This window comes from Eublepharis macularius, chromosome 5, assembly GCF_028583425.1.
Source record: "Eublepharis macularius isolate TG4126 chromosome 5, MPM_Emac_v1.0, whole genome shotgun sequence".
NCBI classification, from domain to species: Eukaryota; Metazoa; Chordata; class Lepidosauria; order Squamata; family Eublepharidae; genus Eublepharis; species Eublepharis macularius.
Window position 1 is genome coordinate 168011943 of NC_072794.1, and position 133374 is coordinate 168145316.

Consider the following 133374-nt stretch of genomic DNA (forward strand, 5'->3'; position numbering starts at 1 on the left):
ATGTAGAGCGGTCCCTCAGTGGAACAGGCTTCCTCGGGAGGTGGTGGGCTCTCCTTCTTTGGAGGTTTTTAAGCAGAGGCTCGATGGCCATCTGACAGCAATGCTCATTTGGTAAATAATAATAATAATAATAATAATAACAACAACAACAACATTCGATTTATATACCGCCCTTCAGGACAACAATGCCCACTCAAAGCGGTTTACAAAGTGTTATTATTACCCCACAACAGTCACCCTGTGAGGTGGGTGGGGCTGAGAGAGCTCCAGAGAGCTGTGACTCACCCAAGGTCACCCAGCTGGCTTCGTGGAGGCATGGGGAATCAAACCCGGCTCTCCAGATTCGAGTCCTGCCACTCTTAAGTGACCGACCCAAGGCCACCCAGCTGGCTTCAAGTGGAGGAGTGGGGAATCAAACCTGGCTCTCCAGATTAGAGTCCCGTGCTCTTAACCACTACACCAAACCTGGACAGATCATGAGGGGGACGGCAGGAAGGGCTTAGTTTTCATGGCCCCTTCTTACATGCTCAGGGTAATGCTGATCGCCACTTGGGGGTCAGGAAGCAATTTTTCCCAGGCCAGTTTGGCCAGGGATCCTGGAGGTGTTTCGCCATTTACTGGGCATGGAGTAAGGGGTCACTGGAGGTGTGTGTGTGTGGGGGGGGGGGGGAATGTAGTTGTGAATTTCCTACGTGGTGCAGGGGGTGGGACTAGGTGACCCTAGAGGTCCCTTCCAGCCCTATGATTCTAGGAAAGCACTCAACGAGCCTAATAATGAGACTATTGTTATTCCCACTTTAAAGTCAGGAAACTGAGGCAGCTGTACAAGGGACCTTAACAAAACAGAAAGGTCTGAAGAGAGAGGGAGAGGAGAGAGTGGGAGTTGAATCAAGAGCCTAACTCTTTATCTCCAGGACCGCAGTACTGAATGAAGAGACTAAAGAGGCTGTGGCTCAGCAGTAGAGCATCTGCTTTGCATGCAGAAGGTCCCAGGTTCAATTCCTGGCCTCTCCAGTTAGGACTAGGCAGATGGTGATTTGAAAGACCTCAGTCTGAGACCCTGGAGAGCTGCTGCCGATGGGGTTACATAGTACTGACTGTGATGGACCAATGGTCTGATGCAGTGTAGTAACAACAGCAACGACAACATTTGATTTATATACCTCCCTTCAGGACAACTTAACGTCCACTCACAGCAACTTACAAAGTGTGTTATTATTATCCGCACAACAATCACCCTGTGAGGTGGGTGGGGCTGAGAGAGCCCTGAGAGAGCTGTGACTGACCCAAGGTCGCCCAGCTGGCTTCAAGCAGGGGAGTGGGGAATCCAACCTGGCTCTCCAGATTAGAGTCCTGCCGCTCTTAACCACTACACCAAACTGGCTCATAGGGGAGCTGTATGCGTTTACTGCCAGCCCAGGTATTAAATGTTGCCAGCACAACAGTGCAAGATCCGTGTATACACACGTGTGCGCACAGGCCCACACAAAGAAGCTGAGCTTCCTGCTTCCACAGGTGCCTGCGACACACAGAAGTTCCCCAAGATCGTTAGAAAGACAAAGAACAAAAACACAAAAGCCTGAGCTTTTAACTTAAAATAAGCTTAATTTCAGAGCTTGAAAGGAAACGAGCAGAGGAAGTTACACGGATGCCGATGCCTGCCTGAATCACAGAACGGGCCGCCCTTCTCCCCACAGCATCCTTCTGAGATAAAATGGTGCATCGTGTTCTCTGATCGCATCTCAGTCCAGGCTGCGGGCCCAAGCGAGAACGACAGCAACTTCTCTCCGCTCCGTCTTCGGTTTTGAGAGAAGCAGCAGGTTAAGGACGGAATCGAGTGACTGCTTGTTACGTGGCTGCCGCTTAAACTCACTGCGTGATGGCGCTCGCTCTATCCAGCGTCCATGCCGGCTGCCACCTCCCCTCCCTGCTTTCCAAGGTTTTTGGCAGTCTCGGGAACAACTCCTTCACTAGGAGGCATCATGTGACCAGATTTCCATGCCATTTCACAGGTGGAAAGAGATCACGTGATGCCGCCAGCAAACGTCATGCCAATTTGGGTGGCAGGGCTTCAGATCCAGGGACACAGGGAGCTGACAACAATCGAAGTACCAAACCATTGTAATGTGGCAAACGTATCTTGCAGGCACTTTTTCCATGGCTGGTGTAATTCCTCTCATCAGACCACAGCACTACAGAGGACAAAGAGGCTGGGGTTTCGCATGTGACACACGGCTCGGGGGCTGTGCGTAGGGATGCAGCCGCTCCTTCTGCCAGGCCAGGAGGCCCCAGGGTGGTAGACAGCCCCACCATCTCATCTTCCCTAATTCTTTCTACTTATAGTGCTTCCAAGTTATTTCTGCTGCAACCGAACAAGGAGAGAAAAATCTGCCACTGACGCCCCACAAAGGAATCCCGGAAGCAGAAAGAGCCAAGCAAACAGCCGCAACAGTGACTGATGCATGTTGATGGCTTCCTCCCTCCAACACAACCTCTTCCTGAAGCCCCACATGTGGCTGGCCACGGGGTCTTCCTGGAGGTTTCTTACAAAGGCGATAAACAAAAAGGAAAGGCAAAAGGGTAATCTGCTCTTACTCCTAGGGCGACTATTCCGTAACCAGTCAAGACAGCTAGGAGGGTGCAGATCCGGCCTGTGTCTTTTGGTCCAAGTTCTGGTGCTGGGATGAATGAGGTCCAGAAGAGAAGATGCAGCTCCAGCTCCCAGTTGGCTGCACGGCGCAGCAGGACAGCAGCCCAGCCAACAGACATGACTGAGGGCGAACGAGAGAGGCAGACTAGAACTCGGTCATTTTCTTGTGCGTGTCGGCTTTCTTTTGCTCTCGCTGAAGGCTGGACTCCTGAGACCGTAGCTCAGCCAGCTTTTTGCGGGCGCCGGCCAGCTTTTCTTCCAGCTGAGCTGTGGCGATGCTGTGCCTGAAAGCCAAATGCAGAAAATTAGGTCGTCTTGCAAGGAGCATTGATCGATTGGGGAGCGTTGTTTTCTGCCGCCATCGCCCCCCCAGCATCCAAAATTCATTATCAAGGAATGCTAGATTGGGTGTGCGTGGAAAAGTCAACAGAAAGCAAATCACCTGTGCAACTCAAATCTATGGTTTATAATCTTATTACATTTTGGGGGGATTTTTGACTATAAGGTGCAAAAAGTGCAAGCTTATTGATCAACTCTTATAATTATACAATAAATAACCCCAAGTTACACACTTTCATTTAACCGATGCTTCCGAATTCAAGTAAGTAATACAGTTCATATCCAAGAGAGTCCTTTTTTGTAATTCTTTGTCTTATTTTCCTATATAGGCAGACGGCCGTCAATGGAGAACAAAGGCTGCATCCGACGGGGAGCAAAGGTCCAGGAGAGTTGGCAACGGGTGCGCTAGCAACTAATACATCCCGTTTCTCAATGCTTCTTCATAAACCACATTAAAAAAAAGCATCTCCACACAAAATTATTTCATTCTTTGCATTGGTGATAATTCCAGTAGTCCACCAACAGCCGTCTGCCTACATAGGAAAATAAGACAACGAATTACAAAAAAGGACTCTCTTGGATATGAACTGTATTACTTACTTGAATTCGGAAGCATCGGTTAAATGGAAGTGTGTAACTCGGGGTTATTTATTGTATAATTATAAGAACTGATAGATAAGATTGCACTTTTTGCACCTTGCACTTTTGTAGTCAAAAATCCAAAAAAATATAATAAGATTATAAACCAAAAATTGTATTGGCATTAGTTTGATTCTGTAAGGTCTCCTAGGACTGTGGTCCCTGGTTTGTACTTTGATATTTGGAGACCTCCCCTCTATTTTGTTTGCAACTCAAATCTATGTCTGTTTTGCTTTTCCACATATGTGCACAACAGCTACATTTTATTCGGCATCCAAGAAACGTTTTTATAGAATTAGACACGGGTTTCTCCCTTGCCAAAGAACAAGGCAGTGAATCCGAACAAACAACGGCTCTCCCGATACAGAAAGTAACGTAGCAAAGGAGGAAAGTTCCCGCGGGAGAAACATACTCTACTGCGTGTATATTACAACATTTAATGCGCTCAAGTGCTAATTAATATGGTTTGGTCACAGTTCATATAAATTCAATATTCAAATATTACAGTACATAATAGTTATACATTATACATTATAAAGTAACAGGCATCGATCTTTTCCAGCATGCATCGAAGACACTCAACATGGAAAGGTGATAACTCCGGGGAAGGCAACTATGCAAACACGTGGAGCTTTTGGATTATCTTCTCTCCACCGGTCCGGATATAACAATAGCAAGAAGAAGAAGAAGGACAACAAAATTTGTGAATGAATATTTAAGACTTTTGGACAGTGTTTGCATACACCTCTGAAGATGCTACACCTCTGAAGATGCCAGTCACAGCTGCTGGCAAAACGTCAGGGACTAGAATGCCAAGACCACGGCGATACAGCCCGGAAAATCCACAACAACCATCCACAACAAGCCTTCGACAATATTTCATGTTTGCATAGTTGCCTTCCCCGGAGTTATCACTTTTGCGTGTTGAGTGTCTTCGATACATGCTGGAAAAGATCGATGCCTGTTACTTTATAACGTATAATGTATAACTATTATGTACTGTAATATTTGAATATTGAATGTATATGAACTGTGACCAAACCATTAATTAGCACTTGAGCACTTTAAATGTTGTAATATACACGCAGTAGAGTATTTTTCTCCCGCGGGAACTTTCCTCCTTTGCTGCGTTACTTTAAGGAACAAGGCAGTGGCAAGAGGAAGGGAATTTAGGACAAGGAGACGGGCTGCTGTGCCAGAAATACAGCAGCTCTGTCCCCAACACTTGCCAACACATTTCTGGCCTATCAGAAGGACTAGTTTTTGTAAGGAGGCTCAAAATAAACAGTTACCCAGGAAACGAGATCCCTTTGCACCAGGCCTCCGCAAACTACTCACGAGGTTGCCAGGAGTGAGCGCCCCAAGGTTTCAGCCGAAATCTTCCCCGGCAACAACACCCCATCCCAAGTCAGCCTCGTAACTTTCCAGGTCTGCAACTAAGAGCCAAACACCAAGTTGGAGGCAGAAGCAGCTGTGGGAAAGGTGTGTGAGCAGTCGGCCCGGCCTCCGCCATTTTAATAGCAGTTTTATGTATGGCTGCTTGTAATATTAAAGGTTTTCAGGCCTCTGGAGTTAAAATGGCTGCCGTATTGCCACTAGAGAGCCCCCAACAGTTGCTAAGTCCGGCCCAGGAGAACGTAGCATTCATGGAATGCTGCACAGGAATGCGGAGTGATTGAGAAGCGATTGGATTTAATATCCCTCCGGCCCCGAAGGGATCCAGCGCAACAAAGATCTCGCAGAGTCATCCCCACTTAGCACATTCCTTTTCCTCCTCCCGTGATGAGATCTCCTGTCCATGACTGAGGAGCTAATCAAACGACAGTCGTAAGTATACACAGTCGTTCCTGGAACAGTGCATTCCCCACCTAAAAACACTTAACCTAGCTCTGGTGTACTTCATCAGGAAAACTGTCCTTTTGTGCAGCTCTAAAACTAGTTGTACATTTGTATTCACACGCCCCAGCAGCTACCACTCAAGGCAATCATATCTTTTGTTAAACCCAGGAACTGACCGTTGTAGTTTTTGTTCTGACTGCTACGTGGGCTCTCCCACCTCAGGGCTCATTTTACCTACAAAGGTAGGGCTCTGGCCTCATTCAAATCGTGCAAGCTTCCAGGATGTTGCTCCTTTAGGGTCTCTTCCCTAAGCCTCTCTTCCTTCATACACGCTTACCGGATCCACAAGCGCTGTTCCGTTGAGGTTTGCTCTGAGCCTCTTGCTCTCTTGGCCAAGGATGCTGGACGTTTGAAGCTACTCTCTCTCTCTCTTCACCGCGGACTGGACTACCCTTCAGGATAAGTAGATATACTTACTCCCTCTCTCTATTCCCAATCTCTGGCTATGTTTCCTAGGACTCTGTGTGTGTGTATGTTACATTTTCAATTAACTCTGTGTGCGTATGTTAGTTTTTCCTCTTTAAATAAAATTATTCTTTGACCTTAAAAACACCAGCCTCGTCTGCTACCTTGCGGAGTGGGCCTGGTTGAAACTGGTGGAGATTTCCCGCTTGTTACCCTTCTCACATAGCCATTCTCCTTGCTTGCTAATTCCCCCACAAATCAGTTTATTGCAAGGAGGCCAGTTCCAGTAACAGGTGAACTAGTCAGCTCCTGGCTCCGGCTCACTCTTCCTCTCCAGAATAAAGCTGCCTCTTCTTATGCTCCAGGGGAGGCAAATACAGGCCCTGCCCGCTCCCAGCTGGAATCACTCTGTGCCCTACACCCTCTGCTGGTACAATAGGCATTACAGAGCATGGCTGTACCAGCCACTCACGGCAAGGTGTGGAGCGGACCATTCCTTACACTGGTCATCAGCGTGCCAAAGCTGGGCTTTGGAGCTGGTATGAAATGCACAAGGCTCTCCCACGCTGAATCTACCATCTCCAGAGCTCGGCGGAATAGGCAAGCCTACCTCCAATTCTTCTGTCTGTGCCACAGGACCCAGGGAATGAGAGGGGTCACTAGCAATCTCAAACGGCTTAATTACTGGTGGTGGTGGATAGTCACGTGGTAGATGATTTATGGCAACCCCTGAAGGTTTTCAAGGCAAGAGATGTTCAGAGTTGATTTGCCATTGCCTGCCTCTGCACTACATGGGACTTCTTGGTGGTCACTCATTCAAAGACTAACCTGGGCTGACCCTGCTTAGCTTCCCAGATCTGACAAGATCGGGCTGGCCTGGGCTGTCCAGGTCAGACTGTAACTACTGGGCCAAACTAAAACCTCTAGATCCCTCCTGAAGCTAGATCAGATATCAGAATTCTGGACATGCAGAACCAGGCTTTGTCCGGAATCAACTTGGTCCTCAAATGAGGTGCTCTCGTTACCGTCCAACGTTGCGTGCCAGGGCCTCCTGGATCCCGCGGATGTCCTTCTGCGTTTGCTCGATCTTCTCCACTGTCTGGAAGAGGCGCACGCTCAGCGCCCTCTTGGTGCTTCTGCTAGCGTGGTAGATCTCCTTGCTGTCCCTCTCGAGCGGCGCCAGCCCCCCTGGCTGCTCACCAGAGTCCCTGCCCTGAAGCTTTTCGTTCAGAAAGTCAAACACGTTTCTCTTGGGGGGCTTCGGGCGCCGTGCAGAGGACTGGGTGGCACCACTTCCTTTCGCCCGCCGTCGCTTGGGTTTGGCTGGATCGAGCTTCCCCTCCCTCTTCTTCTGAAGTATCTCGGCACACTGGTCCAAGGATTTGCCCTTTGGCAGCACAACAGCCAACACGGGCTCCACGCGGCCCTCTGCGTTCTTCCCCAAGCCTGTAATGGGAGGCAAACAGACACAGTTCGACCTGAACAACAGTGAAGGGGCTGCGACTCAGTGACAGGTCACCCGCTTTGCATGCAGCAAGGCACTGCTAGCAGAGCAGATCTGCCAGAATACAGCTGCTGGGCATGCAGGTCTCGGGCTCCATCCTTGGCAGGTCCTATTGAAAAGGCTCAGGTAAAACTACATCGTACAAATTCTGAACTATGTTCTAACTGCTGGAGACAGCATGGCCAAAGAGGTGCTTATATTAATTGCTGGTAGGAAGGCGTAGAAATTCAAAAATGTTCATCTAAAGTAACCAAAATAATAAAATCAATGACTAATTATCCTGCGCCTAGGAAGCCAGAGACTATACTTCTCAACTCCTGGCACGACAAAACAATTCCGTCCTCTCACATGAACTTGACAGCCATCTTACTATCTGCAGCCAAATCAACAACAGCCTTTTTCTGGTAAGAAAAACAACAACATCCCAAATCTCCAGTTGGCTCATTCGTATTTGGGACTGCTTCATTATGGAGAAACCTTCTGACCAGACTGCACAAACCGAATGACCTAGCTACAAATCCTACTTTATGGAACTTTGGCTCCCAGTGGTGGAATAGCTCATGGAAAGCGACTTGATGAATATTTTGAGGCACTGTTCAATTTGTAATGTCTCGAAAGCCATTACTGTTGCTATAATCAATAGTCAACAATTAGCTGTATAATAGGCATGTTTGTTTAACAGGTACCTGTTTATCATATTAAAGCACTTTCTAGATCATTTATTGAACAGTTCTATTACAATCACATTTAAATAAAATATTTTTTTTAAAGGCTCAGGTATCTGTGACGTGGAAGACCTCTACTCGGGACCCTGGAGAGCTACTGCCAACCAAAGGAGACGAAATTGAGGGAGTTAGTTAGCTATTTGTTTATTTTCTCACAAACAGTACAATCCTAAGCAGAGTTACACCAGTCTAAGCCCATTCATTTCAATGGGCTTAGAACAGTGTAACTCTGCTTAGGATTGCTCTGAAAATGTACCCTTTTCCCGGATATGTGGTAAATGTATTTTTTTAGAGCTAAACCCATAGGAGTCTGTCTTTTGATTCTACTGCACTAATATTAAACTGCAACTTTATCCACCAACAGAAAGGCGGGATAAAAACACGCTTAATAATAATAGTTTCTGCAGCAAACTATGTACAAATTCTGCAAAAAAGGGATAGAAAGCAGCAGGCATTTCCCAACACCTGCCACTGTAGAGAAGCCTGGTCAAACCACAAGGGGCACTCTGGGAACCGCAACCAAAAAGACCCCAGAGTCAAAAAATCACTACCAGTATGAATAAATTTAGCGTAAAGCGCAAATAGTGCTCAATTGTAAGGACGCTGCCTACGGGTTTTGTCGACATAAGTTCAATCCATCCCGTTTCATATATCACTTCTTCATAGGCTTCTCTATTTTATATAAACACCAAAAGATTCATTTAATGCAATGAGTTGCCACCATTTGACGCCAGAGAAAGAGTATTGGCGTCGCTCTCCAGTCACCTAATAAGAGAGAGAGAAAATACGTGTATAAGAATTAAATGGAGACGGATTAAAACGCCCCTGAGGAAGTTTGTGGGACGAAAATCAGCGTTTATAAATAACCAGCCCCGATTTGGGCGTCTGCGTGGGAATGCCAATTCCTCTGGCAATAACAACTGATAAGTACAAGCTGCAAAAGGAAAGAAGAGCACTACTATGAATGGACTTTAATTACTACAGTGCATAAAGAGTGATAAATTGTTGCTCTGAAAAAAGAATGGACTTTAATTACTTACCTTGCTTCAGTTATCTGGAGTCGTGTCTTTAAATTGTTATTTATGAAATACGTTGCATAAAGAGTGAGCATTTGTTGCTTTGAAAAAGAAAAAAAGCTTTTTGACCCAGTTGGGGTTGTCCCCTTTCTATTCTTACAGTTTAACCACTGGGTTTGCTTTATTTGTTATACCATGTTGGTCAAAGCAGACCAACATGGTAGGCGGCTGTAACATCTTCTACAATGACACAGCACCTTCTACAGGATTTTCCCATCTTTTTGAAAAATGAACATTTATTCATATTGAGATATTGTATTAAAACTTTTCTCTGGACTGATAAGCTTAGGAGTTTATACTTAAACTTGACCAGTTGGATGGTTTTGTGATATTTGTATTTATTGACTTTTCTCTCTTTATGCATATTTGTTGAATGATATTTATTGATATTTGTGGATTGATGAATATTGTTCATATTTACAACTGAGCACTATTTGCACTTTAACACTAAATTTAATCATTGTTATACTGGTAGTGATTTTTTAACTCTGGGCAGAGGTCTTTTCTGTTACTGTAGAGAAAGCCTGCCAGACAATCTCATTTATCTGTTGTCAAGGACTGAGCTCTCTGCCGTTTCTTCAACTGATCCGTTTTATTTAAGGCCAAAACACAAGACACCTCCATTCACACAAACTCCGGAAGTACCCTGCCGCATACGGTGGGGATGCCCACTTTTTTGAGCGTACACACATGCTTACCTTTCCCGAGCTCGTACCCCATCTGAGCAAGGAGTTTAGAGCCGATGCCTCGAGTATGCGCCTCCCAGCTGCCAAAGGAGGAACTGCAGGCAGAGGGCCCTTCCCCGTTCTCGGGGGCACCGGACTCGATGACTGTAACAAGGCAAGAGGAAGAGGCTTAGAATGCAGATCAAAGACGGTGGTCAAATCAAGCTCTGTATGAAGAGTGATGCAGACAAAATGAGAGAATGCCCTTGTCTTACTCACAGCCTTGGAAACCAAAGCCTTGTTGAAAACCCATTAGCTTTAAAATCAGGGTTCGGTTGGCAATAGGTAGCAAATGCTGACCCGCGGAAGACTGTTCCTCAGCTGAGCAGGCTACTGAGCTCAACCCCTTTCCTCAACTAGATACGTCAGGCACTTCCCTCCCCTTCTTCCAATTCCTTCCAGGGTACGGGCGCTGTCATGTCTGTACCCCTTACATCCATGCCATTGTTTTATTCTATCTGTGAACCAATGTTACTGGATGCTGTGCCTTGATGTCTTATTTACTTTCTCAGGCCTGCTGCATGCCGGTCTCTTATCTGGGAAGCTCCCAGTGCTTCGATCTTGTAACTGTTTCAGGCTGCAGTGTAATCTTGTGCCTTCCGTAATGTCTAGAATAATATGTAAACTATGTAAGAAGTTCCCAGATCTTTTTCGCGGTCACGTACACGTTTTCTGTTGGGAAGGGGAGAAAGGAGTTATTGTGCTTAAAAGGAGGGGATCCATCCCCGACTTTCGTTCCTGTCAAGTTATTGTCTACATGCTTGGTGGCTTACAATTGCTGCTGAGAACCCTATGGACCTTTTCTATGGAAATGATTTGATTCCTGAATAAAACCTTTTAACCAAGAACCTGGACTTCTTGCTGTATGGGTACAGGGGTCTGTCTGCCATAGCCTGTCGTCCATAGACTGACGGGCGCTTCACGAAGAAGGCAGGGAAGCCTTTTTGGCAGGGCAGGCAATGCCGATCTGTCATCTAGCACATTTTTATCCTGAAAGGAAGGTGTGGTTCTCACTTTTTATTCTCACAACAGTCCTACAAAGTAGGACAGGCTGAGAGAAAAGGATACGTGACCGACCTGAGGCCACTCAGTCACCTTCCTGGCAGAGTGGGGATTTAAATCCAAATCTCCCCAATCGGAGACCAATGTAACATGGCCTCTTTTACTCACGAGGTAGACCATAGCCCACTCACTAACACACCACTGCCTGTGCAATAAGGTTCTTTCCCCCACCCCACCTCATTGTGGAAAGAAACGGATCCCTTGTTTTAGGTTCTGTTTGCCTCCATGAGCTATTTTACAGGTGAAAATCACACCCAGTGTGCCAATATTTCCAAAAACAGAACCACCATAAATATGGAGATGGCCCCTTTCCTCAAAGCAAAGAGAATCCAGTTATGCTAAGGGAGAGCACCCCACGGAAAACAGTGATCGTTTATTTATTTATTTTATTACGCTTGTATTCCGCTGTCCCTGAAAAACAGGCTCAGAGCAGATCACATCAGAAATGTAAAACAGGCAGAATAATTAAAAACACTTTCAGTTTAAAAAGTGATTGCATTTCTACTGCACAATCCCTCAACATGCAAAAACCTGAGGGTCAGGTGGCAAGCTGTCTGATGTTCAGTAGCCTGGGGGTGGGCAGGTCCCCCTCCAGCGGCAGGCCAATGAGGGGAGGCTCACTTCAACCACCATATGCCTGGTGGAGCATCTCTGTCTTGCAGGCCTGGCGGAAAGATAGTAAATCCTGCCAGGCCTGAACTTCTACAGAGAGTTATTATTATTATTATTATTATTATTATTAATTTCGACTTTTATTCCACCCTCCCCGCACAGGCAGTTTCAGGGCAGATTACATTCAATAAAAACATTACAATACAACTTACACTTTAAAACAGCAGTAGCAACTAATACAATATAAATATTTTAAAGAGTACAAGGTAGCAGCAATCAGCCAGTCAGAGGCAGTCAGTCAACCACCTAAAACTACCACTTAAAAGCTGGATGGTGGATGCCTCTAGTAGGGAGGGATCCAATCTTCTCTATTTGGCCGGTGGAGGCCTAGCTCAGCCCCAGTTATACGCCTGGCAGAAAATCTCTGTCTTACAGGCCCGGCGGAAAGATAACAAGTCCTGCCGGGCCCTGGTCTCATTAGACAGAGAGTTCCACCAGGCTGGAGCCAGGACCAAGAAGGCTCTGGCTCTGGTTGAGGCTAGTTCCACCAGTTCAGTGCTAGGGCTGAAAAGGCCCTGGCCATGGTGAACCTCCCGGTGCCTTTTACCTTTAGCGTATCCCGCATCGTCCACGTCATCATCTTCTGAATCAGAAGAGGAAGATCCGTCCTCGCTGCGCAGTGGAGGTATGATACCATCCCCCTCCACGACGGCTTCTTTCAGCAGCAGGGAATCAAATTTCACGGTGTAGTACCCGCTATCAATGTCTGGGGAAGGGAAAAGCAGAAATAGGTCACTTACGATTTAAAGCACGTACCCCCGAATGCCTACCGTGTGATTATTTAAGCTTCTCCTTAAAGTTCCAACAATTTGGACTACGGTCCTGATAACATGGCCTTTGCCCACAAAAAGTTGGTTCAATAACTCTTTTGAGTTAAACACCTTAATCAAGAGGACTGCGTCACTCTGTAAACACACGTTATAAACGCGAATGGCCAGTTAGGACGAGTTCCCTATATTTTCATCGGTCAAAATCAACTCCAAAAACTATTCTCAATTCACCCTCTGGTAGGTTTTGTATTATTCAGGAAGATATAGGAAGTGAGTGATTACGACTGTAGCAAGATTCTGTGGCCAGGTCTACAAGCAACGTAAATCTCATAAGGCAGATTGAATGTATTTTAACCTTTTAAACAACTAATTTATGATGATCTTATTTTTTTTACTCTTATATTTATTCATTGTTCTTCCCCTGTATCCAGTCTCAACTGTTTTTAAACTGATTTGCAAATGGTTTTATATGTACTGGTCGCAGACTGTAATAATAAACTTGATTACGACTGTGTATTATCTAACAAGTGGATCCTGCCAGTGTCTGATTGTGGATTGTGTTTAAATGGGACTAATTTTGCTCACAATTAACATGGCACAATATGCGTGAAAACACACTATTGAAAAGTTCAGTGCTTTCTAGTGTTATGAAGTTCAACTCAGTTTTCAAAATACAGTTAGCAATATTACTCGATAACACTGTTTTTATCCAAACAAAAATCTGTGATTTTTATTTTTAACTTTTAATTTATCATACCTCTCAAATGGCAAAATCTAAGAATCTCTATACACAAGACACCTCAGCGCGTGTTCATCAAGTACGGGGAGATGTAATGTTAGCTGGGAAGCGTAGTTTAAAAAGACAGAGCTGGTAGAGATTGTGCCTCAGAGAGTTTGTTAATTTCAGCTTCACCTCCGAAGGCTCTGTCAATTTCACCTCTCCAGTCTAAAACTGTGTGGGATTGCAACAAGAGGGCAGTGAGGAATGGAAATGGACTGCAGCTGCCTTCCAGAGCTGATCTTGGACCCGGAGTGGTTATAATGGGCTGAAGTTTCCCTTCTGGCATTTCATAATCCCTTCAAACAGCTCCAGTGTATAGTAAAGCCCTTGCCCTGCTGTTGGCTGTCTTTTTAAACTACCCTTCCCGGCTAACATTGCATCTCCTGATGTGTTTTTCACGTGTCAAGACGTCTTGTGTAGACAGACTCTAAGATACCTTTGCTGAAGCAGCATAGGGTGCAGCAGTTTGCAGCTCTCTCTGTCTTTAATACTAGGTGTATTTACGCAGACAACGAAGCAAGCCTCACCGGTGATTCTGGCAGTGTACCAGATCCCATCCTGATGCCTGGCCAGGCAGGCTGAGCCGACAGCCAGGCAACTGAGATCAGGATCCTCAAACGGACGCAGCTCCTCCACAGAGACAACCTGCCCATGGGAAAATCTAAGGGGGACAAACACAGGGAGGGTCAGTCGGAAGTGCTTTGGCTGAGACAAGAAAAAAGGCTTTCCCCTTTTAAAGAAAGGAATATTCCTCTGTGGACAACTAAACAAGGCATTCCCTGCACACAGAAACCTAAACTTCAGGGTCTTCTCTGCCTTAGGAAAATAGTAAAGAGTCCAGTAGCACCTTAAAGACTAACCAACTTTATTGTAGCATAAGCTTTCGAGAACCACAGCTCTCTTCGTCAGCATCTGATGAAGAGAACTGTGGTTCTCGAAAGCTTATGCTACAATAAAGTTGGTTATTCTTTAAGGTGCTACTGGACTCTGTACTATTTTGCTACTACAGACTAACACGGCTAACTCCTCTGGATCTCTGCCTTAGGAAGGTTGTGGAAGACCTGAGTGTTCTTGGGAGACAGAGTGCTTCTTTTGAACTGATAGGAATTCCTCTTGCAGGTGTCTTACATACTGTGATTTATGAGAGTGTTTCTGTCCAAATAATATACTCTCTTTCATTTACTACATTATTTTTCTATCTTCAATTCTTTTTTTTTGCCTCCCCGATGGCAGAAATTAAGATCCACGTGCTACGGTAACATAGGGAGCAGCTGTTTGCCACCCTTTCTCATGTACAGGGTATACTTGCAATCTTTCTTACAGAAAACAAAGACATTTATATTTTTAAATGCCATGAACATGTCAAATACTACAATTTGTGTAAATGATGCATTTTATGTGAAATCAGTAAAAAATATTTAGGCTCAATAGGAAAGTAAGTATTGGATATATTTCAATTTCTCCCCCAATTTCCCTTTTCCCCCCGGGCAGAGGGACATAGAAACAAAATCTTTCCCCCCTGTAGCTTCAGAACTTCCAGTTATTTTACACCTCTATACCACAGAGCAGATACTATAGCTGAAAAGGACTGAACAAGAGCTGTGGTAGATCTAATGGACTAGGGGATGGGACAACCAAAAATCTTGGAGAGGACCTAGCACTTCATACAATGGGTTATTGGCTTGTGGAACTCAATGCCACAAGATGTGGCAGTAGCCACTGACTTAGATAGATTTAAAGATGGCTGGACAGATTTATGTAGGTCTCTCACTGATTATTATAGCTGATAGCCAAGGTACTAGCAGCAGTGACCAGGTGAAGGCTGTGATCCACGGACCATGCTTGGGTGCATCTGACTGGCCAGAATCATATTGGGAGACACAGATTCTGGGGTGGTGAATCACATGAGGAAGATCACAGCCTTCCTTACATTAACTTCTCTACCCCTCACGTTTAGAAAATCCCATCCAGACATGTTATCGATCAAGTAGCAAATCAAGCCTAATTCAAAGTGATTTTTTTAGTAATAATTTTATTTTATTAGTAAGTTTAAAAGCCCAATCAAGAGCAGAGAAAGGAAAGATTAAAGAAAAAGGAATAGAAAGAGAGAATAAAAGGGAGAGAGACACAAAAGCTAAAGAAAGGAAAAACAAAAAAAGATACATATTTCATTTTCCATTTTCCTCTACAACACCTATTATATCTCTACACACATCATGCTTGTGGTATTAATACCTCTAATATTTCCCTTTTCAATACTGCCCCCTTCTATTTATTTTTCCTAAGTTTAACTTCTCAGAAATCAAATCCACAAATCATCAATTCATTTTTTCTCGTCTCACGCAGAAAGTCAGTAAGTGATCGATTAAAATCATTTCTACTCTACACTTTAGAACAGCCCAAGGCAGTCTGCAATCAAAACGCAGAACACAAGCTAAAATCCGATAACGAAGCTTAGACATTACCGGCAATTCTCCTTGAATCGGCATTTCTCTTCCAGGAAAAAGGGGCACGGCTTCAGGGATTTGTGAGTGGGGTAGAGATAGAGAACTCGGACGCCCGCGCTTCCATCTTCCAAACTCTCGCTCCCCACGATCATGGCATTGTGGTATTCCAGGGTGCCCCAAGAGCTGTAGTAAGGGGCTTTCACTTTCATCCCACTGGCTGCCTCCTCTAGTTCCTCTTCTCCCCCCTCACTGTCAGCCTCACTGTCTGTTTTGGGGTAGGCCTCGTCCCGAATACCCGAGGGCTCGCCCCCTCCATCCACTTCAGCAATCGCTTCCTGAAAAGCTGCGTATTCTTCGTCGCCACTGGGTCTGCCAGACTTACTACTGTCCTGGTTTAGATGAGCGGATGGAGATGTGGAGATCGTCCCTGGGTCCAAAGTGGCAAAGAGTTTGCTCTTTTTCACAGACACCAGGCTGGATTCGGTAAGTTCGATCAGCTGCTTTAAATCTGACTGGAGTTGGATCAGATCCGACTCTTGTGACGGGTCCAGCCCAGCTCCCAAAGCCAGTTCCACTTGCTGAAGTTGGGCATTGTAAGTCTGAATTGCGGCTTCCAAACTCTCTTCATCCATTTCTAGAGGACAGACAGTCCTTGTTGGAATTCACTTCACCAAGCTGCGCTTATGTTCATCACAAACCATGTGCCTGTCTTCTCCTCGGCGATTTCTTCTTCTTTTTAACAACCAGTGCAAACGACTGTAGCAAAGAGGAGTTGAGATTATAAAGAAATATTAGCGAGGAAAAACAGGAATTCAACATCCAGAGGTCATCATAGGCAAGACTGGGCAAAAGGAATCAGCGTCCCTAGGCATCTCAGAAAGCTACACTATTTGCTAAGCAGGTGCACACAGAATTTAAAAATGCACACTCTTAGAAGTCTCCACCTGGGGAGAGTAAGAATTCACCAGAACTGGGTTATGGGTTAGGCAAGTCGATCATTTTTTTAAAAAAACACGAATCTGCAAAGACACACTGAGAATTGCCACTTTTAAAAAAAACTGGTGCTTCTCCCATGCCACTTGGAGCAGCCCAATATGCAGAAATTGAGCCATTTCAAGGGGGACTCTGAAGAAGTGGCATAGATATATTCTAAATATATGAATGAGAGAATGAAGCAACAGGAAAAGCTACACTTCCTTCATGTCTGCAGCACGGCGGCCCTTAACGGCCCGGGAACAAATATAGGTGGTAACCCTCGCTGCAAATAGGTTCATAGCACAGAACTGTGCGCGTGCTGGTTTTTCACCTGGCAGGGTCCCTGTGTCTTTAAATGCTGAAAAACTGGAAGAAAGTCAACAGAAAAGTTCCTTTTCTGTCTCCGTCAGAGGCGAACATTGACTTTCTGATAGTCACAGAAGTGCTAAGAGGTCAGCCTCCCTTCCATAAAGGCAAATCTATTCTAGTAAGAAAATAGGGAGGATTAGAGCATCTACCTAAACTTGCCCAATGGAAAATGCCCACTCATTCTATTTATATCACGGGATAATAAGAACACACTTTGTAAACCGCTCTGAGTGGGTGTTAAGTTGTCCTGAAGAGGGATATATAAATCAAGTGGTATTGTTATTTAGAATATGCAGCCAACATTTCAGAGACGCACACATCAGAGACTAATCACCCAATGTGGCGTCCTTTCATCTGACTGACAAATGTAAGAACAATTCTGAGAGGCAGCAGGGAACAGGGGCCACCAAGAGGCTGAGCTATGAGCCAAGACACCACCATCAACCCCCTGGTTCAAATACTGCATCAGCCACATGCGGAAGCTGCGAGTGAGCCACTGGACTCTTCCCCTCGCATGTCAAGCGTCAGTATATGACCCTTCCAGCCAAAAAACCCAAACCAAACAAGATGCCACTTGGGGTTGCCAAACTCCAGGTGAGGCCTGGAGATCTCAACTGATCTCCAGGAGGAAATGGCTTTGGGGAGTTTGGCATCACATCCCTGCTGAGGTCCCTTCCCAAGCCCCAAATGTCTTGGAATTCCCTCGACCCAGAGTTGGCAACTGTAATTGCCAGCAGGCCTCTGAACTCCTACCCCCCTCCCAGCCCTGGCTGTCCTGCCTCGCAGGGCTGTTGTAAGAAAGCTGAGATGATATCTGTGAAGAGGCCTGAACGGCTCTCCAGCGTCACAGAAACGCTAATAATAACAATAAATACATATTGGGTTATTTTAATAATAATAAAAAACACTTCCTTACTACCCAGGCTCCCTTTCAGCATCTCACAACCACCATGATTTCCCCCGACTCCGCCTCCACACCAACAAGAAACCTTCCTGCGTCCTAGACAAGGCTTCGGGAAGCCGGAAGTGCCATACAGAGAAAGGCTAGAGAGGACTGCTCCGCCTCCCAGCAACCAAGGGGGCTTCCTGCATCCTAGACACGGCACCAGGAAACCGGAAGAACCGTAGAGAGGAAGGCTAGAGCGGCCCTTCTCATTTCCCTCTGTCGGTGGGACCGTTCAGTTTGCTTTATTTTTATATCATATATAGTCCTCCTTTCTCACTTAGAGTTAAGATGGATTACGTTTAATTTAAATTTAATTAAAGTGGCCAAATTTTGAAGGCTCCATTTGACAGGCCTTTATCATGACCTGTGGCACGGATTTCTTTTTCGCGTAGGAAGTTTTCCTCTGAAAATCAAAAGCAGCCGAAGTTCGGCCTTCAGACCATGGAAACGGACTTTTTAAAAGTCGGAGGGGGGGAAGGGATTTTTCTCTCGCGATGTTTTTACCGGAAGTTCGGGCTAGCCTTCCTCGGTGTCTATGGTCACGCCAGCCGCGTAGCGCCTGTACCGGAAGCGAACGGACCCCTGCGTGGTGCATCTTGGGAATTGTAGTGCCGCTGCCGCTTGGAGCGGGCGGCGTTCCTTGAGAGTAACCGGCGGAAGAGAACTCCGTTTCCCAGGATGCCTCGCGCAGGTGCTGTTGGCTTCGAAAGGGGCTCATGAAGAGGGCGACCGGGAGCTGCTGAGCCCTGAGCGGCCTGGATCTGCGAAGGCAGGTGGGCGGCGTCAGGGCTCACCTGGGCAGGTAGCAGGAGGGCCTTGCCCCCCCCCAGTTTCCTTCCCTATAGGCAGGCACTGGCTCCCAGCTGCCCCGTTCTGGGTTGGGGGCAGCCAGTTGCCAGCTTCCGGTTGGGAAATTCCGGGAGATTTGGGGGTAGAGCCTGGGGCGGGGCTTGGGGAGGAGAGGGTCCTCAGAGGGGTCTAGTGCCATACGCTCCAGCGCGTCCATTTTATCCACAGGAGCTGAACTTTGTAGTCTGGAGATCAGCTGTCATTTTGGGAGAGGGGGGCTCCAGCCAGCACCTGGAGGTTGGCAACCTTAGTTCAGTGCATGAGGAGGGGGCTCTTGCCCCAGGGGGGGAATCCCAAGGGACGGGGCTGGGTGAGGCTCCTTAGATGCCAAGGAGGGAGGCGAGACATTCTATATATGTTTTCATGGAATGAAGTGAAGGGAGCACTCTGCACGTGCTCAGATGGTGGGATGGCATGTGTCTCCACCGGTTACCGGTCTAGTTAGTGGCTGGTTGAGAGATCTCCTGATGATTTTACGGTGGTAAAAACAGGGCTTAAATGCCTGTTGGCTAGGGCTACCAACTACAGGTTGGGAAATTCCTGGAGATTTGGGGGTGGAGCCTGGGGAGGGAGAGGTTTGTGTCTCATCTGGGTATAATATCATTGAGTCCACCCTCCAAAACAGCCATCTTCTCCAGGCTAGGGGAACTGTGTATTCTGGAGATCAGCTATAATTCTGGGAGGTCTCTAGCCACCACCTAGAGATTGGCAGCCGTAGTGCTGGCACTTATTGTTGGTTGGAAGGTGTGTGATGTGGCTTCCCTAAAGGAGCTGAGCAAGTCTAGGAAGGACCTGACAGTTTCATGGCGGAAGAAAGGGTGGGTTGTATGAATTTAGTTTTCAGACCCATAAAATTGGTAGAGAAGATGGATACTCTATATAGGGCTGAGTGGGGATTACTCAAGAACTGCATGGGGTATGGAAGAGGCCTCCTGCACATGTTCAGTTGTAATAATGTAAAGAGCAGAACTCTACACATGCACAGATGCAATTGAGTTGCAGAGGGAATGACGACCTTTCAATGGTCCAAGGTTATGGGTCTGATTAATGGGTGGAGACCTGACAGTTTCATAACGGACACGTGAAAGCAGTCTGTCTGCAGTTGAGGGGGTTACTCAGGAGCTAAAGATGAGGGACATTTATATATGTGCAGTGAAGAGAAGCACTCGGTGCATGCCCAGGTGCAGTCAAGTGAGGAAGGGGAGCACCCTGCTTATGTTCCAGGTTATGAAGGGCTGGAAGACTCCTTGCTCGAAGTCGCTCAGTTCTATTTCTAGTCAGTGACTGAGAGTTTGTGGTGGAAGAAAGGCAGGATATGAATGTCGTTAAAATACTGGTAGTTTCCGGCGGGTAGCCACGTCGGTCTGCAGTAGGAGAGCAAGATTTGGATCCAGTTGCACCTTAAAGACCAACAAGAATTTTAGGGTATACGCTTTTGAGCGTCAAAACTCCTTTTTTAAAAATGCTGATTTGCAGCCAAATATGAATGGAAGACATTCAGCCATGTAGTGGGAGGTGGTGCTCACTGGCCAAGGAGGAGAGGCATTCTAGATAGCTCAGCTTCAATCCAGGAAAGGGCTGGGAGAAGGAAAGTATCCATGCTCTGCTGTGATGAGAAGCACTCTTCCTGTGGTCTGCGGTTGTTTATGTATGGCTAGCAACAAAGTCTGTTGTGTTTAACAATACAGTGGGCTCTAGTGGGGCCCTGTGAGGGCATGTACCAATCCAGCAGCGTCCCTGCGCTCTGCTGTGGGTTGATTTCGGCCTCAAACAGGCAGAAATCGGGCCAGTGCAGAGCGCAGGAGCACTCCAGGACACGTCACGCTGCCCCAGCAGCGTTCCTGCGCCCCAGCCTGATTCAACCACAAACAGGTGGAAATTGGGCTGGTGCAGAGCTCAGAAGCAGTCCAGGGTCCCTCGCGCCACCCCAGCAGCATTCCTGCACCCCACACCGGCCCGGTTCAGCCTCAAATGGGTGGAAATTGGGCCGGTGCATTCAAGGCGGGGGGAGCACAGGCAAGCCAGGCATGGCTGCTGCCACCCCCTGCCCCCCGATTGAGGCTTTGGGATGGGCAGCACAGGTGATCCTGGCATGACCGCTTCACAGCCCGTGCCCCCCATCAAGGCTTTGGGGGGACACAGCAGGTGAGCCAGGCTTGCCTGCCACTGTGCACACCACTGCACTTGCCCCCCTCAATCGCAGCAACGGGCATGCCTGGTTCGCCTGTGCTGCCGGGCCTTCCAGGGGCCTCCAGAGAGCTGCACTGGGCCAGGGCTTTCTGGGCCTCCAGAAGCCCCAAGGCAGCAGGAAAGCAAACTGTGCCTGTGTGAGAATAAGAGGTGAGTTGTCAGCAACACAGTTTGCCTTTTATGTCTTAGTATGCCATTACCCTATTCATAGAGTTTAAACTCTCTTGTGGTGCTGGGAAATGGCGTATGGCGCTGAGCCCCCATTCAGCTCCTAGTCTAGAAACGACACAGTCCTCAAGTAGGGCTGGCCCAACAAATTTTGATGAAGAATCCAAATTACGCCCCCCTCACCTGGATAGCCCAGGTGAACCTGATCTCATCAGATCTCAGAAGCTAAGCAGGGTCAGCCTTGGTCCGTACTTGGATGGGAGGCCTCCAACAAAGACCAGGGTTGCAGAGGCAGGCAACGGCAAACCACCTCTGATAGTCTCTTGCCATGAAAACCCCACCAGGGATTGCCGTAAATCAGCTATGACTTGAGGGCACACTCCACAAAGTAAAAATATGGCAATCGATTTACATAATTTACGGCGGGTCACTGTTTGTGCTTAAAATTTGCTGCTTAAGAGATCCCACCTCCAAGGTAAAATGAACCTCTAACCCTTTCCCCCAAATATTTGTCCCAGCAAGGGATTTTTGCATAATTTCCCCTCGTCCAGTTCTTGGGATGTATGGAGCTGTGAAGTGCAGATACCTTTGGTGCTTCTCCTGTGTCAGGCGATGCTTCTCAGCTTCGTTGTACTGACGAAACATGGTTGGATTGGCCCCTGTGGCCCCCATGTTCCTGTTACTGATAAGTGGGAGGGTATGACCTCACAAACACTGTATCGGCTGCTCTGTGCAGGGAGGTGTAAGAAATAGATGCTGTTTCTTTAGCTCAACAGTCGACTGTTGGTGAAAGCCCTTTGCTCTGTGGTTTCTTGCCCATCAAGTACTGGATCGGTTGCCCTACTTCTTGTGGCGGAACTAGATCAAACATTAGGAAGAAAGTTGATTGTGTAAATGTTTCTTTATGGAGGAAGCTGCCAAGAAAAAGCTGGGAAGCCTTGCTGGGAAGTTTTCAGAAAAGGTTGCAGGAGAAACAAAGGATGCCGTAGGTCAGTGTTTTCAACCTGAGAGATGAGACCCAACAGTACATAACGAAACCTCAGAAACCGGGTCGCAGGGCAGCCCTCCCTGTCCTTCGCATTGCTGTCCTTCTCTCTCTTCCTGCGTGCTAGCTTTTCACATCCTTGCTTCCTCCAGCAACTAATAATTTTACAGTTATACACATTTTCCTATGTAGAATAATAATAATAACAACAACATTTGATTTATATACCACCCTTCAGGACAACTTAACGCCACACTCTGAGCGGTTTACAAAGTGTGTTGTTATTATCCCCACAACAATCACCCTGTGAGGTGGGTGGGGCTGAGAGAGCTCTGGAAGAGCTGTGACTGACCCAAGGTCACCCAGCTGGCTTCAAGCGGAGGAGTGGGGAATCAAACCTGGCTCTCCAGATTAGAGTCCTGCTGCTCTTAAACCTCTACACCAAGCTGTTCTTCTTTCTATTACTGTTCGTGCTACCCAGTGATTACAGACAGATGCTGAGAGTTTATGTTTACGCAATTAGGGAGAACTACCCACATAATGATAGAGTTTGTGAAGTTGCTTTAAAATATTTCCGTGTTTCTCTAATGGCAGCCAAAGATCTAGCGGCCCTATATGTAACCCATCCATCTTCCTGCCTCAGTAGCCTAGATCTCTCAGCAGCTGGAGAAACAGAATCCTTACCGGTTAGGGGGACAATCAATTCCTGCCTGAGTTTTAAAAAATCAGGGTAGTTTAGAAGTACGTATAACATTTCTGAAGGAAAATGATCGTGGGTGGCTTCTGTAAGAACCAACTTCGGTGCTTAATTTGTATTTTGGAAACTAAGGCCTGATCCTGGAAACTGTATCTTCCATGTCATACATTAGCTGGTACTTTCTTCACCGAATACGCATGTTTGTTTGTTTTTTGAAAAAAAATTTTATTGGGTTAGAATCCATTATTTTTACATTTACATTCAATTTTCCCCAATTTTTTCATCTCTAACCCCCTCCCTTTCCCCCCCTTTTTATTGACTTCCAACAGCTTTCCAACCCTTTGTCCCCTTTCCCTTACTTCTATTAGATTCCTCTATCTAAAACAAATATATATTCTCCATTATTCTAAGCAGTACATCCTTAACTATTTTTAACATTGTATGCCCAAACTGTAAGTCTTTGTTTCCATCTTAGATAAACAATTTATCCCATTTTTCAATTTCAAATATTTCTATATATCATAAACCATGTAAATCATACATTCATTTAGATCAAACAATTTGACTTATTCTCTATATATTCCTCATTCTATCTTTTTGTAATAATTCTATATATCTCTCATCACGTAGTCAATCAATTTGACTCATCTGTATCTTCAGACATTCAGTTTGGTACATTTTACAAAGCTTACCAAAAAAAGAAAATATTGTTAGTTAATCAATCCTTATATTTAATCCTTATAGTTAATTATTTTCTATCTATATTCTGTTTGTTAACCTATATATATCTATATATATGTCAATCTATTAATCTGACTGCTTCTTAACCGAATACGCATGTTGATTGTCAAAGAATCAAGTAAAATGTGACCTGATAGTTACTAGAGGGAGTTTGTTAGAATCTTGGAGGAGAGGGAGTCAAAAGCTGTGAACTTTGGATTGGTCTCATAGGAGGACGTGACGTTTGCTGGTTGCTTGAAAACACCTGGTCGGCCAGTGTAGAAAATGGAATGTTGGTCGAGGCCAGAAAACTTTGGGCCAAGCCTGGATGGGTCACTGTACCTAGTAAATTTGGACTTGTGGGTCACTATGCCCTAAAGGTTGGGAACCACTGCCAGTTTGGTGTAGTGGTTAAGAGCGACGGGAATCTAATCTGAAGAACCGAGTTTGATTCCCCACTCCTCCACTTGAAGCCAGCTGGGTGACCTTGGGTCAGTCACAGCTCTTCCAGAGCTCTCTCAGTCCCACCTACCGCACAGGGTGATTGTTGTGGGGATAATAATAACATACTTTGTAAACCACTCTGAGTGGGTGTTAAGATGTCCTGAAGGGCGGTAAATAAATCAAATGTTATTAAGTAAATTTGGACTTGTGAGTCACTATGTCCAAAAGGTTAGGAAACCACTTCATGAACTCCACCAATGTGCTGTAAATGTGTACAGTAAAAGTGCATTTGTAGGATCTCTTAATTTTAAAAAATGGCCTACGAAATTCCTGACGCTGCATTGACACTCTTAAGGAAGTGCATTTCAAGAACTGCTTAAGTTCCACCAAGTACAGGATATTTTTTGCAAGGATCTTTGCAGCCAATCGGTGCCAGACAGTGCCACCTGAAATGAAATCGTTGGGAAATAAGTTTAGGACAGACAAGAAGGAAATACGCCCGCTAAATGCCAAATATTTATATCTCGGGGTGGGTGGGGGGAGAAATCACAGGGCTGGCGTGCCTTCTTTCAAAAGTCTCACGCTATCTCTTGCACACAAGCTATATTTACTTTTAGGAAAACCACAGCAGCTGCGATAAGCTTATGCTTTTCTCATAGTTTCCATTGTTCTGCAGCTGACTGCGTAATCTACCAAAGAAACCCCAAAAGAGTATATTGGTAGTTGTTCAGTAACATAATGATTTGGTAGCAAACCTAACAGGAGGTAGAAAGCCGCAGGTGGTTGAGAATTCAGGGCCTGAAAGACACAGATGTGCCTTTCTTCGCACCTGTTGCTCCTTCTCTCTGTTGGCTTCCTTCCTTGTAGACTGGCAGGCGGCAGCTCCTTTGAAGCAAGGACCTGTTGCCTTTGGCCAGAATCCAAAAACTAGTCCCATGTGTCTAAAGAGGGTTTGGACTTGTGTATGTCAAATAGCAGCCCGCCCAGCCAAAAGTGTGATTGCGACAAATTGGAAATCGAAAAAATCAACAACAGACAGCTGGTTATTAAAAATCTGGAATTATTTTATTTTTTTAAAAAAATGACAAATTATACCATGCTGAACACTACCCAAACAATACAGACTTTCTGGGGAAATGATACCCTTTTTTTAGATACATAGAATGTAACAATCTCCAGCTTATTTCTACCTCGCTTCAATCTTTATTAAGTTTTTGAGACACAGTTTAAGATTTAAAATATATACAGTAATGTTCTATATATAATAATACAGTTGTTATGCAATGTTAAAATTTGTAAATATGTTTGGTTTGAAATAGTTTTGTAAATAGCATATTATGCCATATAATTGTTGTAGATTGCATATTACCAATAAAATATAATTTAAAAAATATAGCAACCCACCCACCTACTTTTGAAATAAGAGCAGAGTTTGTAATACAATGCGAAGGTCTTACGGGGCAACTCAAGGTACCTTACCCACCTCAAGCCAGTCCCTGTCATGTGCCACTTGTTGTGGATGCCAGCTGACCCCTGCAGTGTCAGGGCTGGTTCTCTGCCCGAGCGACACAAGTAGTTGCTAGGGGTTATAGAATCACAGGGTTGGAAAGGTCCCTACAGACCATCTAGTCCAACCCCCTGCTCAGTGCAGGATCAGCCTAAAGCATCTCTGACAAGTATTCATCCTGCCTCTTCTTAAAAACTGTCAGTGAAGGGAAGCTCACCACCTCCCTAGGCAGCTGATTCCACTTTTGAACCGTGAAAAAGTTCTTCCTAATATCCAGCCGGTACCTTTGTGCATGTAATTTAAGCCTGTTGCTTCGGGTCCTACCCTCTGCTGCCAACTGGAACAGCTCCCTGCCCTCCTCCAAATGACAGCCTTTCAAATACTTAAAGAGAGCAATCATGTCCCCCCTCAACCTCCTCTTCTCCAAACTGAACATTCCCAAGGCCCTCAGCCTTTCCTCGTAGGGCTCAGTCTCCAGACCCCTGATCATCCTCGTCGCTCTCCTCTGCACCCTCTCGATTTTGTCCACATCCTTTTTGAAGTGAGGCCTCCAGAACTGCACACAATACTCCAGGTGCGGCCTGACCAAGGCAGTGTAGAGAGGGGCTATGACCTCCTGCGATTTCGACGCTATGGCCCCTTTGATACAACCCAGGATTGAATTAGCCTTTTTTGCCACCGCATCACACTGACTGCTCATATTTAGTTTACAGTCCACTCTTACCCCAAGATCCCTTTCACATATACTCCTGCCCAGAAGTGTATCCCCCATCCAGTATTTGTGCTTCCCATTTTTGTGGCCCAGATGTAATACTGTGCACTTGTCTTTGTTGAATTGCATCCTATTCACAGCGGCCCCCTTCTCCAGAGTATTCAGGTCTTGTTGAATTTTAATTCTGTCTTCTTGGGTGTTTGCTACTCCTCCCAGTGTATGGGAGGGGTATCAGTGTATGGGAGGGAGGCGACAGGTAGATGCATTGTTCATCACCACCTGTTCCAGTTCTGTTGCCAAGAGGGAACTGACTCACCTTTGGCGCTCTCTTTTTCTCCCTCTGAGGCGGAGGACATCTTGGGTTGTTTCCTTTTGCCCAATCAGGGAGGCAGGAAGTCAAAAAAATAGCTCTTCCTCTTCCTCTTGGAGCCTAGGAACGCCCCCTTGTTCCAGTTCTTTCCTGCCTCCAGGGAGAGCAGTTGTGGCTACAGTTTTCTCTGTCAGCCCACAGTCCTGTCTTTTTTGTCTTCTTTGTTCTAGCTCTAGTTTTTTCCTTCCCTCTTCCTCTCTTATTCTTCTCTACTCTACCTTTCTTATCTCTACTCCTCCCCCCCCCTCCTCAACTCTTTTTTTCTCTGGGCCCAAGTCTATCAAGACGATGGAGTCCAGGGACTCCAAAGATAGCTTTATGGAGGGTGACGAGGGAAGCTCACCAACGGCCGCATCGGCGGCAGAATCGGCTGCTGTACCCGGTACCGTCTTGCCGCCCAGGCTTGAACGGCATCCCGGCACCTTTCCGGCTGCAAAGCCGCGTACTTCTTCAAAAAAATCGCGACGCAAGCAGAAGGACTCCCAGGCATCAGGGCCAGTCGAGCAGGCCACCAGCAGCCCGTTAGATGCAGCCGCGGTTTTGGCGGGAAACCAAGATGGCGCCCGCGCCGATTCCCGCGCGGCTCCCAGTGCCGCGGTCGCCAACCTCCAGCCGGGAGAGTGCCCTGCAGGCCCTTCTACAGTGACGTGGCCTCTGCAGTCGATCGGCACCGGAGCCCATGGGACGGGTAATGTACAGGGCGACCTCGGTTCCCTCCTGAGAGGCGAGTTCATGTCCTTTCTACAGACCATGCGGGAAGAGATTTTTCATTGGTGCCAACCCCCTCCCGAGGCAACAAGCCAGTCTTCCTCCCTGCCTCCTTCCCCCCCCCAGTAAAGTGCGGCGTACATCCTGCCAGTGGCCTACCAAGGCAGCCCAAAAAGCACACCCAATCCCGGCCAGAGATGGGGATATTGTTGTAGGGGGGGGAGCCTACTCTGATAGCGAGGAGGGTGAAGAAAGGGAGTTCCTTTCAGAAGAAGAGGAGGAGGAAGAAGTCATTATGCCTGACCAGTCAAACAGGCTGTTTAAATCAGAGGACTATCCATACCTTCTGAGTAAGGCTCTGGCTGCCCTAGAGCTTCAGGAGAAACGAGGAGGGGAAGAGGCATCTAGTGGTACCAGTAGGGATTCTTCAAGACCCAGAGGGTGTAAAGAATTTTTCCCAAGGGGTGACACCCAGGAGAAGGTCTTCCCTTTTCCGGAATATTTTGAAAGACAATTAAAAGCAGAATGGGTCTCCCCTGCCTCTAGCAAACAATGCTCAAGCGCCCTTAAAAAACTGTATGCATTACCTTCTTATGCATCTGAGTTTTTACAGGTTCCTCGAATTGATGCCCCGGTGGCGGCGCTTCAGTCACCTGGGCTGTTGTCGGAAGATGGCCAAGGCTCAGTCAGAGACAATCTGGATAGGAAGGCGGAAGCGGCACTCAAGAGAGCGCATGAAGCAGCAGCCATGGCGATTAGAGCATCTTCCACCGCGTCCATCGTGTCCCGGGCGGCAGTAGTCTGGCTGCGCAAGTTAATCCAGCTGCTACCTGAAAATCAAAAGCGTCTGTTAGAAGGGGCTAGTAGAGTCTTAAAAGCAACCACCTTCACGGCAGATGCTACTCTGGATGCTCTCACCTTCTCGTCCAGAGCCATTGCCTCTGCGGCAGTGGCTAGAAGGCTTCTCTGGTTGCGCGCATGGCCAGCTGACATCAGATCCAAATTTATCCTGATGGCGTACCCCTTCCAGGGGGATAAACTGTTTGGAGATGCCCTGGAAAAGGTTCTCATCGAGACCAAAGACAAGAAAAAAGCCTTACCCAAGTCGGTGAGACGGTATGACAAACGACCCTTCAATAACCAGTCCTTTCGTACACACCATTCCTTGGCGAGACCACGTCCAGATTCCAAACGGTCCTCCTGGAGTGCCAACAAACAATCGTTCAAGAGAGCTAACTTCGGTTTCAGGTCTAACAGACAACACCAACAACGAGGGGAAAGGCAGGACTTCGACTCCAAAACTCAGAAGTCCTGACTCACGGCCGCTTCCGGTGGGGGGAAGACTACAGTTCTTTCTCCAATCCTGGGTGGACTCCAAGGCGGATGCCTGGACACTGGAAGTAATCTCAAAGGGTTACTCCATAGAGTTCAAGTCGCACCCACCGGATCGCTTTCTGTCATCCCCCCTACGCCGAAACCCTCAAAGGAGATCCATCACCTTAAACGCGGTACAACATCTCCTGAACATCCAAGCAGTCGAACCTGTACCTCGTCAAGAGCAAGGCTCCGGTGTTTACTCCCTATTCTTCACCGTGCCAAAAAGAAACGGAGACTGGAGGGCCATTTTGGACTTAAAGTTCGTAAACCGTTTCATAAAGCTGAGGCACTTTCGCATGGAGACTCTAAGATCTATCGCGGAGTCACTACGACCCAAAGAATTCCTCACCTCCATAGACCTCACAGAGGCATACTTACACATTCCGGTTCATCAGGCCCATCGCAGATTCCTGAGGTTTCATGTGAATGGTCTCCACCTTCAGTTCAAAGCCCTCCCATTCGGACTTGCCACAGCTCCCAGGTTGTTCTCCAAGATCCTGATCAACCCCATCGTTCGACTGCGGGAGAGGGGGATTCATATACATCCCTACTTAGACGACCTGCTACTCAGAGCAAGCTCCAGGGAAAAGGTGGCGGCCGACACACAGACCACGGTTCTCTACCTGCAAGCGCACGGTTTCTTGATCAACTTATCAAAATGTTCTCTTCAGCCTTCTCAAAGACTGCTTCATCTAGGAATGTTGGTCGACACCAGGAAGGGTCGTTTTTACCTACCACCGGAGAAGATCCAGAAAACCAAGGAGATGACCGCTCTGGTGCTGAGCCGCAGCTCCGTTTCTCTGATGTCGCTCTCCAAGTTGATGGGAACCCTCGTAGCGAACTGCGAGGCCCTGGACTGGGGCCGTCTGCACACACGGGAACTCGTGTCCTTCCTCAGACCGTTCCAATCTCTTATTGCACTAAGATGCGATCGACAACTCACAGTGCCCTTGAAGGTCAAGTCCAGCCTCAGATGGTGGACCTCAGCACCCAACCTGCGGCGGGGGAAGTCGTTCCTCAATCCTCCCAGGCTGCAACTATTCACCGATGCCAGTCTCACCGGCTGGGGGGCAGTTCTGAAAAACCGACCTGCTCAGGGTACGTGGTCTCCGGAAGAGACTGTCCTGCCAATCAATCTCCTGGAAGTCAGAGCCATTCGCCTTGCTCTCGCTTTCTTCAGCCAAGACCTCGTCGGCAAGGATGTTCTGGTACGAACCGACAACGTCTCAGCCAAGGCATATATCAAGCATCAGGGGGGCACTCGGTCCCCCAAGCTGCACAGAGAGGCCATGAAGATCTTACACTGGGCGGAAGCCAATCTCCTCTCTCTGCAAGCCGAACACATCAGGGGCGTGACCAACATTCAAGCGGACTGGCTCAGCAGGCAGTCCATCCACCCAGGGGAGTGGACACTCAAGAAGGAGGTTTTCCATATGATTGCGGAACGTTTCGGGACACCGATCATGGACCTGTTTGCCACTCCTGCGAACTGTCAAGTTCCGAGGTTTCTCTCCAGGTTCCTGTACCCCCAGGCAGAAGGGATAGACGCTCTCTCTACTCGGTGGCCCAAGGGGCTACTGTACGCCTTTCCACCGATCCCGGTTCTTCCCAAACTTCTACGGCGGATAGCGGAACGTCAAGCGGAGGTAATCCTAGTGGCTCCATGGTGGCCTCGGAGACCCTGGTTCTCCACGATACAGGCACTGACGATTTCCCCTCCGATGCAGCTACCAACGGTACCAGATCTTCTGCATCAGGGCCCGGTGTGGCATCCCCATCCAGAATGGATGTGTCTGACCGCGTGGAGATTGAGAGGCAGTACCTTACCAGATTGAGGTACCCTCCGCAGGTGATCCTTACCCTCCTGGCGTCTAGGAAGAAATCAACTATTAGGCTATATAACACCACCTGGAAGGCCTTCGCTCGCTGGGCTAGGAGGAAGAAGGTTAATCCTCTGCGCCCATCCATCGTTATGATCCTGGACTTTCTCCAGCAGGGCCTGGAAGCTGGACTCAAGCCGGCCACTCTCCGCAAGCAGGTAGCGGCTCTGTCTTCGGTCTTTCCTGTCCTGGAAGGTTGTCGACTCTCCCGGCATCCTCACATCCAACGCTTCCTCAGGGGTGCGACCTTGCTAAGCCCCCCAGTTGTTCATCGTTTCCCTACTTGGAGGCTTCACGTTGTCTTATCGGCCTTAACCAGGCCCCCGTTTGAACCTCTCCATTCAATTTCCTTGAGATGGCTAACCATCAAGACTATTTTCCTGGTAGCTGTCACGTCAGTGAGGCGGATCTCGGAACTGGGGGCTCTGTCAATCAAGCCCAACCTGTGCATTTTTCACCGGGATAAAGTGGTTCTCAGGACTGACCCCACCTTTGTTCCCAAATCCTGTTCCAGATTCCATAGGACTCAGGAGATCAATCTGCCATCTTTCTGCCCTAACCCTTCTCATCCTAAGGAAAGGGACTGGCATACCCTCGACGTTCGTAGAGTCCTCAAGTCGTACCTATCTAGGACTGAATCTATCAGGTGTTCCGACTCGCTCTTCATCAATATTTCTCCTCCCAACCAAGGGAAAAAGATGTCCTCGGCAGCCATTGGGAGGAACATTCGGTCCTGCATCACGGAAGCGTACAAGGCGTGCAACAGAGAAGTGCCTCAGGGAATTACTGCTCATTCGGCAAGAAGCGCGGCAACTAACGCAGCATTCCTCAAGGACGCCTCCGTGGAAGAGGTTTGCAAGGCAGCCACCTGGTCATCAATTTCCACATTTGTCAGACACTACAAAATGAACATTTTCAATTCAGCGGACGCTGCCTTCGGAAGGAGAGTTCTCCAGCACGTGATGTTCGACGGGGAGCCTCTCCCACCCGGAGAAGACTAACTGCTTTGGGAGTACCCAAGATGTCCTCCGCCTCAGAGGGAGAACGGACCTTTGGACACTTACCGTGAAGGGTCCTTCTCCTCTGAGTGCAGGAGGACATCTTGCCCCTCCCAGGCTCCCCCGTCTCCTGTTACTCCTCTCTGATACTTCCTTATAAACGACACCTTTCCGGCTGGAATTTTCTGTCTCTCCTTCCACTCTCAACATGCCGCAGTCGTTTTTTCTCACTGTTTTTTACTTAACATAGTTCTGCACACCGACTAAGTTTTTTCCTTTTTCGGGTCGGGTGCAAGTTTTTTCTTCTTGAAAGTTCTAGTATTTGATAGTTTTTTCTTCTACTGCTTTGTGGAGTCACCAGAACTGGAACAAGGGGGCGTTCCTAGGCTCCAAGAGGAAGAGGAAGAGCTATTTTTTTGACTTCCTGCCTCCCTGATTGGGCAAAAGGAAACAACCCAAGATGTCCTCCTGCACTCAGAGGAGAAGGACCCTTCACGGTAAGTGTCCAAAGGTCCGTTCTGGACGAGGCGCTTCCTCTGCATGTGGCCTTGGACTGTGCTCAGGTGGCAAGAGAAGAGGGGCTTGCCTTTGCCAGCCTCCTGGGTTTGATCCAAGTTGGGGTGCAACAAGAAAATGCCTCTGCAGCCCCAGGGTGGCGTTCCCTTCCCACTCTTGAGGTGGTCGACCCACCCTAAGGTCCCCTTATTGTAGTAGTAGTAAATTTTATTATGGTCTACAACCAGATTCAAGCTTGTAAAACAAAAAAAGTTGGTAAACAATATACAGGTTAAAAGAAACTTCGGTTAAAAATATACAAATATCAGGATACCTAGTTAAAATTACATCATAGAATTAAAATAGAGTATAAAATATAAAATAGCGTCCTAGATAGCCATTTTAAAATTTGGATCCTGAGACCTAGAAAAAAACAACAATATAGTAACCTTAATGAACAAGACTGAAATTTATTGCACAGTTTAATTGCCTGAGCACAGAATTTAGCAGTTACCTTGGTAATAGCTGCAATTTCATCTGTAAACAGTTTATCCAGGTATACTCTGTCCGTCTCTATAACAGATCTATCCATAAAGGAAAGAATTGTCCCCTTATTGGAAGAGGATTTAATAAGCCATATAAGGAATTGGGTCAGATTGGACTTCATCAGTAAGCTATGGTGTTTTATCTTTCTTAAAAAAGAGAAAATATATCTTTTTTTTGTGAATGGGGACTGGCCTTGTTTACAGTCTAAAAAAGATAATGCATCATGAATAGGGTTTCACCAATGCCTTATATAAACAGCGTAGAGAATCCTGATTATAGCAGAGCTTTTATTCTATTACAGTATGATGTCTCACCCTCTACTGTCCTGGAAGGCAAATATAAGAAGAAAATACCTTATGAACATTTTTTATGCCCAAGCAGAGATGGGAGTGTTGAGTCCTTACTGCGTGTCTTCTTTGATTGTAAAATATATGAACGTATTAGGAAAATATATATTAATACTATAATTGATAGTCTGCCAGGGAAAGATAGAAGGAATTATATTATAATAATGTTAGCAGAGAGGAATAGGGAAATGACAAAGTGGCAAAATATGGCTGGATAGGAGCAAATCCTGGCTAAATACGGCAGACCCTAGATAAGTATCCATTTAATTAAGTATCAATTTAATAATCAATTTAATTTAATTTTACAATATAAGGTAATTTTAATTCTGCACACTTTATATTATGTAAATTATAGTAAGGTACCATTTTCCGGATTGTCTGTATATATTTTAAAGTATATATTGTTGATTGAATAATTGTGCTTTTAAGATTGATTAATTTATTTAGTAAATTGTCAGTGTAAGTAATTTGCTGAAATACGCAGCTTGTTTAATGTTTGCTTTTATACGGCATGTGCCTCGCTGATGTTCAATCATTTGTCGTTTTGAATCGGTATTAGCCTCTGGCTAATAATCTAAAAAGATAAGGCACGTGAAGGTAGGAGGTGTGGAGGGTAAAGGGAGGGAAATCCATTCGGCAGCCAGACTTTATATGCAAATGGATTGGGCTGGTCTACCTTGACTGTGTGAATGAGAGACATTGGGCCGTCCTCTTAGTTTTCTAGCTGGTGATGGTGGCTGAGGTGTTCTTCCCAGTGGCCCTTTGGCCTTCTTTTCAGCTTTCTTGAGGATTTGGCCAACAGACTAGAGGGAGAAAGCCATGAATGAGAATGGAGGGGGAAAGAAAGGGTGGGGGAGAAGGGCAGGAATTCATTTCACCTAACCCTTGATGTTTTCCATGTAGGAGCAGGATGTATACGCTGCTGTCCGGGCTGTACAAGTACATGTTCCGGCGGGATGAATACTGCATCTTGATTCTCGGGCTGGACAATGCTGGGAAAACGGTACGTGTGCCGGTTCTTGTTCATGTGAAAGTCCAGTTTGTCCTTCCTTCCTTTGCCACAGGTGTAACATGTTGATTTCAAACAAGCTAGATAAGGTGGGTTAAGCCTACACTAATTACGTTGGTGTGATAGATCCTTCAGGCCGTACCAACAGAAAGCAAACAGCAGGGTTAGTCAATCCTTTAACTGTTCCCCAAAGAAGCTGTTACACTCGAGTGCCCCACAACCCGGAAGTTCAATGAAAGCCCTCATCTCAACAGCATTCAAAACTATTCCAAACTGGTTTACTACAGTTAAAAGTGCGCAGTGCCAAAAGTGATTTCTATAGTACAAAAATTACAAGAATCAATACATAATCATACAACGTTTGTAATAAACCTTCAGTTAATCAACAATAAACTGGTCAATTCATCCAAGAGTGAATTCATTCATACGTCTATGCAGTCCGTATAGGTTTCCGTATGCAATTCTGTTGTTCATTCCATAAGCAGAAGTATAAAGATCAAATGTTCATACACACAATGGTTCAGCCGAGTAACATTCCATTCATGAGCTTCTGTGAAGAGCCAGAACTCCCATTCCGCTCGACGAACTGCTAGCTCAGGTTTTTTTCACACGTAAAAGCTTTCTCAAGAGCAAAAGGAATAATTGAACCGTTGTCTCCAATCAAAAACAAATTATTTTCAAATTACCAACAAGCTGCTCCCATCGTGAGCTGGACACCGTTTCTGCAATGGGGCGGAATTTGGTTTTGATTGGAGACAATTTTTGTACTATAGAAATCTGAGCCTGATCTCGTCAGATCTCAGAAACTAAGCAGGGTCAGCCTTGGTTAGCCATTGGATGGGAGATCTCCAGCAAAGACCAGGGTTGCAGAGGCAGGCAGTGGCAAACCACCTCTATTAGTCTCTTGCTATGAAAACCCCACCAGGGGTCACCGTAAGTCAGCTGGGACTTGAGGGCACTCTCCGCCACCAATAATGATTTTAATGATTTTTTAAAAATTATTGTTGATTTTTATGTCTTTGTGATTTTAATGTATTTTTTAGTGTTGTTAGCTGCCCTGAGCCCATTTGTGGGGAAGGCGGGGTATAAATAGAATAGAATAGAATAAAATAAATAAATAAATAAAAGGTATAATTTTTTTAAATTTTTGGATTCTGTTTCCATTGGCCTTTATGAGGGCAGAAAGGCAGGATACGCGTTTTGTTAAATAAATAAAGCCCTTTAAACTTTTGGTTTCTTCTCCCTCTCTGTCTTTTCCTTCTTCCTCTCTTTCCAGACCTTCCTTGAACAGACCAAGACACGGTTTTCTAAGAACTACAAAGGCATGAGCTTATCCAAAATTACAACCACTGTGGGCTTGAACAGTAAGTGATGAATGGACAGGATCGAGCGCAAGACAGCATGAAATTGGCTTTGGAGAGGAAAAGATCAGATGTGAAATACCTGCAAAGATATCCCAGACTATAGACTGTATTTCCCCTCTCTGCTCAGCTAGGGGCAGTGCCTTTCTCGGATACAAGAGGCTCTCTGTTGCCAGAGGAAGATGTTGCTACTAACTGGGTAGAGAGGGAAGGTACATCCCGATATCCTTTGCTCTGGGTACATTGTAAGGGTGGGATAAAAGGTTATTCTTTAAAGCTGTTGAGATAACTAGTACTGCAGTACAGCTGTCTCATTTCCTCAGAGAAATGAATCTCTTCCTGCCTAAATTAGACACCAAACTAATCTCACTTTTGAAAAATTTCCTTTGAGTTATCCATTTGGTGCTGTTAACTCTTCCTAAATGTTTCATTCATCCACCATTCCCAAATGCCGCTGATTATATGAAGCACAGAAATGTTTTTGAAACTCTGGCTCGTATCCTGTGGTTTCTTTCCACAAAGAGTCTCTTCTTTCAGACAGTTGCTCATTGGGTGACTGCATCTAGCTCGGCAACCTTAGAGAACATATTTTGAATTGTTTTATCTGCTGACAAACTTCTGCCTTATGTACAAGATCCTGGATAGTATGAGTTGGGTACTGGCGCAGCCTACCCCGCCCCCTAAAGATTTGATCAACCCACCACTCAGAGATTGGTTGTGTATTTTTAAAATCATAGAATCGTAGGGTTGGAAGGCTCCTACGGGGTCATCTAGTCCAACCCCAATCTAGTCCAAATGCTCTCTTTATTCAAACAACAGCAAAGATACTTCAACCACCAGCTAGTTTTGATGCTTATGCCTATTACAGAATCAAATTCGTTAACTGCTACTGTGGAACAATAGGAAAAAAGCTTGCAATTAATAATTTTTAACAGTGGGTCGGATCCTGCAACTCCAGTCTGCCATGCCTGTCACCATTGAAGAAAGACTTTCTCCATCAAAGAAAACTTAGCAGAAGGGCTAGCAGGAGCTAAACTATGCCCATCGAATGTTTTTCCTGTTTGGCTATTTTTGCTGGAATATGTTTTGGAGGTCTTTCCTTCATAGGGTTGGAGGCGACTTGACGGCACATAACGCACATGGCAGTTTAGAGTTACAAAATTAAAACAGCGCAAAGCATAAGAAATGGAAGCTGTTAAAAAAGAATTCCGTTCGTTATACCAGATGGCCAGTAGGAGGAGCCAAGCTACACGGTTTGATTTGTCCCTGCCTGCTTCAGGAACATACGTGTTTTATTTACGTGTTTCATTTGTTTTAAATGTTTTATATGTATTTGCACATTAAATGCTTTTTAATGTTTGGAACGTTTTCACACTTGCTGCCTTGGGGACCCTGAATTGGGTGGAAAGGCGGCATAGAAATATTTTAAATAAATAAATGTCAGTGGTGGCAAGCAGCTCTCCCTCCTGACAAAGAGCACTAGAATGAAATAAAAATCAGCTGCCACCTGTATAGCAGGATTCTGGGCTTTGTGGAATATCCAAGACAATTTGGCTAGATGGACTCTCGGCCTTGGTTATTAATTGGATGGGAGACCTCCAATGAAGACCAAGATTGTAGAGGCAGGCAATGTCAAACCACCTCTGTTAGTCTCTTGCCATGAAAACCCTACCAGGGGTCACCATAAGTCAATTCTGACTTGAGGGCACTCTCCACCGCTAGTTAACAATATTGGCTTGGGCAGATCTGCACAAGGTTACACACTCCATTCACATGGGGCCCTGACCAGGGCCCTGACCCATATGTGAACGGGGGGCTAATGCCCTGAAACACGTCCAGTGCCATTGTAGACAAACACCACAATCACAGTCCCCACGGACGATATCCGCTGAACTATGTAACTTAATTCAAAACAAATTAATGAAATACTCAAAAACAGTGTACGCACTGTTGGATACGAGCAATGACATAACGGTCTGTTTTCTGTACATTGAAGGTAACAGTCTTGCTTAGAGTTGGTGATTTACTTACCTAATTGAATGGACCCAAATTTTGTCTCGAGCTGATGGTTTGTTTACCTTGAATTGAACGAACATTTTTGTACTGACACAAGTCTTTTTGAGTATTTCATTAATTTGTTTTGAATTAAGTTACATCGTTCAGCGGATATTGTCCCTGGGGACTGCGATTGTGGTATTTCCGATTTATTTCTTGGGGCAGCCTCTCCGTTCGGCACATTGTAGACAAACAAGCTGCAGGGAAACATGGAATAGTTCCAAATGGGTCAGTTGGGCAGAGAAGCTCTTCTGCTGTTACTTCTCTTTTCGTCATCGCTGGCAACCTTCTTAGGAACGCCGGAGTCTCTCTGAATGCCACGGGCACCCGGAAACTGACTGCAAGACTGCCAGAAGCTCAGTTGCTCTCGGCAGTTGTTCCTAGCTATGCAAAAGGAAGCTAGTGACCTGGTCTAGAGCTTGACCAGATGTGATGCTGGGAGGTCTGGGATCGGATCTTCCCTGCGTTTTTTCTAAATAGAAGCAAGGGGACCACAGGAAGAGAATCACCACCTCTCTCTCTGTCCCTCCCCCGCTACAGTTTTGCCAGTCGAAACCAACCCCTGTGCTGCTGTCTGGGCTATACTAGTTCAGATGATAAGTAAGGGTGATTGAAAGTTCCTCCAAAGGGGAGGAAAAAAGGTCTGCATGTAGAAAGCTGGAAGAGCGTTGGATAGAACCCCTTTCCTTGACATGCTGATTTTCTAGATGCAAGGAAATTTTGGTGGGGTTTTTTTTGTATGAAGGAAAGTTCAGTTCTGTAAGCGCCCCACCTACCATCCCCAGTCTGAAGCGATACAGACAAGATATCATTTTTTTTATTTAATTAAATTTATATTCTGCTCTTCCCTCAAGCGAGCTCAGAGCAGATCATGGCATATAAAATATACAATAATAAAATCAGCAGCATAAAATATAAAATCAGCAAATAACAGGTCAACGGTCAAAGGAGTTTATTGTCTATAGCCATAGGTCGTCACAATTCACCAAACATTGACTAATAAACAATTAAATCCCTTATCACAGTTTGTCTAGGTTACTAAAATTAATTAAAACAATACAGTATGCCAAACTATCCCAGGAGTCACGAAACAGCCTCATTCAGTACCACCTTAGATCTTATCTTTTTGGCTGCGAGTGCAAACTGAGAGAGACTATAGGACCCATGATTATCAGTGTCAGATAACAAAAACACAATCTTCTCGATTTCAGTACAATACTAAAAACAGCCACGCATGTATAGCACCACCCGTTCAGCCTGAACAAACTTGTGGGACAAGGTGGCCAACAGATGGATACAGAATCGGTCAAATTGTCTAAACTGGGCTCTCATGGTAGGAGCCCGGTTTAGACCATTTGAACGGCTCGCCTGCCTGAATCACCATATGCCTGGCAGAATATCTCTGTCCTGCAGGCTTGGCAGAAAGATAACAAATCCGAATGAGCCTGGGTTGCCGCAGAAAGAGAGTTCCACCAGGTTGGTGCCAGGGCCAAGAAAGCCCAGGCCCTGGTTGAAGCAAGGTGAACCTCCTTGGGGTCGGGGACCCCCAGTAGATGTTTGTCTGCTGAGCAAAGTGGCCTCCAGGGAACATATGGTGAGAGGTGGTCCCGCAGGTATGCTGGTCCCAGTCCAGTGCGAAATGAGCCTTTGAGCAGAGAGGTGAATGGGCCACGGCCTCCCTCATCTCCAAAATGAACTGCCAGCAAGTTTTGTGCAATAGCCAACACACTCCTTTCTTGCCTTTTGGTTTAGAGCTGCTGGTGGTTGGGGAGAGGGGTAATGGTTGGGGAGAGGGGTAATGGTTGGGGAGAGGGGTAATGGTTGGGGGGGGTGTTCACCTGTGGAGGGTCTCGGAGCCGAACTCAGCTGGAAGCTTCGTTTCGTCCCATGGAATTCTGTAAATGTGTAGGCAGCACAGACTCGGGCTTGCTTTGGCACACACAAAAAAGTCAACACTGGATTGTGTTTCTGCTTGTCTTCTAGTTGGCACAATAGATGTGGGCAAAGCTAGGCTAATGTTCTGGGATCTTGGAGGACAAGAGGAACTTCAGTCTCTCTGGGACAAGGTAGGGCTAATGGCAGCACATTCCAAAATGCCATCTCCTCCTGCCTGTCTTTCCATCAATGCTTTTGGGACTACAGGAACTAGAGATGAGTGCTGAATGGGACAGGGGAAGAAAGAGCGGGGAGGGCAGTGGCAATCGGACTTAGCTTTCATAGCCATCTTTGCGTCCAGGTCAGATTGGCTAGCATCCCATGAAGATTAATTCCTCCAAGAGCATCTATGTTGTTTCTTTGCATGAGCTGCCCACAGCCCCCCCTTTTTTGTTTTTTACTCTACTGGCAGGTAAAGGTAGGTAAGTGCCCCGTGGCGCAGAGTGGTAAGCTGCAGTACTGCCGTCCAAGCTCTGCTCACGACCTGAGTTCAATCCTAGTGGAAGCCGGGTTCAGGTAGCCGGCTCAAGATTGACTCGGCTTTCCATCCTTCTGAGGTCGGTAAAATGAGTACCCAGTTTCCTGGGGGTACAGTGTAAATGACAAACCACCCCATAAAAAGTCTGCCAAGAAAACGTTGTGATGCAACGTCCCCCCATGGGTCAGTAATGACTCAGTGCTTGCACAGGGGACTACTTTTACCTTTTTTACTGGCAGGCCTGGTGCTGAACCTTGGCCAATGCTCCTCTCTGTATTTGCCATACCAGGGTCTGGGTTATGTGGGCTGGTCTGTAGCCAGCCACCGGCATGAAGTTGTACTTGACACCTGCTTGCTATCTTCTGGGTGATTCCAGCTCTGTGCCATATGCAGCGAACAGACAGCAATTGGCACGTCTCCTTTGCAAGCTAATTCTTCTCCTCTGCTTTTTAGTATTATGCCGAATCTCATGGTGTCATCTACGTTATCGACTCCACCGACGAGGAGAGGCTTTCGGAATCTAAAAGAGCTTTTGGTGAGTGTTCGGGCCGTTTTCTCGCTAGGTTTTTTGTCAATGCTAAAGTAATTACCTGGGAAGATCCCACAGCAAAGGTGCACAGCATTGATATAAATAGTGAACAAGTGAAGTTGCTTCGTAGTAGTCCTGTACATACAACTCATTCATACGTTGACTGAATGCACAGAGAGAGAGTGCGCGGCCCCTGCCTCCACGTCCACGTGGTTAAGGTGCAAATGCAGGGAGGAAGCATCCGTGCATACACTCCGTTCCTATGATTTTCATTGTTGAGGAAAAGCCCCTACCGGAGGTATAAACAAACACAGAATGAAATATTGCTCCAAAGACTATAATAAATATTAAGATGCAATAATAAACATGATATAAATAGATTTAAATAATTTAAATAGATTTAAATTAAATAGCTATGGTTATGGGGTTATGGAGGGTCCACTGCTGGCTGCCCCGAAAAGGGGTACAGTAATCTATCTGTCCGCTACTACCTTCCTTTTTTGTATGCTGACGGGCAGGAGTGCAGGACCGCCAATCTTGGAAGGGTTTTATTGATTGCTGTTTTTAGGCTGTGCTTATAGTTTTTATGTTGTATTTTAATCAATGTTGTGCCTCGCCCTGAGCCTGCTTGTGGGGGAGGGCAGGTTAAAAATATAATAAATAAATAGATTTAAATGTCATCCAAAGTCCTTCTTATCAAGAAATGTATAACAGTCTTCTCATACCCATATAAAGTAAGCACAGTAAATGATTACAAACGCCGTATCACGTAGTCGACATGAGCTTCTGGATCCACAGTCAGCATCTTGGGGAATCACCATCGTCTAGAAGGAATCACACCTAGAAAAAAGCAAAAGTAGGACGTTGTTAGTGAGGACTTGTTGGGCGACTTACCTGTTAGATACTTCCTCACCGGTTGGAGCCCTTAGAGCACATGGCGCTTTTCATAAAATAATTTAATATTTCATTTTGTGTTTGTTTATACCTCCGGTAGGGACTCTCCCTATTTGTGTGTCAGTTTCTTGAATTCTGGAGGAAGGCCGTTTTTGGATTGGTATGGTGGAGGAAGAAGCATTCCCGGTCACGGGGAAGGGGCACATGCGCGGGCACTTCCTCCACACATTCGCAGCATGGAGATGACCCTGAGGTTGCATGGAGACAGGGCCAGGGCATTTGTGCCTTGCCTCTCTCCTTACTCATTCAGTCAATGCGCAGAAGGGTTGTGTTACCCAAATGGGGGGGGGGTGTCTCCTTGTGAGTTGAGGGAATTAGTATTCAAGGAGTCACAGCGAGAGAGGATAACTAGGGATCTCCACCAAATGTATACCAGGAAATTCTCTTAGAGGTAGGACAATGAGTTGGGAAAGGTATGATATGATTATCTTGGGCTGAACTATAGGTAAAAATATTTCTTGATGACCCAGTTACCTCTGGATAGGGAAGCTATCAGATGCATTGAATAACCTTGATTAAGTAAGTGGGAAAGGAACAGCGGAGGGAGGTGTTGATGGGATTAGCAGGGGGTGTCTCTACTGCTCTCCGGGGCGTGGGGGCCCTTAAGCCAGTCATACCCATTATGACTCATGGCTTTCCAGTTGTCTGAGATCTACAGAACTTCACAGCAGGTTTGGCTTACCTTTTGTGCTGTGGTCCTTGTACAGTGTCCTCACCACCCCATATTGCATAGAATGCTGCGTTAGAAGCGTTGCTCAACAGAGAGCGAAGATGTGTTCTCTGCTGCTGCCGAAGCTAAGATTAGATCCAATCGGTAGATCCTGGTTGAAGATCAAAAGATGCTGTGTAATGGAGAGAGCAGTTTAATACCCTGGTGGGGGAGCTCTCTGTCACCGGAGGCCTTCGGACTGAAGATGGACAGCTATCTGTTGGATATGTTCTAGCTTTGGATTTCCTGCACTAAGAACCAGTTTAGTGTAGTGGTTAAGAGTGGCAGGACTCTAATCTGGAGAGCCAGGTTTGATTCCCCGCTCCTCCGCTTGAAGCCAGCTGGGTGACCTTGGGTCAGTCCCAGCTCTCTCAGGGCTCTCTCAGCCCCACCCACCTCACAGGGTGATTGTTGTTGTAGGGATAATAATAGCACAATGGCTGTTGTGGGTTTTCCGGGCTGTATTGCCGTGGTCTTGGCATTGTAGTTCCTGACGTTTCGCCAGCAGCTGTGGCTGGCATCTTCAGAGGTGTAGCACCAAAAGACAGAGATCTCTCAGTGTCACAGTGTGGAAAAGATGTTGGCAGGTCATTTGTATCTACTCAGGAGGGGTGGGGTTGAGCTGAGTCATCCTGTAAGAGTTTCCCAGGGTGTGGAATGCTAATGGCGGGAGGCTTCACTGTATCCTGAGGAGGTTCTTTTGCATATGGATTGGTGCTTGATGTGCTAATCTTCTCTGCAGGGCTATTGTCGGGGATAGAATGTTTTGTTAGCCTGGTGTTTTTCAGAACTGGAAACCATGCTCTGTTCATTCTTAAGGTTTCTTCTTTCCTGTTGAAGTTTTGCTTATGCTTGTGAATTTCAATGGCTTCCCTTCGAAGTGCAAAGTGTGCTATTATTCAAAGTGCAAAGTGTGCCTTCGACAATACAATAATAGCACACTTTGTAAACCGCTCTGAGTGGGCGTTAAGTTGTCCTGAGGGGCAGTATATAAGTCTACCATCATCATCATCATCATCATCATCATCATCATCATCATTATTATTATATGGCCAACTCTGGGGTTCACTGAAGTGAGTGGACTTTCAAGGGAAGTCTGTGATATGGAATGAGAGAGTAGTGGTCAAAGAGGAGGTCCCGGTCCTTGGGTGCCCCTAAAGTAGTTCTGTAGATCAAGGCTAGAAGAAACCATCTCTTACGGGAGTTGCTAATTTTCCTGAATCCCCCCCTCCTTCACTTTCCAGCTCGAATTTTATTCTCTTGTGCCATGTGTGGCAGTCTGGTTCTAGAGCTGGACTGATCAAAAGGAGGAGCTGCTGTATCATCTTCGTGCCTCTTCTTACAGGGTCGGATCCAGCACAAGTCCTGTCCGTCCGTGGAATGCAACTGTCTCGGCCCCTCTCTCCCACTGGAGACCGAGTTTCCCTCTCCCCTCCTTCTGGGGCATTTTGGGCTGTCTGTGGGGTGGAGAAGCTGATGAAGTTGTGCTCCTTGAGCCTGTGGAAGCACAACCCGTTGACAGCAAGTGCGATGTGGTGGTCAGAGTGGGAGCCTGGGCCAGGAGATGCCAGGGTACAAATTCCGGTGCAGTTTTGAACCTCACATTGTGCTGGTCACTGTCTCTGAGCATAGCCTATCTCAGAGGGTTGTTGTGAAGATAAGAGGGTAGGGGAGAACTGTGTATGCTGCCCTGAGCTTCTTAGAGACGGGGTAGAATAAAAAGTGTCTTTTAAAACTGTCAAAGGATTTTAATTGGGGCTCGCTTTAGACTAGGTGTGTCTGCTTCTGCCTCCCAAGTTCATTTCTGCCTTTTTCTGCCCTGCAGAGAAGATGATAACCAGCGAAGTCCTGGAAGGTGTTCCACTTCTGGTTCTAGCTAACAAACAGGATGTAGAGGTAAGGTCTCCTCTTGCCTAAAACTGGGCTAGTGTCTAAAATTAGTGTCTTTCGGTTTCTTTCTCAAAAATGGGAGGAGGCTCCTGTTTTCACTCAGATACGCCATCTCTGGCTCTAATCTTGCCCTTGGCTGGGTGTTTTTGTTACCAGAAATAGTTGCTGTAAACGGCCTTGACTTCCAGGAAACTTCAAATGCTTCTCTTGCCGCTGTCGCGTGCGCGCATGTGTGTGTCCTGTGCAAGCCCCAAAAGGGTGTATAACTATTGCAGTGTTGGCTTGGTGTTAGCAAACGATCTCATACCAAGAAGGGAGAGAAATTATCCACTCCCTTGTACGTGGCTCGAGTTTGAGGTGTTCAGTAAACGTCTATAAATGGAGCAGTGACGGGATTGTAGACAAGTTCTTAGTGGTTTGAAATTCTTGGAGAGTTCAGGCCACCCTCGGCATTACAAACATAGCTTGTCCATAAAAGGCAGTTCCTTAGTTGGAAGGGACATGATTCCTATTTCTTCTTTCCTCGTTGCTTTTTGCAGACGAGCTCTGGCTCATGGACTGGAGCACTTGCTTTGCCTGTAGATGTTTCCCAGCCTTTTATTTTAAAGAATCTCAGCCACCGGATGCTGGGAATGACCTTTATTTGCCCAAAAACCTGGAAAGAGGCCGCTAGTCAGAATTGATAGTACCAATTAAGATGACTCAATCAGCGGTCTTCATATCTTGTTTCTCCATTTCCATTGTCGGCGGATATGCATCCTGACTCAACAGTCCCCATCCGCATGGATGAAGTTAACCAGGTTGTTCCAGCTGTCTTTCACCTGGATCATTATTCAATCGCTGCTCTTCTAGAGAGTGCTGCATTCCATCTATCGCTTGTGGAACTCAGCGCCACAAGACAATGATAGCCACTGGCTTAGATGGCATTAAAAGGGCATTGGATGAAATTCTGGAGGTCTATCAGTGGGCATGGTAGTTGTATGAGACCTCTGGGTTCAGAGGCAAAATGCTTCTGATGGTCAGATGCTGGAGAGCAGACAATGGCTTTGCCCACAGGCCCTATTTGTGAGCTACCCTGTGGCATTTTGATTGCCCACTGTTAGATAAAGGATGTTGGGCTAGACGAACCTTTGACCTGATTCATCAGGGCTCATCTTATTCAATAAGAACATGTAATTGTGATATTTCCTCCTGGGATGATGGAGGTGCAAGTTGAGAGAACCTGTGTCTCCTGGTGCCTTGTCCTCTCTTTCAGGTCGCTTCTGAGGCATTCCATGAATGTATCAACATATTCAAGGTTGACAAGAGTCTGGGGTTTGGGGGTTAATGTTTAGATATGGGCACAAATTGAAATACGAATCAAATTTCATGACAAATCAGGCCGGTTCGTGTTTTGCGAAAACACGTTTTGTGGAGCTGCGGTTTTCACGAAATTCACGACTTTTTGGCCCGATTCGTGATGCTGGACAGGCTGACGCCAATCCATTGATTCCCTAGGCAACATAGGCCTGGAATGTTTGCAGACCTTTTGTTGCCATTGGAAACCCCAATCTTAGCCCACATAACCTTGATAGGCAGCTCTCCTTGCCAACTGGAGAGCTTCCATTCTTCCCTATACAGCAAGGAGCAGAGGGATTAATCCCCTAGGCAACTGAGTAGATGGGCCTTCTGTAGCCATGGGAACTCCAATCTCATCCCTCCATACCCTGTTAGGCAGGTCTGTCTGCCAACCACAGACCTCCTGTTCTGCTCGGTGTGAGTGTTTGTTATATATATAAGGCACCTCTCTCTGCCTCGTGCTTTTAGTTCCAGTAGACCAAGAGAGAGGGATTTACTGGGATTTGGAGTGAGAGAGAGTGGAGTTGGGAGATTTTGGTTGGATTTGCTGCCGCTTCAAAAGAGACTGAAAAGCTTCTTTCTTGTTTTCCTCACTTGTCCTTGCTGGGAAGATATTTGGGTGAGGGTGCCTTTTTTCCTCCACCCTACCCCACCCTAGTCTCAGGCCTTTGCTTGGCTCTGGGGCCTAGCTTGATTGAGGCCTCCCTTATTTTTTTTTTTGCTTGTCTTTGTTTCTTCTTAATTCTTTCTCTGCTCTTTTGAGGGCTCACACCCTTGTTGTTTCCTTTGGTTTTATTTTGTGCACCTCTCCCACCTGGGCAGGTGTCTGTGTGGTGGTTTGGGGGCCCTCCCCGCAAGCCCAGTCTCAGGGCCACTGCCTGGCTCTGGGGCCCAAATTTGTGGTCAATGTTTTGCAATCTTGGCCAAACTGGGAGGGTGGGTGAAAGAGAGCCTGCTGAAATCTCCCTGCGAGTTTGGCATCTCTGGGTATGAAGGGGGCCGTTGAAGTGCCCCGGGTTCTGACGAATCACGAAATTAAGGAATTGTATTGCGAAATGAGACAATTTCGTGGAAGTTCATGATTCGTGGAACGTGACGAAATGTGAAACTCTCCGTTTCGTTTTTTCCCATTTTGTGCCCATCTCTATTAATGTTATCCTGAAGCTTGTAATTGGAGTTCTGCTCTCTGGGTTGATCATTGCCTGCGATAAACTCCGCAGCTCTCTTACAGCAACGTTTTTTCCCCTCGATCCCATCGTTGTAGGATTTGGCCTTGCTATTCAGGGACATCAGCTAGCCTTTGCCATAACATGTGGCTGAGAGTATAGGTCCATGGCAGAATAGCCAGATCTAGCCTGCCTTGGACGTCGCAGATAACTTGGGGAGTTAGGCAGCTTCATGCCTGACCCAGCTATCTTTGGCATGGATTTTATCTGCTGGCAAGTGCTGAGTCGTTCAGTTGGCCTAGCTCCAGCTTTCCTTTTATTGTCTCAGTGGTTTTATGACGCATGGCCAGGTGATCTGGGGTCCTGATTCCTGCTTTAACCAGGTCAATAGTTCTGCATGGATCTAATTCTCTTCTTATTACTACAACAGCAGTGTGCTTATATACTGCCCTTCTGGACATATTAGTGCCTACTAATAGTGGTGAACAAAGTCAGTGTTATTATTATCCCCACAATACAGCTGGGGAGCTGGGGCTGTCTTACTCAAGGCTACCTGCAGAGTTCATGGCCGTAGTGGGAGTCGAATTAGCAGAGTGCTGATTCACAGCCCAACCACTTAACCCCTATGCTACAGCAGCTCTCCAGAAGCCTCACCCTCATAGAGCTTTAGGCTCTTTCTCTTGAGCACTCTGTAGTCCATGGCTGAGAATCCAGTGTGATTGCAAGTATGGATTGTCCAGAAGCTTAGAGAACTGCGCTTGAAACAGAGTTCTGGATTCAAGTGTCTTGTCTACCAGAGACTCATAGGACTGCTTCAAACTCAAGCTTTCATTCATCAAATAGGAATTTAGATAGGAATTAGCATGTAGCATTCAAGTGGCTGATTGCTTTGTAGACGGACCATAACTCTAGGGCCATGCAGGCTCTACATGTCAGTTTCCCATTCGAAAATGGAAATAGCAGTGGTCTACCTTGCAGGAATGATGTGAAAGCAACCACCATAAAAATGTGCTCTGCCAATTATTTACCTATCTCTACAGTGTGCTTATAAATTATGTGCTACATATTAAAAATATTATGAAATTAGAGGATGGGCCCCATGTTTCCTAAGTTAACTTATTTCCTGGAGACATTCCCCCCTCCCTCCATTGGAACGTTTAAAGCTGTGTGCAATAAAATACTAATTAAAAGCAGGCCACAATAAATGCACTAAAGCCTCTGGGACAGCCTCCCGGAAGGGGCCAGGGGAGCTCCTAGCCTTCTGGCAAAGCTGCAAAACAGGGCTGTTCCGAAGAGTTTGAGATGGGGGGGGGGGGGTTGGCAACTAGAGCTTGGATAAAGAGAGAACACCGTGCTGGTGGGAGCATAAAGTGCTTTTAGGTCAGCTTTTAATGCATTCATATCTGCTGTTTTGAATGTTTGTTTCATCCAATGTTTTATACCGTTGTTACCTGCCTTGGGTCCTGAGATGCTCAGGAGAAAGACAGGCATATAAATGTTTTAAATAAAATAAAATAAGCCGTTAAAAACCTAGGGGGTTGGATCCTTCCATTTTGTACCTCTGGCAACTGAACTGAACAAAGCACCTTTTACTGTGCTGTTGGCAGGTGCCATACGCCAGAGGAACGCGTAGGCACTTTCGGAACAAAATGGTACGATGCAGTTGTTGAAATAATTCTGCAGCTCTTAACCTTGTAAGTAAATGACATTTCACGATCCCGGCCGTAGATGGGGTGCCACCACCAAATGGACCCGTTCTCTGGTCACTGCCCACTCATTCTCCACTGAGGGCCTCTCATGTAGATCTTCCAAAAGCTGTTTGGTTCAGATCCAGTCCTGTTGCTGACCTCTGTGCAGTTCTCATCACATTGAACGAAGTACAAAAGGGAAGGAGCGTCACATTCATGGGAGCTGAACCTTCTGCCCTTCCTGATGATACCCTCTTATCTCTAGTATTCCATATCAGTTTTCTAGGGACTTTCTGATATAGTTTTGTTTTCTTCTTCCTTTCTACTTAGCTATCTTAGTCTGTAATGTCAATGGCTGGCTGCCCTCTGTTGTCCTCTAGGGGGAGCCAGCCACTCATCGAAAACCTGCCAGCTCGTTTTGCACTGCAAGCTAGGTGCGCGCATAACGGAATTCAGGAACCAGATATACACGGAAATCACCGTTTTGCACTGTTTTGCATCATTACCTTGATTTTCCAGAATGGTAACACAAATTTAAGATGCTTAGGAATAACAAAACAACCATGCCCCAAAATATGATTTCCCTCCCCCCCCCCCCCCCCGCCCCAGTTACGATGCTTACCAGCCATGTAGCATGAATATTTTTTATTCTACTGATCTCCTGGACAGTGGAGTTTCTCTCTTCTAATCAGACCCTTGCAAGGGAGGAGCACAGGGCACTCCCAGCCAATCTGCTTCCCCTGTTCTTTGTAGGATGGAGAGAGAGGGTTTTTTTCCCCTGTGAAAGTAGAAAGCCTAGGCTTGTTCAGGGGCCCGTAGAATTCAGTGATATTTGGCTGAAAAACAACAAACTCCATTCCCCCCACCCCCAGAGAATAATGGCAGACAGATGGGGGTGGTCTGTAGAGGAAGCTTCCCTCACAGTGCGGAAAAAAACAAATGGAGGACCACTGTAGCACAGTGGTTAAATGGTTCGGTGGCGAATCAGCACTCTACTGGTTCGAATCCCACCCCTGCCATGAGCTTAGCAGGTGGCCTTGGGTAAGCCACTCCTCTCAGCCCAGCTCCCCAGCTGTATTATGGGGATAATAATAACACTAACTTGTTCACCACTCTAGATGAGGCACTAATCTGTCTAGAAGAACGGTATATAAGCGCTGTTGTTGTTGTTGTTATTCAGAGTTTTCAGCAGAAATGTAAAAAAAAATATTGCACTAAAGAACACTAAAAATACAAAGTGAGGCAGCTCTCTTTGCTGTACCAGCAAAGTTTGATATTTGGAAAACCCCAAATTTATTATCACTGATTTATACATATGATACCAGAACAGCCCAGGATGCCCCTGAAGTGTTTTGGGGATACCCGGGGGATACATGGGCTATGATAGGACAGCACAGTGTAATCCCTGAAACGTGTGTGACTCCAGAAGATTGTATATACCCCTTGTGCATTTGCAGTGATTTGGGTCTCAGGGTAGGAAATTTAGATATAAATAAATGTGCTCAAATAATTGATTTAACCGCTGGTCACTTGGGAGTACTAAAACCAATACTTGTAAAACCTGAGCAGTTAATGTGTCAGCGAAATACTTGTTATAGGGTTGCCAGCTCCAAGTGGAGAAATTCCGGGAGATCTGGGGGGTGAAACCTGGAGAAAGTGGGGTTTGGAGAGGGAAAGGACCTTGGCATGGCATAATTCCATAGAGTCCATCCCCCCAAAGTAGCCACTTTCCCCAGGTGAACTGATCTCTGTGTCCTGGAGACCAGCTGTAATTCCGGGAGATCTCCTGCCTCTGCCTGGAGGATGGCAACCCTAATTTGTTATGACATGTATAATGCCACCATGTTTAATGTTACCACCTCTTGTCAAGCACAAATGCATGTGTATGTAATCCTGACAACATCTGGGGACGACCTGCCACTGAATTGTTCAAGGGAATATGTCATTCAAGGAGGGGCGATGAAGAAGCTGCAGAGGGCAGCAGTATGTGGGTATTATGGAACATGGATAAGATCCATTAGGGATCCTGAAATATCGAAGGCTTTAAGTTGTAGTCGATTGTTTGCTAATCTGTGGGGCAATTTTTATCGTATCCCTGGGCAAACTGGTGCTGTTATGTTACAGATACAACACCCAGGGCTGTTTTGTGTGTGTGTGTGTGTGGCAAAAATGCATTTAAAGCACTCCCACTCCGAAGAGTGGGATTGTGCACCCTGGCCTATGTGTTCCCAAATATTACAATGTACCCAACTCTAAATGCATCTGATATTCCAAATTTAGGCAGTTTTGTTCACAGGCTTGACACTAAAGTTAAGAGAGACACCAGGTACCATAATCCCCTTGTAGAACACCAATCTTTTGGATGGAGATTTTTACGTTTTTTTCCCCCCTTCATTAGGTATAATGCAGTTAGAAAATGCCACAGTAAATATCTCAGCTGTAGTAGAAAGAAGTTTTAATGATACAGCTGAAGTTTTAGATCATTGCAAACTGAAGTTAACTCAGTAGCTAGAATGGCCATACAAAGTAGAAGAGCTTTAGATATCCTTCTGGCCCAGCAAGGTGGAGTATGCGCTCTAATAAGAGAAGAATGCTGTTTTTATATTAATGAATAAGTCAAAATTGCCACCGACCTGAAGGATGCAGTACAAGCGTTCCATAGCATAACCAAGGATAAGGGTTATGCCCCATGGTGGGACTGGCTACCTGAGATGCCACATTGGTTAAGAACACCGATTGTTACATAAGTATTTTAGCAGTAATCATAGTAACATTTTGCATAGTTAGTTGTATTCTTCAATGCTTGCCTCAACGAATAACCTCCAGTACAGCTAGTGCTATCCCCATGACATACATAACCCCCCACCCAAGAGAAACTGAAGGGTGGATTAGGTACTAACTTGTTTGGACCTGTTTCAGATCCAAAAATGGGGGACTGTGGTAAAATTTTTGTAGTTTGGGTCTGAAACCAGGCCATTCGAACTATAAGGCCAGTACAGGCTCCCTAAGAAAAAGCTTCCAGATGCCTCAGAGGGACCTAGGTTTCGTTTCTCTGTAACTCTCTGAAGGCTGGCTGAAGTTTCACTTCCAAGGAAGGTTAATTAGCAACAATTGACATCAAGTGGTATGCAAGGTTTTTAACTTGCCTCTAAACTACAGTGGGTCGTTTAGAGAGACTTAGGGTCATCCTTATCTTGTTTTGGGGAACATGACGGAGCCTGGCCCGGCAAAGTGTAAAATCCCTTTCTCTGACCTATAGAGGACGTTTTAATTTAGTGGCCCATTCGATCCTTGGAGAAGGAACAAATTGGACCAACTGATAGTAGTTTTTGGACACAACAGCCCGACTTCAGGCCATAAAAAGGAGGAGCTAGAAGCTCCTCTTTGCTGCATCACCCAGTGGCAGGGTGACTCTTAGGAGTTCCTCGGCTACTGGTGGGGCAGCCCGAAAGCTTTCGATTTGGAAGGAGGGATTATAATAGTCTGTTGGTACAGTTAGTCCTAAGCCTTTAACATGCATTTATTTCTTAAGTCTTAGTGTTAAGTATTCTTCTTTGTGGTTTATTGATATATATTCAATAAACCTTTGGATTTTATTTAGCATCATATGTTGTACAGAGTGCACTCTCTCTAGATAGGGACAGCTTAGAATATTTAGTCTAGACCGCAAATTCTTTCCTTGGTAAGAGGCAACTTGAGCAGTGAACCCGAGGGAGGTTGTGAGGACCAGCTGGGCATCCCTTCAGCCCAGCCAAGAAGGGAGGAGAGAACTGGAAAAATCTCACAACATCAGTTACTGTAAAAATAGGAAAATGAAATGAATGCAACAGGTGGATTTTTTTTTTATTTTAAAGCTAGGGGCCAGCTGGAGGCCGCCTGCTGGCTGCTGCTTGACAGCCATTTTAGGAACCAGTAGAGAGAATTTCATGTGGCTGTGCAGAGAGAGCCCTAATTTTGGGGTGTGTAAATTTAACTTCATTTGTCCGATTTACTTGAAATTGGGGTGTTTCTTTGGTGGACAGGTAGAAGATGCTACGCAGCAATTTTATAATAATAATAATAACATTTGATGTATATACAGCCCTTCAAGGCAACTTAATGCCACACTCAGAGTGGTTTACAAAGTGGTTTAATATTATCCTCACGCCAATCACCCTGTGAGGTGGGTGGAACTGAGAAAGCTCTGGAAGAGCTGTGACTGACCCAAGGTCACCCAGCTGGCTTCAAGCGGAGGAATGGGGAATCAAACCAGGCTCTCCAGATTAGAGTCCTGCCACTCTTAACCACTGCACCAAACTGGCTATTTTTGGTGTCATTTAGTTGAAAAACAGTGACTCCTATCCCCTTCCTCCCAACTTCCCTTTAGGGAATAATGGCAGACAAATGGGACTGGGACAGAGTGTCTGCAATGAAAGACTTCCTCGCTATCTGAAAGGAAAAATACAATAAACCACAATGAGGAAGGAAGGAGAATGCAGAGTTTTCAGTGGGACGATTTTAAAAAATTGTTAGGAAAAGGAAATGAATGCAGTCAGGGCTTTGTTTTTTAAAATGCAGGTGGCTAGCTGGCTAGAGTTCTCCTGCTGGCTGCTGCTTGATGGCCAATATAACAGTTAGTGGAGAGAAAGTACATGTGTACAGAGTCCGACTTGCTTTGGGGGGTCTGTAAAATTGACCCCCTTTGTTCAATCTGCCTGAAACTTCGGGTGGGGTTAGATTAGAGGGAGGACTGTGTTCTCTGTCAATTATCTTTGTAAACAGCTGCTCTAGACCCTCATATACATTCCCCATTGAAAATAACAGTCCTGGAACGTCAGAACCTGAAAAAACACATGGATTTGAATATGAACTGCTAATTTTCTACCTGGAAATAAGAAATCGTGGTCAATATTTCCCTCTTGTAAACCCAGATCTGAAGTTATAATGACAATTTTCTCAGTGCACATCCTTACTACAAACTTGAAGGCTAAACCCAAAGAGATGAAGGTAGTCTGTGATTGGATTCCCAGTGTTTTGATTTTACCTTCAACATTTCATCAGAAGAGTTGTGCTAGGGAAGGGGTGTGCATGTGTGAATGGTTTCACCACTAAACCCAGGCAGACAAGTTTGCTATTAGCCTCTTGGTGGGGGGAGCCATTTCTACAGCAGGGCTACTGGTAATTTGGGGGGCACATTTAGATCAGGGGTTGACCAGCAAGAGGGGGAAGACATCCTCTTCCCCAGAGCTGCTCTCCGGGTTGGTTCCAGGTTTTGGGGTGGGGAATCAAACCCAGTTCTCCTGATTAGAGTCCTGCCATTCTTAACCACTACACCAAACTGGCTGTCCTCTGCACTATTTCACGGGACTACTTCTGACCAACCCCTCTCCTGCTGTGATAGAGATCTACTGTTCTTGGACCACTTCTCAAAAGGCAGAGGATCATCTCATCCAAGGAGAGGCCCCCAGTATTTTTGAACCTGTGGATATCTTTGGAATTCTGACACACGGCGGTGGATGCAACCACAAAATATCAGCTGCAAGAGGTGTAGCTAGCCACAAAACAACTGTCACAGAAGGCAGAGTTTAGGTGGGTAGCCATGTTAGTCTGCAGTAGGACAGTCGGATTTGAGTCCAGCGGATCCTGAGAAATCGACAAGATTTTCTGTGTGTAAGCTTTCGAGAGTCAGAGCTCCCTTCGACAGACAGGAGGCAGAGCCGTGCACATGAAGAAAGCCCCAAGTGCAGAAGAGAAGACGGCTAATTAAAAATACACTGGGAAAGAGGAGAGAGAATAAAACAAACACTGTGGTTGCAGCTGCCACTGAAACCATTTTATTTATATTTGCACAGCCAATCAGAAGCCCTGCTGAACAAGAACCCCACCTGGCCCCACCCACTTTAACAAAAACACTCAGTGGGCAGCAAGAAAGGGGTTGGAGGGTGCCCTGGCACCTGTTGGCACCATTCTGGGGACCCACTGGCCAAAAGTAGACCCCTCCAATCTCCAGTAGATCAACCTGCCCCACTTGGGTCTGAACTCCAGAATTCTTGCAGAGTTCTTTCTGCTCGCCAGGAGCCATGTGGTGCCAGTTCTCTGTGCGAGCTTTTCTTCTCTTTGTGTGTGTGTGTGTGCATTCTGTTATCGGTACCACAAAGCCTCAGTTGTGCTTTTGGTGCTGTTAGGAGGCTCGGACATTATGTCATTGAAACATCTGTCTCAGTGCCTGATCTCACCGGTAAACCTCTTTCCAATCTGTGCGTGATACTTGGAAACTTCGCATGCAGTCATCCAGTCATGGCGCCCAGATGTTTGCCATGCGTATGTTTGTTATTACGGGACACTGTTCCATGATCTAATAAACAGTAAGCTGATTTTCTTCTCTGTATATTTTGTTCACGTCGGTGCTGAGGTCAGAAAATGGCTTTTTAGACAGAAGAGCATGCAAAATCAATTTGGTCGGGTGCTTGGTTTCGAACAGTAATTTTGGTCATTCCCTTGGGGTAGCTTTGAGTTTGGTTTTCATTAGTTTCATCCGCTGTCATCTTTATTATGGAATTTTAATGAGTTCATTTATTGTTCTTACAATAACTTGAAGCATCTTGTGGTACACAAAGGCAGCCTAAAAGTTTTTTTTTAATTAGTTTATGTATCCCATTTTATCTTCCTGTGTTACTTTTCTCCAGGGCTTGAGCTTCATAAAGAATTTTACATGTTGTTGGCAAAGGACAGCAAAAGAGAAGGGGTGCGTGGCATTGAGGGGGTGCATGGAATTGTAGCAATGAGACAAAAACGTTTTTTAGATGTCAAGGGCAATGAACATGATAATATTCGTTACAATTTTCCCTGCTGGAGCGAGGACTTGTATAGCGTTTGGTCTGCAGATGAGAGGGCTGGTTTCAAATCGTTTGGATACCCTCAGGGCTTTTTTTCAGCAGGAATGCAGTGGAACAGCGTTCTGACACCTCTTGAAAATACTTGGCAATAGTGCGTGAAAATAATATTATTTCAAAGAATCCCATATGTTCCTTCCTCATTTCCCTCTTGAGAGTTCTGCCACCTCTTTCCCCAGAAAAAGAACCCTGGATACCCTAAAGTTGCCTCACAGAGTTGTCGGGGAAATACAGGAAAGAAGGACTGCCGTGTCATGGAAGTGTCATGGAAATATCGTGCAGAAGTCTCACACACTCAAGTGTTCCGGGCCAGTTTCCCAAAGTTAGGCAAACTCTTCTGTAAATGACTAACTGTGCAAATGGAGCGCATGAATTGTTGCGTTGTCTGCCTGTTGCTTTCCCTCTTCTCCTGTTCATTACCATGCAAAAAGATTCATAGAAAACATCTCTTTACGTGCTCCTTTGCTCATGGCAGGATTTGCATAGCCTCCCATCTGAGACGATGCCAACACGGGTGGTCCAGGAGAGAGAGAGAGGGAACTGGAGCCAGGCCCTGAGGCCCTCTGGGTTCTGCCTCTGGGCTCTGCAGCGACGCCAGGCTGTGCAATTAATAAGCAGTAGAAGTTTCCGTGTAGGAGTTTCTTGATTGATTTTTTTTCTCCCAAGTCATGAACTCTTGACAGTTACGTGCAAAAACACACCTTAGCTTGCAGCATTTTTATTTTTATTTTGCAGTCTAGTTGTTACCCAAATGGGGGGGTCTCCTTGTGAGTTGGAGGAATTAGCTTTAAAGGAGATGCAGCGGGAGGGGGTAACTAGGAATCTGCACCAATGTATTGTAAGTGATTGTTCCCTTAGAGAACTCTGAAATAAGCAGGCAGATGTCTTACTGGAAAGGTTTCTTTATTAACAGAAATAAAAAGGCAAACACGCAGAAAACACACACAGCATACACACAGAGCTAACTAAGAAAGCAGGGATGAAGTGGGAAAGCAGTTTTGGGGGAAAGGGTGATAATTACCAGTCTCAGAGAAGAGAGGGTCCGTGGAGGAGCAGCAAAATGACCAGTGTTTCACGGGGAGAAGAAGGCTCAAGTGAACTTGAGAGTGTGTGAATGAGTACAAAGGCACGCACACACAGCACATGGCTGGGCAGCCCAGTTATAGAGCAAAACATATCCCAGGGCAAGGCTGACATCTTAGCCCCAAAACAATGGCTTAGTGATATTTCATAAAATCTAAGAAAGGCAACCATTTCTCATAGAAATTAGAAATTCTGGTTCTCAGCAAGTGAGATGAGAGCTGTGATTTTTTTCCACATTGAGAAATTCCCAAAATTCTCAAATTTTGTTGAGCCATGGTTGAATTGAGAGCGGAACTTTTAACTTCCAGGATTTTGATATAATGGCTTTGTGTGTGTGTGTGTGTAATGTGCCATCAAGTCACCTCTGACCTATGGCGACCCTACGAAGGAAAGACCTCCAAAACGTCCTATCATTAACAAACTTGCTTAGATCCGGCAAACTGGAGGATGTGGCTTCTTTTATTGAGTCCAGCCACCTCGTTTTAGGTCTTCCTCTTTTCACACTGCCTTCTACTTTTCCTAGCATTATTGCCTTTTCCAGAGAATCTTGTCTTCTTATGAGTGACTTAGAGTACGATAGCCTCAGTTTTGTCATTTTAGCTTCTCGGGGAGAATTCAGGCTTGATTTGATCTAGTACCCACTTATTTGTCTTTTTGGCCTTCCATAGTATCTGCAAAACTCTCCTCCAGCACCACATTTCAAATGAATCCATTTTCTTCCAGTCAGCTTTCTTCACCGTCCAACTTTCACATCCATTCATAGTAATGGGAAATACCGTAGTTTGGATTATCTTGACCTTGGTTCCCAGAGAGACATCTTTATCTTTAAGGATTTCTTCTAGTTCCCTCACAGCTGCTCTTCCAAGCCTCAGTCTTCTTCTGATCTCTTCATTGCAGTCTCCCTTTTGGTTGATGATTGAGCCAAGGAATAAAATAGTTTTCAATTTCCTCATTGCAATTTCAAGTTCCTCATTGCCAGCTTTAAAATTGTGTAGTTCCTCAGTAGTCATTACTTTTGCCATCTTGATGTTCAGCTGCAATCCTGCTTTGACTTTTAACCTTCCTCAGTAGCCGTTTCAAGTCTTCACCATTTTCTGCTAGTAACGTGGTATCATCTGCATATCTCAAATTGTTAATGTTCTTTCCACCAATTTTCACTTCTTCTGAATCTAATCTAGCTTTCCTTATGATATACTCTGCACAGAGATTGAACAGGTAGGGAGATATGCGTCCTTGACTGACACCTTTGCCAGTTGGAAACCATTCTATTTCCCCATATTTCCCCTGACAGAATACAAATTGCACGTCAAAACAATCAGATGTTGTGGCACCACCATTTCTTTTAAGACTCTCCGTAGCTTTTCATGATCCACACAAACAAAAGCTTTGTCATAATCTATAAAACACAGGGTGATTTTCTTCTGAAATCCCCTGGTATGTTCCATAAGCCATCGTAAATTTGCCATGTTATCTCTGGTGCCTCTTCCTTTTCTGAATCCAGCTTGAACCTCTGGCCTTTCTCATTCCGTATATGGTAAGAGTCTTTGCTGTAGAATTTTGAGCATCATTTTGCTTGCATGGGAAATTAACGGCTTTAGCAGCGCTTAACATAAGTGAAATCAAATCTTTCCGAATTGCTGGAATATCTGAGTTATCCCATAGGTTGAGGAAAGCTAGCTCAGGGCGAGGTTGGATGGTATATCCCATGATACTTTCAGTCATTTTGAAGATCATTACCCAGTAGTGAGAGATCAGAGGGCAATTCCACCAACAATGTAGGAAAGATCCTGTTTGCTTGCAGCCACACCAGCAATGAGGGTCATAAGAAAGATTCATGTAGCGTAACTTGAATGGAGTTAGGTACCATCTGTGCATAACTTTTCTAAATATCATCTGGCCCCTTTTTAATGCCATCTTTCAGGCCGTCATTCAGACATCACATTGCTGGGAATTCATTTTCCAAGCATGCAGGTCCCGATCCGGATCACGACTGCAGCCTGGAGGGAGGCAGGGGCTTTCAGCCGTCTTTCTGTACGATTTATCCAGCTGGAAATGGCCCGGTGGGAATTTTTTGCCTTGCCGGGGGTGCTGTGTGTGTTCCAGTCGGTTCTACACCATGCTGTAGCAGAAGGCACGAGGAAAGGTTGCAGAAGGTCAGTCCCCTGCATGATAGTAGCCTTTTTCTCCTTTGTGTAGGGCTGCCTGTCGATCCCAGACATCAAGACGGCATTTAGCGACTGCATCAACAAGATTGGCAAGAGGGACTGCCTGACCCAAGCCTGCTCCGCTCTCACTGGGTAAGCGTGGGAAGGCGTCCCACTACGGGGTTGATTTCAGCAGAGCGTGCAAGCAGTGGGAGGGGAGGGAACGTTATAGGAAGCTCACATGGAGAGCTCATTCTGGTCGCATGTGGACAAAATGAGAAGGAAATGCTAGCCCTGATCAGTTGCCTGCAGCGTGTGATCTTGAGGTTGGAGACACCAGGCCATCAAGACTGAGAGCCATTGCTGGCTCATGGTGTGAGCCGTGGACCAGTGGGCCCTGAATTTGAATTTCACCTCAAAATTGAGAGCGGTTGCTGTTTCATGGTATGAGCCATCCAGGCCCTGGATTTGAATCTCTCCTCAAGACTGAGAGCTCTTGCTCTCAACCAGCATGGACCAGCAGGTCCTGAATTCAAATTTCACCTCAGCTATAAGCATAGCTGGGAGTCTTCAGATTACCTGGCTTACCATTCTGAGATAGCTGGGAGGGACCTAGCAGTGATGTGGGCTGTTTTAAGCAATCTTTAGTTGTGTGCCCTCAGGTCTTTTCCTACATGCTTTTCTGAAAAGAATGCGAACAGCAGGAGGCACCACTGAAGCATGGTGGTGGAGGAAAGTGCCATCAAGTCATAGCTGACCTACTTGATGACGTGCCATCAAGTCATAGCTGACCCCCTAGCAGAGTTTTCATGGTTTGCCATTGCCTGCCTCTGCAACCCTGGTCTTCCTTGGAGGTCTCCCATCCAGTTACTAACCAAGGCTGACTCTGCTTAATTTCTGAGATCTGACTAGATCAGGCTCATCGGGGCTATATATTGGTAGAGAGTGCTGCCAAGTCATAGCTGACTGATGGTGACCCCTCATGGAGTTTTCATGGCAAGAGACTACCAGAGGTGGTTTGCCATTGTCTGCCTCTGCAGCCCTGGTCTTCGCTGAAGTCTCCCATCCAATTCCTAACCAAGGCCGGCCCTACTTAGCTTCTGAGATCTGACGAGATCAGGCTCACCTGGACTATCCTGGTCAGGGCCCAGCAAAACATCCAGGGAAGGATTGTAAGGCCACATGCTGACCAGTGCTCAGGACTCCAATGTCCTTTCTCTTTTTGTTTCTTCAGCAAAGGGGTGAACGAGGGGATCGAGTGGATGGTGAAATGCGTGGTGAGAAATATCCATCGCCCTCCAAGGCAGAAGGACATCACGTAGAGAGCCACGGAGGAACTGGGTTCCAGACGTCTTTTGTCCTGGACAGAATCGCTTTGCTCTGTTTGTCTGTTTCTTTCTTTCTCTCTCTCTCCTCTTGGAATGAAATCTCCAGAACTCCTGGCCCGTTCCTAGTTTGGGCGTGTTGAACGCACGCACCGTGTCGTCTTTTGGTGTCTTGCAAAAGAACTCCTCAACTGTGAAGGATTTTAACCGAAGATCTACTGATTTCCTCTACTCCCTTACTGCATAGGCTGTGGTCATCGCCCCTTGGAGATGGGGGCCCCATAAGAGCTCAGGGCCCTTGGGTCCCTCTGTATCACCTTTACTTGTGAGACTGAAAATTCTTGGGTTGGCTGATCTCATGGAAACGTATGCTCGAAATACATTGAGTAGCACACATTCCGGTTGCCGTTGGAAGCGTCTGGGTGTTTTTCCAAACCTGAGTTCGTGGCCACGGGTCAACGGGGCTTGGAAGTGGGAGGTGACCGTTCCTTTGTAACAAAGAAAGCAACTCACCAGCCCCGTGAGTGGGCATAAAGGGCTGTGGCCCTGGTTATATTTGCATTAGTACAGGGTTACAACTGATGTATAGATTTTATTTCTCATTGGTTTTGTGACTGCAGGTGCAGAGATGGGTACTGGCCGACAAAAACTCTCTTTGGATGACGTTCACCTCTGGTTGCCTCAGCTAAGCAGAGAAAATTAGCTGGGAACTGTTCTCTTGTGGAGCCAATAACGCTCTCTATATTTCCAGGATCCAGAGACGCTGTATGAAGATTGTTATCCAATAAAGTTTCATATCCCACTTTGCCTCCATTGGGGGAAAACGTACGGGCACCTAACGCTCTCCTGATCAACCGGTTTCTCTTTGTGAGATGTCCTGGCTTTAAAACTGAAAGGAAGTTATTCTCTTTTGTGTGTGCAAAACCAACTCTTTTAGGGTTGTCGGTGTTCGACTATGTGTGCGTTAGACTATTAGCAGTGATCTCTCTAGCTGATATAGCTCTGTTCTTTGGTCAACCATGGTTATAGCTTAGCTTCCAAGCCACTGGTCTTCTTGAGGGACCCAGGCCCTACCATGTGGTCATCAATTGTTTATTGTTTTTTTTTAAAAAAATGATTATTATAGAGAGAACATTTAGGATACGGAAAAGAAAAAAGAGGGAGAGGGGACAAAAATTTAAAAGAAAACTTCAGCTACATATTACAAGGACTAACAAAATGCAATATGCATAGGACTCTTAAAATATAACTCTCAAGCTTATTGCATAATATACTCAGAACTGATCAACTCAAAAAGCTTTAAAAATCTTCCTTTTCTTAATCTTAATCAGGGCTTTTTTTCAGCAGGAATGCGGTGGAACGGAGTTCCAGAACCTCTTGAAAATGGTCACATGGCTGGTGGCCCCGCCCCCTGATCTCCAGACAGAGGGGAGTTGAGATTGCCTTACGCGCCGCCGAGCGGCACGGAGGGCAATCTAAACTCCCCTCTGTCTGGAGATCAGGGGGCAGGGCCACCAGCCACGTGACCATTTTCTTCGAGGGCAACCCACTGGGTTCCGCCACCTCTTTTCCCAGAAAAAAAGCCCTGATCTTAATAAACCTTACCCCTAGATCAATAAACCTCATAATTATCTATTAATGTGTTAAACGAATTATCTATAAGATATATAACAGCGTTTAGAGCATTACTGATTATTTTGTGGAAAACACATGGTGTCTTTTCAGAGACCAGGGCTGTTTTCAGACGTCTTTAAAATAGTGCGATACTCTCGGAAGGCTGCCGGTGTCCTCGCACGATATTTGATTCCGTCCGTTTACAAAACGGAGGCAGGCAGTGACGATGGCGCTTTCATGGCATTCGGTAAACGGATGGCATCGAAAGGCGTGCAAGGAAGCTGGCAGCCTTCCGCGAGTATCGCGCCGTTTTAAAGACGTCTGAAAACGGCTCTCCCGCTATTTTATTAAAGCCCAAAGCACGCACGGATTTTGACAGCTCATTGCGAAATGCGTCCAACGAAGCTGCTTATGATGTTTGCACGTAAGCACATATTCAGATGTAAAACGCAGGGAACATTCAGTGCTAGGCTGCATTTCTCAGAGGAGTTCTAACGGGAATGGAGAATGTCTGTGCCTTGGCGTGGATAGCCACCTGCGATGCTCATTCCAGTGTTGCAACAGCTCAAGGTCAATAAAGCATTTGTCAGCCCCGGTCAAGCAGTGAAGAATTTTCCCACTTCTGTCAATTGCTAATCTTGCACCCCCCCTGAGAGTGAAGTTTTTCCACTGACGTCTGTGCGCTTCCCTGGTTCTCGAATGCGTCGAACTGTTTTTCTTACAAGTTCCAGGTTTGGGAAGGAATTGGAAATGCTTGAAGGGCTTTGAGAGCAGCACTCTGGACCAGGCATTCGGCCTAATTCTGTACATGTTTACTGAGAAATGACTCCTACTTACTGCCAGCTCTGTAGCATACCATTGCAACTGTAGGATCCTAAGGGGAAGGAGGATATAACAGAAACTGCCATTTCTCTCCAGTCACTGGATTCTATCCCCTTAGCTTACCCCTACAGAATGGATGGGACAAATTAGACCTGCCGTTTTTTCATTATTTGTTCTTGACTTGCCAATTTCTCTTCGCTCTTGGGAAATTAGTCTAGTATGCAAAGGTTGCAAAAAAAGTTCTAAGCCACACCGTCCTGGTTCTTTTCTCTCTGTCTCTCTGTGTCTGTTTTTTTGGTGGTATTTTTCTCAAACCGGAGGGTAATGGAAGAGACAATGTGAACAATGTGAACCCTGAGCGGAGGGTTGAAAGGGAGCTATTGAAAGACAAAGTGGGAGCAGGCCATTGACACTATGAAAGGAGCATACAGTCTGTAGAAGAGAGAAAAAGGCCTCTAGGAGCCAAGCTACAAGTGACGAATTACACTTTCATGGCAAGTGAACAGACTCACACATATTCCTCCCTGTTCACTTGCGCTCCACTTGATCACGTGATCAAGTGGAGGGCAATTGGAGCGCAAGTGAGCGCAAGTGACGAATGACACTTGAACGGCAAGTGAACAGACTCGCATGTATTCCTTCCTGTTCACTTGCGCTCCACTTGATCACGTGATCAAGTGGAGGGCAATTGGAGCGCAAGTGAACAGGAAGGAATACATGCGAGTCTGTTCACTTGCCGTTCAAGTGTCATTCGTCACTTGTAGCCTGGCTCTAAACAGTCTTATCTGGAAGCGTAGAGTTAGTGCTGTCGAGTCATAGCTGACTTATGGCAACTCCTGGTGGATTTGCAAGGCAAGAGACTACCAGAGGTGGTTTGCCATCGCCTGCCTCTGCAATCTGGTCTTCATTGGAGGTCTCCCATCCAATGACTAACCAAGGCTAACCCTGCTTAGCTCCTGAGATCTGACGTGATCATGCTCACCTGGGCTATCCAGGTCAGGTCTTCTCTGGAAGACCCATGAGGAATTGATATGCATCTAACGCCAACTCCTGATGGGTAAAGCAACTTTACCTGCTGTCCCGTGCTATACCCTGAAGCTGTGAATTCCATAAGCTAATTGTGAATTGTGCAAAGTCGTGCTTCCTTCTGTCTGCCCTGAAACATGCTGGAACTGTGGCTTCCTCCACCCAACCAAAGCCCGTAAAGTCAAAAAAAAAATTGGCTAAAGTGCATACTGCACCATGCATAGCTTTAAGGGGTATGGGTTGGTTCTAGACTATCTGGGACCAGTGAAGATTTCTGCTCATGGGCTTGGATTTTTCTGCCTCCTCTCTCCTGTGGGAGCCCCAAATGCCCCACAAAATCCTGTTCTTGGGGTGCCCATCTCCTTCAGGAACAGGATCTAGGCAGCTGTGGCATGTGCGCGGGAGAAGGTCAGGAAATGCACTTCATCCTTGTGCCTGTGGAAATGTCAAATATTTGGCTTGGAGACCGACATTTCTTTCCCCAGTTAACAGAAACAAAGCAACACATAACAGATAACGAGAGAGCATTAACCTTGCCTTGTTAACTTCACAAGTTGAGTGTAATAGCAAAGGAAGGTTTTATCCCATACACGGTGCTCATGTGAAATGTCATGTCAGAACAATTTGTATTTGGAAAGACGCTTGTGGCTATTGCGATGGGTGTTGGCATCGGCTATAAAAGGACTTCCTTGTGTATGAGAAGTGTGATAGGGTCTTCTTTGGGCCCTCGTCAGTCAGTTTGGCCAAGAGGGCTGTGCCCCATATATGGCTCTTCCAGCCACCAAGCATTTTTTGAGTACGAAATACCAAATATTTGTACAGTCATTGTTTTATTGCAGAGTGCAATGCAGTCAGCATGCTTTCGACACCCTCTCCCCCCTCTGTTTAGATTCCCCGAACGTCAGTTAATATTACTCAGGTCATTAAAATGTTCAAAATTCTAAACATGAATGAATGCGTTATCTGCTGCTCTCGGTCTTGCATCAGATCCCTCTTTACAATGCATACGTTTATTTTGAATAGGAGCCAGTTTGCACTGGCAGGGGGAGATCTGGGTCAATGCATCAGCTAGACTCACTTCCTTAATGGAAAACGTTTGCTCTTACGGGCATTGAAGATGCCTCCAGGAGCAAAAGCTGTTTATTAAGCAGACTTGGTGACAGGTTGTTGTACCTATTTATGGAGCTTAAGGGGCATTCAAATTCACAAAGGAGCCTTTGAGATGAGCTCATTTGCTTCCTGGATTTTCTGATGTATGTATCTTATTTCTGTTGTGGCTTGTCCTCAGTCCGTAACTGGAGCTGCATATATAGGAAATGTTGCTTTGTTCCAAGAATCTAGGAAGGGGAAGTTATGGCCGTTCCAATCCATCTTGCCAGAATTTGGCTCTGGCATCTAGGAAGTACTGATAAGAATACAGGGACTCATGTTTAGATGCATAGTACAGGATGTATACAGAGGATGTGCACACACATGGATTCCCACCCAGGCACATAAAGGAGCAAGGTACACAGAAACAGCCCTTACAACAAAGAGTTGTAAGGGAAACCACGTCATCAGTACTCATTCTAGTTACCATGTTGGTAGTCTGAGAGGCACTGATTGAACCGAGGCCATCCAATGAGTGGTATCCATTGCAAGGAATTGTGACTGCTCGGCTTAGTTAGCAACCAGTCGTGGTAGCACAGGAGAAGACAGGCAAACGTGTGCCTGTCATTAACACCGCTGGGAAGGTCTTAACCAAACAACCTCTGTATTGTTATCAGTGCCACTGCAATTCAGCTCAGCGTGCGGCTGGTGGCCCACCAGAAACTTTCCCAGTAAGTTAAAAAGGCCAGTCTGCTCTTTCATTTGCTGATGTGGCATCTGATGGCAGCCTGGTGTTAATTTCTTCCTCCACGAGGTCATATACCCCCCACTCTCACAAGAGAGTTACAAAATAAGTTGGTGGACTAGCCTGCCAGGTGTTTGAATATACCTGTACATCACCTGTATGTAGATGTCTCTTCGTCCTGTGGAGAGTGCCTTCAAGTCATAGCTGACTTATGGCGACCCCTGGTGGAGTTTTCATGACAAGAGACTAACAGAGGCGGTTTGCCATTGCCTGCCTCTGCAATGCTGATCTTGGTTGGAGGTCTTCCATCCAATCAAGGCTGACCCTCCTTAACTTCTGAGATCTGACGAGATCAGGTTCTCCTGGGATATCCAGGTCAGGGCAGCAGTAGAAACAGGGGAAAAGTCCTTCCATGCTTTTGTGACATGGGGAAATTGCTTGGTTCTCCATTTTATGGATATAAATCTTTTTCCTTCCCTTCTTCTGGTTGCAATTTCAGTGCAGTTCCAAATGTCTTCTGCATGTCTGATTGTGACATGAGATTTGTCATTTTAGCTTCTAGGAAGAATTCAGGCTTGATGTGATCTAGAACCCACTTCTTTGTCTTTTTGGCTGTCCCTGATATCCACAAAACTCCAGCACCACATTTCAGCGGAATCAATTATCTCCCTGTCAGCCTTCTATATTGTCCAAGTTTCACATCCATTCATTAGTAATGGGGAACAATTGTTTGGACTATCTTGGTTCCCAGAGAGACGTCTTTATCTTTAAGGATCTTTTCTCGTTCCCTTACAGCTGCTCTTCCAAGTCTCAATCTTCTTGTAATTTGTGGTTGCATTCTCCCTTTTGGTTGAAAGCTTAAGTCCTGAAAATCTTTTTGATCTCTAAGTTGCCACTGGATTGTCATCCACATGAATGAATAACCGTAATCATCCCGTATCCCCCCCAAAATTGGGATCAGGGTCTTGGATTTGTGAATGTAATCTGCAGGTGATAGTTCTGTTTTCCGGTCAGCAGTCAAAGCAATCTATGGGGTTGGCCAGGCATCAATCAGAATACAGGATCCAGCAGCAATATACCCTGTGGTGGGGCAGCTGCTAAGGATACAGGCATGGCCTACTGCTATTTTTTTAAAAAAAATTAGATACAGAGATTTTATTTAAAAACTAAAAATATAGCAAAAAGTAAATGCATAAAGACTTATACAAGCAGTACATTTGAAATTAGATTAAACTGGGTGGTAAACTGCAGTACTGCAGCCCAAGCTCTGCTCACGACTAGGGATGTGCGTTTCGGCATTCAGAATGCCGAAAGAATGCCGAAACAAAAGTGTTTCGGCTTCTTTCGGGGAATGCCGAAACGTTTCGGGGAATGCCGAAACGTTTCGGGTAGCCGAAAGAAAAAAGCCGAAACGTTTCGGGATTCTTTCGGCTTTCTTTCGGCTTTTCTATGGGAAAATGCCTCCGTCTTCCAGGACGCCTGGAGGAGGCATTTTCCCACCAAATAAGCCCAAAATTGGTGGGGACCTTCCTCTAACCCTTCTCTAACAACCACCCAAGTTTCAGACAGATTGGACTTTGGGGGGCCATGTTATGGCCCCCCAAAGCAGGTCCCCCCATCCTCCCATAAGAAAGCGAAGGAGCAGCATATTGTTAGCATGCTGCTGCTGATCTTTCTTCATTATTTCCTATGGGGAAAAAATGAAGAGGCAGGCTTCCTTTGCCAGGGGTGGCATTTTGCATGCAAAATGCCCCCCAGCCCTCAGGGGCCCTTCTCCCACCCCTCCTCCCACCCCCCACCAAGGCTCAGCCTGCTCCCACTTGGGGGGGCCATTTCATGGCCTCCCCAAGTAGGTCCTCTCCGCCCCTATAGTCCACCCCTTACAGCCCCACACAAACCCAATTCCCCCCCAGCTGCCACACACAGACCCAAATCCCCACATTAGCCCCTCACAGACCCAAATCCACCCCCACCTGCCCCACACCCATAACCCCAGGAACAGGCTGGCAAAGGCCAGCCCTCTCCCTTTGTTCCCTATGCTGGGAACTTCTAAACTCTCTTTCCCTGGGCAATTCTGCACAGCCCAGGGGTGCCACAATGGTGGGCACACTTCTGAGTGCCAGCTGGTCCCTGTGAAAGAGCACCTGAACCACAGACACCCTCCCTCAAATTCCCCCACCACCTACAGAGATGGCTGGCCAGCCAGCCCCATTGTTCCCTATGATGGGAACCAACTGCACAACAAAGAATAAAACAAGAACAACACAAAATAAAGTTTAAAAAAAATTATTTTCTCCCTTCCAAAGTACAAGTAGGCAAAGCATTATGACACATTACACCAGCAGTCCCCCACACAGAAAAATTAAAACAAAACTCACTTAACATCAGAGAATCACAAAACACGATTCCTGTCAAAAACACTTTATTTCTTGAACAGCTTTAGGTTACACAGCAGGGGGGAACACCAAAGGGCATGGCAGCACTATCTTACACAAAAATAACACAACTCACTTAACATCAGAGAATCACAAAAGTACAATTCCTGTCAAAAACACTTTATTTCTTGAACAGCTTTAGGCTACACAGCAGGGGGGGAACACCAAAGGGCACGGAAGCAGTATCTTACACAAAAATAACACAACTCACTTCACATTAAAGAATCACCCCAAAAAATTGCTGTCAAAAGCACTTTATTTCTGTAACTGCTTTAGGTTACACAGTAGGAAGGCACCACAGAGCAGGAAAGCAGTGTACTACGCAAAAATAACACAACTCACTTCACATCAGAGAATCACACAAACACAATTGCTGTCAAAACGGTGAAGTGGGTTGTATTATTTTTTGTAGTACATTGCTATCATGCCCTGTTGTGCCCTCCTACTGTGTAACCTAAAGCTGTTCAAGAAATAAAGTGTTTTTGCCAGGAATTTTGTTTTTGTGATTCTCTGATGTTAAGTGAGTTGTGTTATTTTTGTGTAAGATAGTGCTGCCATGCCCTTTGGTGTTCCCCCCTGCTGTGTAACCTAAAGCTGTTCAAGAAATAAAGTGTTTTTGACAGGAATTGTGCTTTGTGATTCTCTGATGTTAAGTGAGTTGTGTTATTTTTGTGTAAGATAGTGCTGCCATGCCCTTTGGTGTTCCCCCCTGCTGTGTAACCTAAAGCTGTTCAAGAAATAAAGTGTTTTTGACGGGAATCATGCTTTGTGATTCTCTGATGTTAAGTGAGTTTTGTTTTAATTTTTCTGTGTGGGGGACTGCTGGTGTAATGTGTCATAATGCTTTGCCTTCTTGTACTTTGGAAGGGAGAATATAATTTTTTTTAAACTTTATTTTGTGTTGTTCTTGTTTTATTCTTTGTTGTGCAGTTGGTTCCCATCATAGGGAACAATGGGGCTGGCTGGCCAGCCATCTCTGTAGGTGGTGGGGGAATTTGAGGGAGGGTGTCTGTGGTTCAGGTGCTCTTTCACAGGGACCAGCTGGCACTCAGAAGTGTGCCCACCATTGTGGCACCCCTGGGCTGTGCAGAATTGCCCAGGGAAAGAGAGTTTAGAAGTTCCCAGCATAGGGAACAAAGGGAGAGGGCTGGCCTTTGCCAGCCTGTTCCTGGGGTTATGGGTGTGGGGCAGGTGGGGGTGGATTTGGGTCTGTGAGGGGCTAATGTGGGGATTTGGGTCTGTGTGTGGCAGCTGGGGGGGAATTGGGTTTGTGTGGGGCTGTAAGGGGTGGACTTTAGGGGCTGAGAGGACCTATTGGGGAGGCCATGAAATGCCCCCCCCCAAGTGGGAGCAGTCTGAGCCTTGGTGGGGGGTGGGAGGAAGGGTGGGAGAAGGGCCCCAGAGGGCTGGGGGGCATTTTGCATGCAAAATGCCACCCCTGGCAACACAAGCCTCCCCCAGCTGTCAGTGGTAGAGATGAGAGCAGAGCACCTACTTGGGGAGGCCATGAAATGCCCCCCCCCAAGTGGGAGCAGGCTGAGCCTTGGTGGGGGGTGGGAGGAGGGGTGGGAGAAGGGCCCCAGAGGGTTGGGGGGCATTTTGCATGCAAAATGCCACCCCTGGCAACACAAGCCTCCCCCAGCTGTCAGTGGTAGAGATTAGAGCACCTACTTGGGGAGGCCATGAAATGGCCCCCCCAAGTGGGAGCAGGCTGAGCCTTGGTGGGGGGTGGGAGGAGGGGTGGGAGAAGGGCCCCTGAGGGCTGGGGGGCATTTTGCATGCAAAATGCCACCCCTGGCAAAGGAAGCCTGCCTCTTCATTTTTTCCCCATAGGAAATAATGAAGAAAGATCAGCAGCAGCATGCTAACAATATGCTGCTCCTTCGCTTTCTTATGGGAGGATGGGGGGACCTGCTTTGGGGGGCCATAACATGGCCCCCCAAAGTCCAATCTGTCTGAAACTTGGGTGGTTGTTAGAGAAGGGTTAGAGGAAGGTCCCCACCAATTTTGGGCTTATTCGGTGGGAAAATGCCTCCTCCAGGCGTCCTGGAAGACGGAGGCATTTTCCCATAGAAAAAAGCCGAAAGAATGCCGAAATAATGCCGAAAGAATCCCGAAAGCCGAAAGCCGAAAGAGATTCTTGTTTCGGCTTTCGGCTTTAACGATAGAGAATCTTCTTTCGGCTTTCTACTTTCGGCTATAGCCGAAAATTTTTGGCTTGCACACCCCTACTCACGACCTGAGTTCGATCCTGGCAGAAGCCGGGTTCAGGTAGCCGGCTCATGGTTAACTCAGCCTTCCATCCTTCCAAGGTGGGTAAAATGAGTACCCAGGTTCCTGGGGGTAAAGTGTAGATGACTGGGGAAGGCAATGGCAAACCACCCCGTAAAAAGTCTGCCTAGAAAACATCGTGATGCGACGTCCCCCCATCAATAATGACTCGGTGCTTGCTCACCTTTACCTTTTAATAAAAAGATCCGATCAGAATATACAATAACAAAACTTAATTGTATAATCTCTTCTTCCCTCTCCTTGGTTACTTATTCAGACTTTATTATCAACTAATAGAACTATTTAATAGAACTATTTTAGTTAATCATTTCCCTGTGTTTTGTCTTCTTATCGAGTTACCTTAATTATCTTAGTTTTAGTCTAAATAATAATAATAATAGCATTTGATTTATATACCGCCCTTCAGGACAACTTAATGCCCACCCAGAGTGGTTTACAAAGTATGTCGTTATTATCCCCACAACAAACACCCTGTGAGGTGGGTGGGGCTGAGGGCCAAGCTACATATGACGAATGACACTTGAACGGCAAGTGGATTGAGTGGAGGGCAAGTGAACAGGGAGAAATACACTTGCCGTTCAAGTGTCATTCGTCATGTGTAGCTTGGCCCTGAGAGAGCTCCAGAGAGCCATAACTAGCCCAAGGTCACCCAGCTGGCTTCAAGCAGAGGAGTCAAAGAAATCCTTCCATTTCCCCCAAAATTCAGCTATTGGTCTGTTATGTTCATAAGTAGTTAATTTGGCCATTGATGCATATTCATAGATCTTATCTATTCACTCTGACGTATCAGGGCAGTATCTGCTTTCCATTTCGCTGCATATAGCACTCTTGCTGCTGTCACCGTGTAATGAAAAAGGTCTCCCTGTTCTTTTCTAACATTGTTTGGTAGAATGTTTAATAGCATGTTTTTTGGATTTAGCTCAAATCCGAGCTTGAAAATATCCTGCATCTCTTCATGTATCTTTGTCCAATATTTCCACGCTTGCCCAGGCGTCAGAGCAGAGGACAGGTCCAGCATCAGTATACCCTGTGGTGGGGCAACTGCGAGGGCTTCTTGCACGACCTACTGCTATTGACCCTCCTGCCATTCATTTATTTGGTTGGCCCAGTGAAACTGGGGAAAGGGCTGGGGGGGGGGGAGTGAACAGAGACAGGGGAGGCAGCAGGCAGAGGAAGAACACACAGGCAGGTTGGAGGGACGAAGGTCATATTTGGGGATCTAGTAGTGGGTAGAAGAAGAGAGCGGGACCCAGGTGCCCTTAAAACCTGGAACTGGCCATGTCGGAGGACCTGAGTTCAAGGCAGCTTCAGTGCTTTCATTTTAAGAAATTAACCTCTGGAAGGAGGTAGGACCAAGCGAAACAGCTCAGAGGTAACTTTCTTTTTCCTATCAAGGAAATCGTTCTTGTTTACACGCCTAGCTAGGCTTTTATTTTCTGAGGTGCAATAAATAGTACGAGCCGCTTCCGAAACTTTCTGCAAAATTCCCGTAAGGCAAAAAGAATGCAAGAAGAAAAAACAGGGAGGATGAGGTCAAGAGGGTATCTAATCCAGTTTCCTGATGATAACGGCGGCTTTCAGCCTGCGCCTGGCAAATTAAGCAGGACACAAAGGCGGGGTCTCTCGGCTCCCGCTCTGCAGATACACTCAAGGCCCAAAAAGCCATGAAAGGTGGTTCAAGATAAAGTTCTCCTGATGGCTTTTTTTTTCTGTTTCAGGAACAGGAGCTTAAAAATTCCTCCTTGGGCCCTGAGGAAGATCTAGCAGGCTGTGGAACAGGCTGTCCGCAGCTGCCCCAAAATACATTTCAGAGGAGGTTGGGGCTTAAAAAACACACACACACACACACTCCCCTTCACCACAAGACAAGGCCCGGCTGATTCTGCATTCGCATTCCCCTTAATAGGGTGGAGGCAAAGCCACGCTCACACCCACGTTGTGGGCCTCAGCAAGCGGCTGTTGGAAAGATCGTAGCTATCCACTCTGTGAAACTGAACTGCCTGTCCTGAAGCTCTTGAAATGTTATTTGGTGTAGTGGTTAAGAGCGTGGGTCCGTGGGGCTCTAATTTGGAAAGCCGGGTTTGATTCCTCATTCATACCCTTGAAGCCAGCTGGGTGACCTTGGTAGTGGTTAAGTGCGCAGGACTCTAATCTGGAGAGCCAGGTTTGATTCCCCACTCCTCCACTTGAAGCCAGCTGGGTGACCTTGGGTCAGTCACTTAAGAGTGGCAGGACTCTAATCTGGAGAGCCGGGTTTGATTCCCCACTCCTCCACTTGAAGCCAGCTGGGTGACCTCTTTCAGTGCTCTCTCAGCCCCACCCACTTCACAGGGTGTTTTGTTGTGGGGATAATAATAGGGTTGCCAGGCCCCCTCGATCTCCTAGCGGGAGATTGGGGCCTGGCTCTTACCTGGGGGGGGGGGGTGCGCATGTAACCCTTGCCTACTAGAGGGAGATAGACAGTACACACATGTGCGGAGCGTGCGCACGTGCTCCTGCATGCGCGATAACGTCAGTTAGTGATGTCACCACGCAGCCCGTTCGGGCGCAGATCGGGCCTGCGGAGCGCAGGAGTATTCCTGCGCTCTGCAGGGGCCCACAATGGGCCCAATCCATGCCAAAACAGGCCCAATCCGTGCCCATTTTGGCACGAATCGGGTCAGTTTTTGCGTGTATTGGGCCCGTTTAAGGCCCCTGTGGAGCATGGGAGCGTTCCTGCACTCCACAGGGGCCCACAATGGGCCCGATCCACGCCAAAACGGGCCCAATCCGCACCCGTTTTGGCGTGGATCGGGCCCATTTTGGCGTGGATTGGGTCCGTTGTGGGCCCTTGCGGAGCGCAGGAACGCTCCCGCGCTCCACAGGGGCCCCGATTCAGGCCAAAACAGGCCTGATCCTGGCTGCTGCTGTGCGCGGGGGTGCACAGCACCACAGGGGGGCGCGCATTGAAGGTGCGCACCCACCCACTGGCCAGGTAGGTGGGGGCGGGGGTGGGATTTTGCATGTTTGCCTCGGGCTTTTCCAGGTGCCTTTCCCCTCTAGCATCCAGGTTAGAAGCAGCAGGGATGGCGATGGCTATGGTAGGGGATCTGGTACGCCTGGCCCCAAATCGCCTACAAGCTCCCATGGCAAAGCGAGGATGTGGACCTAGGTTTTCCAGATCCTAGTCTGACACTCTAAGCACTATACTATGGAGAACAGCATGTTTTGCTATTCTGAATCTTTTAGAAGCCACTCAAATGTTCTGTGTTGCTGATATGGGAGGAGCAACAATTGGGGTCTCCAGATTAAGCGGTTGCAGTGCTAAGAACGTCATTTGGCACTTCGAAGGCCTCCCTGATGGTGTCGTTACAACTTTGAAACTGGACTCCTGCCAAACGAAAGGAGCTCCTGGCTTAACAGCCCAATTAATCGAATCTCCACTTGAAGCCAGCTGGGTGGCCTTGGGGCAGTCACAGCTCTCTCTGAGCTCTCTCGGCCGCACCCACCTCACAGGGTGTTTTGTTGTGGGGATAATAATGACATACTTTGTTAGCCGCTCTGAGTGGGTGTTAAGTCGTCCTGAAGGGCGGTATATAAATTGAATGTTGTTGTTATTGTTATAACAACAGGTAGTGTGGTGCAGTGGGTAGCATGCTGGGCTGCAACTGGGCTTCCTACTAAGCCAGAAATCTCAGTTGATGACCTTGGTCTAGTCACTCTTTCTGAGCCTAACCCACCTCACAGGGTTGTTGTGGGGGTAAGATGGAGCGGGGAACCAGCACCATAGCTACTTGCAGGGAGAGTGTGAGAAAAATGCGGTAGACAGAGAAGTTGCTGAAACATTTGCTAACAACTTCACAATTGGGGAGACTTACCTCTAAAGTCTGATTCAAGTAATACAATCCTCTAGATATTTTATAGTAAGCTATAAGCCAGCAACCGCAGTAGAATTTAAAATGACAACGGTGCTTACATTTGGCACAATGTTTATCTATTGAGTAAATATTGTTGGGATTGCCAAATAAGATTAGGGTAAATGTGTGGACATGCAGTACTAGTAATAACTGCTCTTATATACCACTCTTCTTGACAGATTAGTGCCCCACCCAGAGTGGTGAACAAGTTAGTGTTGTTATTATCCCCACAATCCAGCTGGGGAGCTGGGGCTGAGAGGAGTGGCTTACCCAAGGCCACCCACTGAGCTCATGGTGGGAGTGGGATTCGAACCGGTAGTGTGCTGATTCACAGCCCAGTCACTTAAGCACTGTGCTACAGCAGCTGTTCGTGGCATGGAGATAAATAACATCACCTGGCAAATAACATCCCATTAAGCCTTTGTTGAAGAGCCAGGACATTTTTTTTCTTCAGGCAGTTGGCAGCCATAACTAAGGTTCATCTTTTGGTATTGTATGATTCAGCCGGCTCATGGCTATAAAAGCTACTTTTCATATCATATCCTACTTTAGGTGCCTGTTATTCAAGGAAGCATCTACCGTATTCCCAAGCATTCTCTTTAGGGTTGTTAACCTGCAGGTTAGACCTGGAATTAAAACTGATCTCCAGAATACAGAGATTAGTTCCCAGGAGGAAAGGACAGTTTCAGAGGGTGGACTCTATGGTATACTATAGACTCTTGGAGAAATGGCAGTCCTAGAGTGACATCAAATCCTATCTTCCTCCCATCTCCAAATTCCACCCTTCCCAGCCACCACCCCATCTCTCCAGAAATTTCCCTAGCCAGAGTTGGGGATCCTAATTCTCTCCTTCAGGGCCTGACCAGCCCCAGGTCTGTTTGTTTTTGGCAATATGTCTGGGTCATGTGCCTTCAGAGCACATCCTAGGGGCTGCTGAAAAAGACATATCCTAGCCTTATTCTTTTAGACGACCATTAAGAAAGTTCCCTGTTTGAACTTTTGTGTTATGACTTATGAGCACAGTGGAAAATATTCCACCCCTACGTATTTCAATGACCTATTTATAAGGAATGAACAGGGGAATTCTTAGAATAGTTTCTTCTTCATTTTGATTTTTGATTATACTATCTGAAGGTCAAGTTTCTTTTTTTATTATTAGAACACAAAAGGGTACAGAAAGAAAAAAAGGGAGAAGGGGGAAATCAAAACAAATGTAAAACTGTGCACTACAAAGGTTGCTAAAATACAAAGTTCAAAAGACATAACCTTTATCAATGTTAAAATATAAATTAATGTAATTATTGAGCCTAACTAATATATACTAGCCTAACTAGTATATATACTTCCCATCTATGCTACTCAAACAGAATTCAAGCCTATTTCTGTTTGTTATTTAATAGTAAAGAGAAAACCCTCATTATTTCATTGTTTACTCCATATTATCCTTTCTATTTTTAACAATATCAATTATTGACAATATCACTGCTTGTTTCTTGATATAACTAATTAATATAGTCTTTAATATAAATATAAATATAAAATACCATTGAAAATTCTAACCTTTTTCTATTCCTATCTTAAACAAAAGAGAGAAGATCAAGTTTCTATTTTCAACAGCTACTGAGAACGTGGCTTCTTCTGCCTTGCAGCTAATGGACAAAGATGTTCACGTGGAGAACTAACAGGGCTTTTTTTCAGGTGGAACGCGATGGAACGGCGTTCTGGCACCTCTTGAAAATGGTCACATGGCTGGTGGCCCCGCCCCCTGATCTCCAGACAGAGGGGAGTTTAGATGGCCCTCCGCACCACTGGTGGCACGGAGGGCAATCTAAACTCCTCTCTGTCTGGAGATCAGGGGGCGGGGGCATCGGCCATGTGACCATTTTCGCCAAGAGCAATTTAAACTTTAAAAAACACCCCCCTTGTTCCAGCTGACCCAAAGTGACATCATTGTGTGGTCCCAGGAACGTGCACACACGTTCAGGAGTTGCCCCCTGTGCTGGCAACCCACTGAGTTCCACCACCTCTTTTCCCAGAAAAAAAGCTCCGAGAACTAACATAAGCCTAGGGTTCCCAGGTGCCCGCCGGTGGTGGGCAAACTCCCAGGGATTTGCCCCTTTGCCCGTTGATCTGCCAGCAATCGGCAGGAGGTGGCAAGCCTGGGGGAACACGAGGACATCACTTCAAATTTGGCCCCAAATGGGCTGAATCGGCCCCACACAAAGTGCAGTAGCGCTAGTGCGGCTGGACCAATGACGTCACTCCCAGAAATGATATACTCGTGCACGCACTGGGAGTGTGCATGAGGAGAAGCACGCTGAAGGCGCAAGGTGAGTGCCACATCCCCCCTCCCTCCTGCTGGGAGAGTAAAGCCCCCTCTCCAAGGGGGAAGACATTCTTCTTCCAAGAGCTGAGCAGCAGAAGCAGCTAGCAACAGAAGATCCTTCACCCCGGGAGGGTGGGTTGGATGCAGGAAGGGCCAGCAATTATAGGGACCAGTCAGGCAGCCACCTTTCCTTAGGAAGCTTTCTTGTTTTCTTGCTAGCTCCTTTATGTATTTATTTTTCCCCGCTTGTTGAAAAGCATCCCCTGTTTAATCTATCATTCACAAAGGACTCCAAGGAAAGGATGGTAGGCCCCCACAAAACCCCATGTTGCCTGACAGTCATAATTCCTGTTCTTGATGTTAGTTCCTGGCGGTTAACCGAAACAGTAATTCTTTGAAACTCCAACAGGATGGAAGAGAAGGCAGTATTTATTTTACTAGGTTTAAATTCCCCTAAAAGCACCAAGCCGGACGTTCTAATCTTTCCAGTGAGGTTGCTGGGAATTCCTCTCCAATCTCTGACCGTTTGGTTTCAGCCAAATCAATTCAAACGATAACTTCGGCAAACTTTGTCAGATCACATTCACAACAAGGTTGCTCTTAAGTCTGAAATACTGGCTCATTTTTGCTCTGTGCAATGTGCAATAATAAGCAATAGTGAAAAACTAGAGCATCCTGAAAAATACATAAAGTTGAACCCTCTGCATATTGTCCCAAAACATAATAAAGAAGGTCCATCTTTCAATAAACCTGCCTTGTATAATTATCATCTTTTAAAATATCTATCTATCTCTATCTATCTATCTCTATCTATCTCTCTATCTCTATCCCCGTCCGTCTGTCCCTGTCTCTGTCTCTATGTAGAAAAATGTATGCCACCTCTTCAGGAACCTACCCAAGGCAGCTTACAAAACAAACAGTAATAAAAACAAAACATTAAAAGATATTAATTAATCTTATGTTAAAAAACCCAGCCTAGCATAAAACCATAGACTGTTTGGGGGCCCAAATCGGCTCAGCGCGAAGCTCAAGAGCTCTTCCCAGGCCTGCATGACAATGTCACTTCTGGAAGTGAGGTGATCGCTCTGTTAGCAGCAATTAGTAAATTTAATACTACTTCAAATCCATAGAGTTGGAGAGAGCAGCTGTAGTGTAGTGGTTAAGTGGTTCAGCTGTGAATCAGCACTCTGCTGGTTCGAATCCCACCCCTGCCATGAGCTCAGTAGGTGGCCTTGGGTAAGCTCCTCCTCTCAGCCCCAGCTGCCCAGCTGGATTGTGGGGATAATAATAACACTGTTCACCGCTCTGGGTGAGGCACTAATCTGTCTAGAAGAGTGATATATAAGTGCAGTTGTTGTTGTTGTTGTTGTTATTCGAATTATCCAAAACACAATCAACAATAGGCAGAGGTCACATGTTATTATTGATTGGCCTTGCTAAGCTGATACAAGTTTCCGCTGGAGACCTAAATATCAACCAGATATCAGCGTAATAGGTACGCTGTTCCAAGTAGCACCATCTTTTGCAGTTCTGTAGGTGTTATGACAGAAAGCTGCAGGTTTATCATCATCATCATCACCATCATCTTGTGATCCATTAGTGGAAAACACTTAATGGCCACCATTTTCTCTGCTATGCCATCAGGCTTGGGGCAGGCTTTTTGAAAAATTATAATAGCAATGACCTAATTTTAAAAAATAAAATCCTTGAAAGACCTCTGCTGGAAACTGAAATCATTCTTTTTTATTATTATTATAATTTTTATTAAAGTATATATAACAATGAAACATCTATAGTCTTCCAACAATACAAAATACCAACTGTCTCTTAATACAGAGACAACGTGTTTATAACAGAGTTCTGTCTTTTACAAAAACGTAAAATAATAATATTACCAGTAAAATAAAAGCGTAATCGTCATAATAGAGTTCCACTAAAGAAGCTCACCAGAACCCCCGCATTTCCATATCAACAATATCATATTTTAACTTTGTTAATAAAAGTTTGTTTTTGGATAAAAATTCTAAGGTTCCCATTTAACATAGAAGTTTGAAGTACCTGATGGGTTAGTTTGAAGATACAATTTTCCAGTTATTTTCTCCATCAATAGTAGGTCCCAAATTTTATTAAACCATGTATGAAATCATTCTTATTTATGACACATATATCTCAGACTTTGTATTCCAACGGCCAAAGCAAGTCTGGCGTGCAATACTAGAAAAAGAGAAAATGAGACTGGAAAACCCCTGGAGCTTGCTCACAATATGCTGCTCACAGAAGCTTTCTATTAAGTCCCTTGGCTTTTGATATTAGTCTTATGAAGGGAGTTTGGTTTGGAAGCCCGCAGCTGTTTTTTCAGCTTCCTGGCTCAGGGAAAAAACAAAGCTCAGCCCCAGAGTCTGGAATTAATTGGCTGCCTTGTGGAAAAGTCAGATGAGACAGAGAGACTCCTACCAAAAATAAAAGAAAAACAAAATGCAGTACACTTAAGAGATGATATCCAGAGGATAGAACTGGCACAAATTTGTTCCTGAGGGTCCGAAAATTCACTCCTGTGAATGTTGATGTTAAATTTTTAACCACACATTTAGATATTATTTGTTTAGTTAGAAAACATATCTTGCCTTTCAGTCGCTAAAATGGCAAACAAGACAGTTCACGAGGGGCGGGAGGAATTCAAAATGTTAGAGACAACATTTTAAAAATTAAAATTGAAACAAAAAAATCTCTAAGGCCAGCAGAAAAAGGAAAATGATCATAAAAGGGCAATGAAAATAATAAAATGAATATAGAAACAGCAGTAAAAACATTAGGAAGATTAAAAGCAACAGTAATGAAAATGATATATTGTCGAAGGCTTTCGTGGCCGGAGAACGATGGTTGTTGTGGATTTTCCGGGCTGTATCGCCGTGGTCTTGGCGACCAAGACCACGGCGATACAGCCTGGAAAATCCACAACAACCAGTAATGAAATCCACAGATGAAAGCTGCAATGCTAGGGGATGAAATGTTTGGTAAATATTCAGTAAACATTTCTTATCCATATTAGCTAATTTCAGTATTTTAGTATTTAGTGTCTGGATTTGGTAGTTGAGTTTAATATTGACTACTTTATTCTTTACAAAAATAAATATTGTGCTGCACAAATAACCATTTATTCCAGATGCAATGAGTGGATCAGTGCTCTTTTGGAAGGTTTGAAAATAAACACAAGGAGCCACGAAAATGGAGGAAGTACAGTGTGAAAATGTGATTGTGTAAAATTCAAATATAATTTTAAAAAATACAGAGACCATTTCACTAGCTATGCTGAGCTAGTTAACATCTGTAATGGCCCAGGAGTCTTGAATGAGAAAACTGAAGCCTTTGGAGGGGAGGCAGTGTGAAAGTTCTTTAAAGACCCCTGAGCTGTTTTACTCTGGATTCTCCCTTTGCAATTCTTGTTCTTGAGAAACGGAGACTTTCAGGTTTGCAACAATGTCAAAAGAAACTGAGAGTCTCTCTGCAGGAGATGCTTCAGCATATGTTCATCAGCTGTAGGGAGGTGCAATGTTAGCTGGGAAGCATAGTTTTAAAAGACAGAGCCGTCAGAGATCGCTCCTCAGAGGGTTCGTTAATTTCATCTTCGCCTCCCCAAAGGCTCTGTCAATTTCACCTCTCCAGTCTAAAACGGTGTGGGATGGCAACCAGAGGGCAGCAAGGAATGGAAATGGGCTGGAGCTGCCTTCCAGAGCTGATCTTGGACCTGGAGAGGTTATAACGGGCTGAAGTTTCCCTTCTGGCATTTCACAGCCCCTTCTCATAGCTCCAGTATGTAGCAAAGCCTTTGTCCTGCCACCAGCTCTGTCTTGTAAAACTACCCTTCCCAGCTACCATTGCATCTCCCAACACGTGTTCTTCACATGTCAGATGTCTCGTGTAGAGAGACTCTCAAATGCTCTCAGGTCAGATTTTGTGTCCACTTGTTTTTTTTCACAGGGACTGACCTACTTGTCCAATGCAAAGTGCAGAAGGGCACTGTTGAAAGTGTATATCCCATTGGAGAAGAATCAAGGTGCTGGAAATGACCAAACTCCCTATGTCTCGGGCTGGATAACGATGGGAAGGAAGAGCCATGAGCAATTTCCGCCGGCAAAAGAGAAAACAATTGTGTTGCCTGGAAGGCAAACAGGTGCAGCGGAATCAAAAGGGAAAGCAAAATTCACTGAGGTCAAGGTGATGGGATGTTGGAATGTATACGTTGTCAGTGGCGCCAGAACAAAAGCCAGGCAAGACAAGAATAGCCCTCTCGTTCTGTGAATACTTTCCCTTTCTCTTTTCAGTCTGGGTCGAATCCAAGGAGCTGGTTTCTAGCATGAATCAGTTCCCCTGGAATTCTTCCATGCACCAGGGGCCTAGCAATTATGTGGATTCGTTCCTGAATCTATGGAGGGTTTTTCAAACAAGCCCTGTGGCTTGGGCACGTAGAAGCTGATCTTGAGGCCCGAGAGAATGCTCGAGATGGTGATAGGAGCACCCTGAAGGCTGAGAACTGGTTCTAAGGAAACCAATTCATTAAAAAATATTTTAAAAGACTGGTCCACTGGCCTTTTGTGAGAGCGTCATACAAGCACCACAGACAGCCCAACAGAAGAGAAAGGGCTTCTTCAGGTGACCTGTGGGTACAGAGCAACAGACATGTTTATTTTAATTTCATAATACAGTTTTGCTATATTTGTTACTGACATTGAGGTTTTCCATAATTTCTGGAGCCATGCTGCTTTGATTTATCTCTTGAGTTCCGGATGCATTTTTTGGCTTTAGTTTTCACCTCGGATTTTTTATTATTTTCCCTGGGTTATTTCCCAGTTCTTTTGAGACCGCTTTTATCCCAATCTTTGTTTCTGAGTCAATTTTTTTTTTAGTCAATTTCTTCCTCATGCGTAACGTTTGGTTTGGTTTGGTTTGTCCCATCCATTCCCAGCCAACTCCAAACCACTTTTCGATGACTGGACATTCATCCTCATCAAATTGCTATCTTTTTTTTTTTTAGTCATCGTTTTCACAACATTGTATTGGCCTACTTTTGTAACCATCCAAACAAACAGATTCTCTGAATTCCCAGCTTTCATTTAAAAAAAAAAAAGTGTTTACCCTCTTCCAGGGCTTTTCTAGGAAAACAGGTGGTGGAATTCAGTGGTGGAACTCAGGACCGCACAATGATGTCACTTTGTGTCAGCTGGAACAAGGAGGGAGTTTTTTAAAGTTTAAATTGCCCTCGGTGAAAATGGCCACATGATCTCCAGACAGAGGGGAGTTTAGATTCCCCTCTGCATCGCTGTCTGGAGATCAGGGGGTGGGGCCACCGGCCATGTGACCATTTTCAAGAGGTGCCGGAACTCCATTCCACCGCGTTCCAGCTGAAAAAAAGCCCTGGCCCGTTTCATTGGGGAGGTATGCCCTTTTCCTTATACCTGTGCAAGAGAAGGAGCTGGAGAGACTCACTTTTTAAAAAATGAAAACTGGGAATTCAGAGAATCTGTTTTGTGTATTGTTACAATGGTAGATTGATAGAATGCTAAGAAAATGATGTTTTTTAAAGAAAATTCAAAAGCCATGGGGGCCTTGGAGAGGGGGGCTACTTCTGGTGCCAGAAAAAGCAGTGTGGTTTGAAAAGCACGTAGCTGGTTTGAAAAACACAAAGCTGCTCCAGGTTCTGTCCCAATAGAGGTTGGTTTGTCCCACTGGTGCCAGCCTCCACACAGCTCTGGATCAGCCCAGATGGGGCTTTCCAGTTTGAACTGCGGAGGGGAGACTTTTAGGTTTCCTCATGCAAAGACTTCCCCATGTGTATATTTTGATCTTTTTTAAAAAAATCAGCTCTTACATCAATATAAGCTTGCACGAAAAATGAAAAGGGGACGCTGTGATGTCACCAAGGATGCTGTGATGTCACCAATGCCACCAATGATGACAAACACCCTCACTTGAAAATCCTGGTTATTTAAAGCATGTGCAGAACAAATAAACCAGCTCCACAACTGTAAAAATACAAAGGGTGGGCAGACGGTTGGGAGACCTGTACCCAAACCGATTCCCGTACTTGAGGATCAAATGCTAAGAAAATCAGGAATATGTTGAATGTGCAGACAAGCCCTGTGACTACAACAGGAGGCTTTTCTGGCTGTCAGTGTGTTTTCTGGCCATCCACTTCAAAGGACATTGATATGTATTGTCGAAGGCTTTCACGGCCGGAGCCCGGAAAACCCACAACAACCGACATTGATAAGGATTCATAACTTTCACCCATGGAATCCTCCCTGCAAAGTGTTGGAGAGACAGGGGAGAAGGCTCTAGCCAATCAAAGGCAGAACAAAGGCAAATAGGATGAAATGAGTGCCATTCATTCATTCATTCATTATTATTTCCACTCTTTTTCACTATCCTCACAAATCTAACAAACACAGTTTTTTAAGCTTTTCAAAAAATATCTGGAAACAAAAGGTACAAACCTGAATGAAACAGCAAATGGCCTTGAATCTTTTAAAAGACTAACAGATATGTTGTGTGGGACGCCTTTGTGGACTAGATCATTGTTTCTCAGGAACTTCTATGAACTTATTATCCTCTAAAGTTTATCCCACCATGATGGACGCTGGATTCCAACTGTGAGGGGGGCATTGCTTTGAACAGCCGTATGGAACTTCAAACCTCTGTGACTGACAGTCTCTCTGCACAAGACATCTGAGATGTAAAGATCAAGTGTCGGGAGATGCAATGGTAGCTGGGAAGGGTAGTTTAAAAAGACAGAGCCAACGGCAGGGCAAAGGCTTTGCTATACACTGGAGCTGTGTGAAGGGGCTGTGAAACACCAGAAAGGAAACTTCAGCCCATTGTAACCTCTCCAGAGCCAAGCCTGGCTCTGGAAGGCAGCCCCAGCCCGTTTCCATTCCTCGCTGCCCTCTGGTTGCCATCCCACACAGTTTTAGACTGGAGAGGTGAAATTGACAGAGCCTTTGGGGAGGCAGAGATGAAATTGACAAACCCTCTGAGGAGTGATCTCCCTGGCTGTCTTTTTATACTGAGCTTCCATTGCATCTCCCTACATTTGACGAACACATGCTGTAGCATCTTGTGTACAGAGACCCTGAGTTAAAATCGGGGCTTCTTATTTGTGGTAGCACTCGCTGGTACTGAGTAGTACTAGCATCTTGTGGGGTGGGGCTCTCTGAAGTCCTGAGGGGGGGAAATTGGTATAAATCTGTGCAACCTTATATATGAATACCAGCACCTTATTTTCACAGAAAAGCACTGGTTAAAGAAATGCATTAACCACTAGATGATAATTGAATACTCCCTTAAAACATTCATTCTTTGCAAGGCGCAGCTCTCAAAGGGAGATATTAAAGTTTGTTGACTTGTTCCTCCGGTGCCAAGTGAAACCCTGGAAGCTCATTGGGTGACCTCAGGCCAGTCGAACTCTCTCAACCTGACCTACCTTACAGGGTTGCTGTGAAGATAAAATGGAGGAGAGAAAAATTATGTAAGCCACTTTGAGCCCCCATTGGGGGAAAGCAAGGTATTAATAAATAAGTATAAATCTCATTCATATTCTACCTGTTGACTTTTAGGGGGGGGAAGGTTTGGTTTCAAAGCTTCTTTCCCCAGGGGGGAAAGCAGATTTCACTGAATACCAAATCTGAGAGATTCAGAGGTTAAAGGATGTGACAAGCTGCTACTCAGAACAATAACAGGCTGTCGGGTCAGTGGTGTGATGTCACTTCCAGGGAAAACCTGGAAATAACATCAGTCTTTTCTGGGAATCACTGGAACTCTATGGAAAAACCAGAGAGGTATGACTTCTGTTTTTTTGCCTTCAGTGCCCTCCTAGTGCCCATGACTGGCAATGCTATTACTAGGGCTTCTGATCAGTATTCTTTAAAATTATGATGTAAGGCACCTTTGAGCGTGCCAAAGAATCATTGTTGCCAACTGTGTTCCATTTCTTCTTGAGTTTATTCTGGGCATAAACCCATTTATTCATAAGCAGTCATACAAGGCTGAAAACGGAAAGTGAGCTAGAACAGTGACAAAATGCATGCTTGCGGAGTTATACAAGACCCTAAATATGAACAGTCAGGCGTATTGCATCAAAACATCCTAAACAGTAATTTAAAATTAAAAACCGTGACAGTGTATCTTGGAAGATGACGCAAGAAACCTGCTATTTTTGCTACAACTGATAAACATGGCTTGTCTCACAGATGGATGTGGCTGGAGTTTTCATCGGCTAGAGACCTTTTATGCCAAATGCATCCAGGGAAGTAAAAGCAATTAATTGGGAATGGAGTTCATCAATGGAACAAAATCACAGACAACTTGCTTTAAAAAGTGTACTGCAGGTCTCTCTCTTGTGTTTGAAAAGTAAATCTAAAGAGAACAGTGTGCCCTAACACTGAGATCATTTATTTTGGTAGGCACTAGAACTGCAAACTCCAAGAGGGAGTTGCCAGGTCCACCGGGAATGAAAACGGGAGGGGGGGGGCATGGAGGGGTTTTTTTTACTAAATCAGACCCATGCATGACCCGTCGCTTCCACGTCACGCTGGGAATGACGTCATTCCTGGCACAAACAAACAAAGTAGAGAGGCAGTTCCAGAACGAAACAGCAAAAGCAAAGCCGGAAAGCAGCAAGGAACTGACAAAGTATAACAAATACTCAATCACATTTAATAAATATAAACCAGAAAACCAACAATCTTCTTAATCACTGAAAATGGTAATAAAGGTGTATAATTTACATAAATACAATCAACACATATCCACAATGGGAACCGCGTCCCTCACCAGTCCTATTCAGTGTCCAATATATTAATTCCCAAATGCTCACAGGCTTAGTAATTCAGTTCACTGAAAGAATGGACCACACAGGTCCTAGTGCTGAGGCACCAGAAAGAATTCCGTGTTGGGAGCCAGTGCTACACTCCGCAAGGGAAAGTGCCCGATGTCAAGGCGATGGGTGGAATACAGCAACGGAGTTCCACTCACGGGGTTCTCCGCCGCCCTACAAGCGTTCGGATTCAGATCTTGTTTCACAGCAAATCCACTTCATCAGGGGACGGTCCGTATCACACCACAATCACAAGTCCCAACCTTCTGTGTGTCATTAGTTCTCGTGCCTAGTTTCAGCGCACACGGAGAGCATTCCCGGCACAACATGGAAGTGCTCTGGAGCGTGGGGGAGCATGCTGCGGGGTTCCGGGGGTTGCTCCTTCACCTCCTCCCCCAGCAGTCAAGGGAGAGGTGCAGAGGGCAAAGGCTGGGAACGGGGCATCCCCTGCACGTACCAGGAGAGCTGGTAGTCTTGGGGCTGGAGATTTCCCAGAATTACAACTGATCTTCAGAGATCAGTTCCCCCGAAAAAAATGGCTGCCTTGGAGGGTGGACTCTGTGGCATTATACCTCTGTGAAGACCAAATCTCCAGGAATTTACCAGCTTGGAGTTTGCAACCCAGCTGGGACAGTTAACAACCAGTGATTTTATGAACAGGATCTTTACATCGCTCTCAGTGAAGAACTCTGTATGGATGCAAAGGGACTGATCAGCACTGGTGACAGACACGGTAAATTTCTGGTAGGGCTGCCAGTCCACTGACGGGGGCAGGTGATCCTCAGCTCCCAGCCCCTGCCCCCCGCCACCACTTACTTGGCCGGTGGGAGAAAAGGCACGGGGAATGGTCCCAGGAGACAAGGAACCTCCCAGGCCAAGCATGCAGTGGGCATGCTCCTGACGGCAAGATGGCCTCCCATCCTCAAGTGATGACATCGCGCCCGGTTGCAGGCATATTCCCGCACCTCCAATTTTGGCCCCCATTGGGCTGAATTGGCCCCACACAAAGTACAGGAGCAAGCCCACTGCCAGCGCAATGGCATCACTTCCTGGAAGTGATGTCATCACATTGGTGCTTGGAGAGCACACATGCTTCTCGCGCAGGTAGGATATTACCTCAAGGTAAGTGCCAGGTTTCCCACCCCCCCCCCCACAGGAGGGTATAGGCACCTGGCAACTCTAATTTCTGGTGGGGTGTGACTCTGTGCCAACTCGAAACTCAAAGTCCAAATAATGGACTCATTCCTAAAATTACACACAAAGATGGAGAGTGGAGGCAGGAAAAGGAAGTCCCATTCAACCATCTTCTCCTCAAAGCCATGGCTTCACAGTAAGGCCTAACATGGCCTATGATTTTGTATTTCTTTACATATTATCTGAATGTTGGATCTGAGGCCAGTGGCACCTTGGAAACCAACAAGGTCTCCTGCTGTTCTACTGCAGACCAACATGACTACCTACCTGAAATTATCTGAATGGTCAATCATATTATAGGCCTACTGCAATGATCCCACAGTGAGGTACCTGCAGGCATCATAATGCCCGCCAGGGTGGCTAGCACAAGGTTGGAACTGGCTAGAGACTTAATAGGGGGGCGGCTTCCTGGCAACATAATGCTCCTGTGCTTTGTGCGGGGCCATTTCTGGGGAGGGCGTCTAGAAATCGAATAAATTATTATTATCATTCCCCATGTGCCCCGTGCCAGAAGTGACATCAGCAAATCACCATGGACACTCTAACGTTTGGGCAAAACTCTGTGGTTGGGCAAAACTGCCTGTCACCACCACCATCTCCATTTTCCTGCTTATTTGTCTCCCATCAACCAGCTGAGCAGCAGCGAGAAACATAGGGTTGCCAAGTCCAGGTTGGGAAATTCCTGGAGGTTTGGGGGTTGGAGCCTGAAGTGGGTGGGGTTTGGGGAGGGGAAGGGCCTCAGTGGGATATAATGCCATAGAGTTCACCCTTCAGAGCAGCCATTTTCTCCAGAGGAAATGATCTCTGCTGGAAATCTCCCAGAATCACAACTGATCTCCAGGTGACAAAGATACATTCGCCTGGAGAAAATGGCTGCTTGGGCAAGTGGACTCTGTGGCATTATATCCCACTGAGGTCCTTCCCCTTCCCAAACCCCATCCTTTTTAGGCTCCACCCCCAAAACCTTCAGGGATTTCCCAACCAGGACCTGGCCACCTTAAAACATTCAGGTCTCTGGACTCCATGTGATCTCAAATGGACCAAGCCCTCCCCTTTCTTTGGAAACTGAAACCAAACAGTCTCTCTTTAGCAAAGCAAAGCACCAATCCCCTACTCCAAGAAGCAGCCATTTTGTGATTGGCCCTGCCCCTACCATGGCGGCCATTTTGTGAGGGCATCTGCTACCCTGGAGGTTTGGGGACTTCTGGGCTAGTTAGCAAGCCAGCAGATTATTTCATCATGGGAAGCACATGAACTTTGGGTTGAACCCAGAGGCGTTGAGCCATAGGCTCTGGCAACAATTCCCCACCACTAATTATATTTAAGTTGTCTTCACCTCAGTTATCCAAGCACAGATGACGATGAATAAACATCCTATGACTGACCTTCCATTTGTTGCAACTGGCAAGATTTCACATCAGTCAGCGCTACTCACACTGCTAAAACGAATGATCCCGATCCAGTTTAGAATCCCCTTTATTTTTTGACTGACAAACCCCATCCTGTTTGAAAGGAATCATTTCTGTTTTTTTCAGTTTTGTCAGTTTGGCTTTAGGACTTGGATTGATGTGGAAAGATGACGTATTGAACAAAGAACCTGAGGCTATTTGACTTAGCCAAAAGGAATTTCCTTGGGAAACAAAACAAACTGGAAGAGGAAGAAAATCTATGAAAAATGTGAATAAGTGCTGGATCCTGCAAACCACAAGGAGAAGCCACTTGCTGATTTGGATCTTTCCTCCCTCCCTCCAGCCCCGTTCTACTGAAGATGGTCCAAGCCAAAGTAGACAGACAGTCAGGTTGGTGCTGGAACCAAAGTGCTGATCTGAGTGGATTTGGCTACACAGTTTGCTTTGTTAGCCTTTCAGACGGACCCTCCTCCCCACGTCAAGGCCCGAAGAAGGCCAGTCTGTATACCCAAGGAAGGTAGGTAGCTGGCTGTTGTCGAACTACCATAGTTACGCCAAGGCTCCCATATTTAGCTGGAGAGAAGGAATGAAAAGGCAAGAAGATGGGCATTACAACCATGGAAGTCAAGTCAATTGCCAGCTATTGAACAAAGGCTTTCCTAATTAGGCTTACCATTTGCCTACCCATGGCAGGCAAACTCCTGCATCCACCCTCAATTGCTTGCACTTGAACAATTGGGCAATAGTAGGAAAATAGGGAGGTAAAATCAGGAAGTGACATGAGGTGGCTCCAGGAATTGTAATATACTCTATGGTTTTACCATAGAGTTTCCAATGATTCCTAGAGCCACCTTTTGTCACTTCTGGGTTTTACCCAGAAGTGACGTAGCAATGTCAACAACATTGCTGACACACACACCCCATTTCTTTGCCCCCAGCCCTCCCACTGGTTGCTAGGCTTGATCTAGCAACTCTAGAAGAGGACTGCTGAAATTGTATACTACACTCGCCACTGCAGAACCTCCCAAAAAACTGGGGGGCAATATTGACCCTAATGGCTTCCCGTGGTGCTGCAACGTCACTTCTGGCTATGTAACCAATAGTGATGTCACTATGTTGCTATGATTCACTCAAAAAGTTTCAGCAGCATTTGGAAGTGACATCACTTCCTCCTGAAACACCACCCTCCCTGGGCACTGTCCCCAAACCTCCCAGCATTTGCCAGTACAGTGCTGGGAACCCTTATTGCATGAGATCTCTCCTAGGGTTGCTTACCTCCAGTTGGGGTCTGGCTGTCCTCCGGTTATTACAATAGTTCTTCAGATTATAGAGATCAATTCCCCTGGAGAAAATGGCAGCTTTGGATGGTGGGCTGGAAGGCATTATACCCCACTGAGAGCCCCTCCTTTTTCCAAACCCCACCCTTTCCAGGATCCACCCCCAAATCCCTGGGAATTTCCCAACCTGGAGTTGCCAGTCATGCCTCATTCTTACACAGCTGCTGCATGTCCCACCCAGTCTCTCTCCCCTCTTAACCACGTCACCTGATATTGTTGCACCAAGTGCAGCTGATACCAATGCATTGAAACTGATTGAAATGTATTACTTTCTGAGTATTTTACTATTTAAATATTTATTCAATTGTATTTATATTTAAATATTTATTCAACATGTATTTTTATTAAGTAGAGTATTTATTAATACTCTACTTAATACATCCATCATATATTTATTGAAAATTGTAAGTATGTTATATTTCTCACACACTTAAAAGAGGCTGGTGAAGAAGCAGAGCGAAATGGGATGTTCTAAACACTGGTGCACCAGTTGCCAACCCTCCAGTAGTATTGCTGCCCGTTGGTTGGGACCACCTTGTCCATGATGGCTTGTTGCCTGTAGAAAACGGGAAAAGATGTTTGGTGGATTATAATGGACATCATTTTGTGAAGCATTGGTCATACTTGAAAATTGGTGGTTTGCAAGTGGTTATTTCTATTATGTATGTATAATTACACTCACTGCTTTGGTATTTGATAAATGTGATTATTGATGATGAATGAATTGGATGTATAGTCTCCTTGGATTTTGTTCTTCTTGTATGGTTGTGTATTGGAGACTATTCCCCTCTTGTTGGCTTTCGCACTAAGTACAGCTTCATCCTCAGAGTGTAGGACATTCAAGGTGTGCTTTGCAGATGGACACTCTGCTTCCTTCCGGTTGACCCCTGCTTCCTTCCGGTTGACCCCTGCTTCCTTCCGGTTGACCCCTGCCCTTTCACTTCATCATCAATCTGACTGTGTGAAGAAACCAATAGAAACCTTGAATACATCAGTGGAAGGACAGAACACAAGTGCAGTAAGTTAATACGTAACAGTGCAAATTATTTTATTTATTAGTTATTTATTTTATGTCATTTATGGTCTGCCTTTCTCACTGAGACTCAAGGCAGATTACACAGTATGAGATTAGTACAATAAGTACCAAGTACATTTCAATACAGTATCATTTCCTTAAACAATGCCATAGGGTAAATAGATACACGTTTAAAAGACATAGTAGCAAGAATCCAATACAGAGTAGAAAAAATACTGAAGCAGAACATAATCAATTCTAGGACTAACATTAGACAACATGGAGCACTGGTGATACACAGGAGTACATACTTAAAGCAGCAGATAATATGTAAGGCAATATAGTGATGAAATCTACGATCCCTAACTCATTAGCAAAGCACCTGAGACCCCCATCCCTATGATACAGCCCTCCCATTTGAGTAAAAAGCCTTTTTGAATAGTTCGGTTTTGCATCGTTTACGAAAAGCCAGGAGACCTCCGTTGCAAACCCCAGGAGATGTTGCTCTAATCACACCCAGGACAGGACCTATTCTGGGGCAACTGGAAACCTCCACTAGCTGTGTTGTTGAAAATTAGCCATATATATCAGGGCAGGGGAAAGGTAAGGATCAACATGCTAAATTACACAGTTCCCACAGGAAGTCCTGGGACTGCCCATTTCTGAGCCGAACACCAGCACAGCTACACCAGAGCCAGGCTTAAATCTGCAAGGCGTTGGTGGGGCATTACAATACATCATCACCTCTCCAGATATGTTGGCGTATTTCCATTTTACATTGATGCTGGAGCTTAACTGCCATCCCAAGGACTGTGCAGAGCAAGGTGGGAAGACCCAGGTACATTTCGCACTCGGTTTTTAGAGCGCGTTTGTACCTGTTCCACATCCCATGTTTGCAAGGTTTTCACACTTAAAAGCAGTCATGGGATGCAGTCCCGCTTTTTGTCCGCTGTATCCCCGATTTTTCCCCCTGCGGACATACCCCGATGTTTTTTTAAGTTCGCTGCCAACTGGCAGCTGGCCCGCATTTTGCTAATGTGAACACTTTTGCCTCCTTTTTGCTTCTCTCCCCCCCCCTCCTTTTCCCTGGGAGCTGATTGGTTTGTGCAGAATTAACCACTCCCACCCTCCTCAGCTCTCTGAACTCCTTGTCCACCATTTTTTTTAGTAAAGCAAGCTGAGGGTCATAAGGCTGCTTCTTCGTTGGTTTCCTTCCTCCCGGTATGCATGCTGTTTTATTTTTTTTCAAAAGCCAGGAATGATTCCTAAGCTTGCTGCTAATTCCCTGCTAGCTTTAAAATCAAGGAAAGTGTTAAATAGCTGCTTTCTCCTTCCTCCCTTAGGGTATGCACACACATTCTTTTTTTTTTAAAGACAAGAATGGGTTGCAACGTTGTAATGTTCCTGCACTTTCTTCCTGGCTTTAAAAGCCAGGAAAGGATTAAATGGCTGTTTTTCCCTCCCTCCCAGGCATGTTTCAGACTTTGCCAAAGAGGGGGAAAAAACCCAAGCATTTTGCACAGCCCTTTGGAAACAAGCCTCTGCTTCCTGGGAGGAGATTAATCGGCAGCATTTTAACCCTTTCCTGGCTTGATTTAAAAAAATGAGAGTGGTACATGTTTTCCCCCAGAACTCTGCCACCAATTGCCTCTCCGGTGGGCAGGGGACAGCCCAATCAGCAAAAAGGGGGGAAGGGTTCCAACATTGCAACGTTACTACGCATGCTAAATTTTTTTTTAAAAAGTGTGACATGAATTGCAAGGCCCCAAAAGCCCAAAATTGCACCGAGGTTTTGAAATGAAGCACAGACACCAAATCGAAATTGCAGTGGACAGTGTGAAATGAACAGGTGCAATGCCGAAGCCACTGCGATCGGGACAAATGCTCATAAATGGCGGTTTAAACCGTAAGTGCGAAAAGGGTCCCAGTGGTGATTATCAAACTGAAACCAAACTTTAAAAAATTGGTCTGGAAATGGTCCGTGGACATCCAATGTGATGGCAGCCTGTGCATTCTCCAAACACTAGGGAATGCCCCATGCTTCTTTAATGGTGGAAATGCTGTTCAGAAAAGTGGCATCCATAACAAATATCAGTGGGTGGAAATACATGTTGCAAAATACCTAGGTACGCTCAAGCGCACTTCATTTCACACGTTCCCATTTCCCATGCACTTGCTCAGACAGTCACACTTCCATTTGCTCCATGTGAGTACATTCACGTATTTGATATCAGTTCCTCCCTGACTGCTAAAAGTATCTCAGGCTCCCTTGCTGTTGTTGTTTTTTTTTAACTGTGAGGCACCAGTGTTTTCCGTTTTTCCCTTCCGATAACAACGTGGTTTGATATTGATGCAAACTGTTCTTATAACATCTTATAACGGACAAATTTAATTTGGACCATCTTTCCAGATCTTTTTGAATTCTACTCCACAGTGACTCATAATTATCTCTAAACAGAGTATCTTTATGTCTTGTTAGAGAGATGCCCAAGTATGTCACTGGGTTTGCTGCTATCTCACATCCTGATACTTCCTGGATTTTTTCTTCCTCCTGCTTTGTTAAAAATTTAGGGATAATTTTTGTTTTTTTCTTATTAATTTTGAATCCTGAATATTCACCGAACTTCGAAAGCTGTTCCTTCACATCCTGCATTGTCTCCTGTGGGTTCAAAATCGTCGATACCACGTCATCTGCATAGCATTTCAGCTTAAATTCTTCATCGTCCACTTTTAGGCCTTTAATTTTAGGGTCGTGCCTTATTTTGGAAGCAAGAATTTCCATTGCCGGTATAAATAGTTGCGGTGACAACGGGCATCCTCGTCTAGCATCCTTTTCTATTTGCAGTTCTTCTGTCAATACTCCATTGCTTAAAATCTTCGCTTTTTGCTTTGCATAAATTCCTTTTATCCCATTTTCAAACTTGGGGCCAATGCTTAAGTTTTGTATTATTTTTTGCAAAAAGATCCAAGAGAGATTATCAAATGCTTTTTCAGCATCCAGGAAGACAAATGCAAATTTATGTCCTTTCTTCTCCACTAACTCTATTGCACCAATTACAAATCGGATGTTTTCTTTCATATATCTCTTTGGCACAAAGCCCGTCTGATCAGTATCTATTATGTACGTTATGCTTTTTCTGAGTCTTTCTGCTAAGATAGAGGTAAATAATTTGTAATCCGCATTCAGCAGCGAAATTGGTCTATATCAGGGGTGGGCAATTGTTTTGGCTCGGGTGCCACTTTGTGGGAGCGGAGGTTAGCGGAGGGCCACACCTTTTAAAATGATTGCATTCATTAGTTAACTTTGCATTTCAGAAAAGGTATGAATTGTATCATAAAAATCAATAAATATAAATTAAATAAAATAGTGGTAGTTTTATTCAATTTATTTATTGTGTGAGGGAGAAAAGCTGCAGAGCGTTGCTCTTTCGGTGCCAGGCGCCTGGTAGGTGACTGCCCTGGCGAGCCACATGTGGCTCTGTAGCGGGCCGCATGTGGCCCACGGGCCGCAATTTGCCCACCCCTGGTCTATATGATTGTGGCAGCATCGGGTCATTTCCTTCTTTAGGAATCAGCATTATATGTGCCTCTTGCCACGATTCAGGTAAAATCCTATCTTCACTTATTTTATTCATCACTTTTTGACACGTCAAGGCCAGCTCTTCTTCACAGAATTGGTACTACATAGCTGTAAGCCCGTCCAGACCGGGTGCTTTATCTTTTGTCAAACTTTTTATCATTTGTGAATGTTTTCCATTTTTCCCTTCCGATAACAATGTGGTTTGAAATTGATGCAAACTGTTGAATTACATTTCTATAAAGAATTCGCTCCGGCTATGTCTTTCTTTGCTACCCTTGTAGTTAATCTTTGACAAGGAAATCTTCTGTTTACAACTGCCAAATTCCCAGTTTTCTCCACCTCCCACATCCATTCATTGAAATGCAGATCTTGCCACTTTCTCACACCTTAAAGAAATGCAAATTGGCAAGTCAGAGGAGCCCACAGTACTTGCTCTACAGTGTCTGTCCCAGAGAGTTCTCCCTGTGGAAGCAGAGCTGAATTGGTGCTCTGCCCTCCCGACTCGGTGGTGGCGTTCGTACTCACTTGCAGATGCAATCACACAAAGGGAGCTCCCATGAAAGCAGCATGCATGTGCAATGAGCAAGAGACAGCCGGCACATGAATTGAGGGCTACACATAAAATCTTGCACTTGAGCATCCCCTGTGGTTCTTTGAAGAGCATACCTGTATTCTTTTATCACATGCACCTTGGAAGCAAAATCGATGTCTACTGGATTCCGACAGCTGAAAATGCAATTGCAGAGCTTGGCTTTACGATCCACTTGTGTCTACTGAGTGATTCCATATGTAACAATGGCCCAACTGCTTAATAACTCTTCAAAGCTGAAAGTCAACATCACTCATCAAACAAAATCACTTGGGAGAAGGGGTAGACAAGCATGCATACCAGATAATTTGGCTTGGCCCAGGCTTGCTTCCTGTGTGACTTGCCAAACATAGCACTCATCTCCCTCAGTCTCCTCCCTTTTTTTCCAGCACACCAACATCTTCACAAGTAGATGACACAATTGTTTGGAACTCAGGACAAAAAGCAGCACTGAAGAGATCTACATCAGAGATGTGGAGACACTGTAGACGTCCTCATTCGTATGTTTGGATTGTGTGCGCTCATTCATCCATTATGGCTGAATGTTTGTGGATGTTTAAATGTGACGTTAAACACTTGGCCTACTTGCTTTCCCTACAGCCTTTCTGTACGATTCTGGGGCTTTGTGGCCAAAATTTAGAAACCGCAGCATGGCGCTTTAGCTCTTCTAGACATATTTAACAGATTGCCAAAAGGTTCTTGTTACAAAATGGGAACAGCCTGTCCAAAAGGAAGCTATTAGATGAGAAAACAGTTATGTGCCAGCTATTGGTGGAAAATCATGTACAACCACAGAATAAAGTCAAATGTAAACTTGTCGGGTTTTTTTTTAAAAGGGGATTTCTTTCCTTCACCAGCTGTTTTTTTCATTTCTTACTCTGATCACTCAAAAAGATACAACAAAACATTCATTTTCAAAGGTGCCTAGAAACCAACAAAACTCTGCAGAAAGAAAAGGGGTTATTTGTTTGTTTGTTTACATTATTTATAATCTGCCTTTCTCACTGAAACTCAAGGCGGATTACGAACATTGGCTGGAACATTCAGTTAACAATATAGTAGGTTAAGATGGCAGAAATCCAATATAGGTCTGAAGAAAAACAACAAAACATAATGCTTAAACAAAACATAAAACAGCACAGAATGATCCAGTAGGGAGCATATTTGCAGCAACAGACAGTACCTAGTAAACTAGTTGACACAGTCCATGTCCCTTTACCAAGGCATTGTTCTTAACTATTTCCTTCCAGTACAGTCCTATCATATGTGTATGAAAGCCCACCTGAATAATTCAATTTTGCAGTTTGCAGAAGAGCGTGGGAACTTTCCTGACCCGTTCAGACAGGCCATTCCTTAAGGTGGCAGCTACCACAGAGAATGCGAATCTATGGGCAGCTGGTGATTTTGCCCATTTATAGGGTGGCACCTGCAGAAGGCCCTTTTTCAGATGAGCAAAGCTGGTGTAGCGGCATTCTGCACGCAAGATGCAAACAATGAATCTGATAAATAAATCATTATGTAGGCCCCAGAAACCTTATTCAAGGATTCCACGTTTGGGCCGTTAGCATAGTCTATTGTGTGGCATAAGAAGCGTGATTATAGGTGGTTGTGAGCTCGTTCAGCTGGCTGGTGTGTGTGCAGGAATGAAAATAATAAAAGCATACACTTGGTTTATATTTAGAAAAGAAATAAGAGTTCTTTATTGCAGGAACTCCATACTCTGATAGGAAAGGAGGAGAGACAGATCCTAACTACCTATCGAGTCTAAGGATGGACATGGATGGCAGGGCAAGGCCTGCATCCATGCTGCCAAGATGGAGGGGGGAGGAGGAGAGAGGTGTTGCCTGGAACAAAGCCAGGAAGAGAAGGGAGGAAGTCAGGAGAAGGAAATCCTGAGAATAGCAATCTACATAGCAAAGGACAGTCAGAGCAGTAAACAGTAAACAGAGTGCCCTGACCTCTCTATCTTTCTAACTCTTCCGTTTGTCCCTCTATGAAACCTGAGAAAAGGGACAGCGCTGGATCCTCCTCTTCCAACAGAACCTAAAAACCAGGGTCTGAAACATCTCCCCAGCCCCCCCAAGTCCCTTTTAAACATCTCCCAATGAATATTTCACCAGAACTCTACCATTCTGTGTCCTTGAGGTAGATCTTTAGTAAAAGCTATCACAAGCCATTTTGTTCCAAAATCTCAGTCCTAGCAAAAAGTTATTAACAGTTCATGCCCAACTTCAGCATGCAAGATCTGCACTTGGTGGGTAGAGGATCAAGCCATGCGCTCACTCATGCCCCTTCCTTGAGACCAAGTATAGGGGATAAGGATCCCAAATCCCTGGTGGGAGCGGGGGATCCCCCGCCCCCGCTCCCCCCACCCTGCCCCCACTTACCTAACCAGCGGAGGGTGCACACCTTCCCTGTAGGCTCCCCTGCAGCTGCACGCTCCCGTGCACAGCAGCCACCGGGATCGGTCCTGTTTTGGCCCGGATCGGGACTGCTGCAGAGCACAGGAGTGCTCCTGTGCTCTACAGCGCCTCAAAACAGCCCGATCCACAGCAGAACGGGCCTGTTTTCAGGTGCTGTGGAGCACTCCGTACTACCTCAAAAATGGGCCCGTTTCAGTGCAGATTGAGCCCATTGTGAGCCCCTGTGGAGCCTGGACGTGCTCCCAGGGGCTGCATGATGATGTCACTTCTGAAGTGACATCATCGCGCCTGTTTGGGGGGCGCGCGCACAAAGCACGCATGCACCCTCTCTCCCCCAATGTAAGTGCCAGGCCCCTATCCCCTGCCCGGAGGTTGGGGGGCCTGGCAACCCTAATAGGGGAATAGGGGAGGGGAGAATTAAGATACTTTAACAAGATCCATGGTTGATGCAGTGCCCAACCGGGGATGTTTTCCAAGCGCACTGTTAGTACAGGCTGGGGTGAGAGGCCTCGTCACTTTCAAAACGGCGCTCCCCCGCACCCTCCTTTTCTGTTTTACAGCACACGCACTCGCACACACAGGTATACTCATTCTCCAGTCACGTGAGACCAACAGGAAAGACAGACGGACACACACACACAGACCAATGGGGGTCACAATTATGTTCAAGCCAATGGGACCCCCAACACTGAAATTAACCAAAGGGTATAAAATGCTTTGCACAGCTATTGTAGCTCTAATGAGTGTTGGACACGAGGGAACCTTTTACTCTCTGTGTAACTGATGCTCCTCCATGTTTAATAAACGTAGTAGATTTGCTTCATTCACAGGACTCGGCGTCTGTCTCTTCTCGGAATTGGCCAAGGGACATTCGAACCACTGATTGTGTGGAACAAATGCAAATAAGCCCATTGTTGTGATACAATCTGTCATTTCAGAAATACAATTTCATGAATCACCAATGTTATGTGGCACCTGGAGTGTGAATAAAACCCATTTGTTTTACTTACTTACGTAAAAATATTTATAACCCACCTTTCTCTGAGATAACTGGGACCCGAGTCAGGTAACAATAAAATCAGCATCAAAGAATATAATTCTATAAACAGCACCACAGAACCAGCAGAAAAACTTAAAATTATAAGTCCAACAGAAACCATGGGAGGGAAGGCAGCATGGTATAGTAGGGGGTGTCATTTGGGGGGTTGAAAATTAATTTTCACAAATTCTTAATGACAGGGTTTTAAAATATGTTTTTTGATGTCAAGAATTCAAATCTGCAATTATTTTTTTGATTGGACAACATTTAGCTTGATAAATCTAAGTTTGATTAAAACACACATGCATTGGTCTCAGAAAGATGAAATGAAATCATGCCCTCAAGTCATAGCTGACTTATGGCAACCCCTGGTGGGGTTTTCAAGATCTCAGCAGAGAAAGCTGATTGTAATGTATTGAAACTGCTTGAAAATGATAACTTTGCACTGAAATAAGGCTGGTGAAGAAGCAAGGAGTAGCGAAACAGGATACGACCAATGCTGGCGCACCTGTTGCCAACCCTCCAGGAGCCACCTTGTGAGCGGCTCGTCATTTGGAAACACTGTTGACCGTCAAGAGGTACCCTTGTGGCTACATCGGCATTTGGCCTGAAAGGAAATAACATAATTGGATGCATAAAAAAAACTCTTGGTGGACTATTAACCATGTTGTGATATCGGATGGACATTGTTTGAAGTTTATGAGAGAAGTTGATTTAACGATGAAATTCTATTTTTGCATATCAATAGGGGTTGTATTTTGTATTTGTAAAGTTAAGTTTATATAGTCTCATGGGACGTTGTGTCCTCTGCATTGCGGTATTGAGGTTTTCAAGGCAAGAGACTAAGATTTAAATAACTGTAGTTTATGTTTTATGTTTTCTTAGTATGATTTAGATGACTCTGTTTATGTTTGATGTATGGCTCAAATGATTGTAGACAATTGTAGTAAAGGATGATAGAAGATGTATGATTAGATGATTGTACGACTGTAGTTTATGTTTTATGTTTGGGAATGTATTAACTGAAATAAAAATTTATTTTAAAAAAATGAATGCCGCTTTGGCACCTGAGCGTCTTTAACCTGGAACTGAGTCATACGGGTGGTTTGTGAGATGGCAGTGACTCAGATATGATGCGGTATGCGCACTTTGCTTCAAGTTTCCATCTCAGCAGAAACGACAACGGATGTTTTTTACCTCCTTAAGTGTTGCCAACAAATCTACCCTGAAGACAGGCAGTTGATCCCAGCAAACACACTGCCATCAACACACATTTATCAGCCATTAAAAAAATAAAGCAATGGGTTTGTAAGTTTCTTTTGGATTCAAATCTTGCTGTTCTACTACAGAACAACAGTGCCACACACATAAACCTACCTAGAGCATCTGCACTTGAATTTTCAGGAGGACACTCATGTTCTCTCTCCTCTTCCTCCACTATTCCCATTTGCACAAATCCATCTGTGGAAAGAAGAGGCAATAGCTACTGTATAGATATGAGGATTCCCTCATGCACAGCAGTTGTGAACCACAAACATAGGAACAGGCAGTGGATAGCATAGGAGAAGACTTTGCTGCTCACTCCAAATACTGAGGAGCAGGGGGGATTCTCAGGAGGTAGCATATAGAGCATACTAGGAAACTTTCAGGATCCCATGAGAGCTTGCATAGGATGAAGCAATGCAGAGAGTGAGACAAGTCCTGTGGAGCCAACATTTTAAGATTAGTTCTTAAGCAGGCTAGCATGTAGATTTCAGTTGTAATCAGGCATCTCCTCCTCTTCTTCCTCCTCCTCTTCCTCCTCCTCTTCCTCCTCTCTTTGGCTGCTCCATTGCTTGTGGTGTGTACCACAAACACCACTCTTGTAAATCTGTAACCATGGGTTCAAGATTCATTTATATACATTATTTATAGTCCACCTTTCTCACTGAGACTCAAGGCAGATTACACAGTGCAAGTCAATTCAATCAACAGCTGCGACGGCCAATAAACAATGCAATAGGGGTTGCGTGCATGCATATGTACCACAAGTGACTTATGGCGACCCCACCAAGGGGCTGTCAAGGCAAGCGAGGAGCAGAGGTGGTTTGCCATTACCTTCTTCTGCAGAGCCTTCTTCAGTGGGTCGCCCATCCAAGTTCTAACCCTGCTTAGCTTCCAGGATCTAATGAGATCACGCTATATCATGTCGCCTTCTCTCCCGCAATAGAGTTTGGATTCCAGAAATTTGGAAAGAATCAGAAAGCTGATACAGAGTTGAAACAAAGCGTATGCAATTAAACACAGCACATTAAATAATGTGAAAATTACCGAGTTGGAGGGTATGCAACAACAGACAGTACACAGTAGTAAAGTCCACAGTCCCCATCATTTTACTGAAGCATCTTTTTGAGCCATTTCACCCCACTACAGCTGACAGCCTGACCCTGGTACGGTAGATACTAGACTGCAGTACATAGCCCTATATCCATTCTGAGGGTCTCCTGAAGAATTCTATTCACAGTTTTAAAAAATATAATAACATTAAAATGATAAGATTTGATTTATATACCACTCTTCAGGACAACATATTGCCCACTCATAGTGGTTTACAAAGTATGTTGTTATTATCCCCACAACAAACACCCTGTGAGGTGGGTGGGGCTGAGAGAGCTCTGGAAGAGCTGTGACTGACCAAAGGTCACCCAGCTGGCTCCAAGCAGAGGAGTGGGGAATCAAACCCAGTTCTCCAGATTAGAGTCCTGCTGCTCTTAATCACTACACCAAACTGGCTATATTGCCCTTCAGGACAACTTAGTGCCCAATCAGAGCGGTTTACAAAATGTGTTATTATTATCCTCACGACAATCACCCTGTGAGGTGGGTGGAGCTGAGAGAGCTCTGAGAGAGCTGTGACTAACCCAAAGTCACCCAGCTGGCTTCAAGCAGAGGAGCGGGGAACCAAACCTGGCTCTCCAGGTTAGAGTCCCAGCACTCTTAACCACTCCACCAAACTGGCGCAATATTTTTATTGTGCAAGTAGAACTCTTTAGGAAAGCACATTTTGGGGGTATAATTGTTCAATACTGTAATATTTTGAAGTGAATAGAATTTTTATTATTTATTTAAAATATATAATTTATGGATAATTGTTTTCATATAAGAGACAATTTGTTTCACTTCAATAAGGAAGCAGTTAATTATCTGGTTAACAGGGGTTATATAAGAAAAACAATTGATGGTAATTTATGCGGGGGTGTGCCTCAGCAAAAAAAATTGACGGTCCCTCAGCTTCGGCCTAGTCAGCCTTATGAATAATACGGCCCTGAATCCTTAAAGAATTGGCCCTGCTGAGACCCTGTTGCTTCTGGTTTCATCCGGAAGTGACATCACAGACTGCACACACATGTTTCTACCACGTGCTTGAGCCAGCCTCCCTTCACCTGTCATCCCCCCCCTCTGCAGGTGAGCAGTGGCAAGGTACAGTATCTAGCGCTGGGGGATCCACTGACCCTAGTGTGGGGGCTGGCACCCCTAGTGGTTGGCTGCGCTGTGCCTCCAGAAGCAACTGTTTTGTGGTTGTATCCACCACTCCGTGTCAGAATTCCAAAAGTACCCACAGGTTCAAAAAGGTTGGGGCGCCCTACTCTATTGTACTATAGCCTACTGAGGTCTTTGCCCTCCCCAATCTCTGCCAGGCTCCATCTGAAGTCTCCAGGAATGACCCAACCCATAGTTGGCAACCCTTCCAGCAAGGGAGAGCCAGTTTCTGCCCCTCAAGTAAAATTTCATTGACCAAGTGCTTATTGGTGAACCCTAAGCTCCCCTCCTGCAACTTAAGCCCAGTAGGTCTTGCTTTCTGAGCAGCAGAGAATAAGGCCTTGCCCACTTCGACGTGAAAATTCTTCGTGTAGCCAAAGAGCCAGCTATTGTTACCAATTCTACATTTCCTGTCCAGACCCCATATACTTTATCAGGGCTTTTTTCTTGGTGGTGGAACTCAGTGGGTTGCCCTAGGAGAAAATGGTCACATGGCTGGTGGCCCCGCCCCCTGATCTCCAGACAGAGGGGAGTTTAGATTGCCCTCCGCGCCAGTGGCGCAGAGGGCAATCTAAATTCCCCTCTGTCTGGAGATCAGGGGGCGGGGCCACCGGCTATGTGACCATTTTCAAGAGGTTCCAGAACTCCGTTCCACCGCATTCCCGCTGAAAAAAAGCCCTGTACTTTATGCCCCTCACAGTTCCTGAAGGTTCCCTGTCCATAGGACGAGTGTCATGGAGAGTTCAGGGTGCACAGGGCTGGGAGGGCGTTCAGAACACTGACTTTTGCATGCCTAGCCCAAAGGCAACAGGCCTGGAAGAACTCCAAACAAGCCTGGTGTAATCTGCACATTTGCATAGTTAATCAATGATAATGCAACCGCAATCAGGCTAACCAAGCCACTGGTTTCGATCTGGACATTTTCTTCAGCTAGTCACAGGGTGATGTGAGAACAGGAGAACTTCCTCACAGATTGGGCTCATTGTCTCTCCCCTGGAGTCATTATGACTCATCCCACAGAGGCCAAAAGCAGGTGTGGCCCTGAAAGAGAAATTCACAGATCCAGGCTCCACACGCAAGGCCAGGGGGCATTTAAAGTGAAGACTTGGCAGGTGGGAGGCAAGAGTCAGACCTTCCTTTGCTCACCAGTTCTCTCCAGCAAATCCTTCCCAATAAGTTTACATTTCCCTCCCCCTTGAAGTGGGCTCTGGGATGGGAAATGAGGGACAGATGACCTACGAGGGGGAGACATTGGCAGGAAAAAATCAGCCTGCCAATGAGCATTCATCTGGATCACAGATGAATGGGGGTTGAGCATTCATCTGGATCACAGAACTTCCCGTAAGAGTATCCCCACCCACTCACCCCTGCAAATGCCATTTGGGACCATGTATTTGCAAGGAAGATGTCAGTTTTGGTCCCCAACTGCAGACCAAGGAGGGAAATCTTAATGAAGGGAAATCTTCCCCCAGAATTCATGAGTCTGAGCCTCGAAATGAAATAATTCTGTTTTCCTCATTTTGAAAGCTGTCTTGACATAGACAATCACCGTGAAACAAGTTTATGCAGAGGAACCGGAACATATTTTTGCATTGCTGAAAGCTCAAGCCTGCAGACAAAAACTCTGAGACTGATCTCAAGATGAATTAAGGTGATCAAAGTCGAAAATGTTGTAATAATGGGTGACTTCAACTACGCTTATGTTGAGTGGACAAGTGGCTATTTGGGTCTAGCCACCATAAATGTTTCGGCCTTGCAACATTGACAGTGAAATCCTAAGCAGAGTTACTCCGGTCTAAGCCCACTGAAATCATAGAATTGCTAGTTAGTTTTATGGGTGCTACCGGACTCTTGTTCTTTTCTACTGTTATAGATCTACCACAAAAAGCTCATACCTACCACAAATTTTGATAGTCTTAGAGCCAGGCTACAAGTGACTTTTTTCACGCGTAGAACACTTGATCATTTTCGCAAGTTTTCCTGGGAACTGAAGTCCCGGTGTCCTTCCCCTCTCTGTTAGAATCGCTGCCTGAAGAGCCAGAGAAAGCCGGCGGCAGCAGCAGCTTTTGCAAATCCAGAGCGGCTCCCTGGGAGCAAGACGCCGAGGAAGAAAGCTGCAGCTGCCAGCCCCCAAAGATTGTTGAGAGCAGGCTTGTGACTGGAGGAACGATTTGCAAAAGCTGCTGCTGCCGCCGGCTTTCTCTGGCTCTTCAGGCAGCGATTCTAACAGAGAGGGGAAAGACACCAGGACTTCAGTTCCCAGGAAAACTTGTGAAAACAATCAAGTGTTCTACGCGTGAAAAAAGTCACTTGTAGCTTGACTCTTCAAAAATCCAGGACAGAAAATCATTTAGAACAGTTGGGACTAAACAGTAAAAGTCAGATCATAAAAATTTAAAGATGCTAGAAATTAGCAAGGCAGAATTTAGCAGTTGTTAAATATTAATAAACTGAATAAAATACAATCAACAAAAGGCTCTGAATAAACAAATGTGTCTTTAATTGGTACTGGAAATTTAATACACGACCAAATCAGTGTGAGGTGTTGTATTGTTAAGGTGCCACCACAGGAAAAGCCCTGTCTCCTCTGACCACCCATCTTATTTCAGATATTGCTCATGCATGGAACATAACTCTTGATGAGGACCTTGGCTACACCATACGCCTGGCTACAGCATACGCCTAGTCATAGAGCTGACAAGAAGAAAAGGAACCAAACATAGTCCTAGTTGGTGCTCAGGATCTGGCGCAAGAGGTGTGCTGTCGAGCCAACTTTTTCCTCCGGCTTTTTTCCTCCCCAAAGTTAAACTTTATCACATTTGATTTCAAAAGAGGAAATGCCTCTAAGATAAAAGGGATTAGTCAAAAGGAAGTTAAAAAGGTGAACAAAGAATCACATTCCTTCCAGATGTTGCTTTACTCTGAGTAAGACCCTTGATGCCTGAGGGTCAGCGATTCTCCTGACTGGCAGCTGCTTTCTGAACCCTGGAAGCTTTCCATATCACCTCCTTTTTTAAACTGGAAACGCTGGGGATTGAACCTGGGACCTTTCGCACACCAAGCAGATTCTCTCCATGACATTCACCAGAGCTGAAACTCAGACAGAACGCCTACCCCGGTACAGATCAGGAAAGGAGTAATCGACTCTAAAAGGATGCCAGCGTGTTTACCATGCAAAGTCATGGAAGATGAAAAAGCAAGTCGATTTCCTTTAAAAAAGAGTTTTGCCCAAATGAGGAAAACGAGAAGCCCAGGAGAAGGCATGTAAGAAGAGAAGGAACTTTTTTTTGGTGTAGTGGTTAAGAGCGGCAGGACTCTAATCTGGAGAGCCGGGTTTGATTCCCCACTCCTCCACTTGAAGCCAGCTGGGTGAATTTGGGTCAGTCACTTTCTCAGAGCTCTCTCAGCCCCACCCACCTCACAGGGTGATTGTATGAGGATAATAACAACACACATTGTAAACCACTCTGAGTGGGCGTGAAGTTGTCCTGAACTGCAGTACGTAAATTGAATGTTATTATTATTATTTAGAACAAATGTATGTCATCTCTACCTGCAGATATATGAGGAACAGAAATAAGCAAAAATCAACTGTGTAAAAATCACTGAAATACACTTATTACTATTATTACATGTAACAAGTTTCTTGCTCACTAAATATAATTGTTCACGAAGACATACATTTATTATTTTTATGTAGAAACTCAAACAAAAAACAATCCTCCACCATCTGGTCACAGTGTGTTAAACGAAAGTCTCTAGATCCAATATCACCAAGCTCCAAAGGCTGGGGAAAACAAGATGTGCCGTCCAAACAAAGTTTACAGTTCTTGTGTAAAAATTACTATCAGTGAAAAAACCTCCATTCTTATATCTTGCCAGCTGAAGAGCAATTGTCTTGCAACTTGTGTGTAATATCAAAGTCTTCTAACTAGATTCCTAGGTAAATAGTCCCGTTTCATATCCCTCATCAGAATAAATGTCCTTAACGCAAGAGAATTGTAATGGAGCTAAAGTAAAACATAGATACGTAAGAAATGAACTTGCTGCACCCAAATAACTCTGGTCTAAAATTTTGAAAGGCTTACAAAAATTTAAAAACGTACCCCTCTTCCTTAGACATTTAAATCATTCCACATCTCTGCCAACAAGCAAAACGAGTTTACTGCTCGCTCAGGATCAAGTACGGCTCTCGAACTTTAATCAGATAGTTAACCCTATTTGTAACCTGAGTTCAAGTCTGATATATAGGATATATATATACATAGGGCATGGAGATCTCCTGGAATTACAACTGATCTCCGGGCTACAGAGGTGAGATCCCCTGCCTGAAGTGGCAGCTTTGGAGGGTGGACATTATATCCCACTGAGGTTCAACCCCTCATCAAATCCTGTGTCTCCCCCCAAGATCAACACGCAAATCTCCAGGAATTGACCAGCCTGGAGTTTGCGACCCTGTTCTGTGCCCATGTGACCAAAAATGGAAGAGGCAGCTTTCACACTGCTCATTGCTGCGGCAAGGGAATATTTTCATGACCCTGGATGGAAACAGCCTTTGGGCAGTTAGTTAGCCCCAAATGGGTGTTGTCTGAAGAAATGAGTCTAATAGAGGTGGTTTGGGGTGGGTAGCCATGCTGGTCTGCAGTAGAATAGCAGTATCTGAGTCCAATGGTACCTTAAAAACCAAGAAGGATATGAGCTTTCAAGAGTCAGAGCTCCCTTCTTCAGATAGCAGCAACAACAGCATTTGATTTATATATCACCCTTCAGGACAACTTAATAGCCCACTCAGAGTGGTTTACAAAATGTGTTATTATTATCCTCACGACAATCCTCCTGTGAGGTGGGTGGGGCTGAGAGAGCTCCGAGAAGCTGCCTGTGACTGACCCAAGGTCACCCAGCTGGCTTCAAGTGGAGGAGTGGGGAATCAAACCTGGCTCTCCAGATTAGAGTCCTGCCGCTCTTAACTACTACACCAAACTGGTGTAATAGAGGTGGTGACTGATGAAGAGCCAGAGATAAGTGTCAGATAAAACACTAACAAATCACAAGACTGTACAGCAAAAGGTTCTTAAAGAACTCAGATGTGAAATTGTTAGGGTTGCCAGATCCCCTTACCCTTCCGGCAGAAGGACAGGAGCCCCGTGCTCACCTTTTCTGTGTCCCTCCTGTGCATGCGCTCCTGCGCCTATGCAATGACAGCACTTCCAGGCAACATCATTGTGCAGGCACAAGAGTACATGTGCACTTCACAGCAGGCCAATTTGGACCTCAGACGGGCCCAATTCTGCCCATTTGGGCCCCAACGGCAGAAGCACTCTTGGGGTGACGTCACTCCCGGGAATTGACGTTATCGTGCTGCCGTGAGGGTGTCGCCCAGAAGGCCCATTTCCCTGCCCCCCCGTTGGCCAGATGAGTGGTAGCGGGGGGCAGAGGGTTGGAGTGGGGGATCTCTCGCTAACACCGGGGAACTGGTAACCCTGGAAATTGTTAATCTCCATACAATAATATACAATCTGACACTAAAATGACACTCCCTACCAAAGGACTGGAAAGTAAGAAATATACAATTGATTTTTAATAAGGGGTTGAGAGGAGATCAATGATATTATAGACCAATTAGCCTAACACGAATGCACAGAGCTGCTTTATACTGAATCAGACCTGGGTTTGCAATGCCCATCGGTCCATCATGTTCAGTGTTATCAACGGGAAGAACATTATTGTGAGTGAGAAGTTGTTTAAGACTAGGAGGCAAGAAAAAGTTTGCCCCCCCAATGCTTGTGAGAGAAGAGTACTATTATCCAGCGTTAGGTCGCAAGTCATTAATGATGCATTGAACTGGTTTGAACTGACAACTGTACGTGACCGTCGTTTTGGCCTGTCTTGTAGCAGGTTATCCCTTGGTATCTTCTCACTCACAATAATGTGCTCACAATACTCAAGAGCCAATGGGAGAATAATCTTCCAGGACATTAAATTGCTGGCCTAAAAGTGGCTGTCCTCAAACAAAGAAGCTTCAACATGAGATTGCTGAACTGGAGCTCATTTACAAGCTCAACACAATGGAACCCCCAGGGCTGAATTGCGTAATAAGATACTTATCTCGCTACAGATGCTAATTTCTGCTCTAATGAAGGTTCATTTTACCTTTGCACCTTGATGTCCTTCCTTGCTACACCCCTCCCACCTTCTGGCTGGGATATAACGTTCAGGATTCACCATTCCTACTTGTCCCTGAAGAAGGGAGCTGTGACTCTCAAAAGCTTGCACCCTGAAAATCTTGTTGGTGCCGCTCAGCTCAAATCCTGTTGTTCTACTGCAGACCAACACAGCTACCTATCTGAAACTAGACTATACTACTGTGTACTGTCTGTTATTGTAAGTATGCTCCTATTGGATAGTTGTTTTATCTATTGTTTCAGCATTAGTTTTTGTCTTTGATTTTCCTCAGCTTTGTACTAGATTTCTGCTCGTTTTCAAATTTCAGCCATCTTTACCCTATTTTACTGTTTATTGAATGTCCCAACCAATGTTCATATTGACTTGTACTCAGAGGTTTTTTTTCTGGGAAAAGAGGTGGCAGAACTCTCAAGAGGGAAATGAGGAAGAAACACAGGATTCTTTGAAATAATATTATTTTCAAGCACTATTGCCGAGTATTTTCAAGAGGTTCCCCCTGAAAAAAAGCCCTGCTTGTACTATCTATCTATCTATCTATCTATCTATCTATCTATCTATCTATCTATCTATCTATCTATCTATCTATCTATCTATCTATCTATCATCTATCTATCTATCTATCTATCTATCTATCTATCTATCTATCTATCTATCTATCTATCTATCTATCTATCTATCTGGTACTGCTCATACAGCTATTGCCTTAAGCAGAAATTAAAATGGGGAAAACCTTACTTTATATTATTTCTCTGATATTTAATTATTGCCCCTATATATTTTGCCATGGAAAGGGTAATGGAATAATTTGTATTCAATAATAACCACATCACGTGGGCGCTCATATTAGGTAGTTAGATATTTTTTAAGTAGAGGGGTAATTAAGCTAGCCCTCAACTCGTTAAATATGGGACATTCTATAACCGTGTTCAATGATTTCAACTTTATCATATGGGCATCTGCATGTTTTGTTAGTATATGATACTTTCTTGTATCTACCCTCCAAAACCGCAGAGGGAAGAGCATTTACTCTTCCCAGAGTAAGAGCTCTTCTAAGCTTTAGTAACTGTCAAGTAATAAAAATACTTCAGCAGTTACATCGTGAGGGCAATACTTAAATAAAGAGTCTAACATATCCTCCGTGCCCTATTAGATCTACTCATAATATCCAGCTTCCTAACGCTCATTTTAATTTGCCTGATTATATCTTTAGTCTCTGACTCGTACTACGTAATCTGCTTTGAGAAAGCCAGACTATAAATAATATATCTAAATAAATAAAAATGGCAAATGATACTCAATTATTCCACAAAAACCAAAGTGGACTGTGAGGATCCTCCCCCTTGCTATTCAACCTGTATGTGCACCCCCTTGCCCAGCTGGTGCGACGTTTTGGACTTGGTTGTCACCAATATACGGATGACACCCAGTTGTATCTGTTGATGGGCGGCCGGCCTGACTCTGCCCCTGATGTCCTAGTGAGAGCTTTGGAGGCCGTGGCTGGATGGGTAAAACAGAGCCCGCTGAAGTTGAACCCGGTAAAGACAGAGGTCCTGTACTTGGGGACCAGGGATTGCCAGATTTGGGAATCCAGCTCCCGACCTTTGATGGGGCGCTGTTAGTGCCTGTCTCATCAGTTCGGAGTCTCAGAGTGATACTGGATTCCTCCTTATCGATGGAGGGCCAGGTCACGGCAGTTGCCCAGTCTGCGTTCTTCCATCTTTGACAGGTCAGGCAGCTTATGCCCTATCTGTTGACCCATGACCTAACTACAGTGATCCATGCAATGGTCACCTCCGGAATAGACTACTGTAACTCACTCTACGCAGGGCTTCCCTTATGCTTAACCTAGAAATTACAGCGGGTCCCAGAACGCTGCTGCACTTGTCCTGACGGGCACACCATACAGGGCTCATATTACTCCCATCTTGCAGCAGCTGCACTGGCTCCCCATGGAGTTCCAGATTAGGTTCAAGGTTTTGGTTTTAACCTTTAAAGCCCCAAAACGGACTGGGACCAGCATACCTGCGGGACCATCTCTCCCCATATGTACCCCGGAGAACATTAAGATCGGCAAATAAGAACTTGCTGGTGGACCCTGGCCCCAGGGAGGTCTGGCAGGCCTTAACCAGGGCCAGGGCCTTTTCAGTCCTGGCCCCAACCTGGTGGAACTCTCTGTTGGAAGACACTCGGGCCCGCCAAGACCTTATGTCCTTTCAGCAGGCCTGTAAGACAGAGATGTTCCGCCAGGCATATGGTTGAGGCCAGTCTTTGACTTTCTGATTGTTTAGGAGCCTCTTTACCGGTCTCCCGCCAGGGGGGTGACAAAATCATTTGCCCCTCATAAGTGCAGTCACCAGAATATTATCAAACTATGGCCCTTACCCCCTCCCCTTGATATGATTTGAGGAAACTCAAATCTGATATGCTGTTTTATGCTCATTGAGCATTTTGTTGTATCCCACTCTGAGCCCGTTCGCGGGGAAGGAGGGCTAAAAATCGAATAAATAAATAATAAATAAATAAATCTCCAGAAGGATTTTTCCAGATTAAGTGAATGGAGGACAGTAAATGAGTTCCAAAGTTTCATGTGATGCTCCCTCAGGGCAAAAAAAAAATTGTAACTTCACACACATACTGAGAGGGTTTGAACAGGCAATGACTGACCCAGAAAGAAATCATAGTAGACAATGAAAACGTCGACTCAGTGACTTGGATCCACCAGTAATTTTTGCAGATAGAAGGGACTTTTGTCTGTGGGGCATGACTTCCTTGCCGTTTATCCCACTGCATCTTCCAAATGCCCTCTGAAATGTTGCCTCTGGGGGACACACAGGTCCCTTAGGAAGAGCATGAGGGGGCAACCAGTGAAAACTGACCTCCTTCCGTTTGTGGTACAAATCTTGGTACCTTGAATGTCCCTCTAGCCAATCATGATAAGAGACACACGGGAGTCCTGTAGGTGAAGTAATCTAAAATTGTTTATTAAACAATGAAGGAGTGATACACCAAGGATAAAAGGTCTCCTCGTGCCCAAAGCTCATCTGAGCTACAATAGCAGTACAAAGCAATTAATACCTTTTGGTTAATTATAATATTTGTTATCCGATTGGCTCAAAGAATACAGTGGTCCCTCATTGGCAGAGGAGGGGGGGACCACCTGTCATGACACAAATGTCCAGGGGGATTCTGATTGGAAGAAACAACTTTAGGTCGACTGCATAGTTACAGCATTACAAGATTGCAATTTCTTATCTGTCCTTGGTGTTATCTCTGGAAGGAACATCTTCCTTCCTTTCTCACACATCTCTCTCTCATGGGCTTCTCATTCATGCCCCCTCCTTTGGTCAATTGTAACATTTAACAGCGGCGCCCCAGTGTCGCCTCTTGCAACCTTGGGGGCTTCGAGCAAGCTGAGTTCCGTGGGTAGAAAGCTGCTAAAATGCACTTGCGGTTACATTAAGCCCCCCCCCATCTCATTTTTGTGGTTTCTCTGCTCAGCCTTGAGAGATGTTTCCAATCTTAGTTTGCTCTCATTGCAACATTTTGCATAGACAGTTCTACAAAGGGGATTTCTATATCAAGTAAGTAATAGGTGTCAGGAATCAAACAGGTGCTCATCAAATGTATTGAGCGCAATCTACTGCTAGCAAGCGTCACAGTGCTTTGATCTTACATTTCACAGTGATTTACATACATTCTGCTTTGGTCTTTTGTTTCAAGTTTCATTTTCTTGCAAGTTGCGTTGCAAGTTCTACTTTCGCTCCTGAGAATAGTAAAAGTGCATAATACTGAAAGGCACAGAAAGGTATATAAAATCTCTTTCATTGAATCCATTTCCCACACGTTCATAGAGATTCTCTGCTGGATCCTACTCACTATGCAGGAGCACTGAGAAAAGCAGAGGCCATCTGGGGGACTCTTGGGGAAGGGATTGAAGGTAAAAGGACCCCCTTCTAGATCCATGGTGCAACCTCGTCTAGGCTATTGCACGCAGTTCTGGTTGTCTCATTGCAAAGAGGATCTCCTAGAGAGCTGCCGTAGCATAGTGGTTAAGTGGTTGAGCTGTGAATCAGCACTCTGCTGGTTCAAATCCCATTCTTGCCCTGAGCTCAGCAGGTGGCCTTGGGCAAGCCACTTCTCTCAGCCCCAGCTCCCCAGCTGGATTGTGGGGATAATAATAACACTAACTTGTTCACTGATCTGAGTGGGGCATTCAACTGTCTAGAAGAGCAGTATATAAGCATAGTTGTTATTATTATTATCAGGACTTTTTTTCAGCTGGAACGTGGTGGAACAGAGTTCCAGAACCTCTTGAAAATGGTCACATGGCTGGTGGCCCCACCCCCTGATCTCCAGACAGAGGGGAGTTCAGATTGAGGGCGATCTAAACTCCCCTCTGTCTGGAGATCAGGGGGCGGGGCCACCAGCCATGTGACCATTTTCTCCAAGGGCAACCCACTGAGTTCCACCAGAAAAAAAAGCCCTGACTTTTCCCAGAAAAAAAGCTCTGATTATTATTATTATTTTCTGTTTCTGGTGTCTCCTCATTATTGCAGGATTTGAATCCAATGCCACCATACAGAGATTTTCAGAATGAGTTGTTGTTATTGTTGTTATTATAGAGTTGGAAAAAAGCAGGCAGAGTGATCAAAAGGATGGAACATATTTAATAAATTACCTCTTAACACAAGGCATAACTAACTTACGGAACTCTCTGCCACATGATGTCAGTTATCTTTTTTTAAAAGAACTGAAAAAAGGCGAGTAACAGAGAAAGGAGTTGCAGAGACACCTGTTCTGTGCATAGGTCTATGGGTTGGGAATTTCCTACAGAATTGGGGATGGAGCCTGGGGAGGGCAGGATTTGGGGAGGGGAGAGCTCTTAGTGGGATACAATATAATGCCCTATAATGCCCTATAATGCTCAGATGGCACACTGGAAGATCTGCAAATGGCTTTCTCAGCATTTTTCGAAAGGAAAGAGCACTCACGTGGCCCCTCCTCCACTCAGAGGGTGGCCGTAGTGCAGAGGCCAAAGTGGCTGAACTCTTGTCCTTCCACCATGTGGATTCAGTGATTGAAACTGGCCATTCTCTTGGGCTATTATAAGCCTTTGAAAGGGGAAAAGGGACATTTCCTTTTCTCTTGGTTTTTTTTCCTCCTTTCAAGAACTAATAAAAAGAAGGAGGGAAATAAATGTCCAGCAGCACCTTAAAGGCTAAATTTGTTGAAAATGGACCAACTATCAAAAAGTTCACTAAACGTGGGGCAAGTGAAATCGAAACCTGGATTTTGGGACCAGCGCACCAAGGATAAGAATTTGAAAGTCATCGAGTCCGCAACCTTGTCCCTTGCACAGATCCAAAGCAAAGAGATCTTTTATCAGGCCTCCAGACATTATTTATTTATTTACTCATTTGTATGCTGCCTTTCACCCCAATGGGGACATAAATCAGTTTACACCTTTCTCCTCTTTTCCATCTGATCCTCACAACAACCCTATAAGGTAGGTTAGGCTGCGAGTCTGCGACTGGCCCAAGGTTACCCCGAGAGCTTCCGTGGCAGAGCAGGAAATCGGACCTGGCTCTCTCAGATTGTGGTCTGAAATTAGAACCTCTATACATTACTGGTTCTCATAAACAGAGAAGAACTGCATATAATACGAATTATCTGTTTGCTGTTTGTATTAATATCTCCCCATATGTATCCCGGAGAACGCTTAGATCTGCAGATAAACACCTACTGGTGGCCCCTGGCCCCAGGGAGGCTCGGCTGGCTTTGACCAGGGCCAGGGCGTTTTCTGTCCTGGCCCCAACCTGGTGGAACTCTCTGTCAGAAGATACTCAGGCCCACTGAGATCTTATATCTTTTCGGCGGGCCTGCAAGACAGTTCCGCCAGGCATATGGTTGAAGCCAGCATTGAATCCATCTAATCAGCCTCCTTGCTGGTCTCTTACTAGCGGGGGGAGGGGGGGCGGGATATGGTCATCTGTCCCCCCACACGAGTAGTTATAGAATACCAACTCACATCTCCACCCTTCCTCTTATATATGGTGTGCAGGGAAGGGCAAAGGGGGCCCCATCTAGGATATGGGAATTTGTTTGTTGAGCCTGATTATAGGATGTTATATCTGTAAGACATGTGATGTTAGTGTTTTTATCTTTTGTATTCTTATTTATTTCTGTAACCTGCCCTGAGCCTGCTTGCGGGGAGGGTGGGTTGTTGTTGTTGTTGTTGTTGTTAATATCATAATATCATCATAATAATATCAATGCTTTCATTGCATTGTTTTCTACTTATGTAATCCCCTATTCTGCAGGCTGAAATTCTGCAGGTTGAAATTAAATCGAAAGAGTTTTCAGCTAAACATTAGGAAGAACTTCCTGACAGAGCGGTCCCTCAGGCTTCCTCGGGAGGTGGTGGGCTCTCCTTCTTTGGAGCTTTTAAGCAGAGGCTAGATGGCCATCGGACAGCAATGCTGGTTCTGTGAACCTGGGTAGATCATGAGAGGGAGGGCAGGAAGGGTTACATTGGTGCTTAGTTCTCGTGGCCCCTTTTTACATTCCCAGGGAAATGCAGATTGCCATTTTGAGGTCACGTAGCAATTTTCCATGGGCCAATTTGGCTAGGGATCCTGATGGTGTTTTGCCATCTTCTGGGCATGGAGCAGGGGTCACTGGGTGTGTGTGGGGGGAAGTAGTTGTGAATTTCCTGCATTGTGCAGGGGGTTGGACTAGATGACCCTGGAGGTACCCTGGATTCTAATCTAAGTATCTAATACTTTTTTGCTTTGTGTTTCTATCAAGAAAACAATGCAGGGAGGGTTTCCCCCCCCAAAACCACTGGTGCCTTAAGTCTGTGGCCTCAATCCAAATCCTCATGCACAGATAACTGTTGTTAAAGAAAATGAAAACTCACTGAGCTGTGATGCCTTGTGACTGCATTTGTGTTTCCTTGAATTGGCATTAGAAAGCAAAGCTATGATGTCAGCTAACTACATTGTGTAACACTATCATCTCAGCACTTATGACTAAGACTGCATCTTTGCTAAGAGTTGTTTCAGTAAGACAGTCATAAATTGCAATAAATGTCAACACTGCTAGAAAAAACAAAGGAGATGCTTCAAATAACAGTGAAAGAAAGCTACTGTAGGGAAGATGAAAAGAAATTGCATAATGGAAATTCTACCACCTTTATCAAGTTTCATAGACATCGCCCACCCTCCCACTTACCCAATTATTTTAATTGTGGTCTGAAACAACAGTAACCACTGAATCAGTCCAGAACACAGCCTCCATTCAAGACGTCAAATTTATTTGTTTATTTATACCCCAGCTTTTCCCCCAGGAGGAACTCTGTTACCAAAATATGTAGTCTCCTAATTCGTTGGGAGAATTAGCTTAAAGAAGGCAAGAGAGAGGGGGTAACTGAGATTCTCCAACTATGTTACGGGGATTACTCCCTTAAGAGAACTCTCAAAATGAACCAACCAGATGTTCAAACGGAAAGGTTTTTTATTAAAAGAGAAATAAAAAGGCAAAAATACACACAGCTCACATAAGAGGCTAATGAAGAGGAAATCAGGGAGGAAAACAGGAGAAAGCAGTTTAGGGGAAGGTGATAGCTAGTAGTCTCGAGGATAGAGGTCCATGGAGGCAGCAGCAAAACAACCAGTGTTTCACGGAGAAGAAGAGGCTCGAATGGATTTAGGGGTGTATGTACGGATTTTAAAAAACACATTTTCATTGGTGGCTAGGGATTCCTGATATAGGACAGGCTGATGTCTTTCCCCTCATTAGCATAACTCATTAGCATATGCCATGCCCCTTGCCATCACCGGCAGTGTGTCATTAGCATAACTGATTTGCATATGCCACACCCCCTGATATCACCTATCCTGACTGTTTTGGACCCAATCCTGGCCATTCAGGGCTGAAATTGGGCCCAAAATGGCGAAAAGGGGTGAAAATGGCCAAAAAGGGGCCCAAAATGGTCAGGATTGGGCTGCTGCTAAGTGGGAGAGTGATCCACCACCTGTCAGAGGCCCAATCCAGGCCATTTTGGCCCCAATCCAGGCTGAAACGGGCCCAAATGGCCGTGGGTCAGGTGGGCGGGTGCACCTGACATGTGACCTCTTTGGGGAACTGCTGGAACTGTTCCCCCTCGAAATAAGCCCTGCTCAAAACTGTAACTTGATGGGTTTTCTGTAGGTTGATAATAAGTTGGGAGAGGTTTCCTGAGGTGAACTATAGGTATCCATGGTGTAAGATGACCCCTTTAGTACTGGATAGGAAAAGCTACCAGGTTTACTGAATAGCTTTGGGTGGTGCTTATTTAGGGTAAATGGATGCGAGGAAGTAAGGCTGGACATGGACGGGATTACTCAGGAGTTTCCTGGGAGCCTTGCAGTCCAAAGTTATGCATCTCTCTGGGGCATGGAGGGGGTGTTTAGTCAGCTAGCTTTTCTGACTCTCCTTTTAAAATGTTTTTCCAGGTTCTTGACTGGCTGGCATCTGGTTCTCCAGATTAGGGTCCTGTGCTCTTAACCACTACACCAAACTGGTGTTAACACCAAACTATGAGTCTTAACACTTTATTCCCTCCCCTCTTTACACGGCCCCAATCCTCAATGGCTGTAATTGAATTTTAAAAGACACCAGACAGACCCGTTCACATGATATCTGTTTTGAACCCAAGATGAAAATCCCTTCCCAGAAGATCATTTTGTATGGAATATGAAGTTGCCACCTGTGCTGCATTTTGATTCTTCTGTTGGGAACCAACTTATGGTTGAGAAGCAGGATAAAAATATAATAAAAATAAAAATATAGGAAGATACAAATTTGAATAAAATGTGTGTGTGTGTGTGTGCGTGAGAGAGAGAGAGAGAGAGAGAGAGAGTGCATGATGTAGTGGTTAAGAGTGTCAGATTAGGATCTGGGTGATCCAAATTCAACCTCCCTTTGTTGGGTGACCTTAGGTCAACCAGCCCAAGCTCATTGCCTAATTTACCTCACAGGGTGGTTTTTGTGAGAATGAGGGGAGCAGAATAATGAAAGCTGCCTTTTGTTACTGCGGGAGAGAAAGGCAGGGTACAGTGAAGCCCCCCCAGCCCCTAGGGTTCCCAGGTCCCCTTACCCTCCTGGAGGGAGGGGAAGACTCAGCACTTACCTTTGCCTTCTTCCTGGTGTGTTCCTTGCACATGCACGATGACATCACTTCCGGGATGTGATGTCACCGCACAGGGCAGGGGAGGGCGTGCGCGCTTCACCATGGGCTGATTTGGGTCTGAAATGCATCTGATTTGGCCCATTTGGGGCCCATATCAGCCCACTGCAAAGCACAGGAGTGCTGTCATGGTGGGGCAATGACATCAGTGATGTCACTGCGCCAGGGCTGGGAGTGCACCTGGAAGGCCCATTCCCCATGTTTCCCCCCCCCACCGGCAGGTAAGCGATGGCAGGGGGCAAAAGCTTGGAATGGGGGATTCCCCCCCCAGAGGGATTGGGACCCCAACCAGCTCCCCTCCTCTGAGCTCTTCGAAGAAAGAACGTCCTATATATATTTTTTAATTTATTTTATCCATTTTTAAAAATTGATCATCTGCCTCTCTCACTGTGACTCAAGGTAGATTAAACAGCGTGAGTCAATCTATGAAACCAGACATTAATTGGAAGCACACCAATGCACTACCTTGCCAGCTATCATTGCTGCAGTCATGCTGACTAAGGAAGAGGTTGTAGTGCTAACATGAGCAGAGGGAGGGGCCGGGGCCAGAGAGGGGAAATAATTTTGATAATAGCTTATAAAAAGATTGTTTAAAAAATAATCTAGGTCTGACTCAAATGCGGTTCCTGGTAAGAAAAGGTGAATATATGGGGTGGGGATTTGGGGAAGCTCATTTGTATTGCCAAAAGGTGGCATTTGAAGGGAAACGCTGTTTGCTGTGGACTTTTCCTGGTGTGTGAATTGCAGCGCAAACCTGGCAAGCAAGGGCTTGATGTTCACCCTGTACTGGTATGACCATGTTGGAAATGTCAGGCATTCCCACAAGGTGTGCCGCTCATTCATTTAGGGGATGTGGATGTAAAGTCTTCCTCCTTGATTGACGGTTGCATCTGCGTCGTCAGGTTTTTTGTAATTGTATCTTGTTATTTCTCAGCTCAGCGTTGCTCGCAGGGGCCTCTCCTCCAAGCACGGATCAAATCCACACCTGTCTCTTCCACAATGCTACAACAATGGGACACACACAAAAATGCATGCCACAGACATGCATTTTAAAAATCCCCACCTAAAGTTGCCAGTTCTGGGTTGGGAAATTCATGAAAAATGTAGGGTACATCCTGGGGAGGGCAGGGTTTGCGGAAGGGAGGGAGCTCAGTGGAGAGGTGGTGCCAGAGTCCACCCTTTGTCACCTGGAGACCAGTTGTAATTCTGGGAGATCTGGAGGGTAGCAATCTTCTCCTTAGCCAACCTTCCACCAAGGAGTCCAGGGCAGCATACATGGCTCTTCCTTCCACCATTTTAGCCACACACCAACCTGGTAAGATCATTTAGGCCTCAGAGAGTAAGACTCCCTACATGAGACCTCTTACATGAGGAGGCTCAAGTGTAAGGAGATGCAAAATGAGCCGGGAAGTGTAGTTTAAAAAGACAGAGCTGACAGAGAGCGCTCTTCAGAAAGTTTGTTGATTTCATCTTTGCCTCCGAAAAGCTCTATCAATTTCACCTCCCCTTTGGGGAGGTGAAGATGAAATTAACAAACTTTCTGAGGAGCGACCTCTGCCAGCTCTGTCTTTTTAAACTACACTTCCCAGGTAACTTTGCATCTCCTTACACTTCAGTGTCCTCGTGTAAGAGGTCTCGTGTAGAGAGACTCTAAATGACTTAAAGTTGGGTTTGTCCCAAAAGCAGCATCCATGTTCTTTCCCTCTTTCTCTATACACTAGCCCTGTCAGGTACGCTTGGAGCGAGACCAGCCCTAGGGCATGGCTGAGTAAAGTTCTGAATTGATCTGTTAATAATTTCATCAAACTGGCTCTTGGTAGAGTATGTATTAAAAAATTAATATAGCCCTGGTTACCTATAAAAAGTATCCATAATTGGGCCTTAGCAAAGTAGCATCCATTGCAGAGAAAACATGATAGGTGTTTGAAGCGTGGTGGCTGGTATGTGTGAGAGAAAATAACAAACTTACACTTAGTGTATGTTTAGAAAAGAAATAAGAGTTCTTTACTGTAGGAACTCCATACTCCGATAGGAAAGTGGAGAAATAGATTTCTATCTACCTATCTAATCTAAGGATGGACATGGATTGCAGGACAAGTCCTGTATACATGGTGCAAGATGGAGAGAAGAGATGGTAGTCTGACAAAGGGAGGAAGAGAAGGATGTCACGAGGAAGAAGTTCTGAGATTAACGATCTACACATCTACACATCAAAGGCATCTGACGAAGAGAACTGTGTTTCTCAAAAGCTTATGCTACAGTAAAGTTGGTTAGTCTTAAAGGTGCTACTGGACTCTTTTCTGTTTTGCTGCTACAGACTAATTCCTCTGGATCTACATCAAAGAATAGTTCAGGACAGTAAGGAATAAACAGTAAACAGATGCCCTGACCTCTTTACCTATTTAACTTTCTGTACCCCCCACTGAAACCTGAGGAAAGGAACAGTGTCAAAATCTTCCTCTTCTAACAATATGTACATATGTGCCGTCAAGTCAGAACTGACTCCAACGACCCCAGCAAGGGGCTTTCAAGGCAAGGAAGAAGCAGAGGTGCTCTGCAGAACCTTCCTTGGGTATTCCCCCACCCAAGTATTGACCCTGCATAGCTTCTGAGATCTGATGAGATCAGGCTACACCACGCCACCTTCCCTTGATAAGAGTAGGCACTTAGAAATGACAGTTTTACCTGTTTGACATATTCCGCTGTTTTAAATTTGTTGTTTTCAATTAATTTGGCCATTTCCACAGGTCCTTAAAGGGACAGCCCACACATCAAATGCTGGCAGCTTTTCCCCTTGACTCCAGAGTCAGACATCTCCATTTTCAAAACAGTTGCAGGCTGTTTGGCTTCCATTTTTGGGCGCCTTTTCTGGGACCGCATTTTCCCTGCACTTCCATCTGGAGTGTGGAAATGGCCTTTATGTACTAACAAACCTTGTTCGAATCTGTACTAAACGGTTACAGGTTCAGCTGAACACCACGTGAACAGTGCAGCCCTACATAGAGTCGCCCTCTCCATTGAAGTCAATGGGCTTAGAAGGGTATAATTGAGTTTAGGACTACCCTGTGAGACTCACATGGGTTTGCAGACTCATGCCCACTCACACACACAAAATGAAACACAGCTATTTAAGGGTTTGTTCATCCAGAAAACAAGACTTCACACTCAGCTGACTCCCGATACCTTCCCCCACCCCTTATGAATTGCTTTTCTTGTTATTAGGGAGTCTTTAATGACCGAATGCATCTTTTTCTGGGGTTGACTCAGACAGAATATGATACAGTATCTTCAGCAGCAGGCAGCACATGACTGGACAATACAAACAGTGTGCTAATTTCCTTAATTTTTTTTTTCTAATTTCCTTATGTGGGTTCAAGTTCTTGCTGTACAAGCAAATCAGATGCTCTGGTTAGAAATCTTGACAGTTCCTGTGTGGCAGCCAAAGCGAGCAGCATAAAACAACTGGAATGAATCCAACAGTTAACCGAGGGCAACTTCTGTCCTCTTTATAGATCATTTGGAACGGATTTTTTTTGTGTATGAAACAAAAAATCCACCTCAAACGATTGATAAAGTGCATTGAAAGTGCATTATCCAACATGTGCGGAATCAGCCCATATCCCGCTGATCTCCTTTAAAGGAAGGAAATGAGAAAGAACCTCCTGACAGAGCAGTCCCTCAGTGGAACAGGCTTCCTTGGGAGGCAGATTGTGAAGTGGAGAGCAGAAAGGGTTACATCAGGGCTTAGTTCTTGTGGCCCTTCTTACACGCCCAGGGTAATGCCGATTGCCACCTTGGGGTCAGGTAGCAATTTTCCACAGGCCAGTTTGGCTAGGGATTCTGGAGCTGTTTCGCCATCTTCTGAGCAAGGAGTAGGAGTCACTGGGGGCAGTTCGGGGTGGGGGTAGTTGTGAATTTCCTGCATTGTGCAGGGGGTGGACTAGATGACCCTAGAGGTCCCTTCCACCCCTACGATTCTAAAGATTCCACAAACTAAGCGAACTTCTATTTTTAGTCCTTGCCTTTCAGGAAATTTTTCTGCAAAATGAATCCACCCCATGTTACGGTCCATGCAAGGTTGCCAACCCCAGGATGGGAAATGTCTGGAGATTTGGGAGTTGAGCCCGGGGAGGGCAGAATTTAGAGAAGGGGGGAGCTGCAGGAGGAATGTGATATCACAGAGCCCACCCTCCAAAGCAGCCATTTTCTCTGGGAGAACTGGCCTCTGTTGTCTGGGGATTGTTTGTAATTCCACGAGATCTCTAGGAATTTCGCAGCTCAAAGGTTCCAAAGATCAAGAAGCAGGTTACATGAGGGTGGATAGAGCCGTGGTCAATGGCTTTCAAATGGATCGGGAATAACATGGAACCCTGGGGAGGGACTATATCTGAAAGGGGCAAGTTGGCATTAGCGATTCACCGTCATTTGCTTCAGTTTGCCTTCTGGGGGTTTGGCTTGAACCCAAAAATGTGGGTTGAAGGGGAGGGGCTGCATGCCCGTGAGACGTGATAGTGAGGAAAATGACTATTGAGTGTGTCTGATTGGGATTTTGCTACCCTTTTGAGGATATGTTCTCAAAGTCCATAGATGTCTCCAGATCAATATTCTTTAGCAGGTTCAAACCTGATTCTTGATCTTCTGCCAGATAGGTTTTCCCTTTGTGTTTTGACTTGAAGCTTTGTGAAGTTTGACCGTTTGTAGTCTATTCTAGCTTCTCTAAGAGTTTCTATAATCAATTTGAATTCTTTTCTCTTGTTGAGTATTTCTTTTGGCAGATCAGTAAGGACAACAATATGGGTTCCATTACATGTAAGTTAATTCTGTAGTCTAGCTACCTCAAGGATCCTCTTCCTTAAACTCCAGTCTGAGAATATTGCCAAAATGTCTCTAGGCCCTTTTCTTCTAGCATTATTTGGAAAGTCAAGCCGATATGCTTTCGTGATTATCGGGGTAATACTGTTTTTTAGCTTTAGGATTTTAGTTAACCATTTTGTTAGAAATACCACTGGGTCTTCATTTACTGCTTCTTCCTTTTCAATCCCTCTAAATTTAATATTGACAATTTGAAAGTTCTAGGGATTATATTCTACTTTTCATTAAATGGTTTTCTTTTTGCAGGACTCGGATTCTGTTTTGCAATGACATACTCAGATCCATTGCGCAGTCTGCTTTTTGAATAGCTTTAGTAATGTCTTGTTTTACATCCGTACTCTGATCAGTTAGATTTATAATTTTATCCAAGATTCTTTGCTCCATTTTTTGTAATCGTAAAGGCAGATCGGTTTCAGATAAAGTTTTACCTGCTGTCTTTGCCTCTGATGCCATTTTAGATGCATCTTCTCCAGCGCCGTTTTGAATTTCAGGTAGTTGAGGGGCAGGGAAGTAGTCTTGGAGCCTTCTAGCTGTTTTATTGTTTGCATTCTTCTTTTCTGCATTATGCTTACCCATATTTTGGGTGTTCATAGCGATATGAGATGTTTAAATATTGAGATTTGTTTTTGGGGGGTGCTGCGGAGCTCAGGTTTCTGCAACCGTCTTCCTCTGAAGCAACGCCACACCCCCCAACTATAAGGATTGTTAGACAGTTCCTTTGATATTGTAGTTGCTTTCTAGCCCAGGTTGTAGTTTCTCCACCCTGCATCTTAGTCTTGACGCCGGGGCTGCCTCTTTTGTTTGCCTTAGAATATCAAGCCGGCTGCGGGAACGCTCCCATGCTTCGCGGGTACCGATTTTGCCCCCAAACAGGCCATTTTGAAATCTGCCACGTGCGAAGCCACGGCCTGAACGATGACATCACCTCTCGAAGTGACATCATCACACCAAGTTCGGGAATGTGTGTTTATAGCAGTAGGTGCCAGGACACCCTGCTCCCACCTGGCAACCATACACTGGGAACTGCAAATAAGGAATGGGGACCAATTTGAGCGGTGTTCAACAAATGCCGTTGTATCAAAACAGAGAAATTGAATTACAATGTCCTCAGTGCTGGGAAAGAATACTTTGCTATGTGACTGTGCAGAAGTTAAAGAGGCAGTCCATCAGGGGTGGTTCAGCATGTCCCACTTGGAGAAAAACCCTTAAGAAAGGTCTTCCTCTATCACATGGCTCCTTGGTACCAGCCAGCAAAGTAGGTAGAAATCAGGGGCCACTTTTTGCTATGTGGGACTAGATGGCAGGCCCCTTCATTTCCCCCAGGGACAGCCAGCTTGTACTCTGAGGGCTATATTCTTTCACCTCATCACATCACAGAGTACAGCCAGCTTGTAGTCTGAGGGCCATATTCTTCTACCCCACCACACCACACAGTACAGCCACCTTGTACTCTGAGGGCCATATTCTCCCACCACACCACACCACGGAGTACAGCCACCTTGTACTCGGAGGGCCATATTCTCCCACCCCACCATGGAGTACAGCCACCTTGTATTCTGAGGGCCATATTGTCCCACCACCGAGTACAGACACCTTGTACTTTGAGGGCCATATTGTCCCACCACACCCCACCACGGAGTACAGCCACCTTGTAATCTGAGGGCCATATTCTCCCACCCCACTACACCACGGAGTACAGCCACCCTGTATTCTGAGGGCCATATTGTCCCACCCCACCCCACCACGGAGTACAGCCACCTTGTAATCTGAGGGCCATATTCTCCCACCACACCCCACCACAACATGCATTTTGAGAGTTTAAATTGTAAGAACAGAGAGGCTGTGCTAATTTGTAGAATCTTTTTATTGTTGTATGCAAAATAAACATAAAGGCTTCCACGCTTCAATCATTCCACTGAAGGCATAAAACAAAATGGTTCTGGAGCAGATTTTTGTGAAGGAAAAAGGTCTGTGGCTAACCTCAGTGAAATCCAAGGAAGCTTCAATTGCATTGTTCCTACTATACTGTTTTAGTGTGTTGTTGTGGTTTTACCAAGCCAGTTTTTATTGCCTTTTTTGTATTTTTGTACAATCTGCTTTGCTTCTGCCTTTCTCACTGAGATCGTAATTGAAGTAACAAGATAAAAATAAAAAACAATTTCACACCCAAATGCCCTTCCTGCTTACTTTTGCTTACCTCGCTTGATAATTTACCTCCATCCTAAGCACCCCATCCAGAAATTTAAAGTCAGGGCTCATTTCAAGGGGGAACACGCAGGAACGCAGTTCCGGCAGTTCCCCAAAGAGGTCACATGTCAGGTAGCCCTGCCCACCAGACTCGCGGCCATTTTGGGCCCATTTTAGCCTGGATTGGGGCCAAAATGGCCTGGATCAGGCCTCTGACAGGTGGTGGATCACTCTCCCACTCAGCAGCGGCCTGATCCTGACCATTTTGGGCCCCTTTTCACCCCTTTTTGCCATTTTAGGCCCAATTTCGGCCCTGAATGGCCAGAATTGGGTCAAAAACAGCCAGGATAGGTGATGTCAGGGGGTGTGGCATAGGCAAATCAGTTATGCTAATGACACACTGCCGGTGATGGCAAGGGGGTGGCATATGCTAATGGTTATGCTAATGAGTTATGCTAATGAGTTCCTCCAGCTCTTTTCCTACGAAATGACCTGTTTAAAGTACAAACTGTAACAGCTTCCTACTCCAAAGTGAAACCACCACTGCCCTTTCTAAACCCCTTGAAAACCACTCAGCGAGAAGATAACTTTCAAAAACATCTACTCAAATATTCTTCTCCCTAAGAGCTCCTCCCTAGAACCACTGGAAATGAGTGTAAATGTAGCGCATTGACTGGGTTGCATTCATTATATTTTAACACACCACATTTCCCTGACTGATGTAAAAATGATGGGCTTTGATCAAGGCAGTTTGGATAGGTGGAGAGTCCACCTGTGAACAGAAAAGGTACATACTGTTTTATCAGATAAGCCTTCCATTTACTAAGAATTTCAGCTTCCATTTGAAAATAAAAAAGCAAGTTCCTAGCCCTCAAGTTTATATTTTTGAAAAGCACGCTAGGTCTGAATAACTATATTTCTTTATTTTTTAAAAAATAGCATTCTACACTTTCTCTCTAATAGGGAGTGGAAACACATGAGACGAATTTCACGTGAAGAGCACTTGACTGGTCCTGTAAGCGACCCTGGGAGTGGTAGTCTAACCCTGCCCCTCTCCAAGCAACTGGAGGAAAACCGAGCGAAGTTGATTTTCTTGCAAAGAACAGCTGCTCAACTGGAGAGATTCTCTCTTTCAAAAGTCCAATTGGCTAGTTTTCTTTTAGGAGCTCAGGGACGGGGAAGGGGAATGTAACAGGACCCAGCCGGGAGAAGAAGAATGGGAGGGACTGAGTTTCTCTCTCGCTCGCAAAACACCTCAGCTTTTTTCCTGCCTCTTGTTATGTTGTTCCCAACCTCCCCCCACCCCCATCCTTAGTTCACGGAGGACTTTTGAAAGAGAGAAAGAGTGTGTGTGTGTGAGAAAGTCCATCCAGATGCGATTCTCCCTGGCTGAGCTGAGATTCACATGAGCAGCTGTCTTTTTAAAACTACAATTCCCAGGGATCCTTGCGGGATCCGACAGTCACCCGTGCATCTCGTGTGTTTTGACCTAGGGACTCAATGTTGTAAAACTTGACGAAAGAAGTGTGTGTGTGTGGGGGGAGACTCCAGCCTTCTTACTCCTTCTGTCTACGTTTATCTCCCACACTCCTTCTCAGGGGCATACGTGCATCTCCCTTTTCCCTTTTGCTATTCAACACAAGTCTGTGAGGTAGGTTAAGCCGAGAGCAAGTAACTGGCCAAAAGTCAAAGAGTGGTTTGTCAGGACTAAGTGGGGGATATGAATCAGGGTTGCCCCAATCCATAGCCTGATGCGGTAACCACTACACCCTACTGGCAAAACTAGAATGATAAAAAAGAGCAAAATAAATTGTTTCCCCAAGTGGGTAATTCATACAGGTCACAAAATCCAGCTTGACTGGAAATCGAATGTGGATAGACTGCATGCCAAGGTTTTGTTTAGGTAGGTATCATGGGATATTTAGGTATCACAGAATACATTCTGCCTTGCCCTGAATTCATTTGTGACAACAACAAAACAAACAACAGCAACAAGGTCACAAATGGAAGAGGGCAAGACAGAACAAATAAAATCTGTCACTGAATTTAAATGGCAGCCCTTCTTGTTTCTAAGTCAGGCTATGGCCTTTTTTAAAAAGGCAGTTCCGGTTCCAGACCAGAAAGGAAGTTAAGAACGGTGAAGTGAGGTGATGTTACTGTGTATCTTTTGCAGACACGACTGCATTACACTCGACTGACCCAGCTCAAATCAATGGCTGCCCATCTAATTTCTTAAATTCGAAGAGAAACGCTTCTGGAGTAGTTTCCTTAGACGATGCCGCTGCGTCTTCTGGAGAACTCTCAGAAGTGATTTGGTAACAGATGCTTCCATAGGAGTGTTCCGGATGCTGGTGAGGTAGGCATAGATCTCTGCCTGAAGCTGAAGTAGGGTCGCCTGCTCCTCTTTTGGCAGGGACCCCTGCTCGAGCATTCGCTTCAGATGCAACAGTTTTTTCGGCGAGGAGATTTGATAAACTGCGCGGTTAATTAAAGCCTGGTCACATTCCAGGTTACCTGGAAAGAAAAGATGAAAAAGCATCACAGCCTGGCGCATGGCACAGAGAAAGCCTGTTGTAACTCCTTAATTGTAGACCCGGTACCAGCCAGCCCCGGTGAGGTTAATATTACCGTAAGCAATGGCCCACCTAGCAGGCCAAGTTTGAAACAGCATGTCTAGGAGCAGCCTTGAGCAAGTTCTTTGGAGAGGCCGCAAAGAAATTTTCTATTTAATACTTTTTCTATTTAATAAATGGGTCAAATAAACATATGCGGCCTGAGGTCCTGTGAATTGGCCCGTAACAGGGCCTTCCATGCCAAATCTGGACTTTATGGGCTTAAGGCTACACGTATATTTATATCGTTGCTATAATACACTGATGAAGAAGAGCAGGGGATGCACCAAGGCAAAACAAAGAAAAGAAGGCAGTTGGTGCAAAGGGAAGAATCTTTAATACAACCCCTACAGGTTTTGCCTACAGCTTCATCAGGGAGAGCTTCCAAATTCCTTTTAGTTTCTTTCCTGCATGGGGTTGTATTATTATTAAAGATTCTTCCCTTTGCACCAATTGCTTTCTTCGTGCTACAGTACACGTCCAAGGGGTGGTTTGTCCTAATAGGACAGGGACTGGATTTCAGTCTTCTGGACCAAGCAAGGTACATGCTTAAAAGGACTGAACTGTCTGTACTTCCTTGAGCAACATTCTCACAAGTTTGCAGGGCCTCGAGCTCTTCCAGAATTACAACTGATCTCTAGATTACAGAGACCAGTTCCTCTGAAGAAAACTGCTATTCGGGAGTGTGAACACTACGACGTAATACCCCACTGAGGTTTCTCGTCCCCAAATGCCGCCCTTCCCAGGCTCCACCCCTAATCTCCAAGCATTTTTCCAACCCGGGATTGGCAACCTTAGGTCTGCCTGTGCCCGACAATTTAAACCAGTCGTCGATTTAGTATGCTCCACCACAAGAAAAGAAAATCCCTGCATACAAAAAACTAGGATGTCAGAAGGAAGGCTAGGATCAAGCCCTTCTCTCTGACAGCCTGGTTCTCTATGGGCAGGGATTTTTCTTTTATGGAGGAACGTTCATTCACATGGGCTGCTTAAGTCCACAGCGAGAGCAACGCTTCATTTCGTCATAACTCTGCAAGCAAAGGAGTCTGGGATCCTTCATTCTGTGACAGGCAGAGCGTTCTCCTGGAAAGAGTCCTTGGGGGTGCGGGTGGAAAGCACCATCAAGACATCGCCAATTCATAATGACACCCCTCCCCCCCCTCTTTCAGGTCAAGAGGTGGTTTGACATTGCCTGCCTCTGCACAGAAACCCTGGTCTTCTTTGGAGGTCTCCCATCCAATTACTAACCAAAGCTGACCCTGCTTTGCTTCCAAGATCTGACAAGATCGGGCATGCCTGGGCTATCCATAGTTGACTTATTATAGTTGACTTACAGCAACTCTTGGTGGGATTTTCATGGAACGTGACTAACAGAGGTGGTTTGCCATTTTCTGCCTCTGCAACCCGCTGGTCTTCGCTAGAGGTCTCCCATCCAAGTACTAACCAAGGCTGACCCTGCTTAGCTTCTGAGATCTAACGAGATCAGGCAGGCCTGGGCAATCCATAGTTGAGTTATTATAGTTGACTTACAGCAACCCTTGGTGGGATTTTCATGGGAAATGACTAACAGAGGAGGTTTGCCACTGCCTTCCTCTGCAACCCTGGTCTTTGTTGGAGGTCTCCCATCCAGTTACTAACCAAGGCCAACCCTGCTTATCTTCCAAGATCTGATGAGATTGGGCAGGCCTGGGCTATCCATAGTTGAGTTATTATAGTTGACTTACAGCAACCCTTGGTGGGATTTTCATGGGAAATGACTAACAGAGGTGGTTTGCCACTGCCTTCCTCTGCAACCCTGGTCTTTGTTGGAGGTCTCCCATCCAGTTACTAACCAAGGCCAACCCTGCTTATCTTCCAAGATCTGATGAGATTGGGCAGGCCTGGGCTATCCATAGTTGACTTATCATAGTTGACTTATGGCAACCCTTGGTGGGATTTTCATGGCAAGTGACTGACAGAGGTGGTTTGCCATTCCCTGCCTCTGAAGCCTGGCCTTCGCTGGAGGTCTCCCATCCAAGGCTGACCCTGCTTAGCTTCTGAGTGCTGATGGAATCAGGCCTGCCGGGGCAATGCTTAGCGCCTTCGTAAATTTACAGTGGCCAGAATATCGATGGAAGTTTGCCACCGACGCTGAACCCCTTCCAAAGCTCCCAAGCCTTCTGTAGCCAGTTACTCTATCTGCGGCCGCCCACCTGATCCTTCCTCTTGCCCGTCCTGGGCACCACTGGTTCTGTTGGGTTTGCAAGCCGTGCAGAGGGCATCATGGTACTGATTGCCAGGAATGTTGAGCTCCAAGCCTTGCTCAGAACAGTTTGTGTGCGGCTGACATTTCCCAGTGCTGGTGTTGGAGAAGGTCCCGGATGGGCATTCTGCACATTTGGTGTTTTCATGAGGGGTGCCTGCAAGACAGAAGTGTGGAAGAAGGCCATCAGCATACGAACACTCTTAACCCACATAACAACATTATAGCAACTCTCTTAGTGGCAGCCAAAATCTCCATAGCCTTTTGCTGGAAAGCTTCTACTGCCCCGACTTTACAGATGTGAAAGAGATCTTGAGGTAAGAGTGGACTGTAAACTAAATATGAGCAGTCAGTGTGATGCGATGGCAAAAAAGGCCAATTCAATCCTGGGTTGTATCAAAGGGGCCATAGCGTCGAAATCACAGGAGGTCATAGCCCCTCTCTATACTGCCTTGGTCAGGCCGCACCTGGGAGTATTGTGTGCAGTTCTGGAGGCCTCACTTCAAAAAGGATGTGGACAAAATCGAGAGGATGCAGAGGAGAGCGACGAGGATGATCAGGGGTCTGGAGACTGAGCCCTATGAGGAAAGGCTGAGGGGAATGTTTAGTTTGGAGAAAAGGAGATTGAGGGGGGACATGATTGCTCTCTTTAAATATTTGAAAGGCTGTCATTTGAAGGAGGGAAAGGAGCTGTTCTAGTTGGCAGCAGAGGTTAGGACCCGAAGCAACGGGCTTAAATTACATGCACAAAGGTACCGGCTGGACATTAGGAAGAACTTTTTCACGGTCAGAGTAGTTCAAAAGTGGAATCAGCTACCTAGGGAGGTGGTGAGCTCCCCCTCACTGGCAGTTTTCAAGAAGAGGCTGGATGAATACTTGTCAGAGATGCTTTAGGCTGATTCTGCACTGGGCAGGGGGTTGGACTAGATGGTCTCTATGGACCCTTCCAACTCTACGATTCTATGATTTGTATGAATGCTGAACAAAAATGTTGAGCCCACTGACATTTCTAATCGTCATGGCTTCTTCCCCCAAAACTTCCAGAACTGTAAAACTAGGCTAATGCCCTCCAAAGGAGTTCTCGATACCTGGTCTCAAGGTTATTTGGAAAAGTCCTGATAACTTGAAAGTGTTTTGTGTTAGCAGAGACCTAAAAAAGGTCCTTTCCTTTGTCAGAGAAGTGCAGTTCTTCAGGTGGGAGATGTGGACAGGTGTCCCACTAACGTGCTAAGGTCAGAGAACTGCCAGCCCTCAGCCCCAATTTTCTACCCCGGAGGAACTAAGAAGCAGGAGAAAAATAGTCTTGCATAGTGGCACTCTTGGAATTTCCTGCAGAGACTAAGAGTCTACATGAAACATCTGACACATGAAGAACATGTATAGGGAAATGCAATGTTAGCTGGGAAGGGTAGTTTATACACTGGGGCTGTGGGAAGGGGCTGTGAAATGCCAGAAGGGAAACTTCAGCCCATTATAACCTCTCCTGGTCCAAGCCCGGCTCGGAAAGGCAGCTCTGGCCCATTTCCAGTCCTCACTGCCCTCTGGTTGCGATCCCACACCGTTTTAGACTGGAGAAGTGAAACTGACAGAGTCTTTGGGGAGGCAAAGATGAAATTAACAAACCCTCTGACGAGCGATCTCCGCTGGCTCTGTCTTTTTAAACTACACTTCCTGGCTAACATTGTGTCTCCCTACACTTGATGAACACGCACCAAGGCATCTTGTGTAGAAAGACTCTAAGGGGCAGCCTAGAGCGTCACCCAGAAATGATGTCACATCCTCTCCAAACTCTGCCCTCCCCAGGAAACAGAGTTGCAGGACTTTGAGGGGTGAGGACATGGGGAGGCACCCTTGGCACAACGGTACTGCATCACTTCCGGTATTCTCAAAACCCAATAGTATCCACAGACTCAACCAGGTGGAGGAACCCTGGCCTAAGAGAGACTGGCTCAGCTGGACCAGTTTCTCCATCCCCATCTCTTAAGAAAGCATTCATTCATTGCGAGGCATCAAGGATGTTTCAGGTCGGTAGCCATGTTGGTCTGCAGTGGAACAGCAGGATTCGAATCTGGAGTCTCCTTAGAGACCAAGATTGTCAGGGTATAAGCTTTTGAGAGTCAAAGTGCCCTTCTTTAGACACTTTGCACACTCTCAGAGGCACGGTGGGATCTGAGGCCAGTGACACCTCAAGAGACCAACAAGATTTTCAGAGTCTAAGTTTTTGAGTGTCATAGCTCCCTTCTTCAGATACAGGGAGGAGATCCCTGAGCCTTTATATCCCTTTTATAACTCCTATTGGGTGGGACAGAAAACTCTGTCCATGCGATCAGATCTTCTGCGGCACACACAGGAACTTCTGCCTACTCCAGAAGTCATGAAGGGAAAGTCACAGCTGGACAACTGGAGCTTTGAGCCTCGTGCCATTTGCTGTGTGCTTGTATCTGTACCTCCGAAGTGTTTTTATTAAAGGAGGTTATTCTGCAGCGACTTTGATGTTGACAAACTTGCTGTTCAGTGGAACATAAAGCTTTGCAGAGCTGGAGGAACTCATTAGCATAACTCATTAGCATAACTCATTAGCATATGCCACACCCCTTGCCATCACCGGAAGTGTCATTAGCATAACTGATTTGCCTATGCCACACCCCCTGACATCACCTATCCTGGCTGTTTTGGACCCAATCCTGGCCATGCAGGGCTGAAATTGGGCCCAAAATGGCAAAAAGGGGCTGAAAATGGCCAAAAAGGGGCCCAAAATGGTCAGGATGGGGCTGCTGCTGAGTGGGAGAGTAATCCACCACCCGTCAGAGGCCCGATCTGGGTCGTTTCGGCCCCAATCCAGGCTGAAACGGGCCCAAAATGTCCGAGAGTCAGGTGGGCGGGGCCACCTGACATGCAACCTCTTTGGGGAACTGCTGGAACTGTGTTCCTGTGTGTTCCCCCTCGAAATGAGCCCTGGTTCTTAGCATTTTCTTCTACCCATGCAGACTTCCACCTTACTACCCAGAAAATGTCTCATTTTTATGAGTTTACAATTGAGCAAAAATCCAAATCCAGTTCTCCCTGACCCTACATAGTATCCACTAAACCGCAAAAATACACGACATCTTCTTTTATCTGCAGCGCCAAACGGCTGGGGGTTTCCCAGCCGAGAAAGAAAATGATAGCGAAAGCCAGGGACATCCTTTCATTTTGATGACTGTAGGATTGCTGCCAATTCTCTCTCGGATCAGAATAAGAACATGACTCCACGCGTCCCTTTGGCAACGATCTCTTTCATATAGGACCCCCACCGGACATTGCAACATGTCAAGAATGCACTAAGCTTGGGCCAAAAATCGGTTCTGAATGCCAAGACTCGCCTCTGGAATAAGATAAGCTACAGAGATGCCAAGACTCTGTCATTGTTGTTGCTTTCTTATTGCAGCACACAATGAGAACTCCTGTGGTTGCCGCTTCCTGGCCAGCCCACAAATTTCTTTTTAGAAACTAACAACCGCCTATGGACAGAAAGCCCGCAGACTTCTACTGACCAGAGAGATCAGGATCTGTCCTTACCTCATTCTTTCTCCACGGAGCTCTGAGTAGCACACACAGGTTGTCGCCACAACAACCCTGCCAAGTAGGCCAGGCTACACTATCACTGAACACATTTGATGGCTGTGTGGGGATTTGGGCCTAGTTCGGACTCTTAACAGCTATACCGCGCTGGCTTTCGGGAGCAGCCAAATCCAGTTTCATGGGTCAAGTCTCTCTCTTAACCTAACCTACCTCAAAGGGTTGATGTGGGGCTAAGTAAGCGCATAGGCTTACGTGCAGAATTGCCTGAGCCCAACCCCTGGCATCACACATTAAAAGGAGCAGGCTGCAGAGTTGACAAGGGCCGTGACTCAAAGGGAGGGTTCGTGGCTCAGTGCTAGAGCTTCTCCTTGGTATACAGAAGGTCCCAGGTTCAATTCTAGGTATCTCCAGTTAAAAAAGAACTCAGGTGGTAGGTGATGTGAAACCCTGGCGAGTCCGATTAGAGCCAAGCTAGAAGAGGTGAATTACAGGAGGAGGAGCGTGTGAAGGGAGTCACAATGTTAGCCGGGAAGCTGAGTTTTAAAAGAGATCGGAAGGCTTTGTTAATTTCCCCTCTCTATAGAGCCAGAGAGATCCCTGCTCAGAGGGTTTGTTAATTTCCTCTTTGCCAGTTTCATCTTCCCTTTGTCAGTTTCACCTCCCCTTCTAGGAGGCAAAGAGGAAATAAACAAACGCCCAGAGCAGGGAGCTCCTTGGCTCTGTAGAGAGGGGAAATTGACGAAGCCTTCCGGTCTCTTTTAAAACTCAGCTTCCCGGCTAACATTGCGACTCCCTTTACGTGCTCCTCCTCGTGTAATTCATCTCTTCTAGCTTAGCTAGAAGATGGTCCAATTCAGCATTAGGAGGCTTCATGTGTTCAGACAGAAGCTGCTCCTGCCATCCAAAGTTCCCTGCACTAGGCAATCTGACTCCACAGAAACGCAGCTTTATAGGCACTAAATTTGCTCTAGTTCTCCAGAATGCAATTCATAAAATTGCATTCCAGACTGACCCCCACCCCCACCCCAGTGTTGATCAAGTTGCTCCCATTTGTAGATTCCTACTGTGTTGAGTCAGACCCGGCAATTCTGTTTTAAGATCGTTTGTGCAGCCGTGCGCGTGCCTGGTTATATCCCAGTTTCCCACAATTGTTTATACAAGTTTCTCGTTCAAAAACCAGAAAGCAGGGTGGCCTATATACAGGCTAAGATTATTCACCAACTAATTATTCAGGCAGCCAACATCCCTTTCAGATATTTTTCCAATGTGGGGAAAAGAGTTCACCTATAATAGAGCGGGACCACAAGTGACGCCTGACACAGGTTGGACACTTGTCAGCTTCCCTCAAGTTTTGATGGGAAATGTAGGCAGCTTGGCGGAAGGTTGGACAAGTGACAGATGAAAAGTCCATTGGACAGCAGTCAGACAGCGAAGCTGCGAGACCAGGACGCCTACATTTCCCATCAAAACTTGAGGGAAGCTAACAAGTGTCCAATCTGTGCCTTTTGTCACTTGTGGTTCTGCTTATACTCACCGGGTCGAGCGACTCTGCTTCCCAGAGGGCACGTGGCATGCGGAAGGCAGAAATCGGAGGACAAATCCAAGTAATATCCTGGCTTGCACTGGCACACCCGGTTGTGCATGGCATTACATGGCTGCACCTCCACTTGTAGGTTGCTGCAGATATTGTTGCAATAGAGGCATCTCTCGAGGTAGTTCCAGTACTGTGTATAGTGGAGAGCAGGACACTCCGTGC

At 45.6% G+C, this 133374-nt stretch overlaps 3 protein-coding genes across 6 annotated transcripts in view; 1 reads left to right on the forward strand and 2 right to left on the reverse strand.

Moving 5' to 3' along the window:
- Positions 1-1616: 1616 nt before the first annotated feature.
- ZGPAT (zinc finger CCCH-type and G-patch domain containing) lies at positions 1617-18036 on the reverse strand. The gene is made up of 7 exons (XM_054979112.1): positions 17955-18036; positions 15713-16450; positions 13775-13908; positions 12244-12402; positions 9936-10067; positions 6958-7378; positions 1617-2934 (listed from the first exon to the last, which is right to left on the reverse strand). The coding sequence occupies exons 2-7, from the start codon at positions 16324-16326 to the stop codon at positions 2796-2798; spliced, it is 1599 nt and encodes a 532-aa protein (XP_054835087.1). The 5' UTR covers positions 16327-16450; positions 17955-18036; the 3' UTR covers positions 1617-2795.
- A 632-nt stretch (positions 18037-18668) lies between these two features.
- On the forward strand, positions 18669-80256 carry ARFRP1 (ADP ribosylation factor related protein 1). 4 transcript variants are annotated; one of them, XM_054980756.1, is made up of 8 exons: positions 18680-18753; positions 33881-33980; positions 35263-35350; positions 39386-39468; positions 40269-40350; positions 43833-43903; positions 58241-58341; positions 59423-60334. In XM_054980756.1, exons 2-8 carry the CDS (start codon positions 33888-33890, stop codon positions 59508-59510), a joined length of 606 nt encoding a protein of 201 aa, XP_054836731.1. In that variant the 5' UTR covers positions 18680-18753; positions 33881-33887; the 3' UTR covers positions 59511-60334. The 4 variants fall into 4 exon arrangements, with proteins under 4 accessions (XP_054836728.1, XP_054836731.1, XP_054836729.1 ...); XM_054980753.1 differs by lacking the exons at positions 58241-58341; positions 59423-60334 and adding an exon at positions 79737-80254 and having other exon boundaries at positions 18669-18757; XM_054980754.1 differs by lacking the exons at positions 58241-58341; positions 59423-60334 and adding an exon at positions 79737-80256.
- A 42606-nt stretch (positions 80257-122862) lies between these two features.
- The window catches only part of TNFRSF6B (TNF receptor superfamily member 6b), a 19686-nt gene continuing 9174 nt past the window's right edge, over positions 122863-133374 (reverse strand). Inside the window, exons 3-5 of the mRNA XM_054980958.1 lie at positions 133153-133374; positions 128008-128214; positions 122863-125717 (exon numbers count right to left, since the gene is read on the reverse strand). The exon at positions 133153-133374 is cut by the window's right edge and continues 163 nt beyond it. Of these exons, the coding sequence (XP_054836933.1) occupies positions 125428-125717; positions 128008-128214; positions 133153-133374 (719 nt within the window). The 3' untranslated portion in view covers positions 122863-125427. The remainder of the gene's footprint in view (positions 125718-128007; positions 128215-133152) is intronic.

What these genes read in the sequence shown, in the direction of transcription:
- ZGPAT (XM_054979112.1), bottom strand. Translation starts at nt 16,326, where the DNA reads ATGGATGAAGAGAGTTTGGAAGCCGCAATTCAGACTTACAATGCCCAA. An exon ending in CGATTCAAGGAGAATTGCCG is followed by an intron (nt 13,909 to 15,712) that starts GTAATGTCTAAG and finishes TGTCCCCCTTAG; the next exon opens with ATTTTCCCATGGGCAGGTTG. An exon ending in CGATGCGGGATACGCTAAAG is followed by an intron (nt 10,068 to 12,243) that starts GTAAAAGGCACC and finishes GCCTTGTTACAG; the next exon opens with TCATCGAGTCCGGTGCCCCC.
- ARFRP1 (XM_054980753.1), top strand. Translation starts at nt 33,888, where the DNA reads ATGTATACGCTGCTGTCCGGGCTGTACAAGTACATGTTCCGGCGGGAT. An exon ending in AACCACTGTGGGCTTGAACA is followed by an intron (nt 35,351 to 39,385) that starts GTAAGTGATGAA and finishes CTTGTCTTCTAG; the next exon opens with TTGGCACAATAGATGTGGGC. An exon ending in GGAATCTAAAAGAGCTTTTG is followed by an intron (nt 40,351 to 43,832) that starts GTGAGTGTTCGG and finishes TCTGCCCTGCAG; the next exon opens with AGAAGATGATAACCAGCGAA.